The 127,134-nt window shown below is 45.1% G+C and overlaps 1 protein-coding gene across 2 annotated transcripts; it reads left to right on the top strand.

Annotated features, from left to right (window-relative positions):
• Window positions 1-11,259: 11,259 nt before the first annotated feature.
• ST8SIA5 (ST8 alpha-N-acetyl-neuraminide alpha-2,8-sialyltransferase 5) lies at window positions 11,260-125,007 on the top strand. 2 transcript variants are annotated; one of them, XM_005305411.4, is made up of 9 exons: window positions 11,260-11,431; window positions 42,641-43,344; window positions 70,002-70,109; window positions 85,796-85,888; window positions 94,659-94,745; window positions 96,033-96,177; window positions 102,648-102,760; window positions 113,134-113,226; window positions 114,663-125,007. In XM_005305411.4, the coding sequence occupies exons 2-9, from the start codon at window positions 43,214-43,216 to the stop codon at window positions 115,129-115,131; spliced, it is 1,239 nt and encodes a 412-aa protein (XP_005305468.1). In that variant the 5' UTR covers window positions 11,260-11,431; window positions 42,641-43,213; the 3' UTR covers window positions 115,132-125,007. The 2 variants fall into 2 exon arrangements, with proteins under 2 accessions (XP_005305468.1, XP_042706632.1); XM_042850698.2 differs by lacking the exon at window positions 70,002-70,109.
• Window positions 125,008-127,134: the final 2,127 nt, after the last annotated feature.

Genomic DNA, 127,134 nt, shown 5'->3' with positions numbered 1-127,134 from the left:
AGAAAATTCCCAAGCTGGTTACAAAGCTCTCAAGTAAAGCATTGCACATATTTAAAGAAATGCCAGTTGAACAGGCTTTGAAATGTGATGAAAAAGGCTATATTGCAAAAGCTGTATTGCAAAATTGTAGTGTACAGGGGGAGATTTAGAAATGTCAAAGGATGTTAATGAGTCATACAGAATGGGTGATTTGATGAAGGAAAGGATTTAGAGAATTATGACCAATTACTTGACTTCTTTGCACAAGAGCATTTTCTGAGTGTATGTTTTTTTGAAGAAATCAGAGCTGCTATGTGGGAGAAATCCCTAAAGTCTGCACATGTGGCTGCCAATTTGGCTGATTCCTATATACAAGCCAGAGTCTCCAGTGAGCACAAGTCTCCAAGGAAAGGTTAAAAGCCCAGTGTAAAGGGGGTAGACCCACTTTACCCCTGTGAAGAAAGAGGAAGGGTGGGAGCCCAGGCATTCACCTCCCCAGAACCGCTCCCCTCCTGGAAGTCACATTCGCAGACCCCCTCCATAGGAGAACTACCCCAGAGGGTGTTGAACATGTAACTCCACCTAACACCTGAGGGACAATTGCCCTAAGCAAAGGGAATCTAAGACCACACCCCATCCAGCCCTAACCCAGGTTAATGCGGCTATTGTAAACACCGGACCCACAGGCTGCCTGAGGGGTTTGGTTGAGAGGTTCAATGGGACACTAAAATCCGTGCTGGGAATGTATGCAAACAAAAGGACCCAGGACTGGGACGAAACATTCCCCTATCTGTTATTTGCTTAGACGGAAGTGTCTCGAGTCTGCAGGGTATGCTCCTTTTGATCTCTTGTACACGAGTAAGATAAGGGAACCCCTAGATCTGCTCAGGGATTGCTGGGAAGGAGGCACTGAACCAGAAGGGGAACCAGTGACTGAGCAAACCCCAGAGACACTGAGGGACTTGCCTTCACCCGTTGTGGCTGCCCTGTCCAAAGGAGCCTGGGACCGCAGCAAGGTGCTGTCCGGATGTCACAGGGAATACGGTGGGAGGCAAGCTGGCTGGTAGATTGGACTAGAGAGGCTGCACCCCAAACTGAATGGACTGGTAGGAAGTAGCTCAGGTCAGTGGATTCTGACTCCCTGCTGGGCGGGACACCAACCTCTCTGTTCAGGGGTTGACATACACAGGGCCCTGGGCTGGGACCCAGTGAAAAGGGAGGGCCTGTATCCCCCCCCCCCCACCCTCCCCAGCCTTAAAGGTTGTGGCCACTCAGCCAGTAGGGGGCTGAGAGCCACGAGATCCAACCATTAGGCTGCCTGGTCACCCAAGTCCCTGTTACACACCTCATTGATCTGGTGGCTGAATGCTAGCGTGTACAAAGTACAATGACAGATTCATAAAGAAATACAAATCTCTCCGGATCCCTTCTATATAGAAGCTGTAGCTAACTGGCCTGTACCCCCACCAAAAAGCAGGTCCAGTCATTCATAGGTGTGGTCAACTATTACCGCTGATTAGTGGACAGATTCAGTGATATTGTATCTGCAAACACATACTTGTGCAAAAAGATAAAACCAAACAAATTTGTATGGTCAAAGGCATGTCTAGCGGGTTTTGATAAGATGAAAATCCTGTCTGAAAAGCCTGTTCTGCCCAGTCCAGACTCTGAGAAAATGTTTGAGCTGGGTACAGATGCACCAGACTTTGGTTTAGGGGCTGTACTGGTGCAATCAGGAAAATAACAAAAATAAAAAAAGCCCCCTTAAGCAAGAAACTGACACCCATTGAACAAAATTTTTCTGTCCTAGTGAAAGAATGTTATGCCATAGTGAAGGCCTGAGCGGCTTTATTGCCTAATCTCATTACCAAGAAATTCAAGGTCCTGACTCATGATTCTCCTCCTCTAGTCTGGTTACACAGGACCAGGGGTGCAAATGCCAAGCTGTTGTGGTGGTGCCTGACGCCTGGAGAATTGTACATGGACATTGTGGCTATTAAGAGGAAAGAAAATATAGTGGCAAATGCCCTGTCCAGGAAAGAGGGCTCTGACCCACTGCCTATAGGTGACCTCCTGCAGTACTGGAAGAGGGAAGGTGTGTGACACTATGGGAGTTTACCCAGACCAGTAAGGAGCTCTGTCACCACCTGCCCTGTAACCCTGGGTGCTTCTGTGCTGCACAGCTTTGGCTCAAAGCCCTGACAGCAGCAGCCTGCTCACAGCACATGTCTATAATTCTTTATACACGTCCCCCTACATACATCACCCCATAATATTAATGTCCAGCTTGTTGCCAGTGGCATATGATACCTCCCATAACACCTTTTAGATACAGATTATGGCAACAGTGTGTTGGGGCAATGAGTGTGCAGGCCTGATGCGAGTTATAGTAGGACCTTCCCCCTGCCAGTTGGCAGTGAGGGACTCCCTGGGTCACACAACCCTATGTCTATTAAAAAAGACCTGTCGATGTGAATAGCCATAAGGAGTTAGCAGGACTTTGGAGTTACAATAATCTTAAAGACTCAATTCATTAACAGGAGCTATTAGGTGTGTCCTACTGCTCAAAGCAATAACGTAACCGAGGAAAGAATAATCTTAGAGCTCAGAATCTTTCACTACCAAGTCCACCTTGCGAAGTTTCCCAGTAGAGGTAAGCATAGTTCTCTTTGCTCTCTTGCTTTACTGTAAGTGAAACTAACCACAAGCCAGTTTTATTGATCAGAGTCCTTCAAAAAGGCGAAGGGGCTCTTGTCACTCGGCGTTCGTGAATTTATATGTGGTCTTCATTTCTCTTCCCTGCACAATAGGAAATGTGACCATACACTTTGATTACAAGCTTTTTTTTTTGCATGAAAGCGCATTTTCCCTATAACATGTCTTGCAGTGTTGTCAAGCACCAACACCAAGCAGCTTCCTTTAATCAACCTGGTCATGTCACAACAGAGTAGAAAAACAACAACAGTTGTTTTGTGCTGAAGAATTGCCTATCACTCACTTGGCTTTCCTTATATATCACTTAACATGCACGTAAGCCCTATTTTGCAGTAACAGGTCAAGACATTTTTTTTCTCAGCCAATTAGCTTATTTCTCTAAGCACAAAGTTTATAAAACAACAAACTATGAATCACCACTCCATTTGTTTTTATAATCCAGCTGCTTCTATTTCAGAGAGCTGGTTCTTCAGAACGGATGGTTTAAGAAAACCAGCTTTTTTTAGAGCACGCTCACACAAAGTCTTAGAGCCATGCTGCACGTCTGGTGCTCAGAAAGGATTCTAGAAATACTCCCCAGTGTATATTTAGGTTTATTTTCTGTTATGATTAGTACATTCCAATGTATGTTAGCTACAAAGAAAAACACACGTAACAGAGCAAGAGTCTGTAGAATATTTGCCAAATGAACACGCTCCACCAAAGAGTGGCATTAATCTGGCTCACCCTCCACATATGGTTTTACATCATGTACAGGACCTTCTCCCACTATAGAACTGTCAGTTCTCTTACCCAAAGTACCTTTTGACTTGTACACCATTTACAGAACTCTCTTTAAAGGCCGCTAGTCCTCTTCCTCTTCCTGCTTTTTATGGTACATCCACTGACATTTTTATATTTCTCGGGATGCTCCTGTCTTTATTCTCTCCTTCACAGTATAACTTCCAGATTCTGCTGTCAGACTGTCTGCTGCTAGAATACACTTTGCTGAATTAACTCCAGGTGTAACTCCACTGAGACAAGGTGAGGGAGTTGAAATGAACAGAGTTATGCTTGGAGAATAAAATTCATCCATATGTACACTGAGACAGGAACTGTCCCCAAAAGGTGCAATTTCTCATCAGCAGCTTCCCCTGCCCTCAGGCAGTACTGCTCCAGCAATGCGAGCTGCCTTTGGCTTAATCCAATGGCATCCCCCAACATGCAGGCCTTGGGGAGGACTGAAAAGGACGTGCTACAGCTCTGAGCTATGTTACTTGCTGCTCAGTTTTCCATGAAGAAATTGTGGGCTTTGCAGGGCATAGTATTGCAGGATGGACAATATCATGCTGCATGGTGGTTGTCTTTTTGCCCTGTATCCTGAACTCTGCAGAGCTCCAGAACAGGGACATCCAGATAGGCAGAGAGGGATTCATGGGTGGAGAGTCCCCTCTGTGTGCATCCCAGAGTGATGATCTGGATTTAGGTTCCAGGATATTGGTGAGGCAAGGCCTAGTAAAATATTACCTCACCCACCTTCTCTCTCTAATAGTTCTTCTGTTCAGATCACAATGGAACCATGGGAATTATCCTACTAGATCAGACCAGTAGTCCATCTAGTCAGTATCTGGTCTGACAGGGGCCAGGACCAGCTGCTTCCCAGGAAGGGCTGTGAATCCCTGCAATGCACAATTTTGGAATAATCAGCCCACAGGGGGGGGAAGTCTTTCTAATCTCAGGCAGTTTAGTGGCTGGTTTATGCTCTGAAGCAGGAGAGGTTTTATGCCTCCTAAAACTTGTTTGTTTTCTCTAATGTAAATGTGGGCATGCTGTTATGCAGACAAAACTACACAGGATCGCTTCAGGGGGCAAGACAAAGATGCCACATTTATTATCATTTGATTTATGACCATTAACTAATATCTTAATACTTATATACACCCCCCCCCCCCGCCCCCAAATGTTCTGCAGCTGCTGGATAGTTACCCGTCCTGAGCGTAGCTTGAGTTCGTGGCTTGAGTTCGCAACTGGGTATTGTAGCTCATGGCAGCTAACTGGCCAGGAAAGCTGGGCACAAGGAAAGGCTGAGTCTCTGTTGGGCACGCACCGATGCCCCTCAATGTTGATAGAACGTTACCCAAAGTCTCCCATCTCACTCATCTTTTTTATAGGCTTTTAGTTTGAATTCAAAGTCTATAGGTCTTGCTGGATCATGCTGCCTCTGGGTTTGATGACTGATCACCCGTCAATTGCAGACCATGACTTTCAGCCTCGGACCTGGCTTTGATCTTCCTTCTATTGTACCTTTGTTCTTTTCTTTTTAGGGTGGACTCTTTTTACTTTGTTAGGGCTGTTGTCTGCATCTTCAGCTGTTGGTGTTTGAACTTTATTTCATCAGGACAGGCTGGCGCTGGAGGTTGATTCCATCATCCATACATCCCTCATTCACACATCTAAACTAAACTAATGAGATTACAGCAGGGTTTGCAAAAATGAAGGTTGCAGCAGGCTTTTACAAAATGGAGTAAGCGTTTTAAAATGGGGTTTGAATTACAATATGGCAAACAGTGAACAGAAGTTACAATATAGACAAGTGTAGTGGATGGCAAACAGTGAACAGAAGTTACAATGTAAGCAAGCATAATGAATGGTGAACAGAAGTTACAATACTGAAACAATCCAAATCTCAGTGATTTAAGCAGGAATTGGATTGACAGTGAAATTTACAAAGGCAGTGGGCTGAACAACTGTGGCTCTTAACAAGCAGCTTAATTGAGCTGAGCAGCAGCGGACTTAACCGCAGGAGCTCAACAAGCAGCTTAATTATCAATTAGCCAGTTATTGAGGTCACCGGTTTTATGAATGAATGTTGTTTCGTTCATAAAACTTTACCTATGAAGTTACTTTAATAAAGTGAACAATTAAAAACCATTTCATTCATAAGTTCTACAATGCTCATTATCCAGTCCTTTGGGAAATCCTGCTAAGCTCATGGCCTCCATAATATCATGTGGCCATAAGTTTCCTGGAACATCGTTAACTCCTACACAATACCTACTGTGGATGCTACTTGAGAGTCTTTGGGGTGGGGACTCAGCCAATGGCAACAGGGCTCAGACTGGAGCTATACTGCCAAGGGTGAGGTGACAACCAGCACAGCATCTTTAAGAGGCAACTCTCTGTGCACAGAAACTCCTGTGCCCATAAATTCAAGACTTGCCATTCCCTATGTGTCCCCTGGATGTCAGCAGTAGGCTTGTCCCCTCCCTGTTTGCTGTCAACATGCTAGAGGGAATTATGTTCTGAAAACTCCAGGAGAGTTTGTGGCGTTTACAGTCCCTTGTGTTCACCTCCTGCTGGCCCCATTGTACCACATGGAAAAAATGATGGGACCCTGTCACAGGTAGCACACTACTTGCAGCGCCTCCTGCTGGCCATTTTGGGGATTAGCTCTCCCAGCTTGTACTTTCCCTTTGATATGGTCTTCTCCCATCTTGTCTCGCTCTGCCACCCTGCTCACCAGGGTGACCATATTTCCGAAAGAGGAAACCGGACACCCCCAGCTGCTCACCCAAGGGCCCCCCTTGATGTTGCCCAGTCGTTGTAAGCCTGTGGGGAGGGGTGCATGCTGGAATGCTGCTTCTCCCCCGTGTGTGTGGGGGTAGCATCTCTGCTCACCCCCTCTGCACTGCACCCCACACTTTTGACAAAAATGGGCATTTGTCCCATTTGCTCTTGCCAACTGATCAAATCAGCAAGAGCAAACGGGACAAATGCCTCCTTTTGGAAAGAGTCAGGCTGGCCGGGACAGGGCTTAAAGGGATTGTCCCAGCCAAAACAGGATGTATGGTCACCCTACTGCTCACTTCTGGGTCTGCAGCTTCCTTGCTGTAGCTTGGCCCTCCAGTCAGGTCACTAAAGTCCTCATCTGTCTGGTGCCTTCAATGCCCTTGCCACCCCCTAATGGTGGCTAGGGGAAACCCAGGCCTACCCTCTACATGGGGGTTCAGCCTATAGACCCTATAACAAGCAGCCACAGTCCCACCTCTAGCTACTGTTTCTCTGAGTTTCTTCCTACATATCTGGATTCCTCCCTCTCTGGGTTTGCCAGTTTCCAAACTTCCTCCATACAGGAGCAGCAGAAGCTTCCTAAAAGTGTGTGCAGGGGGGCTGCCACCACCACCCTTTCTCCCAGAAGGAGGCCCCCCACTTGCGCTTCTCCACCCCATCGCTCACCCTTATGGCCAGTAAAAAGTGGGAAGGTATAGTCCTCCCACTTGTAAAAGTGATGAGGCCATAGTCGCCTGCCTCCATTCAGAGAGTGACTATAGCCTACTTCACTACAGCCTTTCCCAGCAGCTGCCCTTAACACTCCTTCCTCTTCCCAAGCAGTGACTACCTATTTCAGCAGTAGCCTACACCTACCCCCAGCTACCTGGCTTTATGCAAGCCCTGCCTATTCCTCCACATGTGAGCCTGTTCAAAATCAGTGGCCGCCTCCTAGTTTAAATCTCTCCTGTTTGCCGCCTAATTAGTTGATTGGGCCCACCTGGCCTAATCCAGCTCTTGCTGCGCTCATGTGGGGAGCACACCCCTCTCACATACCCATTCATATCACTGGTTACTGGGAAGAGATATTAAGGTGCATAGACAAGGGGAGAAATACATAGTTCCACCTTCCAGAGATACAGCAAAGCCCACGTCTTTGGGACAAAGGTGGGTTTATACCAGCAGCGCTGCAGACCCAGTGATGGTGAAGTTGGAGTCTGGTGGATTTGGTTCACTGTTCTTGCTGTGCTATTGAGTAGCTGACTTCATTAGGCTGAAGGTTCTAAATTGGATGGCTGTGGGGGTTTAAACAAAATCAATTACCTAGAGTTTGAGATGGGCACCTAAAATAAATAAATTTTCCAGCTTAGGCAGAGCAATTGAAAACAGAGATGGAAAAACACATTACATCATTTTTAGTCCACCCTCTGAACAGTGTAGGTACGTTTCTTACATTACTGTATATTTGCTAGTGTTTTATTCAATCTGGGTTTAAAACTTTAAGGGTAGGTTGAGGTGTGAAAAGTGATGAAGAATTGATGAGGCAGGGAGGCTGCTCCAGATGGCACCAATCTACTATTAGGATTGTTGCTTAATTATGTTACTGAGGTGTGCAAAGGCTCCAAACAGCTCCATTGTACTATCTATATACAAACATATGTAAACAGGGACTGGATGAGCTCTCCCCTGACATCTAGTGATGAGCTGGGGGAAAGACTTTGGGAACACACTGTGTTTGCATAAACACATCTACTACTCCTGGGGGAATTCTGTGCCAAAAAATTAAAAATTCTGCATATTTTATTTGCCAAAATAACCCCACATAATCACACCAGTTTAAATTATTTTTAGTCATTTATTTCAAAATACCTGTCAGCAAGTATGTCTGTAACAATACAGACAACAAAGGTTCAGGAAATGTTATTTGACAAATAGATTCCTTACTAGGCATATTAATACAGAACTCTGAGTAATAATTTATTGAAACTATAATACAGAACTGTATTTCCTGCACCCCTCAGAAGCAGTGCAAAGGCTTGGGGGAGTCAGGGGTAACGGAGGCACTGAGGGAGAGGGAAGTAAATTGCTGGGAAGGAGCCTGGATGTGAACTTGGAGGGTTGTTGGGTGTGGGTGAGAAAAGTGTGGGACAGGTTTTTTTGGGGGGTGGGAGGGATTGTTAGGGAGCTTCCCCCATGCAATCCCTGGCTGATCCGTAGCCTCTCCTATTCAGTCAGGCACATCTGCCCCTGTCCCCATGTGTTCCTACACCCCTATGTGTCCTTGCACCCCCTGTCCACATGTGTCCCTCCACCCCCACTCAGACACCCAATCCTCCCATCCCCATGTGGCACTGCACCCCTCCCCCTGTCCCCATGTGTCTGTGTCCCCACCCAGCCATTCCCCTGTCCCTATGTAGCTCTGCACCCTCTCCCCTATCCCCATGTGGCCCTGCACCTCCCTTCCCCATGTGGCCCTGTGCCTCCACTCCCATTCAGCCCCTGCCCTAGTCTGTCCTCCCCCACTAGCCCTTATGAGCCCCTGTCTGACCCCCCAGCAGCCCCATGTTGTCTGTCTCCCGATAGCCCCTGTCTCCTGACCTGGCCTGCTGTGAAGAAAGCTCTTCAGGCTCTTTCTCTTCCCTTGCTGGCCGGGAGCTGCTGCACTGTTCTATTGCCACAGTACCCTCTGGTTGGCAAAAGGCGGAATGGAAGCAACATTTTGGCAGAAGCTTTTTTCTGCGCAAAAAATTAAAAATCTGTGCATCTCATTAATTATGTGCGCATGCAGAAGCACAGAATTCCCCCAGGAGTAATCTATTTTGCCTAAGCATTCAGCAGACAGAGCTCCTTTGCCAAAGTGATCAGTTTTGGCTGGTGTTGGGTTACAAATCACTTTAGTGCGGGGGATAATGGAATGTTGTTATCCTTATTGTATGAGTAAAGGGTAGCAGAACTGTACTTAGCCTGTCCTGATTCAGGGATTTTCCCTAAACTGTACCTCACTCACTAAGCAAGGGGTAGGGATGCCAAATCCCACTGAAAGAGAGACAGAGGGTGGGGACAGGTGTTTCTACTGGGGGGTGTGGGCTCTGCCTACAGAGTTCCAAATGGTATTTGGCCCTTCTCTCACCACTGTTTAAAGACAGAGCTGATTAGATTCAATTGAGAGTCCTTGTTTTGTTCAGTGATTGCTACAGCTGAAATGACTGATAACCAGGTGCTGAGCCTTGCACATGGTGTGGGACAGTGTTGCAGTGAAAAAAGACTACAGAGCCTGCACTAGCCGCGAGGTTCCCCACTAACCACTGAAATCACTGAGAGCTGGGTCAAGTGGTGGAACCTTGTGCCATCATAGCTGAGGCATTGCTCAATCCCCCCCACCTTGCAGGGGGTAGAAGGTGAATTCATGTGAATGAACCTCTCAACTCTAGGTCTTCACTGATGCAGGACAGCAACTGTGAGTGAGGGTGCAATGGAAGAAGAGGGGAGTGATGTGTTAAAGGAACATTTGTTGTTGGACTTTCACACCACAAGATGAGAAACGGAGGCAAAGGACGCTGCCCAGTGTACTCTGGGGTGGGTGTTTGCGCACGGTCAGGTGCTTTTCAATCATAGTTGAGGTATTTTTCCCAAATTAATGCTGGGTTTCTTTTCTCTTTTTATTAAGTTTTCCTTGCTATACCCAGACTCAATGCTTGCGACTGAGGAAGTGTTGCCGCTGAGTGGTGCCCAGGGTGGTTGTGAATTTTCCCAAATTACTGGATGGGTGCTCGAGCTGGTTCTATCGTCTATTGTTAAGAAGAGCCCCTAGATATTGACCCCAGCCCTTGTTATTGCCAACTCCTCCTGGCAGAAGGGTTACATATACGATAAAACAGTGGCACTCAACCAGAGCTACACGTATCCCTGGGGGTATGCCAAGTACTTCCAGAGGGTACATCAGCTCATCTAGATATTTGCCTAGGCTTACAACAGGCTACATAAAAAGCACTAGTGAAGTCAGCACAAACTAAAATTTCATACAATGACCAGCGAAGGAAGCTGGTGCTTGGGGCAGCCAATGGAAAGGGGTGGCACGTGCGGGTCTTTGGCAGCAATTCAGCAGCGGATCCCTCAGTCCCTCTTGGAGTGAAGGACCAGCCACCGAAAAATGAAAGCGGCTCTGTGGAGCTGCCGCTGAAGTGCTGCCGATCACGGCTTTATCTTTTTTTTTTTCCCCGCTTCGCCGCTTGGGGCGGCAAAAAAGCTGGAGCCGGCCCTGTACAGCAGTCTGGAAAGGTTGAGAACCACTGCAATAAAAGACTTTCCCTCCCCTAAATAGCTTATAATCTAAGACCCTGACTCTGCAACCACTTATCTATTGCATGTAAAACTTTACTCACCCAAGTAGTCTCAAAGAAGTCAATGGGACTGCTCGCATGCAGGATCAAGGCCTAAATACATTTTTAAATAAATCTATTTTTGTCTTGCCTTATACGTTTTTTAAAAGCTGAATTGATTTTGATTTTTGTTCACCTTTGAAAGGGAGGAAATCCCCTCCAGCAGGGACTAAAACCTCTTTTTAAGGTGGTTTGATATTAGAAATGCTACTAAAAGAATCTCAAAGGGACACTGGACATTGCCGCATATCAGTGGTGCATCATGAGCCAAGCAGAGGTTTCACTCAAGAAACAGGCTGCTGTGCTCGCAAAAACAGCTGCTGTTGTCACATGAAGGAGAAGGAAAGCTCCTGAAGAAATAGGCCAGATATTGCAGATCCAGTCGAAAAGGGGGGTTGAAAGGGAGTGAAGTATTAGCAGCTCATGAACAGCATAAGCCTGATCCTATAACTAATAAAGCCATGATACTCCCATTGACTTCTACCGGAGCAGGCCCCCATAATTCCACTGTTTGTCCCCTGCTGACCTCTTAGGCAGGATTTCCGTGCGGGAGGGCACTCCAGCTACTGATACAACTGCCCAGGCAAGGGGAGTGTTTTGTGGGCGGACTGAAATTTGACATCAGGGGGAAGCTGGAACAGTGCATTGGTTGCAAATATCCGTGATGCAGAGGCAGAGGCTGGATCTGGCATGACATGTATAGGAGAAAGTGGTGAGGGGTGGGGAGACCTGGTGATTTGAAGAGCTTAAGAAACATGAGATTGACAGTGGAGGAGAAGCAGAAAGAGAAGGGAGCTGGGATGATAGAAAAGCTGCCACACTCACTGAAGGTAAATGAGAAATCATAGTCTGCCAGTCTGTTTGGCAAAAGTCTGATTGCTGCTGATCTACTGTTCTGTCTGGAGCTCTTGCAGCTGGAAACATGTGATGTTCTCTGGGGCATGTTCTGATCCATTTATTCAAACCTTTACCCAAAATTTAGATCCTTGGTGATCTGCTTAAGCCTCTTGGATTTTAAAAACGCAAATCAACTCCAAACAATTTAGGATTTCATTTTCACAATGGAATGCCTGTATTCTAAAGTGAGATGTTTTGTGTATAAAAATGAGAGCGTTCAGAGGAAGGTGCAGTACAAATGAGATGTCAGATGCATGCAGATAAATTCATAGTACCAAGAGGGAGATTTTCAAAGGCACAAAAGTGAATGGGAGTTAGGCATGAACTCTCTTTTGTGCCTTTGAAAATCTCCCCCTAAAGAATTTGGTAAAGGGATTTGTTAGGCATAATAACTATGCTGGGCTTGTCACCTGAAGATCTCAAAGTGCTTTACTATCCAGTGATAGTTTATGGTAATAATGGAAATGTGTAGAATGCTAACAGAAGTAGGAAATAAATAGGTGTCATAATGAAAGATGACTGTTTAATGAGGAATAAACAAATGAGAAGTTAAATTTAGTGATATGACATATGACCCAGACACTGGCTTGATTGATCTTGACTTCTTAGGGTCGTTTATTTTTTTTTCAGCTGATAGATAGATGATCTTTAACTGCTATCAAGTTAATCACAGTGGAATATTCCTCACAGATGTCCCTTGAGGAGACCTATCCCAGATCTTATTTCCTGTTTCTGAGTGATGCTCTGAACTTGGATCCAATATAAGCTACTCAAAAATGTTGGGCCAGTTAGAATAATGAATCTTTCAGTCACAGGCATGGAAGGTTGCTGGTAGCATTGCACCTTTCTGAAATTACATGCTCCAGTTACCCTGACTTTCTTTAGGATTGGTGAAACACAAAAATAGAGGAACAAGATATGAGACATAAAAACCATCAGATCCCTAATTCTATTGGAATCAGTATATTCTAGACCAGCCACAGTAGGTATGATACTGCTTAACACTTTTGCACTTGTCACTCACTATGAAGAATACATAATGTAAGTTTTCCTGGGAGACTGTAGAAAACAAAAAGAACAGGAGTACTTGTGGGTTCTTTTTGCAGATACAGACTAACACGGCTGCTACTCTGAAACCTGTGGAAAACAAGCAGATATCTGTAATCCCGCTAATGGGTGGCATTCACAGCTGAGTAGTATCAGGCCCTGCATTTCCATAACTTGCTACCTTTTTTTTTTTTTAAAGGCATCATTTTGGGGGGAAGGATACTGATACCTGAGCTACAATATTACTCATAATTAATAAAGCATGGTTCGATTTCTTAATGTTCATGTACAGTGTATTAAGAATTTTCTTTAATTATAGTGTATAAGAAAAGAATCTTGGAGCTATAAAGCTTCTCCTTATTCCACTTGTGGATCTCTGATTGACTCCCTGTGAAACCATTCAATCTAGTTAGTAGAATATGAATGGTATAAAATATCACAATGAAAGGACCAAGCCCTGGAGTTTAGTTTCAGAGAGGAACATCTTCATATTTCAGGACTATTCAGATCTGGAGTTCTCGTTGTGCTCAGAATAGAGACAGAGTTCAGGAACATAGTTTGGTTTTCTACCCAAACATTTTGGGTCAAGCCCATCTCTGCACTAAGACTGTTCACAAAGCCTCACACACACTTCAAAGTGAGAGGTGTTTATGAGAACCCTTACAGCATATGAATATTTTATAGCCTTACAATATAGCAGAGCTGAAGGCCGTGTCCATCTTCAAAGCATCATGGAGTCATCAAGTGATCTTAAGTATTGCTAGATCTATGGTGGAGGTCCAACTTGTAGTGAGTAAGGATCCAAGTGTTAGTTTTTGCCTCGTTGCCTGAAAGCATGCAGTAGAATTAAAGACCGCAGAGTGAAATAAGTTTTGGGAGTGTCACAAGTGGTGGATTCAGGCAAAACAGTATTTTAAGATACTGTCATCCTCACCTATTTTGATCTGAAAGCCTAGCTACAAACTAATAGAGACTGCTTCTCACATGGATTGAAGCTGTCTATTCTCTCTTCATTTAGTCAAATTCTTCTCTCAAGCATGCAACTGACTTCCAACCAGCTGTCAGTGGCTGTCAGTACACAAGAATGAAGACTCCATACACGATCCTGATCCTCCTCTCACTGTAGTTCATAGCAAAATTACTTCACTGAGACGACTGAATTGTTACAACCTGGCTCAGTCCCACTCCGGATGGTCACCAGTTTGTTGCAAGTGGATCCAAGTGTTGGGCCCCATATTCTTCCAAGTCAACTAGGTGTATGCTGAGTCTAGTCACTGTTTCTAGCTCTGGGTCTCTAGGGACACTCCCAGGCTCAGACATATTGTTGGGTCCTTCCTTGGGACCTGGGATTCCATAGTCCAACCTCCCCAGACCCTGGACCCAGAGTCTCAGACTTCCTGAGCCCCTCAGTTGCTTACATGCATTCCTCCAGAATTCCATCGGACTTCTAATTTAATTACTTTGGGGACAACGTGGCAGGAAAGCAAGAACAGAGACTTAGCAAAATAACTTCTTAATCACAGGAGCTTTATGCTTAAAAAGCACTAGAGAGTTACAGATCTTTGCAAAATAACAAATCCTGAGATGCACCCCCTGCTCTTAATCTAATCTCACCCCTTCTATGAGTCTGAGGTCTCCTCAGTGGTTCAGACTAGGTGGAGTCCCTCCCGCCTTCTCTCTCTCCAGCCCTCTCTTCTTGAATATGATGATGGATGCTCCCCTCTGCTCAGAGAAACATCCTCACTTTAAATATAGTCTCCCTCTTTGGCTCTGGGGCCTGGGTGAGAAGCTGCAGATCTACCAGCCATGCTGGTGCCTCTGTGTAGAAAATCCATTGTTCCATGGGGTTGGGCCATCAGCTGAGAGACAATCAAAGTAGATAGCTCTAGATTGCTCTGTGATGGCTTCTCAGTCATAGTCCTTCATTGAGCTTTTAAGCGCCTTTCCTGGGCAGGTTGGCTGTCTGGACTACATTATAATAATCTTAGGTTAGACATAAGGTAAGCACACAAAACAAAACGGATCTCCTAATCCAAAATGGAGATTACAACACAAAATGGAGCTCACAGTTAGACTCAGTCATATCCCACATGGTTCTGATCCAGAGACTGGACTGAAAAACTCCAGTTGACTTCTGCCCCTATGTGCGTAAGTGAAGTAGTGATAAATAAAGTCCCTAGCTACTGGTGGAGTTTGAGCACCAGAAAGTAACATTATTAGCCCCAGAATTATTATGAATAGCGACCTTCATGCGATTGCTAGTGATTCAGTCAGCATACTCTTTCCCTGTAGAGCTGGTTTACTGGGTTGGGGCTGGTCAGTCTGGCTTTCCCCTTGTACAGATAAGACCTGATGCAATGGGCCACACCAAGTTAGGCAAATGTTGCCCTTATAGAGGAGCTTTCTGATCTGCACTGGCTCTCCTGTGGAGCTTCCCATTGGCACCAGTGATGAGTCTTCATGTTGAAGAAACGCAGCATAGGCCATAGAGCTCCGCAGTGCAGATAAGCGCTTTGCGGTGGGGCTCCAAGCGGAGACGTTTGCTTTAAAAGTTATCTTTGATGTAGGTTTCCCTTTGCAGAGCTGAACTACTCTTCTGCTTCCACTAGATGGCATTTCGTTTCCTTAACAAAGCTCCTCACTTGCTTGTTTTCCAACAATTTCTTTCTCTATTATTATGGTCCTATCAATGTTAGACTCTATTTTTAATATTTTTAACATCTCATTATTTTGTCTATTTTTTTATCCCCGGAAGCCCTCAGTTCCTCTCCCCCCTCCCCCTTGGCCCAGGCTTGAGTGCATTGCTTGAATCTCAGACTGGAAAGTATAGGCAAGTTTGTATCCTTCAAGGTGACCTTAAATGGCATTAATAGAAGGAAAGCAATCTGATGCCATTAACAGCACTCTCCTGGATTAATGGCTGGCACAAACAAGGCTCCTTGGTGAAGATGCCCAGAGCCTTCCTGCATCACTGTTATTTTGGGTCCTAGGGTTTGTAATTGTATTACCCAGCAAAGCTTAACTAAGCCACAGTACCAGGTTCTTAGCGCCCTTGGATTTTTTCCGCACATTCCCAGCAGGGTTGACGCATCTACAGATCCAGCAGCACCGAGCCTGAGTCGACAGACATGTGCTACAAATAGCTGTGTAAACAGCACCTTTAAGTTGCGACTTGGGCTCTGAAGCCCACTCCCCTCCCTAGACTTCCAAGGCAGAGCTCCAGTGTCTACACAGCTATTTTTAGCACGGTAGCCCAAGCCCCACAACCCCAAGTGTGTTGACCCAGGATGAGAGGCTCACTGCTGTGGGCTCTGTAGACATGCACAGAGAAGTCAAGTGCCTTGGCCAAGGTCACATAGTGAATCAGTGGCTCTGCTGCATTTAGAACCCAACATCTTTCTTGTTCTCAGTCCTTTTGATTGAATCACCTGTCACAAGGCTGGCCCTTTAAGGGAGTAAGATGCCCAGCCTACCAGTGACAGGGTTCCGTGAAGGGCATGAACCAACCCAGGTCCAAACCTGGAGCCACAGTGTTTATGGGATGAGTCGCACTCCAACCCTCTATCTGGTAGCCTGCTGATACTTGCTTTCCTGGGACCCATGAAGCCCAGCCCCAGTTTGAGGCTCCGCCCCCGCAGTCTTATTGGTGGAGTCCCGGAGCAGCTGATTGGCCTGCTGGCCCTACTTAAGCCATCAGCAGGAACAGGGAGCTGTTTGAACAACTGGGCTCCACTCTGTTCTGGACTGTGTGCTTCCTGCTCCTATTCCTCTGGCTTGATTTCCTAGTATCTGATTCGAGGTTCTGACCTCCAGTTTGTCTCCTGCTCCTGATCTCTTCATATCCTGACCCAGCTGACTCCTGTATTGTGACTGCAGACTCTGGATCTGACTACTAGGTCCGGCCACTCGTGACCCGGATGCGACACCTGGGTCTAATCAAAGGCTTAGGACAGATCAGTTAAATGACGCTCCTGAGGAGGGGAGCCTCTCAGAGAGCCTGAACTAGGCAAAAGTTTTCTAGGTAGGGAGGCCTCCGAGAGACCCTGATAAAGTAGAGGAAAGACTGCAGAACTTTCCAGACAGGGTGGCCTGGGAGAGACCCAGTGTCAGGCTCTCTAGAGTAGCTCATGGGCATGAGTGCTAACCTCAAGGCAGACTGTCAAGGAACAGGGCACAAACCTCAAACTGGTTGTATGTTCTATAATTAGACGTCACCAACCAAATAACAAATGTGAACTCCTCAAGCACTAGAACAGCCTTAACAGAGACCAGAATGCCCATGGGGACTGTCTGTGACTCTATCTTGCCACCCAGGCAAGCCTGCCTTTCTGATCAATGGTCCCTTTCACCAAAAATCACAATATTCAGGTTGCTACCAGTCCCAAAGGACCAGTCACTTACCCCAGGTCGATTGTACTTGAGACCTCAAACCAAAGACAATGCTTATAGCTGTTGCCGGCACAGAGGCCCGAGGACAGCAACAGCGGGGTTTGTTGCCCAGTGTGCTTCGCGCCAATAAACACACCAGGCTGGAGAAGCAAACAAAGTTTATTTGAGATCTCAAAGTGGTGCAAGGAGACAGGCAAGTCTCAGATCAAGCACACCAGCAAAAACAGTTTTCCTTTCTTGATACATTTTACAACTAAGCCCCCCTTCTTCCCCCCTCTCTACCACCCCCCCTCTACTCCTTCCTTTCCTCCCCCTCCCCTCTCTACCGAAGGCATGTTTATACATTCAAGCAATTAAATCATTCTGGGGCTATAAGTCTAGTTTGTTAGTAACTTCTCTCTAAACAGTTATCTGGTCCTGTTCCCCTTGATTTATTACCTCTTCTCCAGCTAGAAACATGCAAGCCTCATCATTATCGCTTGGTACCTGGTATGAGGGGGGTTGTAACTGATAATTGGCTGTTTACACATTCCATGCATTTAGCTTTCGAGGTCGATTAGAGTTAACCATTGAAGAACTTTGGTTCACTAGGCCTAGTGACATCAACATAGCCAATCCTATAATACTAACAAAGGAAAAGAAATGAGTTATTTACAAGGTCAAAGCAGGTAAACATACACACACTTACATGTGAGAAACAGTCTTAGGTTCCAAAAGGTAATAGAAGCTGCTATAGTATTCAAGCTCTATATGTCCTTTAGGGCTAACCCAAAGCAGGCAGCTTATGCTTGGAAATGTTGCCCTCTGAATTCCAAGCAGCACAGTGACAATTCCTCTTTGACGGGGATTTTTATTCCCTTCCCTTAGCGTTCAAACTGTGATGGGATGAGTGTTTGTGCATGTCCGCCCTTCATGGGGGGACAGGAGGGAGGAAGCATGTCCACTCATGTTCCACAATGGCTTGTCTGATATCTATAGGCCTTCTTTTGTTGAGCCAGAGATGACACCTCTTGTGGTGAGCTAGTGTTCACATTTGGTAATGCTTTTCTCCTGACTGTGTGGGCTTCCAGTCTCATAGTAAACACTTTTTTATAGTTACAGAGCAAACACGTATATCTGTATCCTATGTTATAAGGTAGTATTTAAGAGAGGTTAATGCATGCAGCAGTTTACAAGCATTTCATAAAGTCTAAACACATTGTTATAAAAGTAGTCTCTATTTTAACAATGCCAACACTCAGGTGAGTCAGACTTGCTTCCAGCTATGCATTTGTCAGTGTTCAGTGAGGCCTCGGGGCCTTGGAGTGAGCTGGCACCTGGTCTTCCAGTGTTATGCACTGACCAAGCAGGAGACAGACTGCAGAGCTCTCCAGGCAGTGGAGAAGCCTGAGGCCTTACAGCAGAAGGAACCTCTGCGGGAACCCAGAGACTTTTGTTTGGGGACTTTTAAGTTTTATCTGGGCTCTGAGGTAAGAGCCTTTAAACTTATATAGGAGTGTTCCTTTCAGAAGGCTTTATTGAAGGGAGATATAGTGTAAAGCAGAATGTTTGGCTTCTCCTTGACTGGGCCTCTTACATGACCTCATTGTGACCTTATTGAGATGGGGAAACTGAGGCAGGCCACAGCAGCACCACATTTAGCCATAAAGGGGGTGCTCAGGAGGCAACGATGCCACCTGTACACTGCTAGATGACCTATTCTTTTTATCATCTTTAGTTGAACAGACTGGCTGCTGGAAAATCAGCTCAAGTTTTGTAAATGTACTTGTATACAAATACATATAATGGGTGATGTTGTCTAACTGGTTCACCAGCAGTTGTTGGGAACGGTTGCCTTCCTCATGAGTGATGAAGCCACAAGTCACTTATTCAGGACACCCCAAACATGGACCAATAAAACCTTTATGCCCCACCACACCACTTGCAAGAAATCCACCATCTTTTTGCCCCCCCCACCCCCCCCAAAAAACATTTTGTCTGAAAGCCATAAACATTTCTCTCAAGAAGTTGTCCAGGAAAAAAACCTACCAATTTTACAAACTTTTTTTGTAAATAATAATTTTTTCCCCCCAGAGAAGACACCAAGTGTGTTTATTGCAAAGCAGCATTCCCAGAAAAAGCTGCCAGGGCCAATTTTGTTGCCACTGGAGTCAATGGAAGCGTGGTCATTGAGTTCACTAGGAGCAGGATCAACTCTTACATATATTTCAAGGAACGTTTGCTGGAAATCCAGCAGTTTCTAATAATTCCCACCCCTACACAGAGGCAGCTGCAGGGGAAAGTCCTTTCCACTCTGGGGGAGCTGGCTTTTGTAATAGCTTCCCCTCCCCCATCCAGATGGGCTGAGGCAGCTGCAGGCAAAGTCCTGGGGGAAATATTACAGAACTAATTAAAACAATCACTCAATGCTTTTATCAGTGCTGTAAAAAAACAAAATAAAAAAAAAACAAAAAAAACCCAGGTGGCCTGAAATGCTCTTCCTGGATATAGATCCTGGAAGATGCTGAGTGCATTCTGGGCACTGCTCAGAGCCTTCAGCTCTTGTAGACTTCACTGGAGGATAAAGGTGCTCAGTTCTTTGCTGGCCTGAGGTTCTATGTGCCAGGTTCTATATGCCCACTTCTACACCACTGATGTCAATGGGAGTTTCACCATTGACTTCACTGGAAGCAGGGTAAGGCCGTTTTATGTACTAAGCTTGCACATGCTGGTCAGGATGCAGAAACCCAATTAGGTTCCTGAATTGACAGAACGTAATGATCCAGATTGCGCTACCTCTATCCATCCCCCATGAAAATCAATAGACAGGCTCCCATTGGTTTAAATTGGAATTGATTTGGGCCCTAAGTCAGTGGAGGCACAGAATCTGGCCCAATTATTCAATTTTATATGAGATGTGTGCGTTACTCTTTGGGGCAGATTCGTCCCTGGCATAACTCCACTGAAATTTGGCATCTGCTCACTCATTAAGTGTTTATTATTAGAGCATCGGTTTCTATTAAAACCTCCAAACTGCACAGAGAGTGAAGTTTCCATTTGTTAGCAGCTGGCGTTTTAATTTCTCTTCCTGAAGTATTCACAACAAGCAGAGCTGAGTACTAGGAAGCGTAGCCTGGGTGTGCAGATGTTAGCAACCCACAGAGCAAAAATGGTGTTTAAATTTTAAACTCCAGGAGCATGACATCACCAATGTGGTTTAGGTCTGATTTTAAAAAGGAGGGGTTCTTTCAGAATGAGTTTGAATCTCCGCATCCCCCCCTTCAGAGCCCTGATATTGTCCTAATTCCCTCCCTTTTCATATCCCTCTCCCAAGCCCCCTTGTCCCCAGAGCTCCATATGATGGCTATCTTCAAGGGTGAATTAGGTGCTCAGATATCACAATGATGGGCATGGTGTAGAGCCTAGATTAGATAGAATTAGGATTAAGCCTTATCTAGAGTAATCCTAGACATTGCCATGCCAGATCAAACCAGTGCTTGATTTATTCCCATATCCTGTCTCTGATGTTGGCCAGTATTAGATGCTTCAGAGAAAGGTGCAAGAAAACCCCGTAATGAATAGTTACAGACTAATCTGCCCAAAAGCAGTCTGCGGTTGAGTTATGCCCTGAGTCATGAAGGTTTATATCTAATCTATGTAATTGTAAAAGTTTTTATTCTTCATTCAAAGACACAGTCAAATCAGTTTGGCAAAGTCTTGACATTGTTGCGGTGAGTTCCAAAGGCTCTGTGTTGTATAAACAGGTATTTCCTTTTACCGGTTTTAATTGTATTACCTTTTCATTTCAATTACATCCTAAATTCTAGTACTGTGAGAGAGGGTAAGTGAAAGCACCCGATTGACCTTTCATTATTGTCTATACCTCTTCATGTCTCTCAAATAAGTAAAAAATACAAGATCCCAAATCCACTCTTGCATGAGCAGCTGAGTAAAAAATATGGATGAATATGGGTTTCCTAGTTTTGTTTGTTTGTTGTTTAAATCGTAAGAGCAGGAGGACTGGTAATGGAGAGGATTTACAGGGAATGAGGGAGCATTAACAGTAGAGGGCAGGATCAGTCGATCCGTATGACAATTCTTTAATCCACCAGGACCACCGTCCATGATGAAGCCTGAAAGGAAGACCCATGTACTTTGTGGAAAGCTTAACCCAAAATCTGTGGGAATGTCCCAGGCTTCTATGGCCCTTTGGTACAGCAGCCTGGAATTTTTGTGGCAGTTTCACCGAAATTAAAATATAGATGCTTTCAGTGAATTAAATATGAAACTGAAAAACACAATCAGCCCCAGTGCTATTTGTTTGGATATTAAATTCATTTTATGCTATCCCCCATTTTCAGTTTTTAATATGCCAAAGTTGAAGGTTTTATCTGAGGCACTATGTAGTATTTGAGCACCTCACAATCTTTAATGTAGTTATTTTCACAGCACACTTGTGAGGTAGGGCAGTGCAATTATTCCCATTTTACAGATGGGAAACTGAGGCACACACAGAGAGACTAAATGACTGGCCCAAGGTCATGTAGAAAGTCTGGCAAAGCAGAGAATTGAGGCCAAGCCTCCGGCTAGCACCCAAAGCACTGGACTATCTGTTCTGTTAGCGATTGGTAGGTGATAGTTAGGGCTTTTGTCCCCTCGAGTTGGCTCTGAATGCAGGTTAAGGGTGATTGGTGCTCTTGGACCCCTGGGAAATGTGGGAGATAATTTGGGGATTTGGAATAAGCACGTGTTGGACATTTCTCCAAAAATAATCAGCTCTGAAATAGTGTTGACATTTGAATTGCCTCTTTTGGTTTTAGTGTTAACATCCCAGTTCAGACTTCCTATGCCTGATGTTTGCCGCAGACTCAGGCCTGGCCTACGCTGAAAAGTTAGGTTGACATAGCAATGGCACTCATAGGTGTGAAAAATCCGTACCCCGGCGCACCATAGCTAGGCCGACCTAACCCCTGACGTAGATGCAGTTAGGTCGATGGAAGAAACCCCCTTTCGTCAGTGTAGGCAGCGTCTGCACTACAGCAACACAGTATAGGCCTGGCCTCAGGCAGATATCACTGAATCGGTTCATACTCGCTGCACGTTTTCAAGTTTGTCTTCACTGTGAGGGCTAGAAACATAGTATTGATTTTTTTTTTTTTTTTTAATGAAAGCTTAGATTCTGCAGCTCGATTCTGCGGTGAGGGGAGGATTCCATGACTGTAGAAATGTGAAATGCAAAGGCCATGGCTAAAGGCAAGCCGTGCATAATAATTAGGGAATGATGAAGTGCAGATTCCAGGCTGCAGCTCCAGTGAATAAAAGTGTTTCTTGGAACTGGGAGGTTTGCCTGTGTGTCACTCAGAGCAGAATTTGGCCCTCCAAGTCTTTGTTCTGATAAAGTCAGTGACCATTTAAACAAATTCACTGCCTGTTCATGTGTCACAGAACTATGGTTATAATGAAACTATGGTGAGGCAGGCTGGACAGTGATTGTTTCAATGCTTCGTCAGCTGGAAGGGATGCTAATGAGAGAAGAGATGTGCTCTTCCTTTGCCCAGGGACTAGGCAGGCTGCCATCACGAGGCTGAGACTGGCGGATCGCTTGAGCTCTGGAGTTCTGGGCTGCAGTGGACTATGCCGATCGGGTGTCCGCACTAAGTTCGGCATCAGTTTGGTGATCCCTGGAAAGCTTGGGGTCACCAGGTTGCCTAAGGAGGGGTGAACCGGCCCAGGTCGGAAACGGAGCAGGTGAACAACTAGTTTCCTTTACAGTCTCTGAGCCGCATCCAGAGGCTACACATAAGGTGGTGTAAATTACATGTAGATGGGTATCTAAGTTGGTGTCATTTACATGCTGAATGGTCCTGATTCTGCTGTGTCTTGCAGCTTGTGTAACCAATTAACCTGTGCAAAGTGAGTGTAACATGCTATTGGTGGGGAGTGGAGAATTCTGATTGAATAGCATTTTTTATCCATTTTCCATGGGTGTAAATGACTCCATGTGGTGCAGAGCAGCAGGTTAAGGACTAGGAAAAAACATGCAAGTTAAAATAGTGGGAAGTAGTCTAACTTGCACCAACTTGGGCCTTCCTGATAGTTTCTTTTCCTGCTGCACCTCTCTCTTGTAGCTTCTCAGCGAGAAAGTTACAGCAGTTTAAACTCTGGGGGGAAGGGGAGACTTATGGCCTGGGGTCCCTGAAGTTGGCCCTCCAGGGCCGCCCCTCCAGGCTTGCACATTTTCGCTCCGCAGCCTCCCAGCCATGGGCCATCTCCCGGGTACGCGCCTCTGCCTGCCGGCGGGCCCGCTCTGCTGCCTCGAGTCGTGCCCATAGATCTGGGTCCCCCAGGCCCTCTTCCCTCAGGGTCTGGGTCCCCTTGGTCATCTGTCTCACAACCACCTGGGTCCATTTTGTTCCTTGGACATGGCCCACCTGGTCCCCAGCCTCTTGCTGGACCCACTCCGTCTGGGTCTCTCTCTCCTGACTGGCGTGGCGACGGTCGGGGTCCCAGCCTCTTGTGGTGTCTCCTCCATCCCAGTCACCGTCTCGGCCACGTTTGGTCCCTCCAGGCCTACAGGCACCTCTTCTTGTTGCCCCTCAGTCCCTCTGAGGGGGGAGTGCCTCTTTAGATGGCCCGGTTCCTGGCAGCCCCAGCAGGCTTCTTGCCTCTGGGCTGACCGGGACTTCTTATTGTCCCTTTGGGGTCCTGTCCCCTTACCAGGACAGACGTGGACATCTTGTGTTGGGCCTGGGCATATCCTCCACATATGGCCCGACCGCCCACAGGCCCAACAAGTCAGCCACCGCCCGGGTTGCTTCACCTGGCGAGCCGTTCTCGGATCCTCCCTTCGTCCCTGCTGGGGTTGTGGCGCCCTGCCCCTACCCCAATAGGGACAGTCCCGTGCCACATGCCCCGCCCGTTTGTAGGCGTAGCAAGTCCTGCGCCCCTTCATAGGCCTCCTGGCCTTGGCGCTCCACTTCGCGTTTTGCTGGTGGCTCCTCCAACACTCCTGCCGGAGGAGTTGGACTAGGGCCCGCTGCTCCCTCACTAGCTGGGCCATCTGTCGATGGAGGGCCCGTTGCACCTCCCATCGTTCCTCCTGGGTCTCCCGGATTCCCTGCAGGACGTCAGCCCCTTTCCTCGGGGACGCTGACACTGGGACCCACCCAGGGACAACACCTGGGGTCTCTCCATAATATACCCCGGTATATACGGGATCCATTGTCCCGTTCCTCAGTTTCTCCACTGTCTCAGGCAATAGCCCTGCTGTCCTTGCCTTGGCCCTTGTGTCAGGGGTGGACCGCTTATGCCCACATTCTCCACCAACTCTGGCACGGTGACCAGCCTACACAATCATGACTGCCCCAATAATAACAAATACACCAGGCCTTAGCACACTAATACTCCTATCCCAAATATCCCTGCAAATAATCTCTTTATTCTGCCCTCCAACTAGGAAACAGTTGGAAAAGGGGAGAGTGCCCCTTCATAGGGAGTAATAGAACGGAAACCCCCATGCATCATTCTGAAAATAATTATGTGCTATAAACTGTAAGTAACTGAACTCTGACATTTGTTATTAAACTACTGGGAAATATCTACCTGTGTGGGCTCGGACCCAGATCCTGCCCTCCCTTACTTAGTTAGGGTTACCATTCGTCCGGATTTACCCGGACATGTCCTCCTTTTTGTTCTAAAAATAGCATCCGGGGGGGAATTTGTAAAGCACTCAAAATGTCCGGGATTTCCCCCCTCCCCCGGCAGAGCAGAGCGAGCAGCTGGGAGGGCTGCAGGAAAGTCCCGGGCTGGACTCCGGAGCAGCTGTAGAGGAGCCGGATCCGCCCTGCATTCTGAGCCGGCAGCTCTCCCCTGCAGCCCGGTCCAGCAGCACTGTGCAGGGCCAGGGACCGGGTTTTGTTGTGCTGGGGAGCGCAGCCACGTGTCCGGCTCGGCTCGCACAGAGCCCAACACCCTGTTCTGAGCAGCAGAGTAAGGGGGCCAGGGGGCAGGAGAAGGGGCAGGGAGGTTCTGGAGGGGGCAGTCAAGAAACGGGGGGGGGGGCTTTTTGGGGGGAGTGGAGAAAGTTTTGGGCAGTCAGGGTACAGGTAGGGGGTAGGGTCCTGGGGGGCAGTTGGGGGGGGGTCTTAGGAGGGGGCAGTTAGGGGACAAGGAACAGGGAGTCTTAGGTAGGGGGTGGGGTTCTGGAGGGCAGTTAGGAGCAGGGGTCCCAGGAGGGGGCAGTCAGGGGACAAGGAGCGGGGAGGGGCTGGGAGTTCTGGGGGGGAGCTGTCAGGGGGCAGGAGTGGGGAGAGGGATCAGAGCAGTCAGGGGACAGGGAGCAGAGGGGTTTAGATGGGTTGGGAGTTCTGGGGGGGGCTGTCAGGGGGCAGGAGTGCGGAGAGGGATCGGAGCAGTCAGGGGACAGGGAGCAGAGGGGTTTAGATGGGTTGGGAGTTCTGGGGGGGGCTGTCAGGGGGCAGGAGTGCGGAGAGGGATCGGAGCAGTCAGGGGACAGGGAGCAGAGGGGTTTAGATGGGTTGGGAGTTCTGGGGTGGGCTGTCAGGGGGTGGGGAGTGGTTGGATGGGGCGTGGGAGTCCCAGGGGTCTGTCTGGGGGTGGGGGTGTGGATAAGGGTTGGGGCAGTCAGGGGACAAGAGGCAGGGAGGCTTAGATAGGGAGTGGAGTCCTGGGGGGCAGTTAGGGGCAGGGGTCCCAGGAGGGGGCAGTCAGGGGACAAGGAACGGGGGGAGGGTTGGGGGTTCTGGGGGGGCGGGAAGTGGGAGGGGCAGGGGCGGGGCTAGGGCGGGGCTCCTCCCGTCCTCTTTTTTGCTTGCTGAAATATGGTAACCCTAACTTAGTATCATGATTTTTAAACTGGAGACATTTTATTAAAGAAAAGAACTAAACGCATAGATCCAAACAGCCAGACTTCTACGCTACTTCAGCCCCTGCTTTGTCTTCTTTGTTTACCAAGGGCTATGGCCTGTCTGGAATTCTATGCCAGGGTTTCTGAGGCACCCCAGAACATACTATAAAAACTCCAGGGCCCAGCAGGGGGCCTCAGGGCTCCTGGCTTCAGCCACCGGATGTGTGTGGGGGGCCTGCGGGACTTGGGGTGGCATTCAGGGCTCTGGACTTCAGCCACCAGGCGTGGGGGGGGGGTAGGGGTGCTGCGGCTTCAGCTGTGGGCTGAGTGGGGGTTTGGGGCTTCAGCCCTGCAGCTCTGTTCCAGGGGCACCAGGGCTCAGGGCCGTGTGCTTCAGTTGCAGGAATCCGCAGCCCCTGGTTGAGAACTGCTGCTCTATACCGCATACAGAGACATCTACTGACCGAATAATATAGAGCAATTCAACACATCATTTCATCACACTTAGGGCCAAAATGGCAATCGATGTAGTTCCACTATGCAGAGATGGGGGGAGGAGCAGGAGAGGCAGCCCAAGGACAGCTCATGCAGGCGGGATCTGTACTACCCTGGTGCAGGGGCTCAATCTGCAGAAACACAGAGGGTGGTTTGGGGTTTAGGGTTGGGTGAAAGTGTGGTCAGACAATCCACCCTCAAACCACTCCTTTTGTGAGAGGGAGGGCAGCAACCCCAGAGCGGTTCTGCTAGTGTTCTGTAACCGGGGGTGAGGTGACGAAGGATTCCGTCCCTCTGCTGCCCTTTGCATTGTGCATCTCCTCTTACTGTCTTTCAGGCTTTGATTTCCTGCAGGTGATCCGTGTGTGTTTGTTTTTCTGCTGATTTCGTTGATTGTCATTTAACAGCAAGAAAAAAAAATGCAGTCCACAAAGTGCCCTAGCAAGTTTCATTTGTTACCAGCAAGCCCTTTCTAGCAACAGCTTGACAAAGCATCAGAAAGTGCCAAGAGAACTTCTTATTTTTTTTTTTAACTTGCTTCCCTGATGCTAAAATAAGGCTTAATTGATTGGAAACTGCTCTCAGGCTGACTTTTGTGTGTGTTTTTTATTATGAAGTTTCAATTTAAAGTGACTGAATTACAGTGTCCCCCATATACCTTCCCACCCACTCTGCAGTGAAAAACGCCCACAGACCTTTTAACTCCAGAGGAGTTACTGCATGCAGCTCGACTAGAATGTCTAGGGTTGACTGAAAGCAACGTTTAAATACTAGTACTACTACTAATGATGATCGTGCAGAAGCTTAAAGGCAGGAGAACGTTCTGTGAAAACTCATGGCTAAATGACACACATTGCTTCCCTCTGCTCAAACTGCAGCTCTCCTGGGGATGCTTGTCCTTGTCAAAGACTTTTCTGCAAGCCTGCTTATGCAGCGCTGCCTCCCGTAGGCCAAATGCTGTCCCAGCTTCCCTGCATCCTGGATTAATAATGGGTTGTGGTTATTATCGTTCTTACGATCATGCCGTCTTCTCCCTTTGTCATGGTTAAAGGAAAAACACCAACCCCCCAATCAAAAACAGTCATCTCAATTATTTAAACAAATGGCATGTTGCAGCCTCCCCTGCTGCTTAAACAGCAAAAGGGTAAAGCCATTGCGAGGTTGTGACCACACACTGATAAATGCGGAAAGCATTTGACCTGTATTACAGTGACCTATGGTAGCAATGCTGTGCTGGCTGTGTACTGTTGGGAAGAAGTAAACTGCTGGGTTCTATGGGATAAAGCAAAACTCAAGAAAGCTCAGTGATGAGATTAGGTCTCCTTGGCAGCACACCCCAGAGGTTTCAGGTCTGACCAGAACTGCTTTAGTGAAGAGGCCCAGATCCTCAAAGGTGACTTCCACTGACTTCAGTAGAAGTTAGGAGCCTAAATATCTTTGGGCCAGAGGCACTGTGTTTGACCCTACAGCCCCACTGATCTCAGCGTCAAGGACACTGCCGCCCAAGACTTGACAGGATCAGGCCCCATACTGGAACAGGAAATCTAAGACTTCAGCCTGAGAAGACTTCATTACAGGGCCAGCCCACAACATTTTGGCACCTGAAGCGAGGAGCTCAAATGACACCACCATGCCCCCTCGCTTGGGCCAAAACTTTGAAAGGTCTCAATTCTGCCTTCTTCCAGTTCTACTCCTCATAGTACTGCTCTGCTGCCTACCCCAATAAAGGAGAACTAACAACTTAAAATACCTTGTTCAAAAATTTTAAGTAACACTTCACTTTCAAACGCCCGAACAGCAAATGTAACTTTTCTTGTCTGCATAGTAAACACTGGCATTTTTATCTGTTTGAATAATCAAAGTGGTACTTTCCGTGCCTTTTTGGTTGCAAAGATTTGAACTGCTTCCTGAAGGTCCACAGTCTGGGCCAGCTCATGCTCTGTTGAGATGGTTGCAAGGCCGACCAGCCTCTCCTGTGTGATTGTGGAGCGTAGATGTGTTTTTATTAACTTCAGCTTGGAGAAGCTGCGTTCTCCACTGGCAACTGTTACAGGAAGTGTTAGACGTATGTGCAGAGCAACAAAAGCATTTGGAAAGAGGGTGGTCATCTTATTTGTGCACATATATTCCAGAACAGCCTTTGGAGTTGATCCTGCTGAAATGTATCTTGAAAGGGCTTTCAGTTCATCACCTAAATCACTCACATCAATATTGCGCATGTCATTATGTGTCAACACTTTCTCTAGTGCCCTGCATTGCTGGTGTAGGTCTTCTTCAGGTATAGTGAGGAGTTTTGGAATATCATACAACATCCCAAATATACTGCTGTATTCCTTTATCTGCATGAAACGTTCTTCAACTGACTGTATTGCACAATCTAGCACCTGGTTAAAGAATTCAACTTTGAATTGTTGTTTGGGGTCTCTTATGGGATTATCCTGTGCCTCGTAATCAAAATGTCGTCTTCTTCAGTGACTCTTGTATTCTTGAATTGGTGGGAAAACAGCTTCAGTGTGAAGTTCCTCTGCCAACTTCTGTGCACTCTTCTTGAGAACGTTTTGAAATCCCTCATCTGACCAGTAAGATTGTAGGTATGACTTTGATTTGTCCAGTTGTTCCATTGCACCAGATATATCAAGGTCAACACCTTGGACTCTCTTGCTTACAACATTTATTTCAAACAGTATGTCATGCCATAACACTAAGCCACACAGAAATTTGAAGTTATATATGTTTCTGGTGATTCCATTTCCCTCTGCCACTGTTTTCCCATGAACAGTTCCTGTCATAGCATTATCCTCCATAATGGCAACTATGGCATCATCTATCTTCCCAATTTGGTGTTTGATAGGCTTTATCGCCTCCACTCGACTTTCCCATTGTGTGGCACTCAGTGGTTTCAGTGTCAGAGAGGATGTTCCCAGATGTTGCTTCAAAATTTGCTATTGATGAGTTGATGCAGAGAAAAATACATAGATGCTTTGAATTATATTAAAAAAAATCAGCAGCCTCACTAGAAGCTGATGCTGCATCACTGACCACCAATTTTAATGAATGAGAACTGCATGGGACAAAAAAAGCTCGAGGGTTTAACTCTCAGATCTGTGTCTGCACTCCTCTGTTCTTTCCTCTCATGTTGGCACCATTATCGTAGCCCTGACCTCTCATGTCAGCTATCGCAATTCCTGTATCTTCCAGCTTTTTAAGAAGCACATTTGTCACACCAACTTCTGTAGTATCATCAATGTCAATAAATTCTAGAAAATGCTCTCTGACAGTCACCATTGCGGGGACATTTTCACTAGGTTCTGTTGTTGTTACAAAATGCACCATTACAGTCATTTGTTCCATATGGCTCATGTCAGGTGTGCAGTCCAGAATAACAGAGTAATATCTTGGGCCTGGTCTACACTAACCCCCCAATTCGAACTAAGGTACGCAACTTCAGCTATGTGAATAACGTAGCTGAAGTCGACGTACCTTAGTTCGAACTTACCGCGGTCCAGACGCGGCAGGCAGGCTCCCCTGTCGACTCCGTGTACTCCTCTCGCCGAGCAGGATTACCGGAGTCGACGGCGAGCACTTCCGGGTTCGATTTATCGCGTCCAGACAAGACGCGATAAATCGAACCCAGAAGTTCGATTGCCTGCCGCTGAACCAGCGTGTAAGTATAGACATACCCTTGCTATCTTCAGATCTGCCACAATCTTCTGTTTGACTTTTGTTGCCAGTAACTGTAGGATCTCATTTTGAATTGTTTTTTGAAGGTAGTGGTGTATGTACATTTCTTGGGTGGTGACTCTTCTTAGATGCTCCTGGAGTACAGCATCAGACTCAGCCATCAGCTCCCCAATTTTAAGAAAGTTTCCATTGTTTGGCACATACAGTTGATCTGAAGTGCCACGCAGAGCTAGGTTTTGGGTAGCAAGCATTCTCACAATGGCAATGAGCCTTTTCAGAACATTTTGCCAGTAAACAGACTCTGATGCAATCTTCTCTCTATGCTGATCATCTATGGTGGCCTTTAACCTTAGTCTCATCTCAAGCTCTTTCCACCTATGGAATGCTCTCTGGTGATTTGCTGCCTTTTCATGGCATGCCAGATTTCTAGCCAGATTTTTCCAGTCCTTTGTTCCTGTAGAACCCAATGTGGCTGGATCGTTAGACTGGAAGAGTTTGCAACAAAAACAGTATGCAGCATTTGGGGTTTTTGAGTACATAAGCCATGGCCTCTCCACTATGTCACCATTGGGGATTTCACGCCAGTAATGTGTTGGATGGAAACTTCTATTTTCATTGTCTCTGGGGAACATGAAGTTTTTCACTTGCTGTGGCCCATGCAGTACAAGGAAGTCCCTCAGGCTACTGCTCAAGTGGGTCCACAGTCCTGCATCATCTAGACTTTTAAGGAACTAAACTCAGCAGCAGCAGTTTCTTCTGCCTCCACCACATTCTTCTCTGATCTACACTTTCCTTCAGGAATGTGCATGGTTACATCCATTTGAGATGGAGATATGGATGCTGCAGTAGCTGCCAGGTCACCTGCACTCTGACTAACTGGAAGATCAGGTATCGCCTCACCAGTCACATCTTCACTGGGGCCGGAAGGCTCACCACGAACATCTGTGTCTATTTATCTCAGGAGAGCTCCTTCCTGCTTAGATAGAAAAGCTTCCTTTGCTTTCTTTCTTTTTCTGAATGCTGCCCCAGAGGGGCGTTTTCTTCTTTCACTCATGACTGCTGTTCTGTGCCAGCTATAGTGGCTCTCAACTCTCAATTGAAGGGGACAAATAAGCAGGCTGGTAGCAGGTTCTGAGTGAGGGAAGATATCAGCGTCTTAAGGGCCTAACTGGCTCCTACTACTTCAGATGACTGCCTCTTCTCCTCAAGTGGGTTCAGGGAAGCAGCAGGTGTTAATCAGTCCTGGCTCCTGGGGGTGCTAGAGAGGTACATAAGAGGCTCCTCCTCCTCCTCTCTCTCTCTCTCTCTCTCTCTCTGCAGCTCCTGGTGCTTTCTGTTATTCCCTCTCATCTTTTCGCCTGCCTGCCTGTTATGTCTCTTGTGCCCTCCTTCCTCTAGCACAGCACTGCACCATCTCTGTGCATCTAGAGCAGAGAGAATACATATGCACCAGCAGCAGACACAATTTTCTACACTCTGGGTCCTAGTGGCACCCCCCCACAGTCTGGCACCTGAGGCGGCCGCCTCAGTTCACCTCATGGTACAGCCAGCCCTGCTTCATTAGCTTGTTTAATGTTTTCAGTTTTGTTCCTAAATTGGACTCTAGAGATATTTTATCAGGGTGACTTCATGGGTAGTTGCAATTTGCTGGAATTTCATAATGTGTAGAAATGAACCAAACTTTGGATGTGGTTGAAATCTCAGCATGGATCCCGCGGGGTCCTAACTGTAATCTTGGGCAAGTCACTCAATCTCTCTGACCCTTATCTGTCAGATGGAGCTAATAATACTTCCTTTCTCCCACCTTTTCTCTGTGATGTCTATCTGGATCATAAAATCGTCAAGGCAGGGATTACCTCTTACTATGCACATATACCAGGGGTTCTCAAATTTCATTGCACCGCGACCTCCTTCTGACAACAAAAATTACTACACAGCCCCGGGAGTGGGGGGACCGAAGCCTGAGCCTCACTGCACCGGACGGGAGGACAAAGCCCCCTGAGCTCTGCCACCAAGGGCTGAAGCCCTTGGGCTTTGGCTTCAGCCCTAGGCTTCAGCTTTGGCCCCAGACCATGGGCCTAGGGCTTCGGCTTCAACCCTTGGCCCCAGTAAGTCTAAACCAGCCCTGGCGACCCCATTAAAATAGGGTCGTGACCCACTTTTGGGTCCTGACCCACAGTTTGAGAATCGCTGATATATACAGTGCCTAGCACAATGGGGATCTTATCTCAGTTGTGGCCTATAGATTCTATTGTAATACATGTAATATGTAATAATGGCACAGACATTTATGGCAGATTAGAGCAGTGGCTCTCAAACTTTTTTACTGGTGACCGCTCTGAATGTGACCCCCCCCCCCCATAAATATATAAAAAAGTGTTTTAATTTTAACTTATAAATGCTGGAGGCAAAGCAGGGTTTGAGGTGGAGGCTGACAGCTCGTGACCGCCCATGTAATAACCTCATGACCCCCGAGGGTCCCAACCCCCAGTTTGAGAACCTGTGGATTAGAGGATCACTCATCAGTGGATTTTGACCCTGAGCCAAAGGCCCGGTAGAATGGCATTGCAGGGGGCTCTAGGTTTGCTTGAACCAGCAGTCGCTGTAACTGTGAATGCAAGTTAGGCCTGACATTGTGTGGGCACAATTTATGAATTAGACCCACAATATGAACATAAGAGGAAAACCAAGAGACCCTGAACGTGCATATCTAGGGTTAGCAGTGGTATCTGGGTAGAGGCTTCCTTCTTTTGGAACAGTTTTAGTAGAAACTCTGGGACGCTTCCATGATGCAGAAAGCCACAAGCCCAGGAAAAAAATTTTTTTTTGAAGGGGTGAGCTGTTTGACGTCAATGAAAGCCAGAGGGAGATTTTTTTTTTTTTTTTTTTAAATTGAATTTGTGCCTTAGACTGAAATAATTTAGGGAGCGAGATTGAGTCATTAAAGTAACAATATTCAGGCTTTTAAAAATATATCGGCTTAGTCTGGAAAATTAACTAGTATGAACATCTGGTCAAAGATCAATCCTTGCTGTTTTCAATATCTGATTACTAATGAATGCTATAAGAGAGTGTCCTTCAGAAGAGATTTTTATTAAATGAACAGTAGCCAAAGCTGAATTACAGTGGGACAACTGTGGAAATACATGTAACAAGGAGCTAATGAATATATTCATTTTGATTACCCTATTCTTACAAACGCAAAATTAATTCAGAACGATGAAACATTTAGGACAATGGTGACTTTCCCATCATTTCCGAATTCTGATCTCTTCCCCTCCATCGCGCATAACTGTACAATGTCAAATGATCAAATCATTTAGTTAATTCATCAACTATTACAATATAAAGGAATCTGTTAGGAGGGGGAAGAGAAAAATACTATTCCCCTTCCCCATTTCAAGTACTGTTGTTCATCATCACAGCAAACTATGTGCCAAGACCAAATCTTAGTCGTTCTTCTCAATTAAATCTATCCTTCTGATTGAAATGTATCATTGTTACAGTAACACAAATGTGTGTGCAGGGAGAAGCACATGTACAACAGTAAAACAAATACACAAAGGGCACTTTGCTATTAAATGAGGTGTGGTTCTAGCAGTATTCCCCATTCTAAGCTCAGGAGATTCTTGCTCATTATACTAGTAATACTATACCTAATGGAAAACGAAACTTCAGGGGCATCACCCGTCCTTGAACTTACCAGGTAAAATCCTGGTCCTACTGAAGTAATGGGAGTTCGGCTATTGATTCCAGTACAGCCAGGATTTCACCCAGTGGTGCTGATCCTGCTGTCATTGAACTCAGTAGGGATCAGGAGGAAGGTCCTGATATTTTCAAGCATTAGGAACATGTATGGCTCATTCAGCAGCTCATGGATTGTTTCTTTTTAACCAAGCCGTGGGCCCCCATGCAAAACCTGAATGGAACCAGTGTTTGTAACACCTGTGTAAGTGCTGCGTAAGTAACACGGGCCAGATTTTTCTGAGATGCTGAGCACCGCCAGCTCTCACTGACTTCATTTGGCATTCCGGGTAGGCAGGACCACAGAAATCGGGCTCTATGGCCTACATTTTCATTAATGGCTAGAAATTTTGGGTGATGCAATTTTTGAGAGCCCAGCTTGAGATGCCATTCAGAAAATCAGGCCCCTTTAAGGTGACTCGAGTTGGAAACCCAAAGCCAGAGGCATCCTAAATACTAGCTATTTGGGAAAGTTTAGGTCTATATCAGTAGGATTTCAGTAAGTTCAAGTACTGACTCATATGAATTAGTACGAAAGTGGCTTTTCTTACGTTAGTCCCCCACATATATGTAACATATATAACTTATGTGAACTGTTATCACATTTATCTCCATTTTTTTCTGTTGGTTACATGGCAATTTTAATACCCAACTTTGTAAAGCGCTTAGAGCTACACTTACAAGGTGCTATATAAGTGGGAAAGTATTTAATAATATGAAGGAAGTCCTATGTAAACATTTCAGGAAAGGCCAGAACTGGGTGACATTTTTGACACCCCGCCCTCAACATCAGGCCCCCCATCTGAAAAAAATCAACACGTTTTGTTTCAATGTTTTGGAAATTAAACATTTTTATTTTTCAATTTGAAATGATCTTTTGGTTAGAAATTTCCTTTAATTTGATTTAAAAAATTAAACATGAAATGCTCAAAATCTAAATGAAACATTTTTGTTTTAGATTAAATAAAACATCTAATTGAACCTGAAATGATTTTTTTTTAACCTTTTTTGATTTTCCAAAAAGTTTGTTAAAGTTTCATTTTTGGTTGAACCCAGAATGAGTGTCCCCCCCCGCCATGCCGGTGAATGGCAACATCTGCTATTCACCCAGCTCTGGGCAGGATTTGTCTCACTGTGTGTCTGTACAGCACTCGGCACAATAGGGCCCTCATATTGCTTTGGGTCTTGGTGTACTACTGTATTACAAATAATAGTTAGATTCAGTACCATACTCTTTTAAATTCACTGGCTAATATAGCAGCTATTAAAAACTTGTGGAACTCCTTGCCTGAGGAGGTTGTGAAGGCTAGGATTATAACAGGGTTTAAAAGAGAACTGGATAAATTCATGGTGGTTAAGTCCATTAATGGTTATTAGCCAGGATGGGTACGGAATGGTGTCCCTAGCCTCTATTTGTCAGAGGGTGGAGATGGATGGCAGGAGAGAGATCACTTGATCATTACCTGTTAGGTTCACTCGCTCTGAGGCACCTGGCATTGGCCACTGTCGGTAGACAGGATACTGGGCTGGATGGACCTTTGGTCTGACCCAGTACGGCCATTCTTATGTTCTTAAAGTCTATCCCACACTCTGCAATAAGCTGCCACTAATAATAAAAAAAACAGTGACTATAGCCTATGAACTGTGACCGATGTTGTGCTGGAGCTTCTTGCCCAAGGAAGAAGGATCCCATTCACTGACCCATGAAGAGATCCCTTGTGCAATGTGGAAAAGACGAGTTGCAATCTCTGTGTGTGAATCTCACTTTTTAAATAAGTTGCATATGTGCATGGACTGTAACATGAATGGAGCTGCTTTCATATTAGCTCATGTGAGTCAATATATAATCTAATAGGCTTTCAATATGCAAACCATATTCGGCTTCTGTGAGATCTCATCCCACCCAGACAGTTCCACTGTTAGAGGATATGGAATTGGAATGCCGTTTGGCTTCTATTCATGGCCTCAAAAGACCATGGACACTTTCAGCTTTGCTGCACTCACATTTAATATCTGGATCTCAAACTTAACTGAATCACTCAGGGATTTATGGCACCCATGAGGGACCAGACACTGTGTTGGGTAATAGATTATGCTAATACATCTATGTTGGTTTTTCTCTGCAACAGATTTAATATTGATTTGCTCTATTTTAATATTTAACAATGTGCTTCATTTGGGCAGTAATTCCACAAAGCACTTTACATACAAATGCAAAGTGCTCCACTTAGGAAGGAACAATCAGTTGCACACATACAAAATGGGAAATGACTGCCTAGAAAGGAGTACTGCGGAAAGGGGTCATAGTGGATCACAAGCTAAATATGAGTCAACAGTGTAACACTTGCAAAAAACCCTCAAACATCATTCTGGGATGTATTAGCAGAAGTGCTGTAAATAAGATGTGAGAAGTAATTCTTCCGCTCTACTCCGCGCTGATTAGGCCTCAACTGGAGTATTGTGTCCAGTTCTGGGCACCACATTTCAGGAAAGATGTCAACAAATTGGAGAAGAGCAACAATAATGATTAAGGGTCTAGACAACATGACCTGTGAGGGAAGATTGAAAAAATTGGATTTGTTTAGTCTGGAGAAGAGAAGGCTGAGAGGGGACATGATAACCGTTTTCAAGTACATAAAAGGTTGTTACAAGGAGGAGAAAGAAAAATTGTTTTTCTTAACCTCTGAGGATAGGACAAGAGGCAATGGCTTAAATTGCAGCAAGGGAGATTTAGGTTGGACATTAGGAAAAACTTCCTAACTGTCAGGGTGGTTAAGCACTGGAATAAATTGCCTCGGGAGTTTGTGAAATCTCCATTATTGAAGGTTTTTAAGAGCAGGTTAGACAAACACCTGTCAGGGATGGTCTAGTACAGGGGTTCTCAAATTTCATTGCATCGCGACCCCCTTCTGACAACAAAAATTCCTACAGGACCCCAGGAGGGGGGACCAAATCTTGAACCTGCTTGAGCCCCACTGCCCAAGGTGTGGGGGCCACCGCCCTGGGCAGGGGGGGCCAAAACTGAAACTCAAGGGCTTCAGCCCCAGGCAGCGGGGCTCAGGCTTCAGCTTTGGCCCCAGAAAGTCTAAGCCAACCCTGGCAACCCCATTAAAACAGGGTCGTGACCCACTTTGAGGTCCTGACCCACAGTTTGGTAGGGTGACCAGACAGCAAATGTGAAAAATTGGGACAGGGGGTGGGGGGTAATAGGAACCTATATAAGGAAAAGACCCAAAAATCGGGACTGTCCCTATAAAATCAGGACATCTGGTCACCATACAGTTTGAGAACCACTGATTTAGTACTTAGCTCTGCCTTGAGTGCAGGGGACTGGACTAGATGACCTCTCGAGGTCCCTTCCAGTCCTATGATTCTAAGAACATATTTAATTTTAAAAATTCTGTATTTAGCAAAGCACTTAAGCATGTTAAGCCGGTTCTTTGCTGAATCAGGGCCCCAGTAATTAGCACAAGCATAAAGTAAGTTAAAAATAGTCTTCATTCAACTAAAATCTCTTGCAATACATGTTTCTCAGGTATACTGGATGTGGGTTCTTTACCATATGTAGCAGCCACAAATAGGCTGAGTATGATGGGGAGGGGGGGGGCAGGGGTGGAGTGAAGAGAGGGTTGAAAGAAATTCCACGTATGAAAATCCTCAATCCTGCCAATATACACCCTCTGAAATCAAAAAGCAGAATAGAACGTGCATCCCTCTGTCCCATTTGCTCTCAGACGTGCTGCAGTTTACAAGATGAGGCCCTATGATGTCTATGAAGAAAGGAAAATTCTGTTGCACCTCTGCACATGAGAAGTGCAGTAGGATTCTTACCAGATTCTGTCCTTTTCCAAATCTCACCGCATGGAGCTGGCTTGCAGACGTCAGATGCACAGAATCAGCTTTCAATGAAGATCTCCCCCAGTATTTGGGAATAGATATCAGTCTTTTTTTGTTAATTCAATTTTGCTTCATTCTGGCTTCTGAGCAAACAATGGGCTCTCTATATCATTGTCTGAAGCACATTCATGTTTGTGCTAAGGCACCCAGAGCTTCACCATGTAATCTGAAAGAATTTTTCACAATGGATTATCTCTGACAGTATTTAGCAAACATGTCACATACCAAAATATGGGCCAGCAGTATGTGAGAGAGAGGCTGCCTCTTGCAGCCTCATAGTATAGGCATCAGAGTGTTGTGTATCTCGAGCTACAAGAGGTGTAACTTTGCCACAATATTTGTAGTTTTAACGTCAGATAATTAAGGTGCTTCACAGAATTAGATAGCCCAGCAATTTAATGGGAGGGAGGAAACGTTAGAGTACTGGATTGAGAGTCAGAACTCCTGGGCTCTTTTCCAAGTTCTACCACTGACTGTGCGACCTTGTGCAAGTCACTTAACCTCTCTGTGTCTCAGCTTCATAAGAATGGCCATACTGGGTCAGACCAAAGGTCCATTTAGCCTAGTATCCTGTCTTCCAACAGTGGCCAATGCCAGGTGCTTCAAAGGGAATGAAAAGAACCTGTAATCATCAAGTGATCCATCCCCTGTCGCCCATTCCCAGCTTCAGGCAAACAGAGGCTAGGGACACCATCCCTGCCCATCCTGGCTAATAGACATTGATGGACCTATCCTCCATGAACTTATCTAGTTCTTTTTTGAACACTGTTATAGTCTTGGCCTTCACAATATACTCTGGCAAAGAGTTCCACAGGTTGACTGTGCGTTGTGTGAAGAAATACTTCCTTTTGTTTGTTTTAAACCTGCTGCTTATTAGTTTCCTTTGGTGACCGCTAGTTCTTGTGTTATGAGGAGTAAATAACACTTCCTTATTTACTTTCTCCACACCCGTCGTGATTTTATAGACCTCTATCATATCCCCCCTTAATCATCTCTTTTCCAAGCTGAAAAGTCCCAGTTTTATTAATCTCTCCTCATATGGAAGCTGTTCCATAATCCTAATCATTTTTGTTGCTCATTTTTTGTACCTTTTCCAATTCCAGTATATATTTTTTTGAGATGGGGTGAGCAGATCTGCACGCAGTATTCAAGATGTGGGTGTACCATGGATTTATATAGAAGCAATATGATATTTTCTGTCTTATTATCTATTCCTTTCTTAATGATTCGCAACATTCTGTTCGCTTTTTTGACTGCTGCTGCACCTTGAGTGGATGTTTTCAGAGATCTATCCATAATGACTCCAAGATCTCTTTCTTGAGTGGTAACAGCTAATTTAGACCCCCATCATTTTATACGTATAGTTGGGATTGTTTTCCAGTGTGCATTACTTTGCATTTATCAACACTGAATTTCATCTGCCATTTTGTAGCCCAGTCACCCAGTTGTCTGAGATCCCTTTGTAGCTCTTCGCAGTCTGCTTTGGACTTAACTATCTTGAGTTGTTTTGTATCATCTGCAAATTTTGCCACCTTGCTGTTTACCCCTTTTTTCAGATCATTTATGAATATGTTGAACAGCACTGGTCCCAGTACAGACCCCTGGGGGACACCACTATTTATCTCTCTCGATTCTGAAAACTGACCATTTATTCCTACCCTTTGTTTCCTAGCTTTTAACCAGTTACCAATCCATGAGAGGACTTTCCCTCTTATCCCATGATAGTTTACTGTAAAATGGAAATAAAATGCATACCAATCTCCTAGGGGTATTTTGAGGTTTTATTAGTTTGTGTTAGTAAAGCACTAGGAGATTGTCAGGCGAAAGATGATATAGACATTCAAAATATTATTATTATACCTGACTCTTACACATTCCAATATTGTGCTGTCTAGGCTGTAGTATTTTGTTGCATGTGTTATCCATATCAGTGACATGAGAGAGGCTTCCTGTATGCTTGGATTTTGGCTGGGAAACATTATCTAGGCTATCCCATGCTACTGGTAGCTCATGGTATGGTGTAATACAGAGGTCACACCATAGCTCAAAAAACACTGTTGAATGCAACCTGGCTTTTAGTTCCAGTGATATGCATGATGCAAAGTACTGCAACCCCATCTTGCATTCCTGATAGCCAATTTCTGTGCCAGATGCTTGCACACACCTGGTGTAAAAAATTAAAAAAATCGGTCTCATTTGCTCACCCAAGAGGAGGAAGCTTTAAAAGATGGTCACAAATGAAAAGCCAGATTTTCAAAGGGACACTGAAACAAGGGTGCAAATGGGCAATTGTGCCAATAGTTAACAATTTTGCATGCACATGTGAGTGCAAAAAAAAATCACACATAGATGTTCCAGCAAATATTGCGGGCGCATTTGAAAATTTGAGTATCGACATCATATTTCTCAGTTCTTGCAGAGAGGTGTTTCTTCAGGGATGGTGCCCCTAGTCTCTGTTTGAAAGAAGCTGGGAATGGGCGACAGGATGGATCACTTGATGATTACCTGTTCTGTTCATTCCCTCTGAAGCACCTGGCATTGGCCATAGTCAGAAGACCGGATGCTGGGCTAGATAGACCTTTGGTCTGACCCAGTATGGTCATTCTTATGTTTTCTTTTGATATGTTGTAGTGCTGGTTTGAAGGCAATGAGTATAAATTTCCTTTACACACATTACCGGGGACAGTATTTGTACAAGGTTATATTTGTCACAGGAAACCTCTCCGTTTCTTAGATATTTCCTCATACTTTGTTCATTGCTTCAGGGACTCAAAAGTCTCCCGAGAATGTCAAAAATTCAGTGTCCTCAAGGACCATGTTTTCCAGTTAGCTCTGATTTAGCAGATGAAGGTGAAAAACACAGGTAGCCAGACTACTCCTGAGTGATTGCACACACGTTGATGCTGAGGAGAGAGAGTTGTTGCAGCTAATACTGGCATGTAGGCCAGGATCAGAAATAAATCATGGATATTCTGGTTTGGGGCAGTACAATATATTAGTGTGATTTCCCACCCCGCCACCCCCTAATGCTACTCCCTCTAAGATCTGGAGGATCACAGGGCATCACACTGCTGGTAGGTGCTGAGATTACTACTAGCCCTTGAAATACGTAAATGGCCAAATTCTGCTCTCTGGTACGTTTGGTGCAGTCAGAAGTCTTACTCCAGATTTGCAGCAGTGTAACAGAGCAGCATTTGTTCCAAAGAGAACCAGGTTTCTAGGCCAAGATTTTCAAAGGTACTAAGAGCAATTAGGCACTCAACTCCCTTTCAGAGTCAATGGGAGATGAGCACCTCGCCCCCTTTTATGCCTTTCAAAATCTCTCCTCTAATCTCCACAGGCAGATCTGTCCATATCACATGTGTTCTCAGCCTGGGACTCATGACGGCTTCCCTTCCATTACTGCTGAATGGCAACAGGGTGCTGGCTAGATCCCAGCTAGACAGAAGGGAACTCTCAGGGGATCCTGGTATAAAACTACTGTCCTATTATACGTGTTTAAGTGCATAAATGTTTAGAAGGACCATATTTGGTTCTGTGGGTGGAGACTTTGACAGATGGGATCCTGTTGTGGCTGTGACTTCATTATACAGCTGTCAATGTGTCTATTCCTCTGTGTGATATGAATGAATAAATTCTTCATTTATTTTTCCGAACAAAGTAAATGGCTAATTTGTTTTTAAAGGGCTAAAATGAACTGAGGAAAATAGGCCTTTTTGCCCCAGAGTTTACACCCCAATAATTATTGTGCTCACTAATTAAGGTTTGACTTCATTTTGCTGCCACTGGTCTTTCAGTACAGCTGTGGGAGAGTATACTGGCTCCAACAGTGCCTTGTGCATCATTAAAGGATTATAAACTAAGGAGACTGGGCCTTGTGTTCTGAATGCAGAATCTTTGGTGGTGGTGATGTGTGAGCTGCCAAGAACAGATCTGGACTCAGATCCCAGGCTGAATTTCCTGGCTGGTAGTTAAAAAGATGGTGTTTTTCTGTTTGCAAACGGACCACATTTGGATAGAATCCATGAGAGATATTGAATATGGACCCCACTGTCCCATTTCTGTGGAAACTACTTGTCAGTATAGAACTATACTTCAGACAAGACCTAAATTGTAATAACTTCACTAGGGATCCCACATGGGAGCTTTGAATGGGACTAGAGATAATATAATAGTATCTGTGTCTTGCCCTGAAATGGTTCTATTTTATTCCACGGAATAGCCCAGAAGCAGATAGCTTTTCTGCCCCCTATGCAGCCCCCCGGTACTATCTTTGCCCCACCCTCCTGCACAGTTCAGTATAGGCCCCAGCATGTTGGTTTGAACAGCTGGGATAATGGCACACTGGACATTGATTTAGTTGTTTGCTGGTTTATTCATATTAAAATCTTGTTGTTTTACAAAGGACTTTCCAATTTTTTCCCAAAAGACAGTTTTTTCATGTGTTATGGAGGTAAAATAACCTCCCAGCTGAGCCACTTTATTTGTGGTTAAAGCTTCCATAGGTCACTGTTTTCAGAAATAAACATTCAGGACCTGCTCCTGCTCCCACTGAAATCCAGGACAAAACTCCCATTGATTCAAATGAGAGCAGGATCGAGCCCCTACCAGCAACTAGCAAGCTTAATAACCGTTCTGATGGCTGGAGGCAAGGTCTCGCTATTTCACCCCATAACAAGAGAACTGTTCATGGTTGAGGAACAATCAGAATATTTGTCTCTTTAGATGAATAGTTCTTTAAGATTGCATTGAAAGTCAATATTCCCATCTGCGGCTGTGAGGCTATCCAAAGGCTGCCATAAATCAGCATGCAGGAACTGAGAGCTCTGTCCTTGAAGAGATGCACGGTGACCTTGCTTATGCTTACTCCGGAGGAATAACCAGGAAAAACATAGAAACCCAAACAGAGAGCAGTGATGACGAAAGGCACTGCATGCTGTACGCAAACGTTACAGTATCAAAGGCATTATCTGAACCTCCCCTTGTTAAATAAAATGCAGCTTTTCATGATAGCCTAACCAGGTTGCTGCTGCTGTTTTTGCAGGGGGCTGAATGAAATCATTACATACTTGTTCGATAATAGTATACCCCGGTCACGTCTCCCTGCAAGTGCATTTCACTGGAATCACTGAGCAGAAGCAAAGAAGAGCTGATGACTATGTGCTGCCGAAGCAGGTTGCGGGAGCCCTGTATTTTCCACTGGCTGCAGTTTTCTGTTTTATTTGCAGCTTCTCCCATCTGGAATATCAAAGTGGGATTGAAGTAGATAATTGTTAGCAGCGGGTTTATGAGAGAGACTGCGGGGAACAGAATGCTTCTCACACAGCACAAACTGCTCTGTCTGAAAGAGCTGTGAATAGATGATTCTTAGATGTTACCCACATCTAATGCTCCTGGAAACTTTACAGTGGAAATGAGCCATTGCGCCCAGTTTTTTAGTTAACAACCAAAAGGGGCAAGAAGGGGGCAGCGGGGCTGAACAATGGGACACCTTGTCCTTGGATTTCTCACAGAAAAGCTAGCAAATGTTTCCCACCGCCTTTCAGTGAAAAGAGCGTGAACGCTACAATGAACTGAATTCTACCCAACAGAGCTCAAGTAAGCTTTTTCCACAAGGATGGGATACAGTGACCCCTCATCAAGCAGGGACTTGCTGGGGAACAGAACTTTGTTCTTCATCTTCATCTGCGCTTTTGCTGTGGTCACTTTGCTGCAGCAGATCCTGTATGGGAGAAACTATCTCAAGAGGTAAGAGGATAGCAGAAAAAGTTCTATCTGATCAGACAGATTTGTGACCGAGATCCTGGTGCATAGGGGAATCCAATCATGCACTAATAGCATGAACATCCTGGCAAGAGTGTGGGAGAATGTGACTGGCAGCTGTAGCATTTGTCAGGATTATTAAAGAAAAATGCTAGGTAAGATATTAATTGTATGTATTTTAAATCTCAGTTGGTGTAAATCACTAGTTCTGCTGACATCATTGGAACTATGTAGACTTATACTAGCTGAAGATCTGGCCCAATGTGCCAAATTTTGCCCTGATTTATACCCTGTGTACTCTGCCACATGGCTCTGTGTCATCCTGTGTATGTCAGGGCCAAACTGGCCAGAAAGAATGAAGTGAGATAATTGTAGAAGTTTAATGCTTTTGTAAAATAAATGCAAATGTATTTCCAGAAATTCACATGATTGTAGCAATATCAGAGGTCAGAATAACAAATGGTTCACTTTATTGTTCCATGACAGTATTTGTGTTAATTTGGGAGAAGGATGGTGTGTCTGAATCAGCAGTCTCGCCTAAAGATCACATCAGTCATCAGCCTGAAAATGGTGAATTTGATGTTTCCTGCTCAGGTCACAACAAAATACCAGCTGGGAACGTCAAGTGTTTACCTGAGCCTTAAAGGATCTATTTAAAAAATATTGTGGATGGTTTGATTTATAAGTGAAATATTTCTATTAAACCCTTTTAGGCACCTGGGCTTCAATAACACGGGACTGCTGTGGAAGTTTTTGTTTTAATTTTAAGAGTAACTGGCAAAAAGATTTATGGTTTGATTCTCCCCTGCCTTGCATCTTCAGTAGTCATTTGTGTATGCAAAATGCATTTTAAATACTACCAAATGAGAAATTTCCTCTCACCATGGTAGCGTTTCACAACCACTATGCACTGACTTTACACAGATGCAAATGATAACAGAAGGGGCAGGGGCAGTGGAAAAATCAAGCCCTAAATGTGAATGAATAACGTAGAAAAATAACCACATTAAAACAAACCTGGTTCTGGGGAGAAGATGCAGTTAAAATTCTTCTACTGGGCCAAACTCTGTCCTGATTTATATCCTGCGTTTCTCCATTGACTTCAGTGGGGTTGCAGAGGATGCAAGAAAAGGCAAAAGTTGACTCCCAAGCTCTAACTTGCTAAGAAAAGCAGGTCCTGTTATTTTAGTCTGTCCTGCTCTGGTGGTTGCTATTACAAAAGTGGAAGCAAGGAGATGTCACACGTTTTGTAAGTGTAGGTTAATACACACTCATGTTAAGCTTAGCCATGACTTTTAGTGGTTTGTGTCTTTGGTCAATCTAGGCTTGAATAAAGGCTGGGAATGGCTGAGCCATTACACACATTGAATCTATTTCCCCATGTTAAGTATCCTTACACCTTGTCAACTGTCTGAAATGGGTCATCTTGATTATCACTACAAAAGATTTTTTTCTCCTGCTGATAATTGCTCATCTTAATTAATTAGCCTCTCAGAGTTGGTATGGCTACTTCCACCTTTTCATGTTCTCTGTATGTATGTATATCTTCTTACTATATGCTCCATTCTATGCATCTGATGAAGTGGGCTGTAGCCCACGAAAGTTTATGCTCAAATAAATGTGTTAGTCTCTAAGGTGCCACAAGTACTCCTGTTCTTTTAGTAGTCCCCCCAATGCCACTCAAGACACATTTTCTTCCAATGTTTGGGAGAAAGTACTTAGGACACCATCCTGAGGTGGGGTGATGGCTCTTCTCCCAGTGAAGTCAATGGAGGTTGAAGGAACTCAGTACCTGGTGGGATCAGGCCTTTAGATATTAAAGAGGGGAGGGTAGTTGCTGTATGTAAAGTCACTATAATTTGTCACTTCCCCACTGTTCTCATTCTCTCGCGGTTCTGCAATGGGGTATGGTTGTGGTCTGGCAGTTCTTTACATCATTTGGGTAAATGCTCCACATTTTTAAAAACATAAGTTTTTGGAAGCTGCCTTCTTCTGTACTCAGCCAGCAGCGTGTAAATAAAATTACAGTTCTTCAATGGTTTGCTCACTGGGCCACTTGCTAATGAGAGTTGCACGTATCCTTCGACTGGTGTCCCATTATCGTCCTCCTGGACCGGGCCCTCCATTAAAATGTTACACAGGCTGCAAAGTTGGCCAGACCCCGCCTCAGACCCTTTATTTGTTGCACCTCCTGACAATGCTCTTGAGCTGGGGGGGGAGGGGTTTAAGAACATCTTTATAGGGACGACGTGGGATATTTATAGTTGCAGCACTGCCTGCCAAGCTGGAGCTTGAGGACACTGGCTGAACACGAGGCCAAGTTTCTCACTATGATTCAATATGCTTCTGGCTTTACTATCGCCTGTGCTAGGACCCGCTGTGTGCAGCACTAATAGGCCTCTTGTACTTTTCCCAAGGCAGCAGAGAGAAATTCCCCAGAGTACTTCGGGAAACCTGGAAAGTGACCCGGATTACTGTCAGAGTAAAGTTATGATGCTTTCAAGCACAAATAGAACATCGGACCAGATTGTCTCATCCTGGCAAGAAGCCCATGGGAATAGGAAGGGGCCTGCAAGGCAGGAAGGGTTTGTGGGGCTGAACCCACTGAGGTTACAGCTACCCTGCATGCTCCTTACTGCCGTGTGTAAAGTACATATACCGCACGCCCCCCCCAGTAGGGTTACCAGGTGTCCGGTTTTCAACCGGAACACCCGGTCGAAAAGGGAATCTGGCAGCTTCGGCCAGCACCGCTGACCGGGCCATTAAAAGTCTGGTCGGCGGCGCAGTGGGGCTGGCAGGCTCCCTACCTAGCTCTGCGTGGCTCCCGGAAGCAGCTGGCATGTCCATCGGCTCCTAGGCAGAGGCACAGCCGGGCTCCATGCACTGCCTGTGCCCTGAGTGCCGGTTCCGCAGCTCCCATTGGCTGGGAACCGTGGCCAATGGGATCTGCAGGGGCGGCACCTGTGGGCAGCGGCAATGCACAGAGCCGCCTGGCCGTGCTTCTGCCTCAGAACCAAGGGACATGTTGGCTGCTTCCGGAAGTTGCCTGAAGTAAGTGCAGTCCGGAGCCCGCACCCCGAGCCCCGTCCTGTGCTCCAACCCACTGCCCCAGCCCAGAGCCCCCTCCCACAGCCAGAACCCCTCATTTCTGGCCCCATCTCAGAGCCCACACCCCCAGCCAGAGCCCTCACCCCCTCCCGCACCCTAAACCCCTGCCCCAGCCCAGTGAAAATGAGCAAGTGAGAGTGGGGGAGAGTGAGCAACAGAGGGAGGGGGGATGGAGTGAGCAGGGGTGGGGCCTCAGAAGGGGAGGGGCAGGGGCGGAGCAGTGGGGTGGGGGCGGGGCAAGTGTATTCGGTTTTGTGCGATTAGAAAGTTGGCAACTCTACCCCTAGCATGGGTGTAAATAGCAGAGTAGATTGTGACACTGCTTAGGCGAATAGAAACAGGCCAGAACCTTAGGGCATGTACCCTACACAGCTCTCTATGTGCCCAAGTGGTGCCTCCCCCGTCTAATGTCCTGCTGCCTCCCCACTGCTAGAGCCTTTCCCCGCGGCAGAGAAAGACTTGGGCAGCAGGGAGCTGCCGGAGCTTTTCCCTGCTGGTTACCCCCTGGCAGAACCTTTCACAGCCGTGCGTGGCTATACACCACAGTGCGGATGCAGCCTACTTTTCACTGCGGTGTGTAGCTACACATACCCTACATGCAGTCACCAGTGAACCTGCAGTGTAGACATACCCCGAGTTCCTCTAAAGCAGGGGTGGCCAATCTGTGGCTCCAGAGCCACATGTGGCTCTTCAGAAGTTAATATAGGCACCAACTCTGGGGCTGGAGCTACAGGCACCAACTTTCCAATGTGCCGGGGGGTGCTCACTGCTCAGCCCCTGGTTCTGCCACAGGCCCTGCCCCCACTCCACCCCTTCTCCCCCCCCCTCCGGAGTCTGCCATGCCCTCGCTCCTCTCCCTCCCCCCAGAGCCTCCTGCCACCAAACAGCTGATTGGGGGGTGCAGGGAGAGAGGGGGAGGCGCTGATCGGTGGGGCTGCCGGTGGGCGGGAGGTGCTGAGAGCGGGGTGCGGGAGCTGATGGGGGGCTGCTGACATATTACTGTGGCTCTTTGGCAATGTACATTGGTAAATTCTGGCTCCTTCTCAGGCTCAGGTTGGCCACCCTTGGGCTAAAGCATCATTTTACGAGAGGAGTAAAAGGGCCAGCAGAAATGGCAGGGGTGCCATGCTTCTCAGGGCTCTTCAGAGAAGACATTCCACCAACCAGCTGCATGGAGGCAAGAGGCATCTTGAATGGTGCATCCATGCTGCTGCACCGATGCCGGCATGCTGCTATTGAGTTCCCTTGTAGCCGCATGATGGCAGGTACGGCGGGAAACAGAGGAAGTTAACTCAGCTCCCAGCTATATTCATTCCTGCCTGAATCTTCACGTGGATGCTGCCAAGGAGCATAGACAGGCTCCCAAAGCCCCTTCCCTGTGGAGCAGCCGTGGATGGACTTAGTGAGGAGGGAAATCACATAATACAAGAGGAACTCCGTGACAGGTCACCTCCGCTCACTGAGATGCAAGGGATGGTCCTGTCTTACGCCAGGAACCCTCCCTTCTCTCCTCCCCCTTCCGCAGATGCTGAAATTCTAGCAACGTAAACAGGAAGGGGGCAGGGGGAGGAAAACAGGTGCATGGATTAAAATCAAGCGGCCAGATCTGGCAGTCCTTACTTGGGCTGAACTCCCGCTGCACACGGTGGAGGTTTTTGCCTGAACAGGAACTGCGGGTTTTGGCTCAGGGACTGTGACAGGAAGGAATAGAACTCTGGGAGACAGAACCACAGCGTGCTCTAGTGTGTGCTGTTGTTTCAACATTGGGCATCTGTATTTTTTTATATATTTTGAGTCAGATTCTCAGCTGAGATCTGGCCCCTTTGTGGGGTCCAGGTGGCACAGAGGGGGTGGATTCTGCTCAACAAGTGGACAGAAGAACATTCTCCTGGTCTGTGGGAGCTCCCCACTCCTGTAAAGATGTAAAAGTGGCTTTTGCATCAACTGCTGCCATCCCTCAGCCCATGGCACAGGGGGCATGTCAGGGGAGGGAGGGGACCTATCAGATACTAGGAAAATGTACCCGTCTTATGCTCTGCTACATTTATCTTCTACTGGCATAGACTCCATTAGATGCCAGCCCTCTACTGCCCTGACTCCCTCACAGAGTGGGGTTCAAACGCAGGAGAGAATTTGGCCCTCTGAGTTACATGCAGGTAACCAGAATAATGTTTAAAGTTTATTAAAGAACTTAAGTGAAGTTTTCCACCGAGGCTCTCACTAGAAACACATATAACAACTCTCAAACAACCATATGGTGAGGAAGAAACAGTAAATCTTTGCATTCGGAGTGTATGCACTGAAGTATTTAAAGGCTTTCTGCATTCTAAGTTAGCATAAAATCTCACCTACATGTATATACTGGCACCTAGTACTTAAAAAACAAAGAAATCACACTCTTAAAATGAAAGATTACATCAACATTGGCACGTCCCTAGCATCTTGCATCCAAGGACTGCAACGCAGACATCAGTTACCTACTCCTCACAACACCCACATGAGGGAGTTATCAGCATCTATGCAGGCTGGGAAAGTGAATGGATTGACTTGCCTGAGGTCACTGAATGTGTCAGATCTCCTGACTCTCAGTTCTGTGCTCTGTCCACTAGAGAACTTTCCCACCCAGATGGGAAATATTTTCTTGGTGAAATGAAATACCCCTAGCTAAGGTCCTACATCACTGACTCGTGACAAAGTACCTATCGGAATGTGAAACAAAGTTTCGCTGTTGGTCTGGGTTTTCTTAGGAGCAGAAGGACATTGGAGATTGCAGAAGGAGACAACAAAGCCTCAAACCCTGGTCAGTTTCTCACTTTATGTTAAGCAGTTCTGTCCTACAGTATATTGTTTAAGGACAAGTCTACCCTAAAAAGTTAGGTCGACCCAGCTGTGCCACTGAGGGGTGTGAAAAATCCACACCCCCTGAGTTCAGTAGCTAAGTCAACCTAACCCTTGGTGTAGACAGAGATAGGTTGACGGAAGAATTCTTCCAGCGACTTACCTATCGCCTCTCTGGGACAAGAACCCCTCCCGTGAGTGTCTACACTGAAATGCTAGAGCAATGCAGCTGCAGCTGTGCTGTTGTATGTCTACACTTTCACCATGATATAAGAATGGCCATACTGGGTTAGACCAAAGGTCCATGTAGCCCAGGGTCCTGTCTTCTGTCAGTGGCCAGTGCCAGGTGCCCCAGAGGGAATGAACAGAACAGATAATCATCAAGTGATCCATCCCCTGTCGCTCATTCCCAGCTTCTGGCAAACAGAGGCTAGGGACACCATCCCTGCCCATCCTTGCTAATAGCCACTGATGGACCTATCCTCCATGAATTTTTTGAACCCTGTTATAGTCTTGGCTTTTACAATGTTCTCTGGCAAAGAGTTCCACAAGTTTACTGTGCGTTGTGTGAAGAAATACTTCCTTTTGTTTGTTTTAAACCTGCTGCCTATTTCATTTGGTGACCCCTAGTTCTTGGGTTATGCGGAGTAAATAACTCTTCCTTACTTACTTTCTCCACACCAGCCCTGATTTTATAGACCTCTATCATATCCCCTCTCAGTCATCTCTTTTCCAAGCTGAAAAGTCCCAGTCTTATTAATCTTTCCTCATATGGAAGCTGTTTCGTACCTCTAATAATTTTTGTTGCCCTTTTCCAATTCCAATATCTCTTTTTTGAGATGGGGTGAGCAGATCTGCATGCTGTAATAAAGATGTTGGGGAGGTGCCAGGGGGTATGTGGACACCGCCGTTAAGTCCGCTTGTCCGTCTCTGGCCTCTCCACCCCGGGGTCTAAGGACCGGCATAAAGTTAATAGTCCTAGTGCCCCGGGCAGCGTAGCCTAGCGGCTAGAGTTAATAGCGTGGCCCTTTAGTGCAGGGCAGCGTGGCCTAGTAGCCAGTACCCAAGGGGCCACTAACAAGGCTGGCTGGTGGCTTAGGTAGGGGGGGTCCGGCCCCACACAACTCCACTGGGGCCCGACTTGGGCCCTGGCAGTGGCAGAGTGGTCCATCACTGGCTCAGCGGGGAATCCCACCGAAACATGCTGAGCATACCTGGCGTACCTGGGAGAGATACCACTCCATCACCCTCCCTGGGTCACTTCCTACTGTCGTCTCTGGTGTGGCAGTCCATGAGGCTTCAGGGTTTCCAGACTCCACAGCACCAGTCACTTCCTGGGGCTCTGCTGGTCGCAGGGGTCCAAGCTGACCCTTGGGGCCTCCGATCTCCGCAGGCGGGGGCCAGCCAGAAGGGGCGGCAGGTTTATATAATTTTTGGTGATGCCCAGAACAGGTCCAAATCCTGCCCCCGCCACCTGCCTAAGGCTCTGGGGGGGAGTTTGGGTGTGGGAGGGGGAGGGATTGGTCTCTGGGAGGGAGTTTGGGTGCGGGGTCTGGGCTGGGGCAGGGAGCTGGGGTGCGGGAGAGGATGAGGGGTGCGGGGCTTAGCTCGGGCGGTTCCTGAAAACGACCTGCACCCCCCCTGGCAGCAGCTCCTAGGCCAGGGGCCGGAGGTGTCTCCACACCCCACTGCCTGCAGGCACCACCCCCGCAGCTCCCATTGGCGCTTGGGGCTGGGGCAGTGTGCAGAGACAGCCCCTCTGCTCCCTCCGGGGCCGCAGGGACGTGCCGGACACTTCTGGAAGTGGAGTGAGTGGGCAGGAAGCTGCCTTAGCCCTGCTGTGCTGCCCGTGGTGGTGACGGGGCCCCGGGCCCTTTTAAATTGCTCAGGGGTGGCAGGCGGGGCCAGGGGGGACGCTCTGGGGGAGGCATGCAGAGGCAGCAGACAGGGCCGGGGGAGAGACCTGGCCCCAAACTTTGGTGGAATCGGGCCCCTGTGGTCTCATATTGGTGGCGCACGAGCACCACGGTCCCGTACAACTCACCGACTCTGGTAGCCGGTCCTCAGCAGAAGCTTCCAGCACAGGTCCTTCCCCTCCGGCATCCCTTCCCCAGCCCCAAATGAGCTGGGTTTCCTCCCTTTATATTGCTGCAGCATCTGGATCATGCCCAGTCCGGCCTAAGGGGTGGGACTTCTGCTGTCCATAATGTGGGTTTAACCCCATCTTGGCTAGTGCGGGGTATGCACACCCCGTCACAAGGGGCAATACGATATTTTCTGTCATATTATCTATCCCTTTCCTAACGATTCCCAACATAGCCTAACTCTTTAACTCCTCTTTAAAAGTGTTTATACCAGTTGCTGCTACAGTTGCTTTTCATATCTTATTCAGTACATGAGCACTCTGTGTGGTGCACTCTTCTCTCACTCTCCACTGGTTATTCATTATCACTAATAGGAGTTACACATCAGCACAGTATAGTGTTGAATATAAAGGGATTCTGTGGGTCTTGTCCACACTCAACATATCAGGGCAGGTCCCAAGGTGGTGCAAATCAGTTTAGCTTCATTGACTTCAGTGTAACTCCACTGATTCACACCAGCAGAGGATGCGGCCCATTATCCTACAATGGCTCACCATTGCCGCTCCACCTGTGATAACAGTAAGAGCAGTAGAGTACCCAAGACACCAGCAGCCAAACATTGTCATACTGAATGCCAGCAGCTGCTCTTCACTAACACCACTGCTAGCATAGGTGATAACAGTGGGAAATTCTAGGAAAACGAGTCCCAAGTAGACACTCTTTAGTCTTTAAGGTGCCACCAGACTCCTTGTTGTTTTTGTGGATACAGACTAACATGGCTACCCCCTGATACTTTAGTGTTCAGTCCTCCTTTTGCTTACACAGATGAAATTGTCCAACAGTTGAGGAAGGTGATTCTCATGGGAAACTGATGTTGAGTGCTTGTATTGAATAAAAGATCCAAACTCTTTAGACGTTACACAAACTTGCTCTGTGACACTTGTAAAGCTTTTCTTCCCCCTTGGCCATCTGTCTGTCCTATCGATCATTGTGAATTTTTCACAGCTGTGAACATTGTGAGTTTGTGCCTGTGTACACCCTTCCAAAGTTAAGGGGCCAGATCAACAACTAGTGTAAACTAGGGTACCACCACTCACTTCAAAGAAACTACAGCAATTTACTCTAGCTGGGGATCGGCCACTGGAGCTACACTGATTTGCACTGTTGATAACATGATTCAAGGAAGTGGCGATGCAATGTATGCTCAATATTCTGTCTTTAAACAGCCATCATTTTCATGATTTCAACCCCCAGATCTTCAGCGATGTCAGAAGCACTTATCCTCATTCACAGCTCCCTGCAAAGTATGAAGTGCTTTAGTTTGTAATGAATTAAGTAATGTCTGTAAAGTGCTTTGTAGATGGAATGCACTAAGGAAGGGTTAAGTATTACGTTTTTTAAAACAAAGCTGTTTGAGTTATCGGCGCTTAAAGCAAGTATCTGAACAATTTCTGGCAGATGGAAAACTTAATTTTTGATGCTTAAATAATGCAGTAACTTGGAGACCTTTAATACTTGACTGAGCAAAGAACTGGAGAAAATATAGTAAGTGGGATCTAATCTTGTGCTTTCAGGGGTCTAATTTCGGTGAATAACAGCCTAATATATTGTTATGCAATTTGAAAACCAAACACTATTGGGCAGAGAACAAACATAGGAAACTCTACAAAAACAACAAGGAGTCTGGTGGCACCTTAAAGACTAACAGATTTATTTGGGCATAAGCTTTCGTGAGTAAAAACCTCACTTCTTCGGATGCAATCCGAAAGCTTATGCCCAAATAAATCTGTTAGTCTTTAAGGTGCCACCAGACTCCTTGTTGTTTTTGTAGATACAGACTAACACGGCTACCCCCTGATAGGAAACTCTAGCACATTTGCGCTGAAAGTTGAGGAATAATTTGTGCTTATGAAAGTTGTGGGATAATAATACTTAACCACTCTTCTAAATTGCTTTGAGAACCTTGGGTGAAAGTTGCTATATAAGTAAAAAGTATTATCGAAAAGAGTTCTTCTTTTACGATCATCCTGTAGTAAATGATTGTGTATGATTGGTTACTAAAAATGGCACCTTTCCTTTTGAAAGTTATAAGTAGCTGTAAATAAGGGTGTAGAATATAAGTGATAACTCAGTTTTAATGAGCTGCAGCAGTACCGTACTCTCTGTCAGTGGGATGTTAGTTACTTGATTATTTAAAAATCGTTTATGAACTCCAATTGGTTACAAACAGCAGACAGTCCTATAACTGTGTTCTAAGCGCTCCAATACCGCAGTGAAGAGCACAGTGCAAGAAGCGAAGTCAACAGGGTAGAATATGACAGGTGGGCTGTGGAACTGCCTCAAAACTTCCTGAGGGCATTCCTCATACCTTTTTCAATTTGTGCTTCTTCTTCATGAACTAAATAAAGGGAGAGACATCACACGTTCTTGAGTCATGCGTTAAAACTCTGCAGAAATTTGCAAATATTCACAGCTCCTTTGTTGGCTGCAACTTAATTTTTACTGTGAAAATGTCACAGAACAAAAATCCTAACCCTGCTAACTAGTGGCTGGGTACAGTGCGAGAATTGTTTCTTCTGACTCATCAGTTCCTGTTTGCTTTTAAAAAGGAGATAAAAGCAGAATGACAACAGTGTTTTTCAGAGCTGTGTCTGTCTTAGGATGCAATCCTGCTCCCATTGAAGTCAATGGCAAAATTCTCACTGGCTGTACTGGGACGAGGGTTAGTCTTCCGATCCTTCTTCTGTTCAGTGTAGTGTAGTGGTTGGCTGTTGACTTACTTTATTCATAGCCTTATTATCTTAAACAGCTCATTGCCGAACTGAATAACCACACACAGTACCTACCCATGACCCTTACAGTAATTTCAGTTTTGGGTCTCGTTCTTTGCACTGGCTACTCCAGCATTGTTACACCAGCACATTTTGATACCCTGATACATGCTCGTACCCTCAGCATATTAAGTAACAGTGAACAAATTAAAACCAAATTCTGTTCCTTATGATACTCCAGTAGTCCCTTGCTTTCTGCGTTCAAGGCTTCTGCTATTGGCACCAAGGCAAATCCTTTGTCCACTCAAATAGCTCCTCTTCAATACTTTACTTAAAAAATATGCCAGGCCCTTCATTTTTGTAAATTTCTAGGGAAATTATCAGTGTTTATTTTAAAAATTAAAAAAACAACTGAAAATTGGTGCAAAAAATTAAGTGCACCTTTTTCTGGGTAGATGTCAGGGTTAAGATTGGGGGACATCAGGACAGAAACAAAGCAATAGATAGAGAAAAGAAAGAGTATTGAAAGTAAAATCAGTTTGATGCTGTGGTTTATTTTATGAACTGTACATAATGGTACGTACATATATACACGTGTCTGTATCTTCCACTGCATTGCCTTACTTTAACAGACAGACTCACCTTTACACTTGGCCCTGGTCTATGCTACAGAGTTAGGTTGACGCAAGGCAGCTTATGCTGACCTAGCTCTGTGTTTATACTAATATTTCGCTCCCGCTGATGTAACTCACCTGCTATACCAACTTAACTCCGCCTCCAGAAGGGGTGTAGAGTCAATGTTGATGTAGTTAGGTTGACGCAGTGCCAGTGTAGATACTGTGTTGTTTACATTGACTGTTGCTGGCTTTCAGAAGCCATCCCACAATGTCCCACGCTGACAGTTCAATTGGTGCAGTTCCTGGTGAAAACGTGTACTGCCGACACAAGGAACAAAGCATAGACATGCACAAGCGATGGAATTACTGCAGTGGTCAACTTAGTTTTGTAGTGTAGACATGCTATGGACTTAACTTCCTGTTTCCCCAGAATGTCCTTGCCCTCTGTTGCTTTAAACCATTCCAGTTCATTCAGCCTTTCCCTCACCCCCCTGTAATGTTCTGCCCTGACATCTACTGTCCCTACTCTGTCTCCTTTTAAATTTCACTTTAGTCCTAATTATTCGTTGCGGATGAAACTGTAAAAGTCAAGCCTTATCTATTCTGCTTGGACACTGCAGGTCTTGTAGCACTTTTCATAAGAACACAGGCAATCATGACCAGTATTTCTAAGGATCCAACTGAAAACCTTGGGCAACTAAGTGTTTGGTTTATCCTTCTGGTGGTAGGGACAGTGTGATGGGTTGGGTCACAGAAACCCCCTTGGGACTGCCACCTGATGTGCAGAGATTACCTCTGAGCCCATTTTCCCTACCAGCTTAGGACTTCGGAACCCAGTCTTGTTGACCAGACACTCTAGCCTGCTGCAAAGACAGACGCAGGTCTTAACCACATCCCCCAAAGCTGCAGGCTTTAACTGAAAACCACTTAGCAGGTACTCCTGTCTTCAGCACCCAGATACCCAGTTCCCAATGGGGTCCAAACCCCAAATAAATCCGTTTTACTCTGTATAAAGCTTATACAGGGCAAACTCATAAATTGTCCACCCTTTATAACACTGATAGAGAGTTATGCACAGCTGTTTGCTCCCCCAGGTATTAGTCACTAACTCTGAGTTCAATAATAGGTACAAGTGATTTTATTAAATATAAAAAGCAGGATTTAAGTGGTTCCAAGTAATAACAGACAGAACAAAGAAAGTTACCAGCAAAATAAAACCAAAACACGCAAGTCTAAGACTAATACAATAGGAAACTAAATGCAGGTAAATCTCACACTCAGAGATGTTCCAATAAGCTTCTTTCACAGACTGGACTCCTTCCTAGTCTGGGCCCAATCCTTTCCCTGGTACAGTCCTTGTTCCAGCTCAGGTGGTAGCTAGGGGATTTCTCATGACTGGAACCCACTTGTTCTGTTCCACCCCCTTTTATAGCTTTGGCACAAGGCAGGAATCCTTTGTCTCTCTCTGGGTTCCCACCCCGCCTTCTAAATGGGAAAACACCAGGTTAAACATGGATTCCAGTATCATGTGACATGTTCACATGTCCTGTGAGACCCCAAGCCTTCATTCTTCCTGGACTGACTCATAGGAAGGCTTGCAAGTAAACAGAGCCATTTACAAACAATTGTCCTAGTTGATGAGAGCCATCAAGATTCCAAACCACCATTAATGGCCCACACTTTGCATAATTACAATAGGACCTCAGAGTTATATTTCATATTTCTAGTTTCCAATACAAGAGTGATACATTTATACAAATTGGATGACCACACTCAGTAGATTATAAGCTTTGTAATGATACCTTACAAGAGACCTTTTGCAAGAAGCATATTCCAGTTGCATTATATTCACACTCATTAGCATATTTTCATAAAATCATATGGAGGTGCAACGTCACAGACAGATCATGCCCTCTGTTTTTATGCATGTGTATGGGGGTGGGGAATAGCCTAATAGTATAGCCCAAATTGTGTAGCAGTAGGGGGTTAGGCTGAACCTAAATGGTACCGTACTCATCCTTTTGAACAAGTGGAAACCTCTATATGAGATCTCCGTGCACTTGGGGCTGTGTGAATGCACTAAAACATGGGATTTCCCTGTGGGTCACAGTACAACTGTGGCTTGGGAGGGCTCCTGCATGGGAAGTTCTAAACCTGCCTCCCGTGGGATGAAACTGACACCATTACCTTGTCTTCCTAGGGTTTTGTTGTGGGATACCAAGATTTATCCCCTAATTATTAACCATAAGACTAACTCCTGATTAGACATCAGTCCAAGATCTCCCTTCCCCAGCTCTGGTGGCTCTCTGGATGGAAGCTAAAGATTCCCATGGAGCATCTTGAAACGAGTTCTGATGTACCTCTGGTGTCCTGACAAACCTCCAGTGTCCAAGGCTGTACTATTGTTGAGTCTATTGTGTACGCAAAATCAGGGCAATGCGTGGGCAGTGATTATGGATGCAACATTAATGGAAGCCGCATATGCTCATCTGAGAGCAGAATTTAGCCCTATGTATGAAAGGTGCTACATAAAACTAAATCCTGTTTGGGATTATAGTCACTGTCATATAGTGGCTTCCCACCTTTGTGTCTTCAATCTTGCTTGTGTGCTACTCAAAATAGACTCCAGCACCCAGGGCCGGCTCCAGGGTTTTGGCCACCCCAAGCAGCCAAAAAAAAAAAAAAAAAAAGCCCCGATCGTGATCTGCGGCGGCAATTCGGCGTGAGGTCCTTTGCTCCCAGCGGGAGTGAGGGACCGTCCGCCGAATTGCTGCCGAATACCTGGACGTGCCGCCCCTCTCCAGAGCGGCCGCCCCAAGCACCTGCTTGCCAGGCTGGTGTCTGGAGCCAGCCCTGCCAGCACTGCTCTGTGACTATCAATTCCCGCTTTAATCTATTGGGCCAAGCTTATCCCTACTGTAACGCCATTTGGTCCATTGTGTAATGAACCAGTCTTACACTAAGTCCACAAACACGGGACTTATGCTGCCCATCCTGCACCTACTAAGCCTGCTTACTGACTTCCTGGGGACCTAAATTGTTTGATTTAGTCCTTTCATTTAGTATGCAGCACACCTGCTATCTCCCATGATCACAAACCCTTTTCAAATCCTTTTTCTCACCATCTCCTGCGGATCAGATGGCTTGTCATCACAACCCTAGCCTAATTGTTCTCCCATCTTATGGCTAAAATGTGGTTTTAAAAAATCCACTTATTCAGGGTTGTCATGGAGCACAAGCAATGTGCTTGGGGCCCCGGTGCAGTCACCCAGGCTGGCTTGATCTCTCTGTGACAGGTGGACCAGAGCTGGAAATAATGGAAACAGACCAATCTTTCCTCCATTTGCAGCAGTTTGGGACCCTGCAACTGCCTGCACCTATCATAAAGTTACAAATCAGTGTTACAATCAGTTCAATGAATGGTTGGTCTGTATTAGTGTGGAGGAGAGGAATAGCCACGTGCACGTATCCAAACTAAAACGGGGCTAGGCTCACGTTAATGGAGAGACGAGGAAGCTTTTAAACTAGGCCTGTCAGGCCCAGATTGGCTCCCGCTGAACGCAAATGTGACTTTTGCCCATAACTTCAACAGCAATAGGAGCAGGTCAGTCAGTGACATCAGTGACACATGGAGTCATGTGACAGTTCCTCCTGTTGCGTAAAGTGGGATTATGTTGTCCCTAGATTCTGAACCCAAGGGGCCACATTCATCCCTGGTGTTACAGCTGCAATCTCCCCGGAGTTACACCAGGGATGTAACATCTGGCCCTGGATTGTTAGAGACACACGCATCCTTGAATCTCCCTCCCTTGTCTGTCTTATTATTTTTCTACGCTGCTGAGCCTTGAGAGTCGATTTAATGATGGTTCCAAGCATAAGACCGGATACTAAGAAGCTATTAAAGTAATCCTGTAATGTGCCTTTCACTTGTCACATAATTTTACCATGTAGGCAATTTAGAGATACCGAATCTCACCCTCCTGTAGGGGGAGTTTTTGCACACAGTGGATGACCTGCCTAGACCAGCGTTTCTCAAATGTGGCCACTGTGGCTGCATGCAGCCACCAGGGGCTTTTCTTATGGCCACAGCCTCCTGGGCTGTGATTGGGGTGGGAGAAGCAGTGGCCCCTCTTCCAGGGCCACCAGTGGGGGTTGAGCCCCCACCCTCCTCCAGAGACATAAATGCTGGAGGTGCAGGCAGCTGGTGAATTTCCCACTTTCCCTGGTGGGAGCGGGGGCAGACTTCAGCCACGGGGCTTTGGGCTCCATCCAGGCTCTTGTTCCAGGCTCTGGTCCACCCACACCATCGTCCCTGGGACCCGCGGCCTCCCTGCCCACCTCCCCATCGAGGGCTTAATTTGTCCTAGAGCTGAGTAAGTCTGCTGTGAAAAGTGATATTAACAAACATATAAATATCTTTTCACAGCAGCAGACTTACTATCTAGCAAGTTTTTTTTTTTTTTAAAAAAGCAACCAAAAAAGCAAAAGAAACAACAAAAAGACGAGAACACGCAAAGCATCCTATTTCTGTTTCTATTCTGTTTAGGTCCAGTAAAGAATAGATACCACTGTACATTATTGTTATCACTGAGTCTGAAAAAATCCAACATAAATAAATTACAATGATTTGTAAATGGATATGTGCATATTTATTTGTTTTTCCTAAAGTGAATTAAGTATTTTAGGAAAAATTGTCAGCGTGGCCACCAGCAAGAAAAAGGCACTCTGAGGCCACTAAAAAATTTGCCATGTGAACCCCTGGCCTAGACACTGCTCATGCTGCTAGGATGGCAACATACTGATAGTGGTTGTTAAATGGACGTTCTATTTCACATCTTCTAGGAATTAAAATATTTTCAAGCCCCTCTGAGGTCTCAGTCCCCACCCCCGACCTAAGCACAATGCGAAATTAAGCAAACGGGATATCACACATAGCAAACTTGCACCATATGGAAGGCAAATTTTGATCTCTGCTCTCCTGCCACCCCTCTTACCCTGTTGTCTCCATTGTCTCCTGTCCCCACTTCCGTTTTGTATTTTTTACCATACTATTCCCCTCATCTAGCAAACTCCTTTTCTCTCCCTCTTCAGTCCAGCCCTTCGAGCAATTCCTCCTCCCTTATTTATTTCAACAGTTTTTTCTTTAGCCCTTATCTGCATGGTATTCAAGCAGCCCACAGTCATTAATGAGTTTGTCCTTACAGCACCCTGTGTACTAGGCCGGTATTCTTCTTCTTATTTTACAGATGTGGGACTGAGGTCAGAGAGACTGACTGCCTGACTTGTAAGGTCACATGGGAAATCTGTTAATGAGTCAGGAATACATATTACACTTTCAAAGAGCATATTATGTGTGACAGGTTGGACCCCCCATTCGGGGTCTCACCTGATGTGCTGGGGTCTCATTGAGTCCCCCCTTTGCAGCAGCCTGGGTTTCCTCACTCTGTTGCACTGTACCAGGCCCTCAAGCCTTCTCCAGCGCATGCACACAGGTAGGGACACACCCAGTTGCAAATGGACATGGAGACACTGAGATCAGCTCTGTGTGGGAGAAATCAGCTCGGGGATTGCCCAACACTCACGTGATCATCTCCTTTGGGGTATAAACCCCAAATAATATTGTCTTGAGCTGTATAGAAAGATCTGCATAGCACAAGCTCATAAAAATTCACCCTCTCCCTCAGTGTGGAGGGGGAGATGCACAGCTTTTTGACCACCCCGCCAGGTATGAATTGCACAAACTGGGTTTTGAAATAACCAAGAAATAAGTTTATTAACTGCAAAAGGTAAATTTGAAGTGATTATAAGGGATAGCAAACAAAACAAAACATTCAAACTAAGCAAGTAAATAATTTCTCACCCTCAATGTTGTTTTAGGCAGGTTGCAGAGTTTCTGTAGCTTAGAGTTCCAGTTATTTCTCTTTACAGACTGGACCCCAGTCTCAGCCTGGACTCAGCCCCAGCCTTTCCCTTCAGGTGTTTTTAGCAATCTTCCTTCTTGGATGGGGAGGCAATGGAGAAGAGTCCTGTTTGCCTTACTCCCCAGCCTTAAATAGAATTTACATAAGGCGGGAACCCTTTGTTTCCAGTGGAAAAATACCAGCAGTGTCCAGCAGGCAGTACTCCATACCAGGTGACATCATTATGTGACCCTGCAGTGTCAAAGCAACATCCCAGGAAGCTCCTCAGGAAGGTGGGAGATTAGTATCTCCAGAGTTCTATTGTCCTTCTTAAATGGCTCATTCAGGCTGATTGCCCACTGTGGGTGGGCATTCCCCCACATACACACACAGTTGTAATTGTTACAAAGTCAATATTCCTAACGTCAGATACAGAAATGATACATGCCTACAAATTTGATAAACACATTCAGTAGATCATTACCTTTTCAATGATCTCACATGACCCATCTTGCAGAAAACGTATTAGTTATACCATATTCATATCATAACAATATTTCTATGATGAATATGGGGTGTAACATCACATTATGCACGTTAATTAATGAATTTTTAACCCGCCTCCCGGCAGGGTAGGTTTTATGATTCCAATTTTAGGTTTGGGGAAACTGAGGTACAGAGAGATTAAGTGACTTTCCTGACACTACAAAGTGAGTTGGTGGCACAGCTGGTGTTAGAAAGGCAGAGCTCTCTGGTTTCCACTCCCAGTGTCTGACTACTAGATAATTCTGCCTCAAGTAAGGACTTGAGATAGAAGATAAGTATGTAGAAGATAAGCAAGGAATGAGAGTAAGAGAATGGAGAGAGAGAAAGATTAAAGACAGTGAAGAGAGGAAGACATTGGGAGAAGTGTGAAACACACGGATTTCTCCTCCTGTCAGGGATAAAGTGCCCCTTACTGGTGGGTGGTGGGAAGGGATTGTCTTCTAACTTCAGTGTTACCCTTCACTGGACCATATGTAGGATCAGCAGACTTAGTCAGGTTTCAGGTTTGCTTACAGGCATTAAATGACATTGGGTTCAGTCCATTGATGCTTGCCTTTGAGTTTATTCACCCTCTCTAGGGTAACTGGAGATAACAGGATTGTCAGCCTGACAAATCACTGTAAATATCCCTCATCCTGAGAAGAAACAAGTGAGCAGGAGGTTTCCTGGGACGGGTTGATATTAGAGGTGTGTGGGATCTGCTAGTCTCTCCCTGACTAGTTTGCATAGAGCCGTCATTGCTATTCAGACCTCCTTGGAAATTAATGCTGAGCTTTCAGACGGTTAATCACTTCTTCATTTGTTTGTCCTGATCTGCCCTATGACACTCCAGTGACAAAGAGGTAATTATTTAGACTGTGATCAGTAGTGGGCAGATCCTTCTGCAGGAGCTGCCCAAATGATCAGGACCATCCTTCTGTTTAGGGCAGAAATGGGGCCATCAGGGACCAAGCGAAGTCCTTTAGAATCTTCTCTTCTTGTTTGAGCTGAACTTTAACCAGATATCTTGCATCCATAGTGTAGGGTTACCATATTTCAGCGAGCAAAAAAGAGGACGGGAGGAGCCCCGCCCTAGCCCTGCCCCTGCCCCTCCCACTTCCCGCCCCCCCTGACCTCCCAACCCTCCCCCCGTTCCTTGTCCCCTGACTACCCCCTCCTGGGACCCCTGCCCCTAACTGCCCCCCAGGACTATCTAAGCCTCCCTGCCTCTTGTCCCCTGACTGCCCCAACCTTTATCCACACCCCCACCCCCAGACAGACCCCTGGGACTCCCACGCCCCATCCAACCACTCCCCACCCCCTGACAGCCCCCCCCCCCCAGAACTCCCAACCCATCTAAACCCCTCTGCTCCCTGTCCCCTGACTGCTCCGATCCCTCTCCCCACCCCTGCCCCCTGACAGCTCCCCCCCAGAACTCCCAGCCCCCTACCCCCCCGCTCCTTGTCCCCTGACTGCCCCCTCCTGGGACCCCTGCTCCTAACTGCCCTCCAGAACCCCACCCCCTACCTAAGACTCCCTGTTCCTTGTCCCCTAACTGCCCCCTCCTAAGACCCCCCCCCAACTGCCCACCAGGACCCTACCCCCTACCTGTACCCTGACTGCCCAAAACTTTCTCCACTCCCCCCAAAAAGCCCCCCCCCCGTTTCTTGACTGCCCCCTCCAGAACCTCCCTGCCCCTTCTCCTGCCCCCCCTTACCCTGCTGCTCAGAACAGAGTGTTGGGCTCTGTGCGAGCCGGACACGTGGCTAAGCTCCCCAGCACAACAAAACCCGGTCCCTGGCCCTGCACAACAAAACCCGGTCCCTGGTCCGGACCGGGTTGCAGGGGAGAGCTGCCCTTGTATCAGCACAAAGTGCTCTCGCTCCCGTTTTGCTACGCTGCATGGCAGAAACCGCTCCCAGTTGCAAAAGGGGAGGGCTGCACTTTGTGCTGAGACACTTGCTCAGAATGCAGGGCGGAGCTCCTCTCCAGCTGCTCCAGAGTCCAGCCCGGGACTTTCCTGCAGCCCTCCCAGCCGCTCGCTCTGCTGTGCCGGGGGAGGGGGAAATCCCGGACATTGTGAGTGCTTTACAAATTCCCCCCGGACGCTATTTTTAGCACAAAAAGGAGGACATGTCCGGGTAAATCCGGACGAATGGTAACCCTACCATAGTGTACCTTCAAAGCTGCCCTGAGATGGAACCTCTGTAATCTGATGAGGTGATCATATGGATCCTAGACTCCATATTGGAGTTCATTCACTTGCTTGGTCTTGCTTATGTAATATTTCAGAAATCCAGATTTGACCTCCCCCGTTACTAAAACCTCAGTTCAGGCTGCAGTGGTTTCTTGTTTGGATTTTTGCAAAGGGCTTTTTGCTAGGCTCCCTGCTGCTTTCTGACACCACCCTTGACAGGCCCTCCAGAATTATGCAGCCCGGTTAATTTTCTGTTTTCCCATTATTTTCACATTACTTCAGTGTTCATTCAACCACACACTGGCTCAATCCTTGTAGCTACTGATTAAGGCCAAAACGTTGCTATTGACATTTACTGGTCTGAAAACTTCAAGTCCTCTTGGTTTAAGAGAACTGACTTGTGAGTACTTTCTAGTGCAAGTCTGTAAAACTCAGTCTGTCCAGAGGGTCAAACTCCATGGTTAATTATTGCCTGTGAGTTGGCCTCTAAATTAGGATCCTGCACTCCCTTCCATCCACAGTAGAACTCCCTTTGATATCAAGGAGAGATTTTTCACAAAGATAAAGGGAAAAATATGGCATTTATGTGGTAACTAAGGTCTTAATTATCAGGGGGTAGCCGTGTTAGTCTGTATCCACAAAAACAACAAGGAGTCCAGTGGCACCTTAAAGACTAACAGATTTATTTGGGCATAAGCTCTTCAGCATCTGAAGAAGTGGGGTTTTTTACCCACGAAAGCTTATGCCCAAATAAATCTGTTAGTCTTTAAGGTGTCACCGGACTCCTTGTTGTTTTTAAGGTCTTAATTATCATTGTTATTTGTTCGAGATTTTTATTGTCATGTTCAGCATCAAGCAGTGGGAAAATATGATAATTTAAGGGGGAGATGATATGTTATGATCATAAATCCATCCTTTGCAGCCACAGAAAAGTGCAGACATATCTTGGGAGGCTGTTTTTGAATATTTGATTCTTTGTCCCAATTACATATTAGGCCACTATTTCTGCCTCCACTTTCCCTTCCTTCCCCATCCTCTTTTCTTGTTTCTTTCCTCCTTCTTCCGCCCCCACCCCATTGCATTTCTTCCTTCTTGCAACTTTCAATTCCAGAGGCTTATCTTACCTTTTCCCCATTCAGGCCACTCAGACGATAAGCAACAAAATAGTTAATGCTGACTTTTTAAGTGGTGCTGTTAGGCTTTCGAATTAATACCCCAATGAGATAGGTTGGTGGGGTGGTTCACACGTCTCAGAGCCATTGTTTCAAGCTGTCTGCAGATTCAGGCAGAAAGCACTGCATCAATTTATACTTTGGTCTTGTCTATATGGACAGTTAGTGTGCAGCAAGTCAGGGTATAAATCTACAGTGCAATAGCTTACCATGAGCTAACAAGCGATGTGGGCCTTGCTATCTCACATAAAAAGTTCTGTTGTACATTTTGATCTATTCCCATTTCAAACAGCAGTGGATCAAAGTGCACTACGGAATTTTTATTGCATGGTAGCATGGTCCACACCACCAATTAATGCATGGTAAGCTAGTGCACTGTAGATTTACATCCCAGTTTGCTGCGTGCCAATTCTCCATCTAGACAAACCCTTAGTTCATGTTTTCAAGGTTTTCTTCACAACCACAAGGAACTTAGAATCATAGAATATCAGGGTTGGAAGGAACCTCAGGAGGTCATCTCCTCCAACCCTCTGCTCAAAGCAGGACCAATCCCCAACTTTTAAAAACTTTTTAAAAACAAAAGCTGAGATTCTGAAGCATTGGCCTCACTCTGCTCTTTTTGAGGTCCATTGTAAAACCCCCACATATTTCGATAGGAGCAGAGTTAGGCCAAGGCAGAGAGATTTTGAAAAATCTCACTCTTCGTTTTCCTTGCAATTCATTGTTTGTGCAAGTTGCCTTACTCGTAAGAACAGTTCTATTATGAAATATAGAGGTATAATAGAACTCCAGAAAATACATTACAAAGTTATGGACCCGATCCTGCATACCCATATTCCTCCTTGCGAGTAGTCCTAGGATTTCTGTAATGTATCTTCTTGAGTTGTAGTATAGCTCTATATGTTGTTAAATTCTTGAATGGTTCCATGTGTCACTCTCTTTAGTGAGGGATCCTGACACCTAACTGGACACTTTTTCTCTCCTTAAACTCAGCTCATCACCTTGTGGCTTGTCCTTACCATGAAGAGAGAACAGATTCATAACCAGACCCTTAGTTGCATTCCTTAGGTATGTTTTTATCTTAATTCGATCTCTTCTCTGCCATTTCAAGCTAAACATGTGAAGCCTTTCCTCATAAGACATACATGCCTTCCGTTCCCTTGCTGATCTCCTCTTGGGTCTTTTCCAAAATTTGAATGCCGGGCTTTAAACTTGATGCTTCAATTGCTGCACAGAGTATTCCAAACGAGGCCTGAGAAGAGGGTATTATAACATGGAATTATCATTTCCTTTATGAACAGATCCTCCCGTCTGAGCATTTGAGTGTTTCTTCTGCTTTTCTCCCAGAAGTTATGCGCTGTATAGAGATGCACCAGGGGGCAGAATTTTGCTTCACATTTTTAAAGTGTTTTTCAATTATCTAAAATCCATCTGACTGAATTTTAGCTATGCCATAGGAAGGGTCATGTATAAGGGCCACACTGATACGAATTATACATCTATTATAAGTCTACTTCAGTTTGCAAATGTTTATGTGAGTCCGAACTTGCCAAATGTAGCCTAAATCCAAATTTCAACTCAGCTCTTTGAAAGCACGGAGACTATTTCTCTCACTATCCCCCCATCTTATTGTTCACTACTGTCTTCATTAATTCAAACTCATTTTTAGAGGACGTGCGATCAGACACATTTGACACTGGTTTAAATTTAAATCAAAACTATTTAAAGCTATAAAGTGCAGTCACCAATCTGCCAGACTGAGGAACCTGGAAGAGAACAACAAGTATTTATTCCAACAGACACAAAATCTAAAGTAGTCAGCAGGAGTGAAAGCTTTCTCATGCCTGCTTTATACTACCCTATTTCCCCGAAAATAAGACATCCTCCGAAAATAAGGCCTACTTACAGTTTTGCCTCTCGTTGTAATATAAGGCATCCCCCCGATAATAAGACCTCCCCGATAATAAGGCATCCACCGATGTGTACCGTATTCTTCTTCATTGAAAAATAAGACATCCCCTGAAAATAAGACCTAGCGCATCTTTGGGAGCAAAAATTAATATAAGACACTGTCTTATTTTCGGGGAAACAGGGTAACATGCCACACAGAAATATGCACATTGGGCCAGACCCTCTGCTAGTACAAATCATCATAGTGCCCTTGAAGGTAAAGGAGCCACTCTGATTTATGCCAGCCAAGACTGCTTTCTGTCTGTGTTCCCACCGTACTTATAAAAAGGGCATTTTACAGCATTGCCTTTCTCAGAAGTCAAATGCAGATAGTTCTGTTTGCAGAATGGACACCAGATGGGAGATGGTCCAAGCTTCTGAGCACATAATTGAATCTGGTAGTGGGCTCTTACACCTGTACAGATTTCCCATTGACTTCCATGATTCTCCACTTGGGAATAAAGGGATACGTTAATGGATCTTGTTGCAGGATCGGGGCCCAAGAAAGCAACTTTTTTTTTTTTTCATTGGCTCTTCTATCTTTTAATGTGTTACATGGAGGAATTGGAATGACCACTTTTGATGCCAGGGTGTTTTGGTGGAGAGAGAGCAGAATGGATGGATCACATTTTATATAGTGGTTTTCCCCTCCCATGCAACTCTCTAAACTGCCCACTATAGCAGCGCCATCCAAAATGAATGCAAACTCTAAATTTGCTCTACAACCTGGTCTCGCTTCATGATAATTCAGCATACACTTTTGCACTGGCTAAATATTTCTGTTTATCTTTGGAAAGTCAATGGGATTCATTCAGTTACTTATAGGCTGTTGGTCTTTATTACAAGATGTATGTAAACAGAGTTATTGTTACAGAGGGAATGACATTATCATTTCATAAAGAATTTTGTATTTACATTTCGGCTGTGACTGCCATTACCTGCAGTGCCAACTAGTCTAGGAAAAGTACAGTGTCTAGCACACTGGGGCTCTGATCTTGACTGGTGCCTTTGGACTGTAGTGCCAAGCAAATTAATAATAACCATTGCAATGAGCAGTATGATATCTGCATGATGGATACTGAAATTTATCCACAGTATAATAGGAGTATATGAAATAATTAGTACCATGCTGGCAACAGACCCTTTAAATACTATATCAGACTGTCTTGGTATAGTAGTTTCCAACTAGAGCTGTGTGGAAAGCCAAAGCTACATGATAGTCACATGACTCCCAGCAGCCCAAGCTCCATTGAGGGCTAGCACACCCAGTAGATAGGTTGGGAGGTGGTCTGTGGCCATGCAGCTGTGCCCTGCAAGAGGCTCATAATCAAGGTAGGTGGGAGGAGGCTAGTTTGCCATACTAGCCTGCACTAACACAAGTAGGAATCACTGAAACAACACCTGCTAGTAGGTCATGTTGCAAACACTTTGTTGCAGACAAAGAGAGGCAACGGTGGAGCTAACCACATGCTGCAAAAACCAGCTTGTGAACATTTGTTTGAACTCCATCTGGCTGTTTGGTTTGACCATGTTTGTTTCCCTCCTTATTTGCTATTTGCACACATGGGCTTTTGTTTACACAGATGTTTGGGGGATGGCTGTTCATCTTAACAACACCCCCGTTAGCTGGCAAGCAAGGGTATTTGCAGTAGACGAGCACTGGCTATTCACGGTGTGCTATTCATTCTGTGAAATACTGCTACTTTGGCGCACTAGGTAGTTAGCAGAAATTAATGCCAGAGATCTGACTGGCGCCTTCAAACACCTATAACAATATAGAAAGTATGTGCCCACCCACAGATTTTCCCCATCTGGAACAAGTAAATTGCTATCATATAGATTCCTAGGCCAGAAGGGACCATTGTGATCATCTAGTCCAGAGGTAGGCAACCTATGGCACACGTGCCGAAGGCGGCACGCGAGCTGATTTTCAGTGGCACTCACACTGCCTGGGTCCTGGCCACCGGTCCGTGGGGCTCTGCATTTTAATTTCATTTTAAATGAAGCTTCTTAAACATTTTAAAAACCTTATTTACTTTACATACAACAATAGTTTAGTTATATATTATAGACTTATAGAAAGAGACCTTCTAAAAACGTTAAAATGTATTACTGGCACGCGAAACCTTAAATTAGCGTAAATAAATGAAGCCTTGTCACACCACTTCTGAAAGGTTGCCGACCCCTGATCTAGTCTGACCTCCTGTATCACACAAACCATAGAACTTCCCCAGAATAATTCCTAGGCAAATCTTTTAGAAAAACATATACCTGATGGCAGGCCAGAGAACAACTGGAGTTGTCCTCCCTCTCTGCTTCTGGAAGGAAGAAAACCCTTCATTTACATGTCTCAGGCAGTTCCTCCTCCCTAATTCACTTCCTGGGCAGATAACAGCTGCCAATTACACTGGTAAAAGGACATCGATGGATCACCTCATCTGTCCATCTAAATGCCTTTAATTTCCTGATAAATCACCTGACAACCTGTTCCCTCACCACAGCACAGCTCAGCTTCTACACTATCCAGCCAGACCATGCTGGTAAACAGCTTTCCTTGGGAAAACAGTATTGTCACCCCAAGTGTTCAGAAATCATGAGTGAGGCCCCCCAAATCATAGGATCGGCTTAAGAATGAGAAGTTTCTTTTTTAAAATAATCATGGGTTCTTTTTCTTGGGCTGCTGGCTTTTGAACCTTTGGGGAGCTCTCGGCTCATGGTCTCAAGCTTTGCTCCAGAACCATGAGGGCCAGAAGTATTTTTTTAAAATGGAAGCTGAGATTCTCACATACGTACATGGTTCCAGAGCTGGGGCTTTAAGAAAACTGCCTAATATGATGAGTGTTTGCACCACTAGCAGCAGCTATGGTTCATATACAGACTAACACGACTACCCCCTGATATTTGTTTATAACACTTCAGTTCTCCAATCAGGGAATGGAAACAATACCATGTGACTTTAGGCAAGCAATCAGATGTCATAAATAATGACAGGGAAGGGATTCTCAAACCTTTTTCCAACGGCCCACAAATCAGAGACATCTAAATTCCATCATTATTAAACCTGTGGGTCCAAATTGCAAACTGAGCCAAGTTTCAAAGCTCTTTGCACACGCAATCATCTGGTGTCACATGCACCTGTCTCTCTCTCTCTATGAAATTACCTACTTGGTCCATGTACATTTATTTTGCAGGCAGATCCCAGGTGCTTATCTTTGACAATTTGGCCTTTTAATTCCACAGGTTTTTGTTTTGTATGTAGCAAAATCAGGCTGAGCAAAGTGAAAGCTTCAACCATAACTATAAACAATAATAAAACAATGAGTCATGGCTCTTGATATTTTAATTTTTTAATTTAATCCCCCCTCCCTTTTTGGTGAATGTCTCCTATCTGCTGTGTCAAGAAACGGCCAACAGAACACATGCTGAAAGAATTAATCAAATGAATGACATGAAATATCAACTGCCTCATTTTCTTATTAGAGGGCTGCAGTTTAGCTGGCAGAGTGGAGAGGAATTGGCAAATTGGACCGGGACCTTTAATTTCACGGATGATGGAGCAGTGAAGAGTGGCAGTGACACAGGCACCAGGTACAGACACACAAGAGAATGACTATGGAGGGGAGAACTCCCATCGATGTAGATCTCTCTTTGTACACACTGGGAGTATCAGCATATATAACAGGAGCCAGATTCACCAGGCCACTCCAGGTGCTTTGCACTGTTCCTGGTGATGCAAAGCAACCAGGGCATACTGGTGAACCTAGCCCTCGATATGTATATAGTTGTATATATAAATTGTCATTCCCTGTAGTAGAATTGTTAGAGTGCCTAACAGAAAAAAAATCATTCTGCCAAGATGTTACTAATCCCTTTATTTACTCTATTTTGAAAACTCTTTTTTTCTTAAAGGAAACCAGTTGAAATCCCCAAAAGATTTACCATAGAGGTGTTGTTTTAATTTGTTATGGAAGGAACGCTGGTGCCTTAATCTACTCCCATTGTTTATTAATCGATTGCTAAAGACAATATATATATATAGCTGGTGGTTAAATGAAACACAGTTTGTATTATAAGGTGATTTAACCAATTTGGGCCCCAACTCTGCTATCAGGTTCACATGGACCAATCCTTGTATCCATGCAGAGCCCTATTGATGAGGAAAATGATTCACCTGCATAGATCCAGTTGCAGGACTGGAGCCAATACTGAGACTGTCCACATGAGAATGTGGGTCTGTGTTATTCCCCCCCCCCAACCTCAGAGGCTGGTCCATGAAAGAGATTAATGGATCTGTTACTGTTCCTAGCTAGGGGACTTAGTTATTTAGCTCAAGCAATAGCTGTTTATGTATTTAGTGCTATTAGTCTTGAGGTCAAATCATGCTGTTGGCCTATCAGGGGTGGTTACACAAATGGTTACTCAACGTGGGGGTGCCCTCAACTCCTACTGACTTCAAAGGGAATTGAGGGTGCTGACCATCTTGCAGCATCAGGTACAGTATATAGAAGGGTAGCTCTTAGAAACACAGTTAAGCGAAAAATGTAATAAAAAAGCCAAGCCAGATTGAATTCCTGGGTATAAATACAGCGCTAGAGTGTCTGGATAAATTAAACTCTGTGTGAAATATCATCATAGAGTATTTCAGTAACCATACCCCACTACATCTAGGGAACTGACAGCATTTGAAAGGCAAATGGAAGTACAAAGGCTGTCCTGTCAAAATCATACAGTCGCACTCAACTAAAGCAGCTCTCTGCAATTCCTGTTAGGGATCCCTGAGCTGTAATGTGATATCGTATCAGTGCTACCAGTCACTCATTCTGTTTAACGAGACAAGGGAGCCTTATGAAAAGAACCAACATAACTGCATTTTTAGCCCATGGGCTAAAATGGTTGGTTTACATATTTTTAAATTTCATTTGTTGTATTGATCTTTGTTTATATTCTTTGTGCATATATTTACAGTCCACATACACAAAGTCTTCAGTCTGGGCACTTGGCATATGAGAAAACAGCATGAGACACAAAGAAAGAAATCTTCTTGCTGAGAATTAATAAAGGTAGAGATTTCCCACCCCTAAGCACCCTTGATAGATGCAATTGGACTATCCTTTATAATGTGGTTGGAGAGTGAGAACTCTTGACTATGTTGTTCCAAGTTGTGTCCAGTTCTGGGCACCGCATTTCAAGAAAGATGTGGAGAAATTGGAAAGGGTCCAGAGAAGAGCAACAAGAATGATTAAAGGTCTTGAGAACATGACCTATGAAGGAAGGCTGAAGGAATTGGGTTTGTTTAGTTTGGAAAAGAGAAGACTGAGAGGGGACATGATAGCAGTTTTCAGATATCTAAAAGGGTGTCATAAGGAGGAGGGAGAAAACTTGTTCACCTTAGCCTCTAAGGATAGAACAAGAAGCAATGGGCTTAAACTGCAGCAAGGGAGGTCTAGGTTGGACATTAGGAACAAGTTCCTAACTGTCAGGGTGGTTAAACACTGGAATAAATTGCCTAGGGAGGTTGTGGAATCCCCATCTCTGGAGAGATTTAAGAGTAGGTTAGATAAATGTCTATGAGGGATGGTCTAGACAGTATTTGGTCCTGCCATGCGGGCAGGGGACTGGACTCGATGACCTCTTGAGGTCCCTTCCAGTCCTAGAATCTATAAGTAGTTATAAGGGATTAAGAGATTAAGAATTTGGATCTGATTTTCAACCTGCTTACTCCCCCCAAAGTTAGTGTCTCAGTTCAGATTCAGCCTGTTATACAAACAGGCTGTAAATGTGTAATTCAGATCTGGATTTCAAACCCCACTGAAGTCCAGTGCCAAATGCATGTGTGAAAGTTTGTAGAGTTGGGGGATTAGGATTTTGTGTGGCGGGTAAATCCCTCTCGCAAACATATGTTAGGATCCGTATGCCCACATCATATAGGACTGTAAATTGAAAATACATAAATAAGAACTATATGTATGAAATCCCTGGAGGTGATGCCATATGATGAATTGCCGAGCTAGGTGATAAATTGCATTTACCAGGCCCTTTTGGCCACCTCCTCTGCCCTCTGCTCAGTAGACTTCCCAGGCATTTATCCGAACACTCCAAAACTCTGAGCAGCTATACACTGCTGATATTGATTAAAAACTGCCAGCCACAAAAATGATTCATTCTTTTTACCAAATGTGGAACTTGCTGCCTAAATGACATTGGTCTGAGGCATGTTGATTTTAATTCTATATATAAGTCCCTGGGGAGGTGTTTAATGAGCACAAGGTAGATGAGGTGGTCAAAGGTGCATAGTAAATGTGATTTATTGCATAGTCTAGTTTATCAGAGAGTATCACCTCCTTGTAAAGTGTATAGGTAAATATTAATATCAATTTGAATAGATATTATAATTATATAAAACTAACACACCTCTGACCAATTGTGAGGGTTCATGCCCCTCCTTACAGGGCAGCACAGCCTAATGGCCAGAGTCCATACAAGCACCCCTGGTCACAGGGCAGCACGGCCTAATGGCCAGAGTCCATACAAGCACCCCTGGTCGCAGGGCCATAGGACCTTATTACTGGCTCAGCGGTGGGGGGGTCCTACCGAAACACACTGAGTCTTACCAGGGTCAAAGTACCAGTCCATCACCTCCCCTGGGTTGCTCCCTACCAGCTGGGGAGTTGGGGTCTCCCACGGATCCCAGGGTTCTCCGTGGTTCTCAGGATCCGTCGCCTCCTCTGGTTCCTCCCACAGTAGGGGGTTCATGCCGGCCTATAAAAGCTTCTGTTCCTGGCGGCTTCAAGAGTGTCAGCTGGTCCTCTGCAGGCGCTTCCCAGTTAGGTCCTTCCCCTGCAGCCACCCACCCCACTGAGCTGAGTTCCCTCCTTTTATACTCAGTGAGCATCTGGAGCATGCCCAGTTCGAACGGGGCGGGACTTCCTCTGTCAGAGCTACTGGTCTGATGTCACTGGGGCTAGTGCGGGGGGGGGGGGGGGCGGGGGGGGGCTGCCCTGTCACACCAATGCAGAGCTCTATGATGTATATAAATAATGTGTGTCTGTGTATGCAGCACTGAAGGTCACAGGGTATGGGGGGTCGTTACTTCTGCGCTGCCTTCAGAGCTGGGCTCCCAGTCAGCAGCCCCGGAGCTTCCTGTAGCCGGGGGAGGTTCCCGGAGGTGGGTCTGACCGTAACCTGGGAGCAGCCCCTGCAGGGGAAGAGGAAGTTCTGTCCCTCCCCAGCCCAGCCAGGACTAGCAGCCGGAGCCCAGTGCATGGTAGGAGCCCCCATCCCCTGCAATAGCCATGTTCCACAGGGAAGATCAGATTTCACAGTCCGGGAATTTGGCAGTACCTCACCTTGCTGGACTCAGCTCTTAATAGAGAAGGGGCCAAAATTCTTCATGAGAGAGAAGCAGGAAGAGCCCAAAGTATTGCTTGTGATGCTAAAAAGGGAAACGGGGAAGAAAAATGTTGTTCAAACATAGTGATTGACGTTATAAGATTTGTCATGTGCTTTGATAGGCCCTCCGGGGGGGTCATATGGATAACAAGATCAGCTGCTTATTTCAAGCAGAGTGATGGGAATGAACTTGATTAAAAGAAGCAAACGTCAGTGTATTCAAAATGAGAGAGTTCTGAAAGGATGGAATTAAAATAGGTTTCCCTGCAGCATCCCCCATCATTGCGTGTCACAAAGGAGCTGATGTGGTCTCGATGCATCACCCTAGAAAGCAAAGAGAGACCAAAGTCTCTCAATTTCCAAAAATTAGATTAAAGACATTATTTCTAAAGCTGTACTGATGTTGACACATTGTGTCCTGGGCATGCCTGCTGAAGAGAATACATGACAGTCCATGTTACTGTTGATATTACCAGAAGTCCCTCTCAGAGCAATCAATAACCACGTAAATGACCCTGAAAGTTTGGAGGCTGTGGTATTCTTATCAGTACTGTTACATAGTGTCTTCTGCAGGGAGGGTTTACTCTGGATGAATAGACAAAGAATGGGCTACTAGTCTGAACTTTTGATGCTTCCTCAAGGACTGCTTTTCCTTAGTTCCTGCTGATACTCCTACCACTGTTGCAATATTGGTGTAAGTATAGGTTGGAAGCGACCATGCAGATGCAGGAGAATATGCTGTAAGGAATGATCCTGCAATGGCAGGTCTAGACCTTAGGTCAATTCCCATCTCTATTGTCTGTGATAAGCATATTGAGCAGCTGAGCTAAATAGTGCTAAATCCCAAATGAGCAATGTATTAAATGTGAGAAGAGGAGGTGAAAATCAGATTTCTAGTGAACAGGAGATGAGATCTGTTGCCAGGAGGACACAGACAGGAAGAGCTAGTAGTGGTGAAGAGGGCACCCCCTGGAATGACCATCATAATCTTAACTGTGCAGATGTGTGAATTGTCTGCAGGTGTCATGGGGCTTTCTCACATGATTCCAGAACGGAGACATCCCTGAAATCCAACAAGAGGAACCAATGACATCCCTATGAGCTAGTCTACACTAGAATCGCTACAGTGGCACAGCTGTACTGATGTAACTGTGCCGCTGTAGTGCAGCCAGTGCTCTCTGCTGGCGGGAGAGAGCTCTCCCATTGGCTTAATAACTCCGCTCCCCTGAGCAGCAGGAACTTTGTCGGCAGGAGAGCGTCTCCCACTAACATAGCGCCGTGCGCACCGGCGCTTCGGTTGGCGTAACTTACGTTGCTCAGGGCAGTTGCTCAGCTTTTCCACACTCCTGAGCGACTTAAGTTATATCAAAGTAAGCGCTAGTGTGTGCAAGCCCTAAGATTCACTCAGGTGGGGATGCATACAGCTAGAGTCATCATCAGTGCACAGCCAGTGGTGCAGATCCGGAGCTAAGACCTTGAGGCTCTTAGGCTACGTCTACACTATGGGGGGGGGGGATCGATTTCAGATACGCAAATTCAGCTACGCAAATAGCGTAGCTGAATTCGACTTATCTGATCCGACTTACCCCGCTGTGAGGACGGCGGCAAATTGACCGCCGCGGCTCCCCTGTTGACGGCGCTTACTCCTACCTGGGCTGGTGGAGTATGCGCGTCGATTCGGGGATCGATTATCGCGTCCCAACGAGACGCGATAAATCGATCCCTGAGAGATCGATTTTCTACCGCCGATCCGGGCGAGTAGTGAAGATCAGCCCTTAGTGATGAGCGAACATCCACAGTTTGGGAATTCAGGTCCAGTGTGGGGAAACATCCAAATTTTTGGATGCTTGACTGAACCCCTAGAATGTGGAAAACTGGGCAAAAAATCTCATGGGAACAGCCTTCCTATTGGTATCTTGACACTTCTAATGCTGTCTCTAATCTGAAAGTGGAGAAGCTTGTGGAAATGGAAGAAAACTAAGTTAGCCAAACATTTCAGAACCTCATAAAAGGTTGGTTCTAAAAACTAGTGAAGGTTCAGGGGGTTCAAAGATTCATAGATTTTTAAGGTCAGAAGGGACCATTGTCACCTTATGGGTGAATTCAGGAGAATGTAAGGCTATGAGAGTAAATTTAGACAGAAAATCCAGAGTGGAGCCCCAAAGGCGCTCAGGTACTAACATTTTAGTATCTGCAGCGGATTGGGTACCAGATATATTTTTTCTTCCTCTCCTATGGATTTTACCGGTGACACTAAGAGGGGGGTCCTGATGCATGAGCAACTCAGGGCCTCCATATCATTTGCCCAGGCTTGCGCCCTGGAGAGGTACTCCAGCATTGCCTCGAACATCGACACAACACGGGAGGCAGCAGTCACTGGTTCTAAGCTCTTATTCGATTGGTGTAGAGTTGAGTGCCAGGGGCTGCCTCTGACGGAGGGAGAGATCATTGTATCTCACTGGGCAACTATCGCCAGCCATAAAACTGGTCAGCCCCCAGACAATAGGGTGTTGTCCCACCACAGTTTGCCTGCTTCAATGGGTGCTTGGAGCTTAGAGTTTTATAACATGACAAGTAGATTGTAACCAACGCACCAGGCAAATCAAGTAAAAGAAAGAAAACATCCTTAAAGATAGGGTGCTGGAATGTTCGCACCATGACAACTGGATTATCTGAGGACCTTCAGCGATCAAAGATGCACGTAAAAACCGCCGTGATCAATGACAAGCTGAAACAACTCAATGTGGATATCTCATCCCTCCAAGAAACACAGCTAGCATCAAGTGGATCTCTCATAGAAAAAGACTACACATTTTTATGGCAGGGGAAAAGTGCAGAAGAAACGCGAGAGCATGGAGTAGGATTTACCATCAAGGACTCACTTCTGGGGATGATTGAGCCACCTACGAATGGATCAGAGAGAATTTTTGGTACTATGCTTGTTCACATCTAAGGGCCTAGTCAAACTTGTGAGTGTGTATGCCCCAACACTCGCCTCGTCTTCTGACATCAAGGACCAGTTCTATGACCAGTTGAACCCTGCAAGGTGGAAGTGTCCCAGTGCTCGGACTTGAGCCCAAGCCTAACCGTCTACACCATGTGGTGGGGTGTTTGCCCCACGCTGGCTCATAAGGGGTTAATAGAGCCCCTGGGAGGCCGCCAGGAGGCAGCCAATCAGAGAGGGGCTGCAAGGAGCAGCCAGTCAGAGCTGGGCTGGCCCATATAAAAAGGGCTGCAGAGCAGAGCAGCTTCAGTCACTCCCTGGAGCTTGAGGAGGAAGGAGGACTGGCTGCCTTGCAGGCAGAGGGCAGCAAGCACCCTGGACATAGCGGTGCTGCAGGCAGAAACCCGGGGAGCTACGGGCAGCTCCTGGCAGGCTGCTGGGATCTGCAGGCTGAGGCCCTGAGGTAAGGGCAAAGAGGGTGCTGGTGCTGGGGCTGCGGGGAAGTGGCCCAGGGAGATCTATAGATAAGTCGGAGGGGACGCAGCAAGTGGCAGCCATCCACAGGGTCCTTGGGCTGGGACCCGGAGTAGTGGGCAGGCCCGGGTCCCCCTCATCCCCACTTGCCACTGAGGAAACGGCTGAACTGAGGGACTGCGATACTGTTCCCTGGAAGGGGGGAACATAGAGTGTGGCACAGCTGGAGGGCTGTGTCATGAAGAGGATGCTGCGGTCCTGGGAGTGACATGGGTCCCAGGAGCAGAAGTGACATTGCCAAGACATCACCAGTAGAGGGTGGACTGACATACAGAGCGAATCCCCAGGGCAGCCAGCAGGAGGCGCCGCAGGGGTGAGTCACACCCCATCACACACCACAGTTGAACAGCCCCTTAGACTGAGCCCTGAGAGCCCGAGTCAGCTGGCACGGGCCAGCCAGAGGTGACTAATTGCAGTGTACACATACCCTGTGTAGCTTGAAACTTCTCTCTCACCAACAGAAGTCGGTCTAATAAAGGATATCACCTCACCCACCTGGTTTTTCTAATGTCTGGGACCAACATGGCTGCAACAACACTGCTTAAAACACAGGCACGGCACATGGTTTCATGAGCCACTCCCAGACCGGGCAAACGTGCATCAGCAGTAGGCTGTGTAGGGCATTGTTTTTCATTGCCTTTCTGGTTATAGGCCTACAGCAGTGTTGCAAAATAGACAGTCTTGGCCTGCTAGGCCAGACTCTTATTAGAGAGAAGACCAAAGGTGAAGGATAGGAAAGTGAAAAAATAAGGTAAGGAAGGATAAGGACACTCACCAAGTTTCACATCTGGGATTTTGCCAGAGCCAGTGGAGGTGGCGATGTCATTTGGGTCCCTTTGACTGGTTGGGCCTGTTCAAGGCATTTCTCAGGCCCAGGACAAAGAAGGCCCAGTGGCGGTGGTGGACTTCAGAGTTTCAGGAGACGGGGATAGCAGCCACGATGGTGAAGCTTGCACCTTCCTACTTTTCTTTTAGTCACCTGCATTTTTGGCCGACAGCTGCTGCTTCTTAATTTTTCCCCACGAGGTTTTCTTTTAAGGACCCCAAAAAGGAGTGGTGGGTGGAATAGCCCTTCCTCTTATTATTCTGTTTACTAGTTTGGCCTAATTTTCCACACGCCAATTTTGGTCTATTGATTTTTCAGTCTCCCACTTTTCTTATTTACCAGGCATGCTGTTAACACAGTCTTTGAATTAATTGACTAGGCCTTTTTTGTTTAGATTAATTTAGTCTTTCTGTCTCCCTTTCCCACCTTCTCCCCTTAACTATTATTGTTATAGAGTGTTGTGACATTTAATAGACTTTTACTCCCTCCTTCCACTTGATCTTACAATTAGGATAACTTTGTAGGCCCAGTTATTACAACACACACCACTCCCACACAAGTCACTCCTTCACTTTAAAGACTCTTCCCAGTATCTAGCTACCACGGATAGTTTATCAGACTGCAGAAACAGCATACAAAGCAATGTGACTTTTTTGTCCCGGGCTCCTAGAGGAGTGTAAGTTGATCCACATGATGTACTGTTCCCACTCCCTTGCCAGTTCTGAGCTGCTATGGAAGCCGGAGATTCCATTTGGCAATGGTATGTTCTCAGGTATTCTCTTTCACAGATACCATATGAAAGGTTATTTCACTTAACATCAGAGGCCAGTGTTCCTGGTGCAATCTCATTCTAGTTAACAGGGCTCCACTGGTGTAGAGTGAGAGCAGAACCAGAACTCCTGGGTTCTCATTCTGGCTCTGCCACGCCAGTCATTTAACCTCTGCATTAGCTTCCTCATCTGTAAAACTGGGGAATTACCTACCTACCTTTCAGGGATATGGTGAGGATTAGTTGATATTTGGACAGCTGTTGGAAGATGTAAAATGCTAGGTAAGTGTTACTGTGTGGCTAACAAATTTGGGGCCAGAATTTAAAAGGAGATAATACATTTATCAATTTATTTGGGCCAAATCCTGAAATCTCTGTTAATGGCCAAACCTTGCTAGCCTTATTCTCATATTCACATTGAACTATTCATGTGAGGAAGGCAAGAGAGACTTGGCCCTCACTCAGATCCTCCAGTAAAGGAGAGAGAGACTTGGCCCTCACTCAAGATCCTCCGCAGGACCGGGCCCTTTACTTCTCATTTTCTTAGCCAGCGGAAGGTGTTTGGTTTTGGAGAAAAGCTTGTTCTTCCTGCAGTGAGATCATAATCCTGTCTATATGGCATCAGGATCCCTTGCTGTGGAAGTGGAACTTGCAGTCATCACAAACTGAGCATGCTGACTTAGATACAGAAGCCGGTAGGAGAGAAAGCTCTTGTTTAAAGACACACGTCTGATAATGACACTTAACTATATATTTTAAATCTGCGCAACATATCTAATGAACCGATGCCCCAATGGCAGAGTCCCTCTAGGGCAGGACTGAGGTTGCAGACATTATAACTGATGGAGCATGATCAAGGAGATCTTGGAGGTCAAGGAGAAGAGGTAACTTAACTGCAGTTGATCAAAGAGCTCAGAGTTACAGTAGCCAATGCACGAGCATGGTACCAATTCCTTCTATCAGTAGTGAACGCAAAAGTTACACAGCTATAAATAAAAGCATGAAGGAGAAATGAAGGTTAGAGAGGAAGAAAGCCTCAGCTCGTAAAAGCTGGAAGTCCACAGTGCAAATCACATTTCATTTCACTACTGAGAGTCATACGGAAAGAATCCTCTTCCTGCACTCACAGCTGTAGGTGTTGTCTTAAGACGTGGGATTTGATGCTAGAAAGAGCCGTCAAATATTAGATAACCAAAAGTGACCTGAATGTACCTACAGTAGTTTGTAAACAAAGTGTATAGGGTACAACTATGAGAAAATCTAACCCAGTGTGTTTGCATCTTTGGGCATGTTACAGCTCCTGTACGTGTGCTGTATGTTTTATATAGTTCGATCCATTTTGGACATATGTGAAGATTCCTGTATTTTTGTGTCAGTGTGTATATTTTTGCATCGGAGTGTATTTTCAGTTAATTGGTGGTCTTGGGAGTGGGGGACAAAAATTACTCAGGTTTACAGAGATGGGGGGGAAAGTTAAAGTAGAGAGAGGTGACATTCTGGGCATGCAGTGTAAAAACTTCTTTGAATTTATGGAAGAATGATCATTGTCCTTGGGAAGGTAGAACATCGAGCCCCACTGGGTAAAAGGGATGGCTGTTGAGTGTCTGTCAGTGAGAATGTGCACCTGGGTAATCAATAATCTAAAACAAAATAAAATGTACCCAGCTGTCATTTCATAGCTGTCTGTCAAGTTTAGACTAATGGAGAGGACAGATTTCTGTCATGTTACCTATTTATGCTAATTATACTACTTAAAAGCCTAGTGCCTCATCAGTTGCAAGGAATTGCATAATGTAGAGTGGGAGTTAATAGGCAGAACCTTCACTTATAATATAGTGAGTGGGTGAAGGTACAGTACCTCTCATGGGAAAGTACCACACACCGCAGTTCTGAAGGAAGAGGCCTACCTGTGTTTCAGCAAGCTGCCTCTATTAAAAGCAAATAAATAGAGTAAATGCTACTGGGGAGAAAGAGAGGCAAATAGGATTTTATTTTAATATATGTTTAATAGATAGCATTTCAGTAAGTCTTTAAAGCTGTGACAGCTTGGCTCTGGGGACTGGATATCCTAGAGCTAGAGAGCTTCACCTCTGGCTTGATGGTTCAAATCCAGATCAGGGTGATAGTCCATGTGATGGTTGTTCCATGGCTTATGTGAGGTGAGCTGGTTTTAGATCAATTCCTACTGCACCAACATCTAAATCACAATTAGTGCCCTTTTCTAGCAGTCTCACCAGAAAGACTAATGGTTGGACTGGCATGGAGACTGAGCCATCTTCTCCCTTTTACAGGTGGTCCCTCCTGCTGAATAGGGCTGCTAAATTTCTAATCTCACAAAACTAAACATCCTTGCCTCGCCCCTGCCCCACCCCTTCTCTGGGGTTTTCACTGGGCTGGGGTAGGGGGTGGGGGTGCAGGAGGGGTGCAGGCTCCATGGTGAGGCCAGAAATGAGGGGTTCAGAGTGCGGGAGGGAGCTCCGCGCTGGGGCAGGGATACGGGAGGGGATGAGGACTCTGGATGGGGGTACGAGCACTGGGGTGGGGCCAGGGATGAGGGGTTAGGGATACATGAGGGGGCTAAAGGCTGGAGCTGAGGGGTTTGGAGTGCGGGAGCGGGCTCAGGATTGGGGCAGGGGGTTGGGGTGTGGGAGGGAGTGTGGAATCTGGGATGGGGCTCAGGGCTGGAACGGGGGTTGGGGTGCAGGCTCTGGGAGGAAGTTAGGGTGTGGGAGGGGGTTCTGACCTGAGGCTAGGGGTTGGGGTGTGCGCTCCAGCTCTCCCAGAAGCAGCCGGCATGTTCGGCTTCTAGAGGCAGGGGCGGCCAGGCGCCTCCATGTTCACAGGCACCGCCCTCCGCAGCTCCCATTAGCTGTAGTTCCCGGCCAATGGGAGCTGCGGAGTCGGTGCTTGGGTTGGGGGCAGCATGTGGAGCTTTCCTCATTGCCCCTGCACCTAGGGGATGCAGGGATATGCCAGATGCTTCCAGGAGCTGCGCAGAGCCAGGGCAGGCAGGGAGCCTGCCTTAGCCCCGCTGCACTCCCGACCGACTTTTAATGGCCCAGTCAGCAGTGCTGACTGGAGCCGCCAGGGTCCCTTTTCAACCAGGCGCTCTGGTCGAAAAGTGTGATACTGTGGCAGGCGATGAATCTGCGAGCAGCAAGAACAACAGGCTGGCGCGGAGAGCTGGGCCCAGCCCTGCAGGCCAGAGCTGCCAGTATGAGGTGAGTGCCGGGTAGGCTCAGCCCCCAAAGAAATATGTTCACCGGCCGTCTGTGTAGGAGCCAGTCCGAGGAGCCAGGCTGCGAATCCCTTGTTCCCACAAGATCCTACTGAAAGCAATGAGGCTATTTGAGAAGCGAGGTGCTGCTCAGTGAGAATAAGGGGCTCACAATATGGCCCTCTAATCTTTTCAAATGTTATTTAATGGAGTTCCTCTGTTATAAATGCAGTACTATTACGGGGGTTTCCTTTCATCCTGTAGGCACTGTTTAGTTTTAGTATAATCCCTTCCCCCACCCCATTCCCCCTGGTTTATAACACATCCTTTCTCTTCTCAGCATTTGGCTTGGCTGTTTGTGTAAACAGGAAATGATCCGGGGGGGTCTCTGGGACTCAGGACATTTCATACATAGCTCATAAAGTGCCATCTCCCTCTCTGACGGAAGCCAGCTTTTCCCCCGCCCCCCCCGCAGGATTACCATATGGTAACGTGAGCTGTTTGACGTCAGAGCTGGGGTTCTCTAATTTAGGAAATGGACGCAGAACAGCATGGGAAAGAAGAGTGTGCATCTGGATTTTAACAATGTCTTTCGGTCTCCAGGGAGTTACTGTGTATTCTGTTCATTCGGGGTGATACTCACCCCTGTGCAGAAGGCCAGCACCAGGTCCACACACCCCTTATGTCCCACATAAGCCCCTATGGATTGAGTGGTGGACGTCGGCATGGCGTTGCATTTCATCCTCTAGCTGTGGAGGGAAATGCGCACATTCAGGGTTGCCCTCTCCTCTCGCTCACAGCAGTCGAAGTAAGGAGTGACTCCAGTGAACTCAGTGGAGCGGCGCTGTTGAAAATCTAGTGTCAGAGGAAGTCAGAGGAGAATCAGGCCCTCAGTTTATAGTTGCTGTTTTGTACCACAGCAAAATACTGTCATTGATCACTCATCCTGCCTTACTGTGTTACCAGCGTTGCCTTGAGAGAATGGAAAGGACAGATGGCAGAGGCCAATGGGAGAGAGGGGTGGCTCATGTTCATTCCCATTGCAAGGACAGGCTGGGACCCTGCTGTATGGAGTAACCCCCATGAATACAGTGTGGCTCTTTGTCTCCCTCTAGTGCTCAGACCATGTAAAGAGCATTATGAGTTTGCTACTATCTTTGAGATGTGTCCTTTAGCTCATGGGTTCTCAACAGTTTTCTGTCTGAGCCCTCCCCTCCCCAAACATGCTATAAAAACTCCATGGCCCACCTGGGCCACAATTGTTTCTTTTGCATCTAAAAGCCAGGACTTGCGTTAGGGGCTAGCAAGCAGGGCAATTGCCTGGGGCCTCATGCCACAGGGGCCCCCATGAAGCTAAGTTGCTCAGGCTTTAGCTTCAGCCTGGGGTGGCGGGGCTCAGAGCCCTGGGCTTCAACCCCACATGGTGGGGCTTTGGCTTTCAGCCCTGGGTCCCAGCAAGTCTAATGCTTGCCCTGCTTTATGGCCCCTGAAACCTGCTCATGGCCCTTTAGGGGGCCCCAGACCCGTGGTTGAGAACTATGCTTAAGCAGTGGTGAGCCAGGCTTTTTAGGTCCAGAGGGACTGGGTTCAAATCCCACAGATGACCCAGGTGTCATTAATATTCAGTCCCTGTGCCTAGCTATATGCAGTAGAAGTGCACTGCATCATGCCTTCAAAAACAGCAGCAGCTGGTGGGGCATGGTGGTGTTTCCTGACTGCAGCCTCAGTCTGGTAAGAGAAGCTGCATACACACAGGGTAGGTCTACACTTACCTCCGGGTCCGGCGGTAAGCAATCGATCTTCTGGGATCGATTTATCGCGTCTTGTCTAGACGCGATAAATTGATCCCGGATCGATCCCGGAAGTGCTCGCCGTCGACGCCAGTACTCCAGCTCGGCGAGAGGAGTACGCAGCATCGACGGGGGAGCCTGCCTGCCGCGTCTGGGCCCGCGGTAAGTTCGAATTAAGGTACTTTGAATTCAGCTACGTTATTAGTTCGAAGTGGGGGGTTAGTGTGGACCAGGCCAAAGTTCTGTGACCAAAAAGTTGTGATACCAATGCTGATTCCTTATCGAGTTAAGATAAATTGGAATGAACCAGATTTAAATCGAAGTGTTTCCACAAAAGATTTGCACTGGTTTAACCAAATCAGCTGTTAAATCAATGTAAAGTTAAACTGGTGTAACTTTGAATATAGGTGAGGCCCTAGACACCCTTACCTTCTTTGGGAACTATGAGTGCTCATTACTTCTCCAGGTTAGATGTCCCAAGATGGGTTCCCAAAATTTAAGGCACTTCTTATTGCTTGAACTACCAAGAGAAGTAACTTTTTCCTTGACTGTTTCAAAGAAATATTTGTTGAAAACTTAGTATTTTGATGCCAATTTACTTAAAAATAATGTTAAAACTATGTTAGGAACCAACCCACATTCCAGTTCTATTCCCAATATATAGCCATAAAGTGGAAAACCCTTGTACTTTTCTTCCTTATGGAAAATACAAAATACATAGTAAATGAAGTCAGTAGTTATAGATTCATAGCGTTTAAGGCCTGAAGACAACATTATGATCATCTAGTCTGACCTCCTGCATAGCACAGGTCATAGTATTTCCCCACTAATTTCTGCATTAAGCCTATAACTTCTGTTGAGGCTAGAGTGTGTCTTCTAAAAGATAAATGATTTTGATTTATTGACTTCCAGTGATGAAATGGTACTTAAATATTTAGGCAGATAGGGAGCTTGGTTTGAAATCATTATTCTTCCTTTGGTAGTTCCAGTATGTTTTCATTAAATTTCGTAGACAGCATGGGCTCCCTCTGGTGTCTAATTTGAATATCTGAAATTTAATTTAATTTGCCCTTTCATCCTAGCCCAACGAATATCGTAGGTAGGTTTAACTGAGAAAGCTGTGTTTTCATGTCTGTGTTTGCATCAAAAACTTGATTATCAGTCTTATTTGTGATGGAGAGTAGTAAATCCATTTAAATGATTAAATCCACTTCTTACCATTTAAATCCTTATTTTCTAAATTAAAGGGATCTCCGATCAAAAACATGTACTAAGGGGGGGGGGGAAACCCAAAGAAAAGGTCAACTGCTTAAAATTGTGATATTGACAAGAAGAACCAAACTCAAAATGCTATTCCTGTCATGTAGAAATTGTAGCTTTCATCCTAAGAAAAGACACTTAAAAAGATCTTTAAAAAGTACCTTGTGCCCATTCTGACCACTTGAAAATCTGGTGACTTCACTTAGGTGCCTAACCGGTAGCTGAGCAGTTTTGAAAACCTGGCCACTTATTTAAACTGGCTAAATGGAAAGTGGTGGTGGGAGCTCTCTCTTGAAAATCTGACCATTAGCATTTGAGTTTCTAAAGCGACAGGGACACTTGGCATTTTGCAGTCACAGATGGTACCAGTGTTTTGCTTTTGCGTAATAACTTTGCTCTATTCTGGGGCCAGACCGTGCACTCCTAAAAGGGACAGGGAACACTGGCATTGGCTTCAGGCATGCTTCCCTTGATAAACAAAGCTATGTTTCAGAATCTAACATTTGTTTGCAACCTTTGTTATTTTTGTCCTTGTTCTTCCTTAGGTACTTTGAGTTTTATGAAGGACCTTTTGAATACAACTCCACCAAATGCCTGGAATTAAGACAGGATATCATTGAGGTGAAAGTGCTCTCTATGTAAGTATGAGCAATTGCTTTATAAAATGGTTGCCCTGTCAGACGGGTTACAAACACATGTGACTTATGAGGAGAGGCTGAGAGAACTGGGATTGTTTAGTCTCCAGAAGAGAAGAATGAGGGGGGATTTGATAGCAGCCTTCAACTACCTGAAGGGGGGTTCCAAAGAGGATGGAGCTCGGCTGTTCTCAGTGGTGGCAGATGACAGAACAAGGAGCAATGGTCTCAAGTTGCGGTGGGGGAGGTCCAGGTTGGATATCAGGAAAAACTATTTCACTAGGAGGGTGGTGAAACACTGGAATGCGTTACCTAGGGAGGTGGTGGAGTCTCCTTCCTTGGAGGTTTTTAAGGCCCGGCTTGACAAAGCCCTGGCTGGGATGATTTAGCTGGGAATTGGTCCTGCTTTGAGCAGGGGGTTGGACTAGATGACTTCTTGAGGTCCCTTCCAACTCTGATATTCTATGATTCTATGATTCTATAATGCGGGGGCCAAAGACACATCTCTAAGGAGCAGGGATTTTGAACTTCCATCTCAAAGAAATGGGGATTAAGAACTTGATCCCAAGTGGAGACAATGGGGCTCTTTCCATTCATTTCAGTGGGCTTTGGGCCAGTCTCAGTGCCACGGTCTGAATTTGATTAATGTAAGGAGCCCATGTTTTCATCTATAATAGTCTATTCAGGGCCCTCTACTGAGATCATATCGTGTGTTTTCATTTGCCAAGTAATTTAAACAATTCAGTAGCATAGCACGATTCTGTCATTTGATCGACGCAGTATCAGTATTCCATCTTGCGTGGTCCCACAGGTACATCGGGAAATGTATCAGTTGCCTAAGAGGATTATACATCCCTGAAAAGGGGTTTTAAAACATAATAAAAAGGTAAAATAATAACTGATATAAGGACAAAATTCTCTTCTTCAATCCACAGTGCATATTCCTTATTTTCACTACAGGCTTCCTTAGTACATGTCCTGCACATACTCCCATTGATATCCATGGGAATTGTGCTCATAAAACAACTGCACAATAGGTAAATGTCCATGTAGCAGCTGGAAGCGCGCTTCCCACTGCAGGCAAACAAGTGCTAGTTCTGCTCAAGCTAGTATGCTAAAAATAGCATACTATACTGGGGGAAGCCTCTTGAGTACAAACCTGCCTGGACTGCCTGGGTGCATGCTCGGGTGGCTAGCCCAGGCAGTTGCCTGAGTTATCTTTAGCTACACCGCTATGTTTAGTGCACTAGCTCTAATGCAGGGGTTGGCAACCTTCGGCACACGGCTCATCAGGGTAATCCGCTGGCGGGCCGCGAGACATTTTGTTTACATTGACCATCCACAGGCACGGCCCTCCGCAGCTCCCAGTGGCCGTGGTTCGCCGTTCCCGGCCAATGGGAGCTGTGGGAAGCGGTGGCCGGTCAACGTAAACAAAATGTCTCGCGGCCCGCCAGCGGATTACCCTGCTGGGCCATGTGCTGAAGGTTGCCGACCCCTGCTCTAATGCATGGCTGTCTACCCACACTGAGAATCACTCTCCAGTTGCAGTGTAGACATACCCTGTGACTAAGTTCTAAGCTATGGAGCAGAGGAGTTTGTCCTAGACAAAGTAGCTTAAAAGTCTTCTCTACAAAACTGTAACAAATCCTGGAGAGATTCCACATGTAAATGGAAAGAAACAGCCCAGGTATTGGTTTAAACAATTATTTATTATTAAAAATAATGTGTCACCTTGAAAACAGTTTCAGACTGTTAGCCGTGTTAGTCTGTATCAGCAAAAACAACGAGGAGTCCTTGTGGCACTTTAGAGGCTAACAGATTTATTTGGGCAGACGCTTTCGTGGGCTAAAACCCACTTCATCAGATTCATGGAGTGAAAAATACAGTAAAGCAGCATATATATAACAGCACATGAAAAGATGGGAGTTGCCTTACCAAGTGGGGGGGTCAGTGCTAACGAGGACAATTCAGTTAAGGTGGAAGTCGCCTGTTCTCAACAGTTGACAAGAAGGGATGAATATCAAAACAGGGAAAATTACTTTTTGTAGTGACCCATCCTCTCCCAGTCTTTATTCAGGCCTAATTTAATGATGTCCATTACATTGGCCAAACCAGACAGTCTCTGCGCAAAAGAATAAATGAACACAAATCAGACATCAAGAACTGTGACATTCAAAAACTGTAGGAGCGCACTTCAGTCTCCCTGGACACTCAATAACACACTTAAAAGTGGCAATTCTTCAACAAAAAAACTTCAAAAACAGACTTCAATGAGAAACTGCAGAACTGGAATTAATTTGCAAACTGGACACCATCAACTCTTTGTGCCTCCGTTTCTCCACCTGTAAAATGGGGATAATGACACTGACCTCCCTTGTAAAGCCCTTTGAGATCTACTGATGAAAAGCACTATGAAAGAGCAAGGTATTATTATTGTTAAACACAGATCAAGACATATTTCCTGTCCTGGGCCCCAATTGAGCTAAGTAGTTAAGCATGTGCATAAATTTCATTTACTTCAATGAGACCACTTGTGCACTTAAAATTAAACATGTGCTCAAGTGCTTTGCTGAATCAGGGCCTTGAAGAGCTTTTGTTCTAAGACAAGACAAAGACAAGATAAAACACTGGCTGGCAGATCAGATAAGGAAGGGACAGGAAAGGAGGAGGAACCCAACATACACTACTCTTCGGATATTTCTGGCATGCTTTCGGTAGTGTGATAGGCAGGTCCATGCCAAACTCTGCAGTTTGCATTCTTTAGGTAAGGAAATATGATGGCACTCTCGGTGGTCCTGTTTGGCCCACTGCTACCCTCTGAAAGGGACTGTCTGTAATGGACATAGGTATAAGGACAGTTTTTCCCTTACCCTCTATCTTTCATGCTTTCTGACACGTATCACATTTCGCCTTTAACACATGATCCTGGACAAAATGCCTCCATCCGTGGGTGGCGCAGGAACCGCCCATTTGGGGAGGCTAGCCCCTGACCCCACCCCTTCTGCGTGAGGCCCTGTCCCCCTCCCCAACCCCGAGTGCCCCACCACGGCTGAAGGAGCCCCGCACCAGCCGCCCCGAGTCCTGGCTCACTGGCCAGCCCCAGCCGCCGGCTCCCCATCCCAGCCCTGGACCGCACCGGCCAGTCCTCCCCAGCGCCCCCAGCCCCAGATGCCAGACAAGCGGCTCGAGTACCCACACCAGCTGCCCCAGGTCCCAGGCCGCCAGCGAGCTGACCTGCCCCTGCCTGCTTTGGGGAAGAGGAGCAGCTTGGGCTGGGGCCACGAAGGAAGAGTGGGAAGCAGGAGGGGGCCTCCAGGCGGGGTGTGGGCGGGCTCCCCTGGCCTGTGAGACCCACCGCCCATGCCTCCATCCACAGCATATTCCAGCCCCAGACAGACATTCAGCTGAGAATCTCAAGCAAAGGATGAGCAGGACCTGCAGACTTAATGCCACCTGAATATTCCATGGGACTTACTGGAGTCAATCTCGCCCTTGCCTTGGCTTCAAAGAAAAACCTGCGGCTGGTCCATAAAATATTTTTTTTTTTAGCCATTGCAGCAGTAGGCCTACGCGGGAGGAATTTCCCTACAGCTCAGCCACCATTTATCAGCTATTTGTCCGAGGGACTCGGTTCTCTAGGGGTTAGAGCAGAGTAACTTGGAATTAGAATTCAGGGGCTCTATTCTCAGATCTGCCACTGACTTAGGCTACGTCTACACTGTGGGGGGGAGGGGGAATCGATTTCAGATACGCAAATTCAGCTATGGGAATAGCGTAGCTGAATTCGACGTATCTGATCCGACTTACCCCGCTGTGAGGACGGCGGCAAATCAACCGCCGCGGCTCCCCCGTTGACGGCGCTTACTCCTACCTGGGCTGGTGGAGTACGCGCGTCAATTCGGGGATCGATTATCGCGTCCTGACGAGACGCGATAAATCGATCCCCGAGAGATTGATTTCTACCCGCCGATCCGGGCGGGTAGTGAAGACCAGCCCTTAGTGTGTGATCTTGAGCAAGATATTTAACCTCTCTGCCTCAGGTTGGAAACTGGGGATTGTAGTTACTTATTATTTGGATAGTGCCAGGTACCAGTTACTTTACAGACAAAGTATAAAAGACAAAGTTCCTGCCTCCAGGTGCTTAGAGCTTCAGTGATAACACTTTCCTACTCATAGGCCTAATTATTGTTTGTAAAGCGCTTTGAGATTTTCAGATGAAAAGTTGCTCTAGACGTGCAAAGTATTGATGAAAACCGCCATCTAAAGCAATAGCAACAGCACTTTGCTGCTACAGCTCTGCATGAATCTTGGACATACGCCTCCCTCATTGACCCTGAACAGATAGCAAAGCTGGCTAATGCCTTTCCCCCTGTAACTGGCACTGGATGAAGGACATTGGCATAGCAACTTTGTCTAGTTTGCTGACTCACAATGCTTAAAAATAAATAGTGAGAATGGGAACAACTTGCTAGGGAGCGGGCTGAAGGTGGTGAGTGCTGGAATCGTGTTCTCTTATATTGATTGCAGGGCATAGAGAAAATCACCTCTCTGTATCTTATCCAGTGGCACTCAGTTGTAATGGATTTCAATTTAATGGGATAGAATTAGCCTTGGATGTGCAGTTATACATTATTTGTATTACGGTGGTACCATAAGCTGTTTAACACAGCAAAGCTCTGTTTGCCACGCTGGGTTCTTCTAATGTGCTTGGGGAATATTCTTTTCCCCTTAGTTATCCCTCAGGGATAATGGAAGATTTCCAAATTAGCATGCTCCGATGGACCACAGAAGGTACATTATGACCTAGAGCTTTAAGAGTGACTTCCACACTCTTGAAAGGCTTAAATTATACCAGTGTTATATATAAAGCTATTCTTAAAATATCCTTGTTATTTTATTGAAAACCAGCATAGGGAGCATTCAAACCCCTCAAACCCAAAGACAATGCACCAAGATCCAGCAGCCTCAAAGAGACCTCAAACTTCATCAAAGTCCAAAAGGGGACATCACATATCCATTCTACCTAGATATTTGTGAGTTCCCAGTCCCCAGGATATCTAGGTTCCAGATACTGAAGATCACACATGAACTCATCTAGGTAGGTAGGAGCAACTTCTGGAGCTTTAAGGTAGTCCCAAGATGCTGACCATTGAAGCCCTCTTCCTTTCCCCAGAAGATATGAAAGACAATCTTCTAATGTCAAATCTATAGGCCATTCTGGCTCAGACTCTTAGCAGAAGGTTATTTTATGTTCTTATTGCCCTTATATAAATCGATGGTACGCCCACATCTTGAATACTGCATTCGGATGTGGTCTGCTCATCTCAAAAAAGATATACTGGCACTAGAAAAGGTTCAGAGAAGGGCAACTAAACTGATTAGGGGTTTGGAATGGGTCCCATATGAGGAGAGATTAAAGAGGCTAGGACTTTTCAGCTTGGAAAAGAGACTAAGGGGGGGGGATATGACAGAGGTATATAAAATCGTGAGTTGTGTGGAGAAAGTGAATAAGGAAAAGTTATTTACTTGTTCCCATAATATAAGAACTAGGAGGCTACCAAATGAAATTAATAGGCAGCAGGTTTAAAACAAATAAAAGGAAGTTCTTCTTCACGCAGCGTACAGTCAACTTGTGGAACTCCTTACCTGAGGAGGTTGTGAAGGGTAGGACGATAACAGCATTTAAAAGAGAACTGGATAAATTCATGGTGGTTAAGTCCATTAATGGCTATTAGCCAGGATGGGTAAGGAATGGTGTCCCTAGCCTCTGTTTGTCAGAGGATGGAGATGGATGGCAGGAGAGAGATCACTTGATCATTACCTGTTAGGTTCACTCCCTCTAGGGCACCTGGCATTGGCCACTGTTTGTAGACAGGATACTGGGCTGGATGAACCTTTGGTCTGACCCAGTACGGCCGTTCTTATGTTCTTATGGAATAGTTTCCCTAAGGGAAGTGGAGAAAGTCCCATCACTGGAGACCATTAAAACTAAAGTGGACAAAGCACTAGCAAAAAATACAGCTGGGAAAAATCTTTAACTGGAAGAGGTGCAGTAGGGGCTTGATCCAATCTCCCTTGAAGTCAATGGGGACTTTTCCCATTAACTTCAAGAGTAGTTGTCGGGTCTTAGGCATTGCCTGCACTGAGGACATGCTCTGGTTACAGCTGTCAGTGGCCAGCCACCTGTGTAGCTATCCCAGTGCACTGCTGCGGGTTCATCTACATTTGAGCGGGGAGGTGTGATTCCCAGCTCCCGTAGACTTACCCATGCTAGCTGTGATTGAGCTAGTGTCTAAAATTAGGAGTGTCTGTGGTGGCACGGGCAGCTCCTCAGGCTAGCTGCCCCAAGTACAATCCTACCTGGCCCCCGTGTACGTACTTGATCGGCTAACCCAAATTATCTCCCATGCAGTCACGGACACAGTGCTGTTTTTAGGTTCTAGGTCAAGTACAACCAGTGCGGGTCCATCTACGCAAGCTAGGAACCACAGCTTCCAGCTCCAGTGTAGACCTAGCCTTAGCGTAGATAAGCAAGGTATCTATCAGTTTCATTTGGCATCAGGATAGCTTACTTAGACTGAAGCTATTTGGGACAGGGGTCCGCTCTGTGTTTGTACAATGCCTAGCTCAAAGCATCCTGCTCTGTGACTGGCCTCCTAGATGCTACAGCAAGATAAACAATCACTAATAATAATTTACTCTCCCAGTTTCAAGCAGGGTTACGTTGCAGGGGTGGAAATCACAGTTTATAGTGGTTTTGCATGCACACTAGGGGTTTGCACAGGTGCAGCTACCCTGATGGCTGCAATTCTTAGTGTGGACAAGGCCTTAGAGGAGAACTTGAGGCTTTATACTTCGAGAATGGGATTTTCAAAGGGGCCTAAAGAAACTGGGCACCAAATTCCCTTAGGCCCATTGAAATTCCCAGCCCAAATCTTTTCCAGATCTAATCTCTGTGGGTCCATAAATTAGCCATCATTACCAAGTGGAATCCAGAAAAATCACACACAAGAGATCACCTTGTTTTTTAAACGTTCTGTTTCTCCAGGTTTCTTTCAGAATTGAAGGAAGAGAATCTGAAAGTATAAGTGTGATTAAAAGAGAAACAGGCATAAATAGGATGTGTGAATTGACATTAACTGCCACTACTTAATCAGACTTCAGGGCCTGTCTTTAATGTTGATGTATAACATTTGTGGTCTAGTGGACAGGACACTGGACTCGGACAGTTCTGGACTGTACCTGTCTGTGTTACTGACTTCTGCGTGACCTTATGCAGGTCACTTCACTTCTTTGTGCCTCTCTTTCCTCTCCTGCCCTTTGCCTGCCTTGTCTATTTAGATTGTAAGCTCTTTGGGGCAGGAAATATGTTTGTACAGCACCTAGCACAATGGAGCCCCAATCCTGGCTGGGGCCCTGTAGGCACTACTGTAGTAGAAATAATAACAGTAAGAAGAACCATAGTGTCCCATTCCGGGGTGCAACCCAGACCAGCGAAGGGTTGTGCCTCACCCTGCTTTGCTGTTGTAGCTCCCACCATGGGCCACTCACAAGCAGCCTGCCAGCAAGCAGGTCAAACCCTGAGTGTCTGTGTATAACAGTAGCCCTGGTCTAGCACCTCGGATCCCAGCAGCCTGTCAGCAACACACCAATTGCACTCTGGCTTCCAGCAATCTTGGTTACTACTTGCAGGGTGACCCCAACATACTCCCAGTCCCTAATTTCCTCCAAAATGTGTGTGTTTTGCACTGTCCAGCCGTCTCCTGGGCAGTTCAGATATTAAAGGTCCTTTGCCCCTGTAAAGGGTCAATAGTCAACAGTTTTCTACTTTTAACTGGTGTTACCAAACAGTTCAGTTTACACACAAACACTGGATTTTTTTAGATTAAAAATAAAACAAGTTCATTTAAAGAGAGAGATTTTAAGTGAGTCCAAGTATAAGCCATTAATGCAGAAATGGTTACAAGAGAAATAAAGATAAAGTGCTTCCTAGTAGCTAAAACTTAACAAAGTAGACTTGGTTCAAGGTAAAATCCTTACCATGTGTTCCCAGCAACATGGCTGACCAAATTCACCTCCCCTCAAAGTCAAAGAGCTGGTTTCTTTGTCTTGTTAAGTGAAAGAGTAATAACCTGGGGTGTTTTTGCCCCTCACTTTTATAGTCCAGTCACCCTTTGTAAAGCATTTTCCTGAGGGTTACCCCTAGATAAAGTTCATTCCAGCTGAAAGGAAGGAGACATGGAGTCTTGTGGTGAAGGAGGTTCCAGATGGTTGTTTGCCAAAATGCAGATCGCTCTGTTCTTGCCCCCCTTTGTTGGCAAAGAATGGCCCTTGACACATAATTGCCAGTCAACTTTGACACCTGGCTAGCATCATCAGCTTGTTCTTTTGTCTTTGAGAAACCAGTTTACCCACTCCCCAGACTTGCCTGATAAACATGTTTTAGTCATAATTTCAGTTTATGTTCAGAACTCTTAGTATGCATTTTGTACATACATTACAAAAGAATACTGATGATTCGTGTGGTGTTAGTTTTTAAATGATACCTCACAGTATATTTTGCACAAAGGTTATTACAAAAATGTTTATGGTGTGAATACAGGGGTGCTTTCAGTCATACATAGGGATTAGGTTGTAGACAGAGAGCATTCACGTGGCCCAACTATCTCTTCCTACCAAATAACCATTACGTGCCCTCATCAATGCAGTGTTATGAATGGAGAAAAGTGCATTTCATAAAAGTGCACTCAAAAGTCTTTGGTTTTGTTTTCAGGGTGAAGCAAACTGAATTGTTTGACAGGTGGAAGAGCCTACAGATGTGCAAATGGGAGATGAATGTCACAGAAGCCCACCTATTCAAGTAAGATGGGTTTCTGTTAATGAGACTATAGCTACCAGTCACTAACGGGGTGAGTTTCAATGTAATTGATTGTAAAGGAGTGATGTCTTCACATATCGATGGTTATTAAAGAGCAAGTAAAACATCAAGAGGCTGTTACTTTTTACCATTCATGATGATCGGAGAGACCAATGCATTTAAGTAGGTTTTGGTTATTGTTAATTTTAAAAAAGTCAGGTAGCAGGACAGGGTGAGGATGGAAGAATGCTATAGAAGCACCTAAGACTCACCCCTCTCTAGGGTGACCAGATGTCCTGATTTTATAGGTACAGTCCTGATATTTGGGCCTTTTTCTTATATAGGCGCCTATTACCCCCCCCACCCTATGCTGATTTTTCACACTTGCTCTCTGGCCACCCTATCTATGAGGAGGGGAAATCTGTGCTGAGGATCCCCCCAGCGTGTTTCAGGGAGAGGAGAGATTATGGAAGATCACAGTGAGTCAATGACCAACTATGGAACAGAACACTGGAGTCCTGCCTCCCAGTGCTATGCTCCAGTCATAAACCAAGAGTTAATTGTGATGCTCCTTGCGTCAAGGGTGCGGACCAAATTCTCAACCGGTGTAAATGATTGCAGCTACACTGTCTTCACTAGTAACACTGCTGTACACCAGCCAAGAATCTTCAGAATCATCAGAATGAAAATCTTGATAGTTTGTTCTGTATTCAGGACCCTTTCCATTGATTATCTTTCCTGATTAGCCTTCTCAATTGCCATTCTCTGGCCTCCTCAGCTGCTGTTCTGGTATCCAGAGGCCTCTGTCATTTGTCCCTAAAACACTCTATCTTATCTTATGCTGAAGTTCATCTACAATGATTTCAGAACCCAGCTTTGGAATGCTGTCCTGTAGGTCCACTATCTGAATGAAGCCACAGCATTGTTTTAGCTTTGTGCACGTATATTTATCACTGTGGATGCACAGGCATCAGAGACATGGTCATTGGCTCAGAAACAAACGTGCTCTGGAATAAGAGTGGGAGTAATTCAAGGATTTCTGTTGCAAAGACAAAAGTAGAAAAGGCATTAAATGAAAGACGTGAACTAAGAAATTGACTCCATTTTGGCACACATCACTCACTCCTCTGTATATTTAAGTTTAATATGAAATCTATGGTGAGAGTAGCACATTAACCATAACATCATTGGGACAGCAATTTCTATCCATTTCAATACTCATTCTAACTCTTAGCTTTACTCCATGCTATTGGTTCATGTAAACTTCTTCACCTATTGTTCATTTGACAGGTCAACGTTATCAAGATGTTGCAATGCCCCTGCCTTTCTGTTCACCACACAGAAAAATACTCCCCTGGGAACTAAATTGAAATATGAAGTAGATACTAGTGGAATCTTCCATATCAATCAAGAAATCTTCAGAATGTTTCCGAAGGTGTGTTACATGTCTGCATCCATTTGCTAAAACCTCACACTGTAGCTGCTGCATTGGACAAAGTCTTATATAGTAGTCAAGCTTTAACCAACATGCGTGATCCTGCATCTTCATTTTCCATTTGATATTCCATTTGTTTTTTCCTCTATCTAGTTGCCATCTGCTCCAGCTGGCATGCAATGTGTATACTTTTGACTGCAGAATTTACTGACCACATGTTAACTGGCTAGTGAAATGGCTTTAGAAATCAGCATATAATGAAGCTCAGCGCATATTTTAAACACATTATTTGTCTGGGTCTGATTCTTATTCTTATTTGAAAATTTGAGAACTCAGTGATTTTTACCTGTTTGCAGGTTGTGAACATGTTGCAGAATTCTCAAATGTATTTATTAGAATTTATACACAAATTTCTTCAGCAAATAATTCTTTACAACCCAATATACAATTCTCAGTGCACACTGAAATTTAAGAGCAGAAACTAATTTATGTGACTATGAATTATGTAACAAACCCACACATCTCGAATTTCAAGCTGTATGTTTGTGGAAATATCTGAAACTCATCCCTTTGCAGAGGACCAGTACAATATTGATCTGAAGTTCTTATATGGCTGCCATTATCATAGTATCCAAGCACCACATGATCTTTAATGCATTTATCTTCATGGCACCTCTGTGAGGTAAAGCAGTGCTATTATCCCCATTTTACAGATGGGATCTGAGGCACAGAGAGCCGGCCCTAAGGCCCAGTTCCTCAAAATATTTGGATGCCTAACTTCCATTGAAATCAATAATTTTGATGGATATTAGGCATGTAAATACCTTTGAGGATCTGGACTTAAGTGACTTGCCTGACTTCTTATAGGAAGTCTGTGGTGGGTGGAGCAAAGAAGTGAATCCAGGTCTCCCAAGTCCCAAATCCAGGCTACTCCCTCACAGCCACCAGACCACTTTTACTCTCCAATGCTCATTCCCTCCCCAGGTTATAAGAACATAAGAATAGCCACACTGGTGTCAGAGCAGCGGCCCATCTAGTGCAGTATCCTGTCTTCCAACATTGGCTGCTACCAGATGCTTAGGTGGGAATGGATGAACAGGGCAATTATCTAGTGATCTATCTGCAGTTGTCCAGTCCCAGCTTCTGGCAGTCAGAGGTTTAGGGTCACCCACACCATAAAGTTGTGTCCCTGACTATCTTGGCTAATAGCCATTGATGGACCTATCCTCCAGGAACTTATCTAGTTCTTTTTTGAACCCTGTTATAGTCTTGGCCTTCACAACATCCCCTGGCAACAAGTTCCACAGATTGACTGTGTGTTGAATGAAGAAGTACTTCCTTTTGTTTCTTTTAAACGTACTGCCCATTAATTTCATTGGATGACCCCTGGTTCTTGTGTGATGTAAAGGAGTAAATAACACTTCCTTATCCACTTTCTCCACACCATTCATGATTTTATAGACCTCTATCATATCCTCCCTTAGTCATCTCTTTTCTAAGCTGAACAGTCCCAGTCTTTTTAATCTCTTCTCATATGGAAGCTATTCCATACCCCTAATTGTTTTTATTGCCCAACTCTGTACCTTTTCCAATTCTAATATATCTTTTTAATATTTTTTCTGTCATATTATCTATCCCTTTCCTAATGTTTCCTAACATTCTGTTAACTCTTTTGACTGCTGCAGATGCTTTCAGAGAACTATCCATGATGACTCTAAGGTCTTTCTTGAGTGGTAACAGCTAATTTAGACCCCCATCATTTTATACATACAGTTGGGATTATGTTTTTCAATAGGCATTGCTTTGCACTTATTAGCACTAAATTTCAGTTACCATTTTGTTGTCCAGTCTCCCAGTTTTGTGAGATCCTTTTGTAACTGCACCAGTTGGCTTTGGACTTAACTATCTTGAGTAATTTTGTATTGCCTGCATACTTTGCCACCTCACTGTGTACTCCCCTTTTCAGATCATTTATGAATATGTTGAACAGCACAACAGGTCCCAATACAGATTTTTGGGGGACCCTGCTATTTACCTCTCTCCACTGTGAAAACTCACCATTTATTCCTACTTTGTATCCCCTATCTTTTAACCAGTTACTGATCCATGAGAGGACCTTCCCTCTTATCCCATGTCTGCTTACTTTGCTTAAGAGTCTTTGGTGTGGGACCTTGTCAAAGGCTTTCTGAAAGTCCAAGTACCAACTGAACCACCCTTGTCCATGTACTTGCTGATTCCCTCAGAGAATTCTAATGGATTGGTGAGGAGTTTTCAAAAGCCATGTTGACTCTTCTCTAACATATTGTGTTCATCTTTGTGTCTTAGTTTCAACCAATTTGTCGGTACTGAAGTTAGGCTTATTGGCTTGTAATTGCCAGGATTGCCTCTGGAGCCTTTTTTTTTTTAAATTGATGTTACATCAGTTGTCCTCCAATCATCTGGTACAGAGGCTTAAGCAATAGGTTACATACCACAGTTAGTAGTTCTGCAATTCCATATTTGAGTTCCTTCAGAACTCTTGGGTGAATATCATCTCGTCCTGACGACTTATTTGTCATCAGGTTTGTTTCAAAACCTCTTCTATTGACACCTCGATCTTGGACAGTTCCTCAGATTTGTCACCTAAAAAAATGGCTCAGGTGTTGGGATCTCCCTCACATCCTCTGCAGTGAAGACCGATGCAAAGAATTTATTTAGCTTCTCTGCAACGGCTCTGTCTTTCTTGAGTGCTCCTTTTGCACCTTGATTGTCCAGTGGCCCGGTGGTTGTTTGGCAGGCTTCCTGCTTCTGATGTATTTTTAAAAAAAATTGCTATTAGTTTTTGTGTCTTTTGCAACTTGCTTTTCAAACTTTTTTTTTTGGCCTGCCTAATTATACTTTTTTGACTTGCCAGGGTTCATGCTTCTCTCACTGCCTCTTTTACTCCATTGTTTAGCCATGGTGGTATTTTTTTGGTCTTCTTACAGTATTTTTCTTATTTGGAGTATATATTTAGTTTGAGCCTCTATTATGGTGTTTAAAATAGTTTCCATGAAGTTTACAGGCATTTCATTTGTGTGACATTTCCTTTTAACTGGCTTTCTCATTTTTGTGTAGTTCCACTTTTTGCAGTTAAATGCTACTGCAGTGGGTTTCTTTGATATCTTCCCCCCTATAAGGATGTTAAATTTAATTACATTATGGTCACTTTTCCTGAGCACATCAGCTATATTCTCCTCTTGTACCAGATCCTGTGTGCCACTTAGAACTAAATCAAGAATTGCCTCCCCCTGTGTGGATTTCAGGACTAGCAGCTCCATTGAATCAGTTATTAATGGTGTCTAGAAATTTTATTTCTGCATCTTGTCCTGAGGGGTGACATGTACCCAGTCAATATGGGGATAATTGAAATCCCCCATTATTATTGGGTTTTGTGTTTTTATAGCCTCTGTAATCTCCCTGAGCATTTCACAATCAGTGTCACCATCCTAGACATGTGGTCAGTAGTATATTCCTGTTGCTATACTCTTATTATTCAAGCATGGAATTTCTATCCATAGAGATTCTATGGTACAGTTTGATTCATTTAAGATTTTTACTATATTTGTCTCTATGCTTTCTTTCACATATAGTGCCTAGGGTGACCAGACAGCAAATGTGAAAAATCGGGACAGGGGGTGGGGGGTAATAGGAGCCTATATAAGAAAAAGATCCCAAAATCAGGACTGTCCCTGTAAAATCGGGACATCTGGTCACCCTAATAGTGCCACTCGCCCAGCAGCATGACTTACTCTGTCATTCCTATAATTTTGTACCCTGTATTACCATGTCTCATTGGTCATCATTGTTCTGCCAAGTATCTGATGCCTATTATATCAATATCCTCATTTAATACTAGATACTCAAGTTTACCCATATTAGTATTTAGACTTCTTGCATTTGTATACAAGCACTTATACAATTTGTCAGTATTTAGATGTCTGCTTTCATGTGATGTAATTGAATTGGATTCCTCTTTGTTTGACTGTTTCTCTTCAGTTCCTGCCCTTTCTTTATCAACTTCTATCTGCTCTTCTTTGCTGGGATGTTGAGTATCCCCTTCAATAAATCCTTCCCAAGGGATGTCTCTGTCCAAACCACGTGCTCCTCTGCTCCTGTCGGCTTTTCCTGAGAACCTTAGTTAAAAAGTCCTCTACGACCTTTTTAATTTTACATGCCTGAAATCTGGTTCTGTTTAAACACTGTTTAAGTTCCAGGTATGCCCTCAGAACAGTGTTTATATGAGACTTATGTCGTGCGTAAGTGCCGTGCGGGACTTCTGCATAAGGAAGGATTGGCTTTTACCCAGTATGGCTCCATTTTAGCAAAGCACTTAAACACATGCTTAAAGTTAGGCACATGAGTAATCCAATCCCTGTTGCTCCGAGCATGTAAGAACATGCTTAATTCTAAACACATGCTTAAATCCATGACAATCAAGAGGATGAAGGCATATGCTGAAATTTAAGCATGTGTTTAAGTGCTCTGCTGAATCGGGGCCTGTGTCGGTTTGTTGCATTAGTAACCCAATCAGGGACCAGCAATAATACCACATGATTTATGTAACTAACCAGCACAGTACAAATTGTGAATTGCACATTTTACAATCTAAATTTGTGGTCAGATTTCAGTGAATATCGAGCTGAAAAATTTCTCTTTATTTTGAGAGTAATCAGTAGGGCTTGTAGGTGTGCGGAAAGTGAAAACAGTCAAATCAAATTTACTTTGGAATTTGGATCAATGTTAGCCAAAACCCTTTCCCACTATTTACTCACTTCTAGGAAATTCCGTTGTATAAGAGTAACAAGATAGCCCAGCAGCACGCGTCCATGGGGTTGTTATTGCTTTTCTGAGATGGACAGTTGTATTGTATGTCCTTCAGCCTCATGCCTTATGTGCAACACGTGTAGTGCACTATAAATAATCACCTAGACGTTCATTTTACATCACTATTCCATCTGGATGTATTTTTCATTATGAAATTACTTATAAAATATGTATGTGCTAATAGGAGCATTCTCATGCTTATATAAGCACATCTCTACATATTCATAGGGTGTCAGTTCTCCTGAGCTTTGCCTCACACTTCTCACACCCTAAGGGCCTAATTCTGTCCTTGGATATGTGATTATAACTCTCATTAACTTCAGTGGCTGTTCCATACATTCATCTGAGAGCAGAATTTTACCCTTTAGGATATAGAAGAGATGCTTGATGCTTAGACCCTACCCTGCAAAGGCTTATGCATGTGCATATCTTTATGCATTGTGAATAGTTGTGTTGACTCCAGTGTGATGACTCACAGGCCCATATCCTCAAAGGTACTTAGGCTCCTCGCTTCCATTGATTTCAATAGGCCATGGTGTTTAAGCTGAAGCAGATGCATAAGTCTTTGCAGGTCGGGGCCTTAAATTGTAAGCCATCTTTGTGTTATGACAGTAGAGGTCTTAGCACAATGGGGCCCAATCCCTGATTAGGGCCTCCGGGCACTGCCTCAGTACAAGTACAGTAGAACTTCGGGAATGGAGTTGTTTGTTACTCTGAAATGGTCGAAACTCTGAACAAAATGTTATCATTGTTCTTTCAAAAGTTTACAACTGAACATTGACTTGATACAGCTTTGAAACTTTACTTTGCAGAAGAAAAATGCTGCTTTTAACCATCTTAATTTATATGACACAAGCACAGAAACAGTTTCCTTCTCTTGTCATATCTTTTTTTAAACTTTCCCTTTATTTTTTTAGTAGTTTAACACAGTACTGTACCGTATTTGCTTTTTTTGTTGTCTCTGCTGCTGCCTGATTGTGCACTTCCGGTTCCAAATAAGGTGTGTGGTTGACTGGTCAGTTTGTTACTCTGGTGTTCATAACCCTGAGGTTCTACTCTAGCAAATAATAATTACGATGCTGTTATTACAGCAAGAGATATCCAGAATCCAAGTTCAGTTCTGATAAGCATCCCAAATGTTCTCCTTTTCTCTAAACTATGCAGCCTCTTGAATCTTCTAAACTAGACCAGGTGTTTCTGGCATGTAAAATCAGGACAGAAATATCATAAGAGCAGTGTTTTTTAGGCAATTTATAATATAATGCCTATGATAGAATGAATCTATGGTTTTGGTCCCCATCTGGAAACTAGAAGTGAAAGAACATCTCTAACATTATGGAAACTTACACATTCAGTTCTAGATATTGGCTAAAGGTTCAGGTGCTCTTACTTTTTTTTTCCTGAACCAGTTTCCCACAGCATCTCTCTAACTACAATGAGAATGGTCATGTCAGTTCATATAAACATGGATCATGGGATTATTGGACCCCAGGGAGGGACCAATGGTAATTGCCTATTATTATTCCATCCATCTGATTTTCATTCAAGATATAGCTGTAGAAAAGGAAACTGCTGCCACATGCATGTCTCAGGAAAGTAACTGGTTTGTTCTCGTTTTGCTGTAGGATATGCCGTACTATCGCTCCCAATTTAAGAAATGTGCTGTGGTTGGGAATGGAGGGATTCTCAAGAACAGCAGATGTGGACGGGAGATTGACAGTGCAGATTTCGTATTTCGGTAATCATCCTATAGTACGGTTCTTTTAGCATTGTATAGTACTAAATAAAAGATCACACATCTATTCTTTCTTATGTTGGAATATAAGAATTGCCAAAATGGAACAAATGGTCCAGCTAATGAACTATCCTGTTTCTGGCAATGGCCAGATGGTTTAGAAGAAAAACCCACCTAATAGACAATTATAAATTATATGTCTGTGGGGGTAACTTCTTCCTAACTCCACACAGTTAGTTACTGGCTTATGTCCTGAAGGAGGCTATCCCTATACATTTTCATCCTCCTTATTGTAACTCAGGAGGTTATTTTTATTATTCATATCAATGTCTTTAGTATTGTCTGTTGGACTCAGGATGTCAAAGTGGGTGAGATGATGTGTTTTATTGGACCAGCTTCTGCTGGGGGAAGAGCCAGAGACAAGCTTTCAAGCTACACGGAGCTCTTCTGAGAGCTCTCTCTGGCTCTTCCCTCAGCAGAAGTTAGTCCAGTAGAAGATATTTCACCCACCTTGTCTCTCTCTGATTAGTGTCTTTGAATCCTATTAAACTCTTTGTCTGGCTTATATTTTATGTCAGTGAATTCCACAGATTATTTATTGTGTTGCATAAAAATATTTCTTTTTACATTTTTACCTTTATTGGACCAGATTCTGATCTTAGTTACATAAAAGTCAGTGAGTTACCCTGATTTACACTGGTGAAAATGAGATCAGGTTCTGGCTGATTGCCTTTTAATTTCATTGGGTGCCAAGGGATAATTAGGAACAACCTATGAGTCTTCTTTTCACTGTTCATTACTAAATACACCTCTGTCATGTCGCCTTTTGTATCCTCACTGAACTAAACAGTTGTGATCTTTTAAATCCATTCCTCTGTGCCTCTAGTAATTTTCTTTGGCTTTTCAGGCTCGTTTCTATTTTTTCTGGAGACAGGGTAACCCAAACTGAATTTATACAGAGTCCCACCTATTTGTATTGATCAAGACTGTTCCTGTCACTTTGATTGAAATAAGCAGCGGATCTTGTTATGAATTTAGATTGCCAACCATGAGTAGGTGAATGGCAGCATGTACAGCAGAAGTCATAACATTAGTGTCTGCATAATGCAACTTTTAGTTGTAATAATCTTTTTTTGACTCTTTTTTTCCTGTGATTTCATTCAGAATGTTGACATTTCTGTTACACAGGGACTTTCCATAGCCTGTAATTGACCTGTGCCAGCCCAGAGAGGTGGTGGATCAAGATAAAAAGTGGAAGTTGTGTTTATTTTAATACTAATGATTAGGTTCCTGAGAGTTTGATCAAATCAAAAGAAAGAGCATATCGAAAAATGACTGAATTTCAGTAGAAACAATTGTAATATTAGGATTCTCATGCAAAGAAAGCGGTTTGATGTCTAGAAGGAAGATAGGCCCTGATTAAGAAATGCACATGCTCAAATCCAGAAGTCTGTTCAGAACAGCATTTCACATGTGCTTAACTTTAAGCACATATTTAAGTTCTGTTGATGTCAACTTTGAAGTAAAGCATGTGCTTAAGTGCAGTCCCGAAGAGGCAGGTTTTCCTGAACTGATGCCATCTTACTTCACTGTGGGATGATAATCATCTCATTTTGCCATTAAAACTGCTCAAAAATACATTGCAGGACATCCAAAGAACGCTGCTGAAGTCAGTGGTAATGATGTTGATGCCTATTTTAACACTGACAGGGACGTTTATGTTTAGAAGGATTTAAAACCATTGTTTTCTAGAGGGGAAAAAATGGATTTTATTATAGATTATATATGGAATTTCCATTTATCACCAGTTGCTGTTGCCTAGCTCCACTTACTGACCAAATAGGAAAACTACATGGAAACACATCAGACACATTTGGAGTAGATCCCTGGCAGGATCTTGCATAAAATGTTATGATTTTATGATTCTTGCACAAAAAATATTGTTGGTTTAAGCTGATTTAATTATTTTTATAAGATGTTTTCTAATTCAACAAATAGAAGTTGCCCTAATGTATTTCTGTATTGCACTGATACTTGCTACTAGTTGGGTAATTAAGAACATTAAAAATTGAGGCTGAATATTTGGGGAATCTTCCTAAAAGTGAGTTCTCATAGGCTATGGACTTAGCTGCCAAGGGAATTAGTAGAACCCAACTTACTAGAGAAATTTAAAACTAGACAGGACAAGCTAGCAGAAGAAATATCGTAGGGAGCAATCCTACCATGGCTGAAGGATAGACAATGATGTCAGTCTCCGAAATGATATGGACACTAGTACGAATGTATGAACGATTGTCTTCAAATACATTCCCTCCAAAGGGTCATTACTGCCGTCTTGTTAAACAACTTCAGATCGTATTGAAACTACATAAGACTTCTAATGCAGAATCCTCAATATTAGAAGATTGTGCCCTGATAGGGAGGACTTGGAAGAGACGAGCTCAGTTCCCTGCTCCACAGTCTTCCTGTGTGATCTTGAGGCACTTAGGGCCAGATTTGTAAAGGTGCTTAGGTGCCTAATGAGGTAGATAGAGCCCTGGTGAGGTTTTCAAAAGCACCCATCTGCCTCAATACTGTTAAAAAAATCTGCCTCTTAGGGTATGTCTACACTACAAGGTAAGCCCAGGGTTAGTGGGACTTAAGTCAGCTGACCCTGGGTTAGAGAACGCAGGGCTTGAGCGTCTACACTTATTGTTAACGGTAGGTTAAGAATTTTCTAACACAGGCTTGAACCTGGGGCTTTGGCATCCACACTGCAGCAACCAGACCTAAGTCAAATCAACCAAATCCCAGACTCTCTAGCGCCCACCTAAAATGCAGCTGCTCTAGCTAGCCCTTTGACCGTGTTGCGCTGTGGGAAAACTTGACGATCCACCCTGCACATGACAGGAAGTTTGAACCACCCGCCAACACATCTCGCCAAGCAGTCATTTTGGTCAGTGGGCTTCCAGCCACCCGAGCCAGCAACATGGAGGAGACACTTTGTGAAGAACTTCTCTTGCTTGCGTCTTCACTCCTGTGTCAGGAAATGGGCAGCACTTCCGTGAGATGCTGATGCGCATTTCGGCACCATCATAAAGGGAGCAGGAAGAGGAGGAGGCGGAGGAGGAAGAGCACCAAGCATGGCAGACTCGAACTGACTGATGGTTCTCAGTACACTCTGTACAGCCTCTGATGCCCCCTATGTAGACTGGAGCTTCTGGAGCAGGGCCACAAGCACAGACTGGCGGGATCACATTGTCATGCACCTGGGATGACCAGCCATGGGTCCAGAATCTTTGCATGAAGAAAGCTACATTTCTGGAGCTTTGCAAGCCACTTGTCCGATCTTTCAGGATAAAGACACATGCATAAGGCCACCCCTTCTGATCCAGAAGTGGGTTGCTATAGCCATTTGGAAGCTGGCGACCCCAGACTGCTCCAGGTCTGTTGCAAACCAGTTTGGTGTTGGAAAGTCAACGGTGGGTAAAGTGGCTGTGGAAGTTTCGGAGGCAATCAGGCATGTGGTTTACCCCAAAGTGGCAGTCCTGAAGTAATTGCTGGCTTTGAGAGAATGGGGTTTCCAAACTGCACTGGGGCCATTGATGAGATTCATGTGCTTGTAGTTTGAGCACACGAGTACATCAACTACAAAGGGTACTACTCCATCGTTATGCAGGCTCTTGTGGACCCGAGGGCGATTTATGAATGTCACATGGGGTGTACTAGAAAAACTCAAGATGCCAGGGTTTTCCAGCAATCAGGAGTCTACATTCATGGATCGGCTGTTCCCACCAAATGACACTATCCCCACCAAATGACATTATCATCAATGGAGTTACTGTCCCCTCCGTTATTCCGGGGGACCCTGCAATACCTCCTTTTGCCTTGGCTTATGAAACTGTACCCTGATTTCAGAGGCCCTGGCAAAAGATAGTTTAATTACACTCTCAGCAGGTGTAGAATGGTTGTTGAATGTGCTTTTGGCAGGTTGAAATCCCGTTCGAGATGTCCACAGACCCATTTGGATGCCAGTGTCATCAATGGTGTCTGCCTCACTGTGGCTTGCTGTGCTCTTCACAATCTCTGTGAAGCCAGAGGTGAGCCATTTCCCCCTGAATGGGCCTATGACAGCGACGGGCCGCTGAATTGGTACCCGCAGCCAGAAAGTGCACCTACTACAGCTGGAGCTGGATGCACCCGGACAACAGCAGTCAGGGATGCTTTGTGCTCCCACATTATGGACTTGCATGGTCCAATGGAAAAGGGGGAAATAGTACCTTTATGAATGTGCTTGTGGGGTCTGGTGGGGGCATGAGGCTTATTGATTGTGGGGAGGGGTGGGGTGCTTGGAGAGAAGGGTGGAATTAGGAATGACAAGACCACTTATGAAATAGGGGGAAGAGGGTTATTCAAAAATGGATTGATGTAAGGAAGTGATTGAAGTATGAATGGCTATAGATCACTGGGTTGAGGGATAGTCTTTGCATACAAATTCCTAATTGTCCCCGATCATGTGTTTACCTTTATTATTTTGAATACGCATCGCACCATGTGAAGCAGTGATAGAAAGAAACTTATTTGATGAAATAAAAACGCTTTAATTATAAACGTGTTTTAGGAAAGTACAACATTCGCCCATTCCCAGGCAGGCCAGCAGCCATCACCACACCAAAACACCAGTCACAACCGAAGCTTGCAGAAACAACCCCCCCACCCCGCAAAGTGCATGAAAAAGTGCAAACAGTGAAACCACGTACAAAACAGAATCCCCCCCCCCCGCCCCATCATGACATTTTCCCTGATCCCCTGTTCTCTTTTCCCTTCTTTCCCTATTTGCCATGCACTTGGTGCTGTGGGAGGGAGGTGGAGGCATACACGGGGAGGGGGTCAACATGGAGGGCTGCATGGGGCAACATTGCCCTGCCCAGCCACGCCTGGGGTCCGATTGCCTGGGCCACCCAGTCTGCTTCTGGACTGCAGCACAGGGTAGTGCGCAGAGGACAGGCCAGGCATAGACGATATAGCAGGAGCTGCTACTCTTGCAGTCAGTGATATGGGCCACTCAAACCATTCTGTCTGCTGAGCTCTGTCCTCCTCCCTTAGCCACCGTTCCTATTCCAGGAACTGTGAAGCAAGTGTCTGCTCCCATGCTAAAACCCTGTCCTCAAGCCGTGCAGCCAGCCTGAGCCTTTCACCTGGCAGCATGCCCTTCCTCTAGCCACAGGTCCCTTTGCCTTTGGCATGGGAACTACTTGAGGCCCTCTCCAGAACTTCAACCATAAGTTCAACACGGAAACGCTTCCTCGTGGAATGGGCTCTGAAGGTACATTGGCCCAGGCGTGTGCTGCAGTGCGGGCGAGCAGTGGAGGTACTGCAGCCACTAGCGGTCAATTGGCCTGGAACAGGGCAAGACATAGAGGGTTATTGTCTCAAATAGCTCCCTGCAGGAACACAGAAAAGATCTCTGTGGAATTTCAAGGACATAAAATGATACTTTTACGAACGGAACTTCAATATATTGTGAGAAGGCTGCTTCGGCCCACAGAAGCTCCTGGACACAGCTTGGTTAATTGTGCAGCAAAAGAATTGCAGGCACAATGGTAAGTTAAAGAAGCAAAGCTGCATTTTTTGTTGTAGAAAATTGCAAAACTACTTGGGTTTGAGGGCAGGTGGTGAGGGGTGACAGGCTTTTTCTGTTATTTCAGGCCTTCCACATTTTGGAGGACATTACAGTTCTTGTGGTGCACGACTGGCAAAGGGAGATGTTATTCCAGTCTGCTGGTGGGAAACCTGCAGTTTATGCAACAGAAGTATTCAGACGTAAAGTGAATGAACAGCACAGCTAAGAGTGGTCTGGGCTGGTCAGCTACTGAGGTGGCCCTGGAACATACGCCCTTCCCCGAAATGTGACAACCTATCTGGAGTTCCTGCTTCAGGAAAAGTTTGCAGCTATCAGTACCCAGGATTGGGTCAGGAATCAACACGATGCTGCGTTAGCTTGCACATGGCTTAGCCTGCCATGACTGCATGGAAAACCGCAGAACTCCACAGCCTTCCTCCTCCCAGGCCCCAGCGCATTTCTGGAGAAAAATTCAAACCACCGACATATTTGGAACAAATAGTTTTGTCACCTATGGACTGCATGGATTACTTCCAACTGAACTGGACTAAATTTCTGAATGGAACACATTTCCCCAAACACACAAACACATGCACGCACACAGTGTTCACTATTGCCAGGCAGCTTGATAGACCATAAAATGGTTATAGAGAGGCATTCTTACAGGCATGGCAATATAAGGTTTATTATTTTTAAGTGACAAGAATGGCCCTAGCAAAAATCTGTGCCTTTCCAGTGAAGATACACTTCCAATGTGTGCTTTAATGTTTGCATGCCCCAGTTGCCTTTTTGAACTCCGTGTGGTGAGGGGGAGCCACGTCTCTGGCATACAATCCGCCATTAGCAGATACACGCTGCTAGCTGGGGCTTCTCATAACTTCAGCGTTGGTTCATAGAATGGAAATCCCTCCCATTACTGTGTTAATAAACATTAAAACGGAGCCAGAAACTTACCAGGCTTAGGGCAGCTTCTGTCCTGTCTGTGTTTGCTGCAGGCTGTTCCTCAGGGGCTGCATCAAACAGCTCTTCTGAGTATAGACCCAGAGTGTGCAGCTTTTCCAGAGCCTCCTCTGGAACTGGTTTCAGCAACAGAGTGACTTCTTTGTCTCCATTTGGTGCTCGGTGCTGGCACCCATCAGTCCCCATGATAGATTCTGGGCATGGCTGGTGGATGAATCTCTCCTTCGGGGAGGCTAGCCCGCTGGCCCCGCCCTTTCTGCCTGAGGGCCCACCCCACGCAGCCGGAGGACAGGGTTGCAACCCTCCAGGATTGTCCCGGAGTCTCCAGGAATTAAAGATTAATCTTTAATTAAAAATTCTGTCCTGTGATGAAATCTCCAGGAATTCCTACAACCAAAGTTGGCAACCCTACCAGGGGAACCCTGAGGTGCCCCCGCCCCCACTGAGAAGCTCAGGCCCGCCTGCCCCCGCGCCATCCTGGGCCAGCCCCAGCACTGCCCTGGGCCACTGGCCCATCCTGTCCCCCTGGGCCGACCAAGCTCCAAGCCACCAGCTGGAGCTGAGCCCCTGCCAGCTTCAGGGGAGTCGGGGGGGGGGGGAGGCAGGGCCTTGGAGTGGAACATGGGCGGGGCCATGGCCTGGGTTTGGGGAGGCTTAGCCTCCCCTGGCCTTTGATACCCACCGCCCATGATTCTGGGGCCACTAGGGCACCATTCCAGCTGACCAGGTCATCATGCACAACAGTTGGCACCATTCTGGGCGTAACGCCCGGCACCTGGCCAAACTCTTCATAAAATGGGCATGATTTTGACAAGTTCCCCCAGGTGCAGTTCTGGTCCCTGGTTTTCCGGTACTCACTCTTGAGCCGCTTAACCCCTCTCCCTGCACTAGTCACTGGTTCGGTATATTTGCAAAGCTGCCAGCCTCTTCGCTATTTGCTACTGTGCAGAGTCATTCCTGGTCCTCTTACTGAAGGACACAGTTCTGCTGGCCTTGCACCAGAGAGTTTCCAAAAGCTCTTGTGAGATCAAGCAGCGCACTTTGCAAAAGGCTTGTTCTGTTCTATCTCCATTGCAAACACAGAAGGCTCTCTGATGGTGTGTAGGCAGCTTGGTGATCAGAAGACAATGGACGGGTTAACGCTGACTTACTGAGCTGCTGACGTACACCGAGGGTGGTTGCTGCTGTTTTCTATCGAGTAGATTGAAGATTTTAGATAGAGAAGACAAAGGAACATAGTAAGGACAAAGGAAATTGGTCTATGGGATTGTGGGATACTTTTTGGAGGACTCCCAGGATCTGAGTCAAGCGGAGCAGCATGTACACTGCAAAACAATAGGGCTTGAACCCTGGGTCAAGGTCCTGGTACCCTGTGTCTGAGCCCTGGGTTAGCGCTATTTGTGTGTGGATGGATGGGGGGTTAGGCTTGAGCCTGAGTCTGAGCCTGAGTTCACATTCCAGTGGTAGACATGCCCTTAGTGCCTCAGTTTCCCATCTGTACAGTGGGGGTAACAGCACTGCCCTACCTCAGGGGGTGCAGTGAGCATAAATTCAAATAAGATTTTGAGTTGCTCCAATAGTATGGTAACAGAAGACATATAAGTGTGCAAATGCCAGTGTTACCTAATTTATATTTTAGCTTTTGGGTAAAACGTTTTAAGTAGAAGATAATGGAGCAAGTAATTAAGGAAATCATCTGCAAACACTTGGAAGGTGGTAAGGTGATAGGGAATAGCCAGCATGGTTTTGTAAAGAACAAATCGTGTCAAACTAATCTGATAGCTTTCTTTGATAGGATAACGAGTCTTGTGGATAAGGGTGAAGCTGTGGATGTGGTATACTAGACTTTAGTAAGGCATTTGATATGGTCTCGCATGATATTCTTATCGATAAACTAGGCAAATACAATTTAGATGGGGCTACTATAAGGTGGGTGCATAACTGGCTGGATAACCGTACTCAGAGAGTTGTTATTAATGGTTCCCAATTCTGCTGGAAAGGCATAACAAGTGGGGTTCCGCAGGGATCTGTTTTGGGACCAGCTCTGTTCAATATCTTCATTAACGACTTAGATATTGGCATAGAAAGTACGCTTATTAAGTTTGCAGATGATACCAAACTGGGAGGGATTGCAACTGCTTTGGAGGACAGGGTCATAATTCAAAATGATCTGGACAAATTGGAGAAATGGTCTGAGATAAACAGGATGAAGTTTAACAAAGACAAATGCAAAGTGCTCCACTTAGGAAGGAACTATCAGTTTCACACATACAGAATGGGAAGAGACTATCTAGGAAGGAGTACGGCAGAAAAGGATCTAGGGGTTATAGTTGACCACAAGCTAAATATGAGTCACCAGTGTGATGCTGTTGCAAAAAAAGCAAACGTGATTCTGGGATGTATTAACAGGTGTGTTGTGAGCAAGACACGAGAAGTCATTCTTCCGCTTTACTCTGCGCTGGTTAGGCCTCAACTGGAGTATTGTGTCCAGTTCTGGGCACCGCATTTCAAGAAAGATGTGGGGAAATTGGAGAGGGTCCAGAGAAGAGCAACAAGAATGATTAAAGATCTTGAGAACATGACCTATGAAGGAAGGCTGAAAGAATTGGGTTTGTTTAGTTTGGAAAAGAGAAGACGGAGGCTAGGTCTACACTACCCACCTGAATCGGCGGGTAGAAATCGACCTCTCGGGGATCGATTTATCGCGTCCCGATGGGACGCGACAATCGATCCCCGAATCGACGCTCTTACTCCACCAGCGGAGGTGGGAGTAAACGCCATCAAGAGGAAGCCGCAGAGGTCGATTTTGCCACCGTCCTCACAGCAGGGTAAGTCGGCTGCGATACGTCGAATTCAGCTACGCTATTCACGTAGCTGAATTTGCGTATCTTAAATCGACTCCCCCCTGTAGTGTAGATGTAGCCTGAGAGGGGACATGATAGCAGTTTTCAGGTATCTAAAAGGGTGTCATAAGAAGGAGGGAGAAAACTTGTTCACCTTAGCCTCTAAGGATAGAACAAGAAGCAATGGGCTTAAACTGCAGCAAGGGAGGTTTAGGTTGGACATTAGGAAAAAGTTCCTAACTTTCAGGGTGGTTAAACTCTGGAATAAACTGCCTAGGGAGGTTGTGGAATCTCCATCTCTGGAGATATTTTAGAGTAGGTTAGATAAATGTCTATTAGGGATGGTCTAGACAGTATTTGGTCCTGCCATGAGGGCAGGGGACTGGACTCGATGACCTCTCGAGGTCCCTTCCAGTCCTAGAATCTATGAATCTATGAATCTATAAGTATCCACAATATAGAGGGGAATATTTGAGGAACACTGGGAGTTTAGAGATTAGTTTTTCTTGGAGTCTCATCCAGATATTTCTGGCCATAAATATAATCAGAATCAAAGCCAATGAACTGACAAGAAGGAAATGTTATTAACAAGCAATGGACATTTCTACAGGGCACATGTGTGTGTTAACATTTGCATGAGCAGGGAGGAGTAAATATGTTTCTTCTTACAGCCACTGACATTAACAATTTGTGACCTGCAGTGTGCAGTTTAAGCATCAACTCATTTTAGAATCAGAGAATTGTAGGGCTGGGAGGGACCTCAAGAAGTCATCTAGTCCACCCTCGCCCCCGTGCTGAGGCAGGACCAAGTATACCACAGTCCATCAGATTGTGTATCCACGATCAGATTCTTAATTCACAGTCTACTTCTAATTTTGCTGTTTATAACAAATGTTTAAACACAGTTCCATATTCTCATCCTGAACAGCTGCAAGGCATTCTTGAACTTACTTTTTACTTCTTTCCTTTAGATGCAATTTACCTCCTATATCTGAGAAATATGTCATGGACGTTGGTGTAAAGACAGACATTGTGACAGTCAATCCCAGCATTATTACTGAAAGGTCAATTCATTTATTTTTTTTAACCCCTTTAGACTTTCCTCCTGTCTTCGCAAAACAGACAAACAGAAGTGTCACAGAAAATCTGGCTGCAGTTAGACAAGACCTAAAGGATGGATCATGTAATATGCTGAGCAGGCTGGCCCCAAGCCACCAAAGCACATAAAAGCACATGCTTAAGTCCCACTGAAGTCAGCAGCATGTGCTTAAAGTTAAGCAGGGCCTTGTGTGTTCCCATTGAATCAACGGGACCACTCACATGCATAATGTTAATCGCATGCTTAAGTGCTTGCAGGACTGGGGCCATAGAGCTACATCCCACTTGCCTCACTCAAGAAGTCCATTCAGTGTGTCTCCTTGCATGAGTAAGGTGAATGGGATTTGGCCCCAACAGATACAAGCTTCTTTCAAACATTGGTTTCTAACCATCAGACGAGTGAAGTTCTGGAACAGCCTTCCAAGGGGAGTAGTGGGGGCAAAAGACATATCTGGCTTCAAGACTAAGCTTGATAAGTTTATGGAGGGGATGGTATGATGGGATTAGTCTTTGACTATTAGCGGTGAATATGCCCAATGGCTTGTGATGGGATGTTAGATGGGATGGGATCTGAGTTACTACAGAGAATTCTTTCCTGGGTGCTGGCTGGTGAGTCTTGCCCACATGCTCAGGGTTTAGCTGAGTGCCATATCCGGAAGAAATTTTCCTCCAGGGCAGATTGGCAGAGGCCCTGGGTTTTTTTCGCCTTCCTCTGCAGCGTGGGGCACGGGTCACTTGCTGGAAGATTCTCTGCACCTTGAAGTCTTTAAACCATGATTTGAGGACTTCAATGGCTCAGACACAGGTTTGATACAGGAGTGGGTGGGTGAGATTCAGTAGCCTGCGTTGTGCAGGAGGTCAGACTAGATGATCATAATGGTCCCTTCTGACCTTAAAGTCTATGATTACATTTTAGATGTTTCACTAAAATTTCTGCTCTGAGGTGATATTCATTCTTGTATAATCCCCGACACTGATATGTGTTAATATGTATCGAATACAATTAGTAAAAACATTTCAAAATTTAAAGTTTTCCACCTAAATTTTGATGGAAAAAATAAGGGATGAAATTTTTGTGGAAATTTTGACTCATTTTTTGACCACTAGTCAAAGGATTTACTGGTTGGGAAAGGTGAAATATATTCATGATTTTCTCTCTCCCCCTCTCCCTTTTTTATTACCAAAACTTTTTAATGACAAATTTCCTACCAGCCACAGAGCTAAATACATTTTCCGTTTGTCACTGAAAGATCATTTCAAAAATTTTTTGCAAGCAGCTCTATTTATTAAGATCAGGGTGTTTCATTGTGTCGGGGAATCTTTATGGAAAGCTTCTTGTTTGTTAGTTTAATTCATATTGAACCTCACAGCCTGATAATCACTTGTATCCTTTTATCTTTAGATTCCATAAGCTGGAGAAATGGAGGAAACCTTTCTATGATGTGCTACAGGTTTATGAAAATGCATCGGTGCTGCTGCCTGCTTTCTACAACACCCGCAACACGGATGTCTCTATCCGGGTCAAATACGTCCTGGACGATTTTGAATCTCAGCAAGCCGTCTACTATTTCCATCCTCAGTATCTCATCAACGTCTCGCGCTACTGGCTTGGTCAAGGGGTGCGTGCCAAGCGGATTAGCACGGGATTGATTCTGGTGACTGCTGCCCTGGAGCTCTGTGAAGAGGTCCACCTTTTTGGCTTTTGGGCTTTCCCCATGAACCCCTCAGGGATTTTTATAACTCACCATTACTACGACAATGTCAAACCTCGCCCTGGCTTCCACGCAATGCCCTCAGAAATCTTCAACTTCCTCCACATGCACAGCAAGGGGATTCTGCGGGTTCATACCGGGACTTGCAGCTGCTGTTGATGATGATGATGATGATTTTTCCTCCGATGTAAAAGTGCAACAGGAACTCAGTGTCTATGTTTAGTGTAGAAGAGTTTTATTACATCCTGAGATTATGCAATAATTGTTCAATATCGATTTCTCAAAGCATTGCATCCCATAGACACTGAGATTCCAGCATCCTTCCTGCTAGATGGGGTAGGGTTATGTGATTTGGGTGAAGTGAAACTCATCCATCACAGGCTATGCACTGCCCTGGAAATCAGATCTAGAAGCACATTTCCAATAGGTTTTAGAGATATACAAAGCACATTAGTGTAGCTATCATTTCACTTTCAGGAAAAGCACCAAACTGAACCCATTGGGGAAAGCGAATTTTAGCATATACTGCAGGGCATTAGAAAGGTGTTTTGACTCATAGACAACTGCGGACATTGTTGATTTTATTGAAACTGCTGTTCTCTTGCATTAGGGTTTTAAAAACAAATTCTTTAAGCATTATTGTAGTTGTAAGGGGAGAGGTATAAGCTGTGGTCTTTATTGTGTAATGACCCATAACATCGATGAAACATGTCTGTGTAATATCTCATGGTGAGGTTAGCTCATTTGTGAGAAGCCAGGTAGGACAGAACAGGTGGTTAAACTGCAATTCCCAGCAAAATGTAACTGCATCAATCTTATCTCACAGCTTCCTCTTCTTTGTTTTCCCACATACCTCCTTGTGTCTTACACGCCTCCCTCCCTTCCCCAAACACGTTTTCTTCCTGCAGTCACCAGCTCTGGACTTCTGACTATTTCGTAGCAAAGTAATATGTTGGCCCCATAGAATTCTGCCTGGGCATGTGAATAGTTCTCTTGAAGCCCATGAGACTATTCTACATGAGGTTTGCAGAACTGATTTTTGGGTTCATATGGCACCGACCATAGGAGACGACAAGGCTCTTCTTGCAGATTATTTTTTCCAGATGATTTTGATGAAGCACCAGAATGATGAGGTGCTTCCCCCAGTGGGAAAGCTTTCTAGTTACTCAATATTTACAGCAGCTTTTGGAAAGTAAATGCTGATGGCTGGAGGGTTGGGAGGAGATAGAAATGAAGTTAAACAATGGAGACACTTCTCATAGGTCGCGTGTGTTTAATTTAAAGTTATACATTTAGAGACCTTAAGTGTATTTATTAGACATTGTCTTCTGTTGAGGACACTGTTGTGAGTGTTATCCCATCTTAGCGCTAACCTACACTTAAAAGTTTTACCATCATAACTATGTCAGTGAGGTCAGAGGGATGTTTTTGCTCACATAGTTATCCTGGTAAAAGCCCTAGGGTAGCTGCAGTTTTATAAAAGGTGCTTTATACTGGTATAGCTTATTTCAGTTCCTGTACAGGAATCAGCTATCCTGGTATAAGCACTTTCATAGCGTTATAGGTGTGTCCACTCTAGGAGCTTTTTCTGTTTAAACTATGCTGCCATAATTAAAGTGGCAAATCTTTGAAGTACAGACAAGCCCTTAATTGAAATGTTTAACAGCCTCCTAGATAGTATCAGTAATTTGATAAACATGTACAATTTAACCTGGCTCAGTGTTTTCTAGGTCTAAATAATATGGAGGGTGGACCCTGGGACCTGGCCTTCTCCCCTAGATTATCAAGATTTGTAAAATGAGTAGTTTAATATTTCCACAGGTATCTTATATTTGCAATATTTGTCTCCGTATTAAACTAGCCACATCTCTTCTGGCCTATATGGGAGATGCCATTTTGGCAGTAGATTAGAAAGCACTTAACCACTGAAAAATAAAGGTGTGATTAAAGAGAGGTTAAAAGGCATAGCAGAGAGAGAACCCTTCCGTTTATTGTTACCAGTTCTGCTGAGGTCTAATTCTTGATCTGTTGATGCCAAGTTAGTTTCATACATTGAACTTCATGGAATTTGTCTAGTTTGGGGGACAGATTAATTTAGTTTCCAGGACTTACTTTAATGGCCTGTAGCAGAGAGCTAATCCCGCACATCCAGAGTTCTTAATGACTTCAGGATATTCTGATTCCTCATCCCTATTAGGGGTTAGGGTGGCCAGACAGCAAATGTGAAAAATCGGGATGGGGGTGAGGGGGTGGGTAATAGGCGCCTATATAAGACAAAGCCCCAAATATCGGGACTGTCCCTATAAAATCGGGACATCTGGTCACCCTATTAGGGGTAGGCCAAGGATGTGGAAGTTGGATCCAGACAAGGATTATGTAGCCATCTTTTTCAGAAACCAAATTTGCCAAATCTGACAAGCTCTCTCCCTTCCCTGGCCTAGTCCAACACTATTTCCTTCCCTTCTTCCTTCCCTCCCTTTTTCTGACCCTGAGATCTTTCTTCCGCTGTTTGGATTTAATCCATCAAACCTTTCTCTCCCTAGCTGTTTATAATATTTCTATCAATTTAGTATCTAACCCTTCTTACCTCCTTTCATTCCAGTCTCCCTTTCTAAAGGCCCATTTGAAGTCAAACATAAACTTATTGATTCTAGTAGTAGCAGCCCGAATTCTCTATCTCCATTGACAACTGCACTCTCCTTCCTATTTTCCAGGCCCACAACCTTGGTGTTATCTTAGACTCTTCTCTCTCTATATATCCAGTCTCTCGCCAAATTGTCTAAATTCAGCTTGTTGAATATCAATAATATCGGCTCTTTCTCCAACCCCACCATTAATAACTTACTTACTGGTTCTCTCTCACTTTTATGACTGTAACTTGTTCCCATCTAGTCTCCCTGCTTCTCACCTCTCCTTTCCAGTCTTCTTTCTGTTTCCCCGTTCTGTCACATCAGTCCTCTCCTTAAGACCCTCCATTAGTTCCCTGTCTCTTACTATGTCAAAATCAGTCCTCTACACAGCTCTGTGTGATCTCGCTCCACCTATAGCTCACATCTCTTCTTTCATTTCTCTCCCTCCCCCATCCTCTGCCCATGCACTTCCCAAACTTTTCCCATGGCTTCCTACATCTTTGTAACTCTCTCACCTTCATACCCTATTCACCTGAGACACTCTTGCTGTCCTCTCTTTCTTCCTTCAACCTCACCACTTCAAACAATACACTTTCTCATCTTCCTCACTTGAATTGTTGCCCACTGTCTTGTCTTATTTAGATTTGAAGCCCTAGGTCAGGAAACATGCCTTAATAGGCATGTAAAGAGCTGTGTACCTTAATGGGGCTACAGGAGGATCTGATATAAGGTTTTGGCTAGGGTTTGAGTCCGAATCAGGGGCCTAGGGTTTTTAGTTTACAATGTAGAGACCTCAGAAGCTGTTCTTGCAAGAACTTTGACTCTCTCCTTTGAAATTTGGTTTCAGAGCTCCTTCCCATCCCTACGTCTATCAAAATTGCTTCCATTATAAACAAAACATAAAGAAAACAAATCTAAAAGGAAGAGGAGAAGTACAGTTGTCTTCATTCAAAAGTCAGAGTTTCCCAGCAGTGACCAGGATGGTGTTTGGAGATGGTCCCATACCTCCCTTTCCTTAGAACAGGAAATACTGTGATATTTAAGATTCTGCAGCCTGTTGACTATGTAACACCCATCACTGTAATTGATTATAGCATTTCAGAGCTCCTAGGGGAAATCTCACCGGGGAAAATACCAAGTGAAACAGAAGAGATGCCCATGCTCCAGGGTCCTGTAGTTTTGTTGTCATGCTGTAGGCATTGAAGGTATATTACATTTGAGCAAGCATTGATTTGTATTTAACAGACATAAAATACTAAGCACACAATATATGAGATGATGAATGTCTGAGTGCGTGGAATGTTTTTCCTTGATTTAATATGCAAAAGAGGGCTGCATCTTTGATGTGTTGATTAAACTAATGTATGTATAGGGCCTTGATGGTAAAAGTGCTATATACAGAGCAATGTGGACTAGTGGCTAGGGCATTTGAGTGGGATTAGGAGGTTTGAGTTCTATTCCCGCTGCTGACTTGCTGAGTGACCTTAGACAAGTCATTTTAACTTCTGGGCCTCAGTTTCTCTATCTGTGAAATAGGGATAATAGTGGTCACCTAGGGCTGGTCTACACTTGGGGCGGGGGGGGGGTCGATCTAAGATACGCAACTTCCACTACGAGAATAGCGTAGTTGAAGTTGACGTATCTTAGATCGACTTACCTCCCATCCTCACGGCGCGGGATCGATGGCTGCAGCTCCCCCGTCGACTCCACTTCCACCTCTCGCCCTGGTGGAGTTCCGGAGTCGACGGGGAGTGCGTTTAGGGATCGATTACTGTATCAGGGATCGGTGAAGACATACCCCTGCTGTTCACAAAATACCCTGCGAGCCTCGGATGAAAAGTATGATGTAAGAGTCAATATTGTCGTTAGAGTGCGCATAACATTTTTCATTCTTAAAGCATTCCACAAACACCAACTAGCTTATCCTCACAACTCCCTGGTGAGGTGGCTAAGTATTAACATCCCCATTTTATGCTTGAGGAAACTGGGACAGAGGTAAATTAGGTGAATTATCACAAGGTGAGTCAGTGTCCAAATTGGGATTAGACCTGGTGCACAGTGCCTTGCCTAGCTCTCTAGACAACATTGCCTTTTGTTATGGGTTAAGTTTTATAATAATAAGAGTGATCCTGAATCCCTGACTCAGCTTTGACTGGTTCTGTCTGAATACGGATTGAGTGATGGCGTCCGCATTTGCCTCAATATTTCTTTGCTGCTCTTTTTGCTACGGTTCCTTTCTTTGCTGAGGAAATGTCTTTGCTTCATTGGTTGACGTGAACAACAGTGACTGAAAGGAGTCTGATGTATTGTGACAGATACTTATAACATGGGAAGACTTGGAAAAGCATCTGTAAGTGGGGAGAAAATGGTGCAAATCTGCCTTTTTATTATAAGAAAGTGTGTCAATTTTTAACACAATTACAGGGTAACGGGCCTTTCCTTTTCTTTGTTTGCTTTACATAACTGATTGACGTACCTCGACCGGGGTGACACTGTAATAGGTGCAGTTTTACTGTCTTTAGAAGTTGATTATGATTCTATAATTACTCTATTTTTTTAACAATTTAAAAATGTATATGCAAGATACTTACACATCTGTACCAAAGGCCCAGTCCTGCAATGTTTATCCAGATGAAATTCCCATGGAAGTAAATGGGAGTTTTGTTTGTGTAGGGACTGCAGAAACAGGCCCCAAACATGTGTAGGAAGCTTTTCATTCTAGTGTACATAGCTGTATAGAATTAGATATATACAGTCATACACAAACTATGTAGATCTAGAAAAACCCATATAGTATATGATTAGCCTATGAAATAACATGTATGCTATTTCCTGGAGAGTTTATGTTTACCTGCCTGGTATGTTTTGCAGAGTGGTGCTCAAAAGTTAACTTGTGAAAAATGAATCTGGGTTTGAAAAGTAGAAACTTTAGCCCTGTTCTCATCTTGGGCCTTGATTCTGCATTAGTCTCCATAAAGTCAGATGCCTGCGTCCCCACAATGACTTCAGTGGGGCTCTGGGCAGTTGCAGGGGTCTAGCTTCATGGAGCAGCTTTCAGGATGGGGGTGTGAGACCAGGGAATGCTGTTCCACTCTTTCCAGGATGCAAATAAATATAACGGCGGGAAACAACACTCCTCAGATGCACAATGGTCATTGCCTGTAAAATGTTACTGTAGAATGAGTTGCACTGTGGTCAGTGCCAGAGTTTATGGCATAGGCACACTGACAGATGCTGCAGCTTAATGAAAAGGAGGAAAAGAAGGATTTTAGGGAGAGCCCCACCATCCTTTCTGAATACCACCATTATCCTGTTCAAGTACTCTTAAGCTTAAGAAAATACCTTCTTGAAATCAGGAAGCTCATTGAATTTGATGGTATTTTGCTTCCCTTCCCCCTCATTCAAACACTGAATGGTAAATGACTGCCTAGGAAGGAATACAGTGGTGGCAGATGACAGAACAAGAAGCAACAGTCTCAAGTTGCAGTGGGGGAGGTCTAGGTTGGATATTAGGAAACACTATTTCACTAGGAGGGTGGTGAAGCACTGGAATGGGTTATCTAGGGAGGTGGTGGAATCTCCATTTTTAGAGGTTTTTAAGGCCCAGCTCGACAAAGCCCTGGCTGGGATGATTTAGTTGGTGTTGGTCCTGCTTTGAGCAGGGGATTGGACTAGATGACCTCCTGAGGTCTCTTCGAACCCTAATGTTCTATGAAAGGGATCTGGGGGTCATAGTGGACCACAAGCTAAATATGAGTCAACAGTGTAACACTGTTGCAAAAAAAGCAAACGTCATTCTGGGATGTATTAGCAGGAGTGTTGTAAGCAAGACACGAGAAGTATTTTTTCTACTCTACTCTACACTGATTAGGCCTCAACTGGAGCATCCAGTTCTGGGTGCCACATTTCAGGAAAGATGTGGTCAAATTGGAGAAAGTCCAGAGAAGAGAAACAAAAAATGAGTAAAGGTCTAGAAAACATGACCTATGAGGGAAGATTGAAAAAATTGGGTTTGTTTAGTTTGGAGAAGAGAAGACTGAGGGGGGACATGATAACAGTTTTCAAGTTCATAAAAGGTTGTTACAAGGTGGAGGGAGAAAAATTGTTCTTCTTAACCTCTGAGGATAGAACAAGAAGCAATGGGCTTAAATTGCAGCAAGGGAGGTTCAGGTTGGACATTAGGAAAAACTTCCTAACTATCAGGGTGGTTAAGCACTGGAATAAATTGCCCAGGGAGGTTGTGGAATCTCCATCATTGGAGATTTTTAAGAGCAGGTTAGACAATGATATCCCCCAACCAATTGGCTATCAAAGCCACATGGGGGAAGAGTGTAAAGCCAGTAGCCACGACTGTGCTGCAGCGGCTGTATTCCTGTGGAATTACATCTCGGAGGCTGTAGTAATAGCTACATAATTGCTGCACATTTTTTTGTTGCGGGGCGGGGGTAGGAGCCATTTTCCCACAGCCTCCTATAGCTTGCTCACAGTGAGGCTTGGTGGAAGAGAGGAGTGAGTCACCCGAGGTGACTAGATGAAGTGAGAGAGGGCCACAGAAATCAACATTGTTCCATGCATAATTTACACTGACTGGATCATTCATTAAATCAATAGGAACATTGACACGAGAGTGATCAGGCTTGTTAATGATACAAGTGCTATTGCTGACACAGCAATATTGCAAGCGTTCGATTTTTATACCGTAGTGCAGCCGTCTCTGCTAGAATGGTTTCTTTGCATAAGGAGGAGGGGGTCCTGAATGAGTGGTGCTGAGACAAGTGGCTGGAGGCTTTCCTCCTCCAGTGACCCTTATGAGGCTCTGATATTTGCCCTCAGACCCCTATCTTTACAAAAAGGGGGAGCTGCTCTTCTGAATAGTTTGTAGCTAGATCTGGATGTAATTTTTTGACTGAAACTTTTTCCGTAAAAAAAAAAAAAAATGCAGGTTCAGTGATGCTGAAACCTTTCCTGAATTCGTGTGAATTTCACCAAATTGTTTCGGTTAGAAAGCAAGCTAAAAAAAAAAAATCTGAAAAAATCAAAATGTTGGATTCTGACATTTTCAAAACAAAACATGTTGATGTTTTGGTTCAAAACAATGTTTTGTTTCCAAATTTCCTTCAATTTCCTTTAAGAAAAATCCAAAAACATTTCAAAATGATCCAAGCCAAAACATTTGGTTTTTGATCCAAAACTAATATTTTTTCCGATTTTTTTTTTTAGAATTGCTACTGAACCGAACCATCTGTTATTCACCCAGCTCTATTATGAACCCCGCAGAAGTCCCGTCTCTATCTGGTTTACATCTCAGGGTGCAGAGAACTCTTTGCTTTTTAACTAGTGAGCAAAAATCCCACTGTTGCAAAATCCCGCAGTCTCTTTACCCAGGCAAAGAGGCATATTGCAGTATTCTCCTTGGAATTTTGGAGTCAATGGGGTTTTTGTCTGATTTACGAATAATGCTCCAGTCCTCAGCAGGTACTCAGCATGCTGAAGACTTGATCCAAAGCCAATTGAAGCTATTAGAAAGATTTTCATTGACTTCAGTGTGGTTTGGATCAAACCCCAAAGGTTCAGAGGATTGGGCCCTGAGTGTGAACTGCAGGATCAGCCCTTTGTCAGTGAGTTGTTTTAATAGAAAATGAGATTTTTATAAATTGTAGACACTGTGCAGTAGCAATATTGTGTTTTAAATTGTGTATGTGTGTAAACAGGAACAAAATCCTATCTGGAGGCAGAAATGTTGTGTCTCTCCCTGCTCCCCCACTCCCCACTGATATCTGCACTTTCATGGTTATATCTGAGAAGTGTTACGTTTTAAATCATCTATGCAAAGCGTTTAACTGAAGCAACGTAAATTGCCATACAAACTTACAGGAGCTTCAGTTATTAATGAGACTTTCATACACAACACGCCTTTAGAAAAGGGGTAGTTCTGTGCTGTCTTTAAATAGCTGTGTGGCGTTCCTTGGTGATATTAACTATTCAGGATGACAACCCAATGCCGCTCTGTTTGAGGTCATTATGAGTTTTGCCATTGGCTTCAATGGGAGAATGACAGGTCTCAAGTCTTGTAAATCAAAGTTTCAGGCAAACTGATAACTGGTATCACTGGGAAAAAACCCTATCACACTGTGGTCCTTTTAATATAGGTGAAGCCATGGGGTATTAGTGTGTCATTTGCATGGTATTAAAAAATCAACAGTAACTGTTCTTAGGAAAGTGCTTTTCAATAACCCTGGAAGAAATCCAAATGTCCACTAATGTTAACGTTTAGGGGCCAGATACTGCAAACCTTGTGAACCTCAAACTGAGTGTTTGGGGTAAAAAAGAATGCAGGAATATGTCTTACTGGGAGACTAGAGGAAGAACAAAACTGGCTTGAAAGCATACAGGGTTGGAAGCTTGTAAATAAATAATCATGCTATTGACATGTCTGAGTTTCCCTTTAGAAAGCCATAAATGTTCTCGATGTTTGAGCTTTAGGTGAGTTGATGTGCATTATTCTTAATAACACCAGTCACTGTAATAGGTGTCAGCATGCAGAATGGTTACAAATTAGTATTAGTGTTACTAATTTGTGCAAGGAAAGTAGACAATATGTTGGATATATCTTGATACTTGTATCCTGTTGAACTGCACTAAGATGGACAAGGAACTGAAGTGTCTCCACTAGTCGATACAACTTGTATGTACCATGGTTAATGCCAACATTAATGGTTAGAAGCAAGTAGGTCTGAACTCATCCCTGTCTGTTACACAATCCTGTGTTATGAGATGTGATACACACTTATGTACATGTGACTACAGGGCCTATTACTTTAGTGATGAAGAAATCCGCTTGCTACTATACCTAGAACAGGAGATAGTGATTTGCTGCTTCTTTCCTGGGTCCCCCTTATTGTAAACCACAAGGTCTCTTACCAGACATCAGTGTTCAGCAAATGTAAATTGTACTGTATTCAAAAGAGGCCTTCACAAAGGAGAAAAAAAGAGGGAAAATGCTGGTTAAATGTCCTCCATTTTCATCTGATGGAAACAAATGCTCCAATGCACTGGTGCAAACGTCTGTGTCTTCATGCTGATGGAACTTGGGCTATTACTAAAATAAACGTTGTTTTGTTTTTTGTCAATTTTAAGTGGGGGAAAAAATCCAAACGGAGTCTCCTTAGTTTCATGCCGGTTTGTTAATGATCTCATGTTCAGTGACTCATGGTTAACTGAAATCTTCCACCTTGTAATTTTTGCTTATTGTTTTTGTAGCTGTATTATGGGTGTGATAGAAAACCTATCAATTGATGTAAGCCATAACTAAAAGAGTAATCAGGGTATTTTTTTGGTCTGTGTCACTGTGTTTGAAAGACAATTTAATTATCAAATAAACCAGTCTAACAGTTTCATTTGAAAAGCAAACTTTGCTCCACTTCTTTTTGTGCTTCCATACTAATGCCAACATTAATGGTTAGAAGCAATGGTTGGCACGAAAGCTTATGCTCCCAATACTTCTGTTAGTCTTAAAGGTGCCACAGGACCCTCTGTTGCTTTTTACAGATTCAGACTAACACGGCTACCTCTCTGATACTAATTTGTGTCTCTTACAGTTCCTTGTCTCTGAACACAGAGGGCCAGAACCTCAGCTGGCATAAACCGGCTTGTAAATGGAGAGTGAAGTCAATGCAGCTATGTTAATTTGCATCATCTGAGGATCCAACTCCATAATGATTGTACTGTGAATGTTAAATCCTGCAGTATTAAACAGCAGTCTTATAATGCTCTGATCTGCATTCCACTCCTATCTATGCATCTCTAATGACTTTGTCTCCATGTATCTAGGCTCCTTCCACCAAATTATGAGCAATATCATTTCTGCCTGCAAAAGGACCAGACTCTCAACTGCTCTCTTGTTTTAGACAATTTCCTAGGTGCAATTCATTCTTGGTGGCTGCTCTGTTGTAAGAGAAACTTTCTCAGGATGTTCTGCAGCTGCTGTTAATGAGGGTAACTTTGCAAAGATAAAATAAAATTATTAGTCTCTAAGGTGCCACAAGGACTCCTCATTGTTTTTGCTGATACAGACTAATATGGCTCTGAAACCTTTGCAAAGAGGAATCTTGCATCATACTGCAAAAGTAGCAAAACTTGGTGTACAGATACTATAGTGGTACACCTATATAGTGAATCTATATCGGCAGAAGGCTTGGCCTCATTCTGATCCTTGAAGGTGGGAATTATTAACCAAGGCCTTTCACCTGAGAGCGCACCCCTGTGGTCACTAAGGGTTTGTCTACATTACCCACCAGATCGGCGGGCAGTGATCGGTCCAGCAGGGGTCAATTTATCGCATCTAGTATAGACACGATAAATCGACCACTGAGCGCTCTCCCGTCGACTCCGGTACTCAACCAGAATGAGAAGCACAAATGGAGTTGACAGGAGAGCACCCGCTGTTGACTTACTGCGGTGAAGACACTGCAGTAAGTAGATCTAAGTACAGGGCCGGCTCCAGGCACCAGCTGAGCAAGCTGGTGCTTGGTGCAGCAGATTGAACAAGGCGGCATTCTGCCCAATCCTAGGGCGGCACGGACGCTTTTTTTTTTTTGTTCCGCTTCGGCCGCCCTGTAGGGGGCGGCAGCGCAGAGGACGGGAGCACCCTGCAGCAAGCCCGGCAGGGCAGTCCTCGTCCTTCCCTCCCCGCTGACTGGAGCGGAGCCCTCCCGGCAGGCATCAGGCTGCAGGCGGTGCGGCGCGGTGGGAGGGGCCGTGTGGCAGCGCCCCGCTGTAGCCCTGGCCGCCCCCCTTCTCTCTCTCTCCCACCCGCTCCCTCCTCCTCCCCCCGCTAGCCGGTCCCCCTGCATAGAATCATAGAATCATAGAATATCAGGGTTGGAAGGGACCTCAGGAGGTCATCTAGTCCAACCCCCTGCTCAAAGCAGGACCAATTCCCAACTAAATCATCCCAGCCAGGGCTTTGTCAAGCCGGGCCTTAAAAACCTCCAAGGAAGGAGACTCCACCACCTCCCTAGGTAACACATTCCAGTGCTTCACCACCCTCCTAGTGAAATAGTGTTTCCTAATATCCAACCTAGACCTCCCCCACTGCAACTTGAGACCATTACTCCTTGTTCTGTCATCTGCCACCACTGAGAACAGCCGAGCTCCATCCTCTTTGGAACCCCCCTTTCAGGTAGTTGAAGGCTGCTATCAAATCACCCCTCATTCTTCTCTTCTGGAGACTAAACAATCCCAGTTCCCTCAGTCTCTCTTCATAAGTCATGTGCTCCAGACCCCTAATCATTTTTGTTCCCCTCCACTGGACTCTTTCCAATTTTTCCACATCCTTCTTGTAGTGTGGGGCCCAAAACTGGACACAGTATTCCAGATGAGGCCTCACCAATGTCGAATAAAGGGGAACGATCACGTTCCTTGATCTGCTGGCAATGCCCCTACTTATACAGCCCAAAATGCCGTTAGCCTTCTTGGCAACAAGAGCACACTGTTGACTCATATCCAGCTTCTCGTCCACTGTGACCCCTAG

The sequence above is a fragment of the Chrysemys picta genome, chromosome 6, assembly GCF_011386835.1.
Source record: "Chrysemys picta bellii isolate R12L10 chromosome 6, ASM1138683v2, whole genome shotgun sequence".
In the NCBI taxonomy this organism is placed as follows: domain Eukaryota; kingdom Metazoa; phylum Chordata; order Testudines; family Emydidae; genus Chrysemys; species Chrysemys picta.
Note: the sequence above shows the minus strand (reverse complement) of the source record. Positions and strands in the feature narration are given on the sequence as shown.

What these genes read in the sequence shown, in the direction of transcription:
- ST8SIA5 (XM_005305411.4), top strand. Translation starts at nt 43,214, where the DNA reads ATGGGATACAGTGACCCCTCATCAAGCAGGGACTTGCTGGGGAACAGA. An exon ending in GAGGTGAAAGTGCTCTCTAT is followed by an intron (nt 85,889 to 94,658) that starts GTAAGTATGAGC and finishes TTTTGTTTTCAG; the next exon opens with GGTGAAGCAAACTGAATTGT. An exon ending in ACAGAAGCCCACCTATTCAA is followed by an intron (nt 94,746 to 96,032) that starts GTAAGATGGGTT and finishes TTCATTTGACAG; the next exon opens with GTCAACGTTATCAAGATGTT.